This window comes from Lampetra planeri, chromosome 16 (genome assembly GCF_965212315.1).
Source record: "Lampetra planeri chromosome 16, kcLamPlan1.2.h2, whole genome shotgun sequence".
NCBI lineage: Eukaryota > Metazoa > Chordata > Hyperoartia > Petromyzontiformes > Petromyzontidae > Lampetra > Lampetra planeri.
The window spans coordinates 13861739-14000670 of NC_136122.1; the positions used below are offsets into that span (position 1 = coordinate 13861739).

Here is a 138932-nt window from a genome sequence, read left to right on the forward strand (position 1 = left end):
GTTTGGGAGTTGGACGACGCTTAATATCCCTTCTCGCCCTGATCCCCCTTCTCCCCCCATACTCCCCCCTGCTCCCCTCTGCTCCCCAGGCCCCTTGTGGACGAGGAGGAGCTGCAGGCCCTTGCCTCGCTCCCCACGTTCGCGCACCTCTACCCGCTCCAGATCAGCGCGCAAGACGCCCACGCGGTCATGGACGGCATCTGCAGCGGTGCGTGACCCCGACCCTGACCCCCACATTGACAACTGCTCCCACATCCCATCAGTCAGGTGGCCCCGCGTGCTTGCGATGATGATGACGCTGAGGGTCGTGTGCGTGCAGGCACGGGCGTGATGGGCAACTTCCTCTTGAGCCAGGAAACGAGTCAGACCATCTTCGACAACGCGGACAACGGCACAGGTGCGTGATGATGATGAGGACTTGCGATGATGACGATCCGCACCTCCGATTAGCACGGTTGGCTACATGCGGTGTGTAAGAAGTTCAATATACATAGGAGCTATGATGATGACTACGAGCGATGATGATGATGATGATGGTGACGAATACCAGCGATGCTGCTGCTGCTGATGCTGAATCTCGCGTGCAGAGAAGACCCAGACACCGGCGCCGCCGCCGCCCGTGCACCTTGACGGCACGTGCAGCGCGTGGGGCCTGGGCCACGTGCGCACCTTCGACGGCTTCGCGCTGCGCGCGGCGGGCGCGTGCCCCTACGTGGCGGCGCGCGAGTGCGGGGACGGCGCCTCCAGCTTCAGCGTGGAGGTGCGGCGCAGCGCGGGGCGGATCAGCTCCGTGAGCGCGCAGCTCGACGGCCTCGCGCTCTCCGTCTCCCGCGACGGGAACGTGACCGCGCGCGGGGAGAGGTACGCGGACGCCGCACCCGAGCACGCGTGCACACGCCTCGCCTGCACGCACCCGCGCCTCCATGCAGCGAGCCTAGCTGAGCGTACCCGGACCCGTGTGAGCGCACCTGAATGAACTTGAACTTCCCTGAACGCATCAAAGTGCTACCGAGCACGCTGTTTAAACACGCGTGAGACATGAGAACACACAAGAAGCACACGTGAGTGCAGCTGATCAATACCGGGGCGGACTTCAGCGCCCCTGCGCACCTGTTGGTGCACACGTGGCCTCCCCGCGTGGTACAGGATCTGTGCGCTGATGATGAGGCGCGCGACGCGACTGTGTTTGTCCGTGGGGTGCGCCTCCTCTGGCGTGGCCTCTTGTGTCGGAACGTTGAGTAGCACCGCGTTCATCGCGCTCCACGTGAACTCGTGCCGCCTCCTCCCTCCCGTGTGATCACGCGTGCCGCGTGCTGAGCTCTGTGTTAACCCGTGGGTGCTCTCTGCGTGCTGAGCTCAATGCTGCCCGCTCCCTCCCGTGTGGGTGAGCAGGGTCCGCCTGCCGTTCAGCGACACCGGCGTGCAGGTGACGCGCGTGGGCGCCTACACGACCGTGCGCATGCGCAACGTGATGGAGCTTCGTCTCAGCGTAGACCAGTCCCTCACGGTGCCTCCCAACGCCGCTCGGCCCGCTCAGCCCCCCCCGTCCACTCACGTGCACAGCACCCACGCAGCATTCACATCCATATCCACCACCACCACGCGCATAGTTCACGCATACTCAGCACACCGCTCCTGCTACTTTACCCGCCATAGCATGGCAGGCGCTGTCTCGGACCTCACTCCACGTGTTGCGCCCACAGATTTCCGTGGACAAGAGGTTCAAGGGGCGCATGTGTGGCCTGTGCGGGGACTACAACCAGGACCCCGTGAACTCCGAGTTCAAGGACGGTGAGCGCCGCGATCACTCAGCTACCACGAGGAAGTCTCTCATAACCACGGGCATGGCGGCCATGCGCGTGCCTGTCAATCCAGACTACTGGAGGCAAGGGTTGGTGGATCACGCAGATGCTTGTTTTGAAACTTCCAAACCCGTTGGGCTGTGAGGTGGTCAAGAGATGGCAGTGCCCACAAGCGGGTTCATGAACCCGGCCATGCGGACTGGGTGTTGTTGAGATGGGTTGTCTGCGGGTACTCCGGAATCTTCCCACTTACAAAGCGTCCACTAAAATTGGGCAAACATCCCAGTGTAGCAGCTCCCTGCTGGAGACGCAGCTTGACCATCCCGTGCCACTGGCGTCGTCCTTGCGCCCTGTGCCCCTCCCCCCCTCGTGCGGCAGGCGGCTCCACGGCAGAGCGAGAGGCTGGAAACCTGAATGTGTGGGAGTTCAACTCCTGGTTGGGCATTGACTCAGCCCATCATCCCTCCCTCTAAGCTTGATAAAATAGGAACCACTTTGTGGGGGGGAATTAACAGCGGTTGTTTCTACGGATAGACTTCGCCCCCTTTAATATGAATGTGGAATTATCACCGCTGGCTCGGTGGTGTAAGCACGGTCTGACTTGTTATAGATAGCGAAGTACCTTGGAGTACTCATTGGAAATCATTGGTAACAGCTTCTGTGTTTCTATTGGGCCGCAGCTGTTAACAGAGGCGATAAGAACCCAAATAACCCCCCCCCCACACCCCACGTCTCGTGGTGGCGATTCGCAGTCAATGGCTCCTGGCTCCACCACCGCAGCGTGGATCACGTGGTGTTGCTCTCCACAGCAGCGTGGATCACGTGGTGTTGCTCTCACAGCAGCGTGGATCACGTGGTGTTGCTCTCCACAGCAGCGTGGATCACGTGGTGTTGCTCTCACAGCAGCGTGGATCACGTGGTGTTGCTCTCACAGCAGCGTGGATCACGTGGTGTTGCTCTCACAGCAGCGTGGATCACGTGGTGTTGCTCTCACAGCAGCGTGGATCACGTGGTGTTGCTCTCACAGCAGCGACAGTCGTGCCAATGAAGAGTGCATCCGACATTCCCCTCGCCCCTCCACTCCTCCCCGTCCTTCGCCGAAAGCCCTTTCGTGATCCCTCAGTACCCTCGCTCATTTCTCAATCCGTGTAGCACGCCCCTGCCATCTAGATCGTTCCATTCTGTGTCACCGTGTTGTAAGCTGTGTGATGGAGCGCCGATGACTATAAATTCGATGGTTGGGGTCCATCCCGCTCATAAGCCACCCAAAGCTGTCTCCGGGGAGACGGGGATCCGCGTGCACTTTGTCGGTGATGGCTTTGCCTCCACCTCCCCCGTCACACCGCGGGGTGGCGACGCCTCTCGGCCAAGCCGGTCCCTTCGCCGTTCGCGTGGAGCGACGCACGTGGGAAGGAGTGGGCGGATTGTCTGCTTGTTTATTTTGTCGCGGACATCAATAACAATAATGTACATTTGTAAAGTGGCGAGTTTCATCCGTACATCGCAATGCGCCCCGTGTACGGAAATCAGGAATGAGACGGAACCTGCAGGGCACAGGGCCAGGACTAGAAGGTGAGAGGCCAGTTTAGAGCGGCGAGTCATCGAGACAGACTGAATCTATGTTAATGACTCTGATCGCCGTATTAGCCAAGGCGAAGCGTTGTTCCAAAGCTTGGAAGCTGCACTGGCAACAGCCCGGCCAGCCCAGGGGCAGAGCCTTGACCTCGGAGTCCTTAGAAGAAGGGGATGCGAAGGTGCATCGCCAGGACGCGAGCGATGACGTTGATTGGGTGGCGCAGTGCGCGATGAACCCGGCGACCCCAACTGAGGCCACAGTGATCGTCCATGGTGGTTGACATCGGGACCGGTCCTCCCGTGCCCCCTTGACACAAAAAAATCCCAATTACGTGACCGATATGAAGGTGTGTTGAGAGGCATTAAACCAGCAGTGGATTGAGAACTAGCTGAGATACATTGTACTGATTACATGTCGCCTGAACACAGCACCGCTCATATCTTTACGAGAACACAACTCTCATTCGGTGTGAACTTTGATAAACCCACCGCGTCCGTTCACGTCTTTGGCCACGCGGCACAGAAGCTCACTGCGACGCGGGGCAATGGCTCTGCACGACCGCGTGGAGTGCAGTTGCCGGCGCGCGCCACAAGATGCCGCGATTTAATCACGAACGGCGGCGTGGACAAGCGGGCCCCGAGTACCCCGTGGAGCGCCGGCGTTGAGCCCTGGCGGTTTGCGATTCGCTTACGAGGCTCAGATCATGCGCGAGTTTGCTTCGCTCTGTCGATAAACGCGACGCGACTCGGACAATGGGCGCAGCGTCGCGACTTTGGTCGCGACGATTGACGTGTGCCACTTATACCGTGTTCCATGTCCCATGTCCCATGTCCCGTGCACAATGTCCCATGTCCCGTGTCCCGTGCACAATGTCCCACGGTCGGTGTCTCGTGTCCCATGTCCCGTGCCCAATGCCTCGTGTCCCCCATTGTCACATCTTCTGTCCCCTGTCCCCTGCTCCCATCCAGTCCCCTGACTGACGCCTTCCCCTGCTCCCCGTGTCCCAGACATGCGCACGGTCGCCGACTTCGTGAAGGCGCAGAAGCTCGCGGACGGCAGTGCGGTTTGCACCGAGGAGACGGCGCCTCCGGGACCCCCCGCGCTCAACTGCTCCAGACACGTGAGGAGCCGCGCTCGGCTGGGGCACCTTGAGCACGTGACCTACGCACCCCCCCCCCCCCCGGAGCGGTGCCTCGACCCCCGTGCCCCCCTCTTATCCGCACCCCCCCCCCCCCCCCGTCCCTCTCTAGGTGGACACCTGCCGCGCGTTCACGCAGCTCCCCGCCTTCTCCGGGTGCGAGGACGTCGGGGTGGACGTGCACGCGCTCGTGGTCGCGTGCACGCGGGACGTGTGCGCGTGCGTGGAGACGTGGGGGCTGCCCCCCGCGGAGTGCGCCTGCGACTCCCTGGCGGAGCTCTCGCGGCAGTGCGCGCTCGCGGGGGGCCGCCCGGGGGCGTGGAGGAACTCCCAGCTGTGCCGTGAGTGCCGCTCACCCACCCACTCACCCACCCACTCACTTACTCACCCACTCACCCACCCACTCACTTACTCACTCACCCGGCCACTCACTCGGCCATCACTCATTCTGCAATTCTTTCAGTCATACATTCATTCACCACTCACTCATATATCACTCATCAATATCACTCATCCACCATTCACTCACCCACACATAATTCATTCAATCACTCATCGCTGATCTATCACTCACTCGCCTATCATTTACTCACTTGTGAATCACTCACTCATCGGGAAAGGGGTGATAAGGAAAGGGGTGGCGAGGGGGGGCTGTGAATGTCAGGAAATGAATGAAATTCGCACTCACTCATTGAGGGACGGGGTTGTAGAGATAGGGCAGTGGGGGTGCGGAGGGAGGGGGAAAGAAGGGGTGGACAAGGGGCTGAGGGGGACATCTCACAGGGAAGCATCGACTGAGATGATTCCCAACCTCACGGGACACGCAGCACATGCCCCGTGCGTGGTAAGGATGACTCGATGCGTATGCGTTGCGTAAAATTCCTTCACTGGGTCCCCGAATCCAGCCGCTGGAAACCAAAAAGTTTATTTTTTAAATCTAGCTTTCAGCGAATCGCGTCAATTCATACAAAGGACGGCTTGTGACACCGAGGCGCCAAGATGGTGTCCACTCCTCCCTCTCCTGGAGAGAGAGGGAGGAGGGCGACTCAGAGGCGCCAGGAGGAGGGGTCTCGGTCACGACAGGAGCAGCCACGCGATGAACCGGCGCCACATTACGCCCCCGCCACCCTCTGCGATCCTCTATATATGAAGGTGTAAACGGCCAAGCAATGAGTGTTCACCCGAAGAAAACCCATGTGTGCGAGGGGGCAACACTCGATATCATACAGATGGGACAGACGGAGTCCACACTTCGCTGTACCGTCTTCTCTTCGACGCCCGCGGGAAGGGGCTTTCACAGCACGTGTGCGAGACACCACGCCCTCGCTGCTGCCTCCGCAGCGCAGCGTAGCCACCACCGAATCACCGCATCGCCGGTTGAGGAGGGGGAGGGTGGTGGGTAGACGGCTGCGCTTGGAGTGAGTTCCGATGCTCGTTGGTGGCGTGTGCGCAGTGATTTTCGTTGCCCTCCGGCCCCGCGTGGAGCTGCGCGGACTTCAGCCCCGCAGCGCTTCACGCGATGCGCCAGCAGCACCCCGCCGCCTGCCACTGTTTGCTCGGAGTCTGACCCCCGGCGGTGGCGGCGGCGCAACTCTGTTTGGGTTTTGGTGTTGAACAGTCGCGTGGCTCATTGCGATTTAGACCCACGGGGTTGGACACTCGCACGGGGTCAGCGAGAGTTAGGACCATGGCTAGATACGTCTCATGGGTCTTTTAGGATTTAGAGGCAGCGTTATGTGCACACTTTGCGCGTGGTGTCAAACGACATCATAAACGTAGCTACCGGGGTCATTTTAATGGGCGCGTTTATGCAAACACAGCACAGCCATAAACCCCACAGAACACAGAGAACATTGCCGCTCGAACCCCCCCCGTCACCCTCCGTGCACTCTGTCCCCTTTGCCCGGAGACCTTGACGCTGACCTCGACCCTTGCCTCGACGTCAGCTCCGGCTCAACGTCGTAATGATCGCCGCTGGGGGTGGGGGGGGGGGCACGCTGGACAGCCCGCGTGCTTACGTGACCCCGTGACCTCCTCGTGCCGAGTGTCCTTGTGAGGAGTTGTCGTAGGCGGCCTTTGCACTTCACCCGACCTCCTCTCACTCACTTCGTTTCTTCACACACTCAAGTGAGTCAGAGCAGCCGACACGCCGCGACTGCGTAGACCATTGCAGCAATACAGGATAATAAACAACACACACACATATATATATAGGGGAAAGGTGGTAAGGGATGCAACACATTGCCAAAGGGCGAGAAAGGTAAAGGGGAGGGAGGGGGTCACAGAGTGCTGCTCTATACAAGCAAATGCAATCATCAATGGGTGTAGCCGTTATCAAGAAATGGAGATGAATAACAATCAAAATAAAGCATCATAACTATCAAGTGCTGGTCCCCTCGTAGAGAAGACGCCTTACGTGGTAATGCACGTGATGACGCTGCCGCGAGCGCGCGTGATAAGAAGTTCTTTGATTTGTTTTTGGAAGAGGGGAGGGGGTCAATGTGTGTAGAACGTGATGATGGTGAGATAAGATTCGGCCGAGGAGGGATGAGTCGGCGGCTCCGCAGGGCTCCTCACAGAGTGGCCGTGCTGCGGCGCAGAACTGACTCGCGCCGATCGCGCGCAGCTGCCTTGGTGAGTCGCCACCACCACCATCCTGGAGAGCCGCAGCTCTTCTTGGCGATAGCGGCTGAGGCGACAACAGCATACATGCAGCTTTGCGGCATTGCATGCGCTCGTAATATGCGTAAGGCATACAAAGTACGAGCACACGACGCAACTCTAGAGGCAATGTGGGAGGGGCATTGAAGAGTTACTGGTGATGACCACTCACAACATGTTCATCATCGCCTCTCGCTGGATGCATTGAAGGGGAGGTGGATCAGGGGTCGTGGTTGATGCTGCGGCTGCCGTGTCTACCCTTTGGCCTGAAGCTCAGTTCTGTGGACTTTCTTGATTGAGCGTGAGGTTATTACAGGTGGCCCGCTTATGCATGTGGTCGATCTCAAAAGTCTCAGTCGCAAACCTGGTGCAATACGAACGGTTATTGAGAAATGAGACTGTCCATTTAAAGATGAGAGTTTCCCAAGTAAACAAACGGACAGTGTCAAAGGCTTCGTTGAAGTCCACGAAGATGACAAGAACGTATTTGTTTGTGGTGAGCATGCCAGCAACGAGCTTTCTTTCATCTGCAAATATCGCTCTCAATAAAGTAGGCATCAGTGCACATTGCAAAGGATGGGGATGGTACAGGGGGCATAGAACAACAAGAATGAGAAAATCCCGCCACGACCTCGGCAGCGAACACCGATTGAACAAAAGAAATTGACAATGGCCATTTTCCGAGCTCTGAGCTCGGCATCACTCAGATGCTGAGGTTCCTAAACGGGTTTCACGCCCAGCGAGTTGACGGTCTCAGTGCGGTCCACACCCAGCGAGTCACGGAGCCAACCGATTAGCACGGTTGGCTAAGTGCGGTGCAAAAGAAGTTTAACATACATAGAGGAGATACAGAGATACGTGTCACGTCCCGAAACGATACGTGGCGCCGGCAGGATCTGGAGCTAACGACAGTGGAAGAGAAGAAAAACTCTCCACTCAAAAAACACTCCACACAAAAAACACTCTCCACTCAAAAAACACTCCACACAAGAAACACTCTCCACTCAAAAAACATTCCACACAAGAAACACTCTCCACTCAAAAAACATTCCACACAAGAAACACTCTCCACTCAAAAAACACTCCACACAAGAAACACTCTCCACTCAAAAAACACTCCACACAAGAAACACTCTCCACTCAAAAAAACACCACACACAAGAAACACTCTCCACGAGGCAATTATTTACAGGGGTCCATGGCCCGACTCTTGATGATGACCGTGTATCTCCCTGTCTCCCGTTGTGTCCCCAATGTGTCCCCCATCTCCCCGTGTTTCCGCATCTCCCCGCGTCGTGTCCCCACGTCGTGTCCCCACGACGTGTCCCCACGACGTGTCCCCACGACGTGTCCCCACGCAGCCGCCTCGTGTCCCGACGCGATGCAGCACTCGGAGTGCGGCACCAGCTGCCTGGACACGTGCTCCAACCCCACGGCCAGCGCCCTGTGCGAGGATGCCTGCCTCGACGGCTGCTTCTGCCCCCCTGGTACCCGAACTCACCTGCTCCACTCACCTACCACACTCACCTGCCCTACCCACCTGCCACACTCACCTGCCTCACCTACCTGTCCCACTTATCTGCCACACTCACTTGCCCGACCCACCTAAACACACAGATGCTCATTATCACTCAGCATCACACACTTCACACTCAACATCTCACACGCTCGACAAGACACTCCATCTTAATCATCATCGACATGCCAATTATTTATCCAGGAAACCCTGAGTATCAAGACATTTTCAGGAGGATCCTGCAGTGAGATGTTTGACCAATTTCACGTAAAGGGTAACACTGAGCCTAGCGTTCAAGCTATTTTTCGAACGATGCCTCCATCTCCAGGCCACCGCGTAGCCCTAGCCTATAACACCTCGTACTGCATTCCCAGTCTCTCAAAAGCCAAGCACCATCTTCTCAGGATTAATTGTTCATAGCCAATCTCCGATTGATAGAATCAGGTTTATTTCGGCACGATACACGTGAAACAGGAAGCACATCGCCCATTCTCCTGCCCCCCACCCACCTTGCACCGCCCCCCCCGTCTCGTCCCCCCCTCCCCCCCCAGGCACGGTGATGGATGACGTGGACGAGGCGCAGGGCGGGCGCTGCGTGCCGGTGGAGCAATGCTCCTGCGTGTTCGACGGCAGGCAGTACCCCCCCGGCGGGGTGCTGGGGACCCCCTGCAGTAAATGGTACGAGCCCCTTGCCCTTGTGGTAACCACCTTGCAGTCGGGATAGGACCCCCCCCCCCCTCCTCCATGCGCCTATCCCCTCTCTGCTGCGGGTTGGGGACCCGCGTGGGGCGGGCTCGGCCTGTGCCCTGGAGCACCGCGGAGCTCCGACTCCACCTCGCTTGGCCGCACCGCCTCCTCCCTGAGGCGTGGAGGGGGGGGGAGTCGGGTGGCCGGGGTAAGGAGCTACTCCGAGTGTACCGCTCTCACCGTGGGTGTGCTGCTCTAACCCGTGCCCCCCCCGTGTGACACAGCGAGTGCGTAGGGGGCCAGTGGAACTGCTCGAGTCTGCCGTGCCCGGGGATGTGCAAGCTGGAGGGCGGCTCCCACTTCACCACCTTCGACCACCGCACCTACACCTTCCACGGGAACTGCCTCTACACCCTCTCGCAGGTGAGCGCGCTGCCCAGGAGGCCAGCTGTGGGTGGTGACGAGGTGTAGGTGGTGACGAGGTGTAGGTGGTGACGAGGTGTGGGTGGAGACGAGGTGTGGGTGGTGACGAGGTGTGGGTGGTGACGAGGTGTGGGTGGTGACGAGGTGTGGGTGGTGACGAGGTGGGGGTGGTGACGAGGTGTGGGTGGTGACGAGGTGTGGGTGGTGACGAGGTGGGGGTGGTGACGAGGTGTGGGTGGTGACGAGGTGTGGGTGGTGACGAGGTGTGGGTGGTAACTCTGTGCCGGGTTCCACATCTCCGAGTCACATTCAAGCCTTTATTCGTTTGTGGAATCGCGTGCATTGCAGGTTAGATCTCTATGCAGATTGTCACGATCAATACCATGCATGATTCAGAATTAGTTTATTTTTGGTGAGATCATTGTGTAGGTAAGATGCAAACACTACGTATCCCAAATTTTGGTTGCTTTTTAACATTCCTCCTCTGGTTTGCCGATCAATAAATAAAGTTGGCACCGTCGCCCATAATAAAGGGTTTTGTTTGGGTTAGTTCTGGTAAATATAAAAAAATGTGTCGTTAACTCACCACCACCCGACACAGCCAATGAGTAAGGTTTGTCACGTAAACAAAAGTGCCAATTAATTACTACTTCAGCACACCGGTGTATTGGAGACATTTCTATTTCCGCGATCTAACCCAAGCAATACATGTAATATTAATTATATGGGTCGCGGCAGTCTACGTGTTAATCCGGCATTCTCCCATGACGCAACAACTTGATTTGATCACAATGATGGAGACGAAGGCGGCCGGGCGTGGTACTGGCCACCCACCCACCTCGTGTGCCGTGCCGGCGTTAATAGGTGCTCGCCAACAGTCTGTTGAAGGCCATACGGGGGATCTTTGTCTTTGCATCAGGACTGCACAGGACGTGTGTGTACCATGTGTGTACCATGTGTGTACCGTGTGTGTACTGTGTGTGTGCCGTGCTTGTGCATCAGGACTGCGCAGGACGCGAGTTCACGATCCTCGCCGAGCTGCGGCCGTGCTCCTCCACGAGCCGCGCCACGTGCCTCACCTCCGTGTCGCTGCTGCTGGCGCACGGCGGCGAGGTGAGCATCCTCACCACTCACCAACATCACCCACCACTCACCAACATCACCCACCACTCACCTCGCCCTGCTCACCAACATCACCCACCACTCACCTCGCCCTGCTCACCAACATCACCCACCACTCACCTCGCCCTACTCACCAACATCACCCACCACTCACCTCGCTCTGCTCACCAACATCACCCACCACTCACCTCGCCCTGCTCACCAACATCACCCACCACTCACCTCGCCCTACTCACCAACATCACCCACCACTCACCTCGCCCTGCTCACCAACATCACCCACCACTCACCTCGCCCTACTCACCAACATCACCCACCACTCACCTCGCCCTGCTCACCAACATCACCCACCACTCACCTTGCCCTACTCACCAACATCACCCACCACTCACCTCGCCCTGCTCACCAACATCACCCACCACTCACCTCGCCCTACTCACCAACATCACCCACCACTCACCTCGCCCTGCTCACCAACATCACCCACCACTCACCTCGCCCTACTCACCAACATCACCCACCACTCACCTCGCCCTACTCACCAACATCACCCACCACTCACTTCGCCCTACTCACCAACATCACCCACCACTCACCTCGCCCTGCTCACCAACATCACCCACCACTCACCTCACCCTACTCACCAACATCACCCACCACTCACCTCGCCCTACTCACCAACATCACCCACCACTCACCTCGCTCTGCTCACCAACATCACCCACCACTCACCTCGCCCTGCTCACCAACATCACCCACCACTCACCTCGCTCTGCTCACCAACATCACCCACCACTCACCTCGCCCTGCTCACCAACATCACCCACCACTCACCTCACCCTGCTCACCAACATCACCCACCACTCACCTCGCCCTGCTCACCAACATCACCCACCACTCACCTCGCTCTGCTCACCAACATCACCCACCACTCACCTCGCCCTACTCACCAACATCACCCACCACTCACCAACATCACCCACCACTCACCTCGCTCTGCTCACCAACATCACCCACCACTCACCTCGCCCTACTCACCAACATCACCCACCACTCACCAACATCACCCACCACTCACCTCGCTCTGCTCACCAACATCACCCACCACTCACCTCGCCCTACTCACCAACATCACCCACCACTCACCAACATCACTCACCACTCACCTCGCTCTGCTCACCAACATCACCCACCACTCACCTCGCCCTACTCACCAACATCACCCACCACTCACCAACATCACCCACCACTCACCTCGCTCTGCTCACCAACATCACCCACCACTCACCTCGCCCTACTCACCAACATCACCCACCACTCACCTCGCCCTGCTCACCAACATCACCCACCACTCACCTCGATCTACTCACCAACATCACCCACCACTCACCTCGCCCTGCTCACCAACATCACCCACCACTCACCTCGCCCTACTCACCAACATCACCCACCACTCACCAACATCACCCACCACTCACCTCGCTCTGCTCACCAACATCACCCACCACTCACCTCGCCCTACTCACCAACATCACCCACCACTCACCAACATCACCCACCACTCACCTCGCTCTGCTCACCAACATCACCCACCACTCACCTCGCCCTACTCACCAACATCACCCACCACTCACCTCGCCCTGCTCACCAACATCACCCACCACTCACCTCGATCTACTCACCAACATCACCCACCACTCACCTCGCCCTGCTCACCAACATCACCCACCACTCACCTCGCCCTACTCACCAACATCACCCACCACTCACCAACATCACCCACCACTCACCTCGCTCTGCTCACCAACATCACCCACCACTCACCTCCTCACCTCCGTGTCCCTGAAGCTGGCGCACGGCGGTGAGGTGAGCATCCTCACCACTCACCTCGCTCGTAGATGACCCGTTGCTATCTTCTCCTCGTCCGTGTTGATCTCCGTCTATGCTCGTGGCCGCAATCCGCGCTCGTGAAGTCGCGCGCGTTCAACTCGGCAGGCAGTGGGAGACGCGGAGCTGTCCCAGGTGCTGAAAATGTCCCCGCTCTGTCCATCGCGACCGAGCGGGAACGACAACGCGGCTCCTTTGAACTCAAACAACTTCCAGACGGCGCCGTTCTCGCGCTCGACTAAATCCGACTCTGCTCTGCTAGTTACGCGATAGTAACGCGATAGTTAACAGCGCTGCCGTGGCACGGGAGGAAGACTACAAAATTGCGTGTCGCGTTCCATCCAGGTCATCAAATTCGAGGCGGACGGACGCGTCATCATGAACGAGATGCTCGCCAAGCTGCCCTACAGCAACAGCGGTTCGGCCCGCAACCCGCACACACACCCCGTACAACACACACACACACCCCGTACAACACACACACACACACACCCCGCACAACACACACACACCCCGTACAACACACACACACACACCACAAACACACACACACACCCCGTACAACACACACACACACACCCCGCACAACACACACACACGCCCCGTACAACACACACACACCACAAACACACACACACCGCACAACACACACACACACCGCACACCACACACACACACACCACAAACACACACACACCCCGTACAACACACACAGACACACCACAAACACACACACACCACAAACACTCCGCACACCACACACACCCCGCACAACACACACACAAACACCACAAACACACACACACACACCCCGTACAACACACACACCCTGTACAACACACACACCCTGTACAACACACACACTCCCCGCACAACACACACACACCCCGCACAACACACACACACCACAAACACACACACACCACAAACACACACACACCCCACAAACACCCGACAGACCACACACACTCCGCACAACACACACACCCCGCACACCATACACACCCCATACAGCACACACACCCAGCACACCACACACCCCGTACAACACACACACCACAAACAACCCGCAGACCACACACACCCCGCACACCACACACACCCCGTACAACACACACACCCAGAACACCATACACCCCCCGTACAACACACACACCCAGCACACCATACACACCCCGTACAACATACACACCCATCACACCACACACCCCGTACAACACACACACCCCGTACAGCACACACACACCACAAACACCCCGCACACCACACACTCCGCACAACACACACACACCTCGCACACCATACACACCCCGTACAACATACACACCCAGCACACCACACACCCCGTACAACACACACACCCCGTACAGCACACACACACCACAAACACCCCGCACACCACACACTCCGCACAACACACACACACCTCGCACACCATACACACCCCGTACAACATACACACCCAGCACACCACACACCCCGTACAACACACACACCCCGTACAGCACACACACACCACAAACACCCCGCACACCACACACACTCCGCACAACACACACACACCCAGCACACCACACACCCCGAACAACACACACACCCCGCACATCACAAACACCCCGCACACCACACACACCCCACACATCACATGCTACATACCCCGATTTTCGTGAGAGTGCTGCTATTAACACCGCCACGCGAATAAAACACAGCCGCTGCGCGTCTGTAACGCCAATTTTTAACGCGCCCCCCCCCCCCCCCCCCACGTGCGCACAGCCGGCCTGCAGGTGTTCCGCCAGTCGTCCATGTTCGTGCAGGTGGCCACCCGCTCCGGCCTGCACCTCCAAGTGCAGCTGCAGCCCCAGATGCAGCTCTACGTGAGCGTGTCCGTCGCCTACAAGAACCGCACCTGTGGTGAGGGCCGCGGGGGTGGGTGCAGAGTGAGGGGGTAGGCTAACGAGGGATACAGGGTGGATGGAAGGAGTGGGATTGACTGGATGTGAAGGTGTGGCGCTTTGCAGGGTCCCAGGGCCTGGCGTACATTAAACTGGAGTTTGGGGTTCATGGCCAACCTACTGCAGCCCAGGGTTCCGGAGTTGTCAATGGTGTCGAGGGTCTGTGATCTGGGGTACAGAGTTCTAGGGTCTGGGATTTTGGGTAACTCGTGTATATAGGGTTTGAGGGTTTATCTGGGGTCCAGAATCCCAGTGTCCGGGATCTGGGATCGGGGCTCCTCGGGGGTGCCACGGTCTCTGCTCTGGGCTCGCGGTACCGTCGTGACGCGCTGCCGCCGCGTCCACTCCAGGACTCTGCGGGAACTACAACGACGTGCTGGCGGACGAGCTGAAGACGTCGTGCGGCCTCGTGGAGGCCACCTCCACCCCCTTCGCCAACTCGTGGAAGGCGCAGACGGGCTGCCCCGACACGGCCGAGGAGCTGCAGGACCCGTGCTCCATCAACGCGCACACCGGTGGGTCCCTCGCACCCCCCCCCCCCGCCCTCCAACGCCGAGTCGGCCATCGGGGTTGGTTGTGAGACCATACTGCGCTACCACGCCGGATAGTGGCGGGTCGCTACAGCGGGTGGCCCAGGACAAGGTTCAGCTGTCGCTCGCCACTAATCCGATAGCCGTGGCCGGGAATTGAACTCCGGTCATTAGGTTCAGAGCGCGCTAACCACTGCGCTACTCATTATATCCCAGAATGAGCAACGATGCGCGTGACGATGATATTCTCAGCATCTAAAAACAACGCTGTAGCCAGCAGTTGCGTGCCCAAGACATCACTGGGCTGTGCCTTTATTACGAATACAACCGCATCTCAAGGCGATATCGCACCGTGACATGCACTAAGGTAGGCGGTTCTATGTGTGCATGAATATAGCATATATATAGTGTGTGTATGCGCTTACACACAGTATATATAATAAAACATATTATAGAGAGGAGATGGACGTTGATGATGATATGCTACGTAAACATTATAGAGCACGTCGGCCTTCGCGACTAATATTATACATCATAATAAAGGTTTTTTGGACACCTTTTTTGGTTGTTTACGAGACAAACCTTACTAATCAGCCGTGTTGGGTGGTGGCGGGTTTGACGACATTATATGGGACACGAAATATCGATGTAAAGACCCAGAATGGAGGGGGGTAGGGAAAGAGACGAGGCAGGACAGCCATGGAGATCGTTCCGGTGAGGGGGGGGGGGTCCAGGCGAGATGTGTGTGTAGGGGGGGGGGGGTCCAGGCGGAATGTGTGTGTGTGGGGGGGGGGGTCCAGGCGGAATGTGTGTGTGGGGGGGGGGGGTCCAGGCGGAATGTGTGTGTGGGGGGGGTCCAGGCGGGATGTGTGTGTGGGGGGGGGGGGTGAGGAGACTCGTGGGTGAGGAGGACAAGGAGGGTGACGAGGCTCGGGACGGAAGAGGACCGCGAGCAAGAGAGGTGTCTGTGTTTTCGTTATGTTATTGATAAAAGTTAGTTGAGGTTGTTACAGGCGGCCGTGGCTGTCATTGAGTATTGAATTGAGTGAGAAGTTGGACGACCGTCTGTGATCGGTATAAATGTTCCCGCGATATTCCCGACGAGCAAGACGGCTGATTACAGCTTAAAGGTCGTGGGAATTAGACTCCCTCCATTTCAAGATTGTGACCCCGAGTCGGCGGAGTGACGCCCACAGCTTGTGGCACGCCCCTCGTGTGACGTCATCGGCGCTGGGCGTGGCCATGCGCTGCCACGCCCCGCGTGCGATGGGAGGGCGCGAGGCGACGCGGTATTTGGACTTCCATTGCGCTCGTGTCGTCTGCAGGTATATTGTGGAGTATGCTTATTTAGAAAACAATACTTACGAGTAATGTTAATTGCCTTTACATTTTAGGGATGGGATTTTGGTAATTTAGTAGAGTTATTAGCGATAGTCTGTCACGTTTGTAATAACATCTCTGCAGGTAAAGTCACGTAGGTATAAAATAAATAATAAATAACAGATCACGACGTTTAGATCGCAACACAAGCGGTCGTCCTCAGGCGGAGAAACTAACCCAGCAGTAGAACTGCTGAACCAGCAGGAATATTTTCATCACAGACATGACGGATTGCAAACGCTGTTTACTTCAAAGATTCGCATGTTAATTTGATGATTGGGTCGGTACGTTTACTTGGTTAAAAGTGCCGAAATTAACAGATACCAGCACAACTAGGAGTATTGTTAAATGATAAAAGGTTGTATATACTTGCGATACGTTCCTTTCATTGGCTACCATAGTCTGATGAGCTCCCCCCTCCCTCTCCCTCCCCCCTCAACTCGCTTTTAAGGGATTACATCTTGAATCATTGCCTCACTTGATACAGCTAATCTGGCTGTGACGGTCCCACCTGATGACGGAGAGTTGTGTTGCCTCCGAAACGTCGTGATTTTTGTTTTTATTTTATTTTACTTTCTACGTGACTTTACCGAAAAAAAACCTAAGAAGATGATTCCTTGCAGTCACGAAAGCTTCAAATCTAGAATACTTGCTTTGCAATTGATCCATAAGAGCTCAAATGTATGGTTTAAGCACATTAAGGTTATACTTTGTATGAATGAGTTCATCAATACCATAGTGATGGAAATGTTAATCTTGACTGAAAGCTTTTGTGACTGCAGGAATTCATATTCTAAGGTCTTTCGGTAAAGTCACTGAAAGGCCCAAGAATAGGATGGAAATGATTACACGTGACAAGTGCTTGTGTTACCTCAGGATATGAATAATTAATGGTAATTGAGAACCTACTGATGTAATCCATGTACAGTGCCGTAGTTACTCGCATTTCTGATTTTATTTGTTAACGAGTTCATAAAGCCTGTGTTCGCCAGGCAAACGTTTTCAATAAATATAATAATTAACCTGATATAATTTTTTACAATTTTTATCTCGATCAGACACTAACAACTACTCCAACCATTTGTATTTTTCCGCAAAAAAAATAGTTGACTTGATTCAACATCTTACGTTTAAAGACGTACCCATCGGAAATCATCGAATTTAAATATTCCGTTCTTTTTTATTAGAAAGAACAAAAAATAACGAACTTAATACTCTCAGAGGAAGTCTTTACCGTTTTCCAATTATTCAGATTTGAACATTAAGTGCGTAATTGTTGTCGTTCAACTGCTTGAATTCGAAATATCTCAAAAACAATTAAAGATATAACCAGTTTTTCACTTTAATTTTATTTTCTGTTGAACGCTCTCTCAAACGAAAAACAACGCAATCTTATATTTTGAACGGTTTCTGAATGACACCACGCACACACATGTTTATAGGGAATTTAAAATCGATATTTAGGGGCCTTAACATGGAAAATCTCGGATTACATGATGCTTCCTGTTGTTTGTGTCCAAAAAGCTACCAACATACCACATTTCAGCTTTCACCCTTGTCGGGAAGTACCCTAGAGGTTTTTGAGACGTACATACATACAGATTATATAAGGTCTTTATTTACATAGATTCGGTAAAGTCACGGTGACAATCATTATTAAATTGCAACTTCTAAATAATTGACCAGATTACGAATTTAAATACATATATTGTGCAAAATAAATTGATAATCCTGAGGTAAAGTTAAACTATATGTTGTTGTTGAGTTGATCGAGGTAATGTGCATTTCTGGCGAATATGGAGCGAAGTAAATGCATGTGTGAGAGTTGTGTTTGGAAATTCTGAGTTATTCAGTTAATCATAATAAAGGTTATTGGGTTAGATCGCGTAAGTATAAATGTGTCTAAACCCTCCACCACCCGACACAGCCAATCAGTAAGGAATGTGTAACGTAAACAAAGTGCCAAGTAGTTACTACTTCAGCCCACCGGTGTGTTGGAGAGTAAATCCACAACATTTACAATTTGAGTCCAACGTTTCGCTGGTAATTACATCCAGCATCATCGGGCGATTTGCCAGAAGAGTGAAGCAATCCACCTGCTTCCGGTCTTAACCGAAGTCATCACGGAACCAAATCGGGTGCAGAGATCAGACGCAGAGGAGGGGGGGGGGTATTGTAATTGTATATTAGATTAGTAATTAGTAATTTCAATGGATTCTCGAATTAGTCTTGGCCAGTAGTAATTCGTTTTACACAACACTTCAAAGTTCTAAATCAATTGAGTGTCCTTGTTGGCAAGCATGTTCTGCAACTACCGACAGTTGTGTTGGAAAGTGTTTAATATTTATTTGGTGTTCTTTTAATCTTACGCTAATGTTATGTCCCGTCTGTCCAATATAGCATCTGCCACATAAGTAATTAATCCGACACACACCTTCTGTTGATAACTTAGGCAATTCATCTTTAGTACAAAATACTAATTTTTTTATTGTGTGTACTGTGCCAAATCTTACTTTGATGTTTTTTTTGCGCAAAACTCGAGCTAACTTATCAGTTACTCCCGCGATATATGGTATTTTAATTGTTTTAATAATCTGATCGCTTTCAGCAGTATTGCTGTTCGATCTTTGTTTGGAACTCAATGCTCTGTTAATTTGAGCATTATTGTAGTCATTCAATGGTAGCGCTTCTTTAACATGTTTAATCTCTCTCCTCAGACTTTCACCATCTGACACTGTTTTAGCCCGATGTATGCGCGTCTTGATGAGACAGGATTTCTGTGCGGGGCGATGATGCGAATCTGCATTCAGATCGGCATCAGTGTGCGTTCCCTTTCGGTAAACGTTTGTTATTTTATCGTTTAGGCCGTGTCCGAGCATAATATCTCGGAAAGGGAGTGTTATTCACCTCCATTTCCATGGTGAACTGGATGGCTGGGTTTTGTGCATTGAGATGATTTAGAAATGCATTAAGTGTATCTTTACCATGTGGCCAGACAATAAAAGTGTCATCAACATATCTAAACCAAAAATATGGTTTAAATGTACTTGAAGCAAGTGCCCTTGCTTCAACGTTTTCCATGTACAGATTCGCAATAGCAGGAGATAAAGGAGAACCCATTGCTGTTCCTTCCTTTGTTTAAGGAAATCGCCTCTCCATAAGAAATACGTGTTATTTAGACAATGGTCAGCTATTTTTTGAAGATCTTTTAGTAAACCTGTATTCTTTACTAGTGTATCAAGTAATTTAAATGACTTTTTAATTGGAACCTTAGTGAATAGAGAAATTGCATCAAAACTCACCAGAATATCATGAGGGTTTAGTTTAATATATTTAATCACATTCACAAGATGTTTTGAATTTCTTATGAATGAAGATGTCCTACCGATATAAGGCTGTATTTGTTTAGTTACATATTTTGCTAATTTATATGTGGCAGAGCCAATTGTACTTACTAGGGGTCGTAATTGGCTGCAGTGTGCACGTGCTGTCTGCAGTGTGCACGTGCTGTATGCAGACAGCACGTGCAGACAGCACAGACAGCACGTGCAGACAGCACGTTCACACTGCAGTATGGACGTGCTGTCTGCAGGTCCCGAGGTGGAGTGCACGAATAAAGTTCTCTATCCTGTTGAAGTATTCACTGGTGAACGCAGTGCTTTCTGTATATCGTACAAAAGCACTGTATAGCTGTATCTCTCTATAATGACCTCAGACTGTAGGTATGTGTAGTGACGACTTAACACACTTCTCTTGAGATGGCACTTTAGTGAAGACACGTTCACTTGACACAGGCGGAGACCCCCACTGCAACAGCCCCGAGTCTCCCGCGCATCTGCCCCTTTTATACCGACCGAGGCCACGCCCCCCTTCTCGATCCTTCTCGCCGACTCTGGACGCTCGCTCCACCGGCAGTCTCCACCGTCCTCTTCCGTCACCTGACCACGTTCCCTTCTCGATCATTCCCGTAGCCACCAGTCCCTTCGCACTCGCAATTGAAACCCCTGTCATTACCTCCCGTGGCCACTAGTCCATTCGCACTGCAGGCTCACTCCCCTGTCATTACCTCCCGTGGCCACTAGTCCACTCACAGCGCATGTAGGCTCTACTGTCATTGCATATGTACGTCTCAAAAACCTCTCGGGCATTTCCTGACAAGGTAGAAAGATAACATTTGGTACATGGGTAGTTTTTAGGACACGAACTCACATAAAACATAATAAATGCAGAGATTTTTCATTACAAGGCCCCCAAATCTAAATTTTTAATGCCGTTCCAAATATTAGATTGCGTTCTTTTGTTTCATAGAGCATTAAACAGCAAATACAATTAAAGCGAGAATCAGTGTTTTATCTTTTATTGTTTTTGACATTTTCGTATTAAAGCAGTTTTGAACAAAAAAATACGCGTTTTATGATGTTCAGATCTGAATAATTCGAAAACGGTAAAATATTGGAGCTTTCCTCATAGACTATTAAGTTAATACATTTTTGTTCTTTATAATCCAAAAAAGGGAATCTTTACATTCAGCAGTTTCCGATGGGTACATCTTTAAATGTAAGAAGTCGAATCAAATCGTTAACAATTTTTTTTTCTTCAGAAATATACATGTTTTTGGAGTAGTTGTTAGTGTATGATCGTAGATAAAAATAGTAAAAATTATATCCGGTTAATTATTATATTTATTGAAAACTTTTGCCTCGCTTTATGAACCAGACTGGATCCTATCTCATTAATCTGGAAGTGCAACATATAAACGCTGTCGAGGTGTGCATGTTTACAGTGTCCAGATCTGCAATCACCACCTCCCCCCCGTGCCCCCCCCCCCCAACTCCCCCCCCCCCCCCCAGCCCAGTATGCCGAGGAGACCTGCTCCAAACTCATGGACCCCCAGGGCCCCTTTGCCAAGTGCCATGGGGTGGTCAACCCCAACCATTTCTACAAGGTGAGTACCCCCCATCACTCCCCATCACCCCTCCCATACCCCGTCCACGCGGGGCTAAAGGAACGCGGAGCGGTGACACGGCACCACTAACGCTCCGTGCATGTGTGCGTGTGTGCGTGTGTGCGTGTGTGCGTGTGTACGTGTGTGCGTGTGTGCGTGTATATGTGTGTGCATGTGTACGTGTGTGCGTGCATGTGTACGTGTGTGCGTGTGTACATGTGTGCGTGTGTACATGTGTGCATGTGTACATGTGTGCGTGTGTGTGTGCGTGCGTGTGTGCGTGTGTGCGTGCACGCGTGCGTGTGCCACCTCCCACAGACGTGCCGGCACGACACGTGCGAGTGCGAGAGCCCGGAGCGCTGCGTGTGCGCCGCGCTGGGCGCGTACGCACACGAGTGCGCGGCGCGCGGACACGTGCTCATCGGGTGGAGGGGGAAGGCGGGCGTGTGCAGTGAGTGTGCACCACGCTCACACCTGCACACACACGCACCGAGACAAAGATCCCCCGCATTGCCTTAACAGACTGCTGGGGCAACACCTGTTAGCGAGCAGCTACGTAGGCCGGCACGGCACACGACGAGGGGGGGGTGGCCGGCACCACGGCCGGGCCGCCTTCGTCTCCCCGGCACAGGCCTCCCCACCTCCGCCGTGCGTTCACACGCGCCCCCACGCCCCCCTCCGCCTCAGCCGAGGCGACGCAGCAGTGCGGCGAGGGAGAGGAGTTCCAGTACGGCGCCTACGCCTGCAACGGCACGTGCACGTCGCTGTCGCAGTTCGACGCCTCGTGCCTGGTGACGGACACGCCCGTGGAGGGTTGCGCGTGCGACGGCTACCGCACGCAGGAGGGCACCTGCGTGGACGGGCCCTCGCTCTGCCCCTGCTACATCAACGGCCAGGCCATCGCTCCGGGCATGACCATCACGCGCAACGGCGCGCAGTGGTGAGTGTGAGGGAGTGCGGCAATCTGAGTCGATGGGGGTTCGCCTCTGAGTGCTGGAAAAATCACCTCCCTCTGGCAAGGATGAGGCTATCCATATGATACATTAATGGACCCTGAAGGAATGATGGGCGACAATGTGATACTATTTTTATTGACCCCAAAACGATGATGGACTCGGTTAATCCCCAACAAGAATTAAGAATGGGTCGTCATGCGTTAAGGTGATGATGCTACAATATCTCGTACAATACGAGGTGCGCGTTGAAGTACACAAACCCACTTGTATTGCAATCTCCTCTTTGCGGGGCTAGTCCAGCAACGTCCCCTGGGTGGTGAGGGGCTGTTATTCCACACGCGCGTCCCGGCTCCACATTTCTGCTCACAACCTTCACAACATGGTCGGGACACCCCCCCCCCCCACCTCCGACATGCTGAGCCCCCACAGTGGACATCGCCGCGCGCCGAGTCGGCCCCCGTAAACACGTGCGTGTGTGCGCCCACAGCCTGTGTCGCCGTGGGGTCATCCAGTGCAAGGCCAACCTCGTGGCAGGTGGGTGAGGGACAGGCACGGGATGGTGGTGGTAATGGTGGTGGTCTTTGATGATGGTCATGATGATGATGATGGTGGTGGTGGTGTTCATGATCAATTCAATGTACGACTGCACAAGACTTTTACAGAGATAGGTTTCACATTTGTTCATATGGGTGTGTGTGTTCCTGTGAGTGTTTGCCTCTGTGTATATGTGCATGCTAGTGTAATGACAGGGTGACACCTGCCGGCCTGTAAGGGCAATTACGGTTATGGCTGCATTACATAATGCCTTATTATAAGGGGGGCGTATCTGGGGTAAAGGTGAAGGGCGGAGTCAGTCGAGAAGTTCCGGGATCCAGCCCGAAGGTTCTGGAAAGGGGGCGTGGCCAGAGGTGGAGCTTGGCCGCGCCGGGACAGATATAAGGGGGACCGAGCCAGAGGTTCGGGGCTGTTCTGCGGGTCCTGGGTCCTGGCTGCGTCGCTGCTCGCCGTCATCTCTTCGTCTTCGACCACGTGGCTGTTCTGCTGCGAGACCGTCGCCGCCGCTACGCGAGTCGAACAGCTCGCGTGGTGCACGACGGAGATGGGCTGCGTGTTAGGATCGCCCATGTGTAGCTGCGTTACGAAGTGGATCGCCCCGTGCGCTCTTAATAAATACGAAGCCTTTGACTCGACGTGTCTCGGAAGTCACTCGCTACACATGTTGTAGGGAGCGGTCGTGCAGCAGTTAGCGTGGTACGTTACGAACCCGGCGACCCGAGTTCGATTCCCGCTCACGGCCAACATTGGTGACGAGCATCTAAACTGGTCCTGGAACTCCCCTAGGTCGACTTGGCGTTAAATAATTACCTAGTGTGGTGTGCAAAAGATGTAAGCATTGGGCCGGGCGTAGTGCTGGCTACCCACCCCTTCGTGTGCCATGCTATCCTCAGTAGGTGCTTACTAACAGAACTTCTTTGTCTGTGTGTGTGCAGAGTGCCTCCCCCCGCGGGTGTTCGTCGACTGCCAGGCTGCCCTGCCTGGGGTGCAGGGGCTGGCGTGCGAGCGGACGTGCCAAAACCCCGACATGGAATGTGTGAGAGGAACACGGCCAGCCACTCACCATCCACACCACGACTACAATGTCACAACCACACTCTGGCAACAATAGCACAACCACAATATCGGCACCACGTCTTCTTGGCAGAGGTGTTGAAGCCATGGCTGTACGTGCATGTACACTTGTGTGTATGCGTGTATGTCTATGCACACACATACACGTGTGTGCGTGTTTGTGCAAGTGGGGAGGGATGCTCTAGTAGTTAGCACACTGCAACTCGAGTTAAATTCCCACTCAAGACCAATAACAATGGCGAATATTTGAACTGATCCTGGGCCTCACCTAGGCCAACTCAGCCTTAAATGAGCACCTGGTGGAGTGTATAAACAGCCAAGGTAGCCGGGCATAGTGCTGGCCAGACCACCCCGTTGTGGGCCATATGCCTTCGTAAATGATCGCTAACACCACTTACCCCAACGGTCTGTTAATGGAATCTTTGTGTTTGTGCGCAGTACACGCCCGGCTGCGTGTCGGGCTGCATGTGCCCCGAGGGCACTGTGCTGGACAGCGCCGATGGGTGCGTGCGCCCTGACCAGTGCCCGTGCCAGCACAACGGCCAGAGCTACAGCCCGGGCGACAGAGTGGCCGTCGACTGCAACACGTGGTGAGCGGCCGGTGTTGCGTGCTTACTCTGATCCCCCAACAACTAATCACTCCCACCCCCCGCCCCCCTGCCCCGAATCTCAATCCTTTCCTCCACACCATTGATATCCCAAGTTGAGGCTTCACCGAGGTCGATGCATGTAAAGCTACTACGGGTTAGCCGCTGCGCAGACCCTGAGCGGACGCGTCTGCGCATGCGCGTGCAGCACGTGCGAGGGCGCTCGCTGGAGCTGCACGGACAGCGACTGCATGGGGCTGTGCTCCTTCTACGGGGACGGACACTATACCACCTACGACGGGCGGCGCTTCCTGTTCGACGGGAAGTGCGAGTACATCCTCTCGCAGGTGAGGCCCCCCCTCCCCCTGCCCCTCCCCTCCCGCTGCCCCCCCCCCTCCCGCTGCCCCCCCCCTCCCCCTGCCCCCCCCTCCCCCTGGCCGCCCGCCCCCCTCTTGCTCTGTGCTCGTGACGCTGTGCGGCGAGCTACGCGCCACGGTGTCGTGCCGGTTTCTGCCTCCCGCAGGACTTCTGTCCGTCCAACCCTGCGGGCGGAAGCTTCCGCGTCATCACAGAGAACATGGCGTGCGGAACCTCGGGCGTCGCCTGCTCCAAGAGCATCAAACTCCTGCTCGGGGTGGAGCACCTCACCACCACCACTCACCACCACCACTCACCACCACCACTCACCACCACCACTCACCACCACCACTCACCACCACTACTCACCACCACCACTCACCACCACCACTCACCACCACCACTCACCACCACCACTCACCACCACCACTCACCACCACCACTCACCACCACCACCACTCACCACCACCACCACTCACCACCACCACTCACCACCACCACCACTCACCACCACTCACCACCACCACCACTCATCACCACCACTCACCACCACTCACCACCACCACCACTCACCACCACCACTCACCACCACTCACCACCACCACCACTCATCACCACCACTCCGCACCACCACTCACCACCACACACCACCACCACTCACCACCACCACTCACCACTCACCACCACCACTCACCACCACCACTCACCATCACCACTCACCACCACCATCACTCACCACCACCACCACTCACCACCACCACTCACCACCACTCACCACCACCACTCACCACCACCACTCGCCTGCGCCCACCACCACTCTCCACTACTCCTCTGTGCCCACCACCACTTAACACCACTCATTTGAGCTCCTATATTCATCTGCATTCACCTCACCTCGACTAGTCTCCTACACTCACCTCACCTCGCCTGAAATCATCTACAGCATTCACCTGCACTTTCCTTTGCTCACCTCAGAATCGGTATCTCGATTTATACTGCAGAAATCCGATGCGCCATAAAACTATTGTTCACAGATGTCCAGTAGGGAGAGGTCAAAACATGATAGTGTTGCAAAGTAAAGGAAAGCAAATCACAAAAAAAATTAGAAAAATAAAAACCATTTAATTTACCAGGTAGAGCCCACTCAGCTCATGGCTTCTTTTTTAGAAGTGACCTGGCCATAAATGATAGCTCAACGAAGTGGCTTAGGGGCCGTCCATAAATGACGTCACGCGATTTTGGACGATTTTTGACCCCCCCCCCCCCCTCGTCACACCACGTAACAAAAAGTAAGACCCCCCTCAAATATGACGTCACAAAGCTCTGCCCCCCCCCAAACCATATTTCCATTTTGAAAATAAAACATGCTTCAAATCGCTTTAAACTATTGTCATTGTAGTGCGTATTTAATGTGGCGCTGCACCCTGATGTTGTAGGAGAAAACACATATTAAAAAGGAGGCATTGGAAAGCTTACATTTAGCATAAAATTCACTTGAAAATATTCAACGTTTAACTAAAACTGCAGATGTTCAGAATATTATATTGAAATTCTCTTATAATTATCATATATTAAAAGTAATTATAACTATTTAAAAAATACTTGAAACTTTGTAGTAGAATGAAGCAAAATGGAGAGTACAATTATAACAATCATATATTCATTCCACAGAATGAAAAGCCTTGGTAGAATCATTAAAATCAAAATGTTTAATAACAATCATTAAAAAAATGTTCAAAATGTATGCTTCTCCATTCTCCCATGGAGAAGTAAAATGCTCCTTCATGGAATAAATAAATAATAATCAAATCGTTAATAATGAAAATTAATAAAAATTTATTTATTTAAAGTTGCGCATTTTGATGTGATGTCACATTTCTCAACCCCCCCCCTCCCCCCTCGTCACACATCGTCACAAATGTCTGACCCCCCCCTCCTCCCAAGTGCATGACGTCATTTATGGACGGCCCCTTATCATATGGAAATTTATAGCAGCAATTAATCTAATCACCACCACTCACCAATACTCCCCTGCACTCTCCTGCACTCGCCTGCACTCGCCTGCGTCGCAGCTGGGGTTTACGTGGTGGTGTTCGCTGTCGCGTGTCCCAGGACGTGGAGATCCGCTTTGCCGATGGCGATCACAGCATCAGCTCCGTGACGAGCGGGGCGGGCCCCCACATCCCGTACAGGATGCGGAAGCTGGGGGGCACCCACATCGTGGAGGCCGCCAACGGGCTGCTGCTGCAGTGGGACGGGGGCAACAGCGTGCGCCTCATGGTCTCCTCCGACAGCCGGGTACGACGTCGCCTCTCTCGCCCATATATTGGACCATGACGCCGGTGCACGACGGCCTGCTCTGCTACGATACGTCACGGGTCCAGTAGCATCCACGATGAAGCAGATGGTGCGTATTTTACGGGTATCCCCGCGGCGCTCGTACGAACTCCCGCTTCTCGGCGCAGGGCCGGCTGTGCGGGCTGTGCGGAGACATGGACGGAGACTCCCTCAACGACTTCACGGTGCGAGGCCAGGTGGTGGTGGCGAGCCCCGTGGAGTTCGGGAACTCCTGGCAGGTCTCGTCCCTCGCGTGCGCGAGCACCACCGCCAACGCTGACCCGTGCTACATGAACCCGTACCGCAAGGCGTGGGCCGAGCGGGAGTGTTCGCGCATCATGGGCGACACGTTCAAGGGCTGCCACGCCAAGGTGCGACGTCTCGCCGCGGTCGCGCCCCACGGACTCTCGTGGCACTGCCCTGAACCCCCTGTCCCCAACGCTGCGACGACACCACGAGGTTTACCGCCTTGAATAGGGTAGCGGCTCAGCGGTACCCAGTAAGCACGCAACGTCGGCCCAACGTTGGCATGTGATCGTAAACGTTGATATAATGTTGGCCCAACATTGTGTGTTTACTGGGTAGAGTGAGTGGCTCGAACTATAAGTTAAAATCCTGGTTGGGGGGTTGACCCTGCCCATCATCCCTTCAGAGTCGATAACATGAGTACCACTTTGTAGGGAAGTCAGCAGATGTTGCCGTATGGATAGACTCGCCTCTACCATCGGAATGAGCAATTTCCACCACTGGGAGATGAGCACCCTTGCCTCAATGCTCATTTGAGAAGGAAATCCCTTGTTTGTTTCTTTCACAATGGCTTTTCCAGAAGGATTCTTTATTTTATTGTGAGGAGTTTGTTTCATTGTTTTGTCCTGGTCACATCAACACATGGTAATGGAGCATGATAAATAAAACCATCACTAAGTTTGGTATTCGTGCCATTCTCATGGAGCAAGGCTTTCACCATGGTACAGCCTGCAGTAGCTTCACAGTAGTGGGCGGTGCTGCTGTGTGTTCTCCAAACTGAGTAATTTGCGGTGTCATGTTTTAATTTTTCAAAGTGACCAAAAATTTGGACCATGACGCTAGCACACAATAGCCTGTTTTTCAAATTACATTGCGGGATCTTTAACATTCACTGTGAAGCACAGAGCACAAACCACAAATATCTTCAACAAGTGACATGTGCTACCGCTTGCCCGTGTTGTTATCATCAATCCTGCTACGGCTAAACCTGCTGCAATCACAGGATATCAAGCTGTGAAAGATAGCAGATCACAAGAAGAGTTAAATGTCCCAAGAGCACCGAGCAGCAGACTGACGCGGGACTGTGTGCTGCAGGTCGACCCCCTGCCGTACTACGAGGCGTGCGTGCGTGACTCGTGCGGCTGCGACATGGGCGGCGACTGCGCCTGCTTCTGCACGGCCATGTCGGCCTACGCGCAGGCCTGCCGCGACGCCGGGGAGTGCATCGCCTGGAGGTCCCCGGTCATCTGCCGTGAGTCCCGCGAACCGCGGTCCCTGCACGACGAGCGAAGCGGGAGGATAGATCACTTGTGCTTAAATGGGACCGAAAGTAGGAGAAATAGCGTTCTGGTGGTTAGCACGTAGCTCCAGGAGCCTGACGGGCCAAGGTCGCTTCCTGACCATGGCTAAGGTTAGCAGTAAGTGAGAGCATGACCTAGTCCTGCCCACCTTCCCCCACCACACCAACCCGCAGTGACCAGTACCGTAAGTGTTGTCAAACGACCGCCATGATGAACATGGCGTGTGGAGGCCACTTATTTACGATTCCTGGTGGTTGCGCAGTCTGCTAGATGACATATGTGCATGTACACAAAGAATAAAATAAAAATGTAATCTAGTGAGACGTTACCTATATCCGCACAGCCAGCAGGAATCAAAACTGATAAAGAGCAAGATAGAGAGCTGGGTCTTGAGTCAATATTTAAAGCTCTCTACCTACAGACACACTCGCTTATCCCACTAGGTTGAGAGTTCCACAGGCTATGAACCACACTACAGGGCATTGAGACCGATATTGTGAATGGTGCATTACACAGTGGATGATGATGATGTGCTAGTAGCGAGCATGAACCCAGGTCCCCGTACGTATGCGTGTGTGACCGCGTGCGCGCTCCCCCACAGCGGCATTCTGCGACTACTACAACGAGCCGGGCCACGAGTGCGAGTGGCACTTCGAGCCGTGCAAGAAGCCGTGCATCCAGAGCTGCCGCTACCCAGAGCAGAACTGCTCCACCCACCTCCCCTCCATTGAGGGTAAGGGTTACACACGCTGGGGAGATCCAGGGCCCTGTGGCGGGGACGAGGAGGAGTTGTTTGCAGTCCCTCTCAAACAATGAGACGGAGTTTCTTCTCCACACGCCGTGGAAACCCCAGCATGCCGCACGGTGCTGACTTCTACCCCCTTTGCCTCCTGTGTCCCCCCCGCGCCCAGGCTGCTTTCCCACGTGCCCCCCTGAGTTCCCTTTCCTAGAGGAGAACAGCATGAAGTGCGTGGCGCTAGAATACTGCGGCTGCTATGACTCTGACGACCCGAGCATCCACTACAACACGAGCGAGACCGTGCCGTCGTCCAATCGCTGCGAACACTGGTGAGCACCGGCCCGATTCCCACACCACCAGTGCGTGACCCTCACCACTCACCCTCACCAGATGACAGTGCCCTCGCTAAACATTCGTTGAGCATCTCAGGCAGTGGCTGCCAATACATCAAGCGCTCTGATCTATTTTGGTGGTTCTCAATGGACGATGCACAAGAAAATATTACCAACAATAATCTGAATTTTGCCCTGTAGTGCCCAAGTATGTATTTTTAATGAGGGCAGCTGCTTTTATTATATAACTGTAGTGCTGAACTTTACGCAGACAACTTCTTCTTCTTCCGTCGTCACTTTATTTGACAAAACTCAGCACATTCCACAGCCAAGACTTCAGCGCGTTCTCTGCTCGCTCGCCACGCTCCGCTGGCCTCGCCCGCTCCGTTCCCTCCCTCTCTCTCTCCGTCTCTCTCTCCCCGACTCTCTTCTCTGCTTCGCCTGTCTCGGCTTCGACTGTCTCGATCTTTCTCGGCTTCTCCGTCTCACTCCAACTGTCTCTCTCTCGTCTCCGTCTCACTCCGACTGTCGCTCTCTCTCGGCTTCTCCGTCTCACTCCGACTGTCTCCCTCTCGTTTCCGTCTCACTCCGACTGTCTCTCTCTCGTCTCCCTCTCACTCCGACTGTCGCTCTCTCTCGGCTTCTCCGTCTCACTCCGACTGTCTCTCTCTCTCTCTCGTGTCTTCTCTGTTCCCGTTCCACTGCTAGCCTATCCTATCTCTCATCTCTTCTTCTTCTTCTCCTGCTCCACTGCTAACCTATTCTATCTCTTCTTCTGCTCCGACTCTCTCCGTCCAGCTCCCAGCACAACTCCCCGTCTCACTCTCACGCTCCCATATTTATCCCCGTCCTCATTAATTTCCAATTAATTAACCGGCGTCCCCACCGACGCCCCGCACCCGCGGCCCCCGCCGCCACCTGCTCCCATCCCCAGACTTGCTGGCGCCACCTTGTCCCTGACAACAACCGGCCAATCACTGCCCTGCATCCCATAATTACCTAACGAGCCGTCTCTCTCCAGCCGTTATTCCCCAGCAACACCTGCTTGTCCTGATGCGACCCCACTGTCCATAACCCGCACGTGTTTACAATTTCCCCCCTTGGCGCTCGTTAATCCACTACATAACTACTAATCACGGATTATTAGTATGCATTATAATGCTATATATTACTCATGCATGGCTATAATTAATTAACTGCTTCATTTGCGGGACACTTACATTAATCACGAACTTTCTGCAGCATTACCATCACTTATATTAACTTTGCATGATTGACTCCGATATTAACTAAGCATTAAAACAATATAATACTACTGTGCATCATTCAGCCCAATTCAGGCTGTGCTATGTTGCGCGGACAGCTAGGCCCAACTCAGGCTCATCCATGTGTGATTAATTAGGCCCAACTCAGGCTCGATCTTGTGTGTGATTAATTAGGCCCAACTCAGGCTCAATCTTGTGTGTGATTAATTAGGCCCAACTCAGGCTCCATCATGTGTGTGATTAATTAGGCCCAACTCAGGCTCCATCTTGTGTGTGATTAATTAGGCCCAACTCAGGCTCCATCATGTGTGTGATTAATTAGGCCCAACGCAGGCTCGATCATGTGTGTGATTAAATAGGCCCAACTCACGCTCCATCATGTGTGTGATTAATTAGGCCCAACTCAGGCTCCATCATGTGTGCAGCCAACTAGGCCCGATGTGAAGGCTCGACCTCACTTGTCACCAACACGGCCTAAAGTACCGCCGGGGGCCTAAAATACCGCCCATTTACCCCAAGCCAATTGTGATCTAGCGCTCTGCATGCCACTATTATATGCTCATGTTGCCGTTTGTTCGAATTTGTGCCGAGATTCACAAAAATTATCTTGTGATCCACGTATTGGCCACACTCACCAGCAGGTGAAAATACGGCAATACTGTGCGACAGAGAACCTTCGCAACACGTTTCTCTAGAGATTTACCGCAGTCCCTTCTCCTTGGAGGTGTTAATCGTGTTCCGTCGCATGCAGCCTGTGCACGGCGGAGTCGCGCATCGAGTGCACGCCCGTTCCGGAGTGCGCGTGCATTTGGAACGGGACCGAGTACCAGTATAACGAGACCATCTACGTGGTGGACGATGGCATGGGCGTGTGCTACAAGGCGTACTGCGGTGAAAATGGCAACGTCTTCTACCGCGTGGTGACACCGTGTGGCAGTGACATCATCCCCAATATCGGCACCACCGGCCCCACCGCCAGCACCACCAGCCCCACCGCAAGCACCGTATTCAGTGAGTGCATTTCTGCACCCGACACAGCTGTTTTTCCCTCACACTAACCCAAGTCCTGTGAAATGTTAATTAGTTTACAACTTTATATTTGATCTAGGGAAATGTTTTTTCTTTCAAAATATTTCTGATTTTTTTCTCCAATTTTTCTCTTTGCCACCAAAAACCACAGCCACGGTTGTGTCAGTGACAGCTGGTCAGATGTACACAACACCAACCAGCAGAACTACACCAACACCAACCATGCCGAACAGGGCTCCATCAACACCAGGCACTCAATCACCACCAGCCACCCCATTTCAAACACCAAACACACCATCAACAGCAAGCCCAAAAACAGCAGGCACAATTTCCACCACTCCCAGCTCCCCACCTTGCACGCCCCACTGCGAGTGGTCACGCTGGATCTCATCTGATTACCCCAGCTACGATGGGGTGGGAGACAATGAGACGTTTGCTCACATCCTGGAAGTAGAAGGGGAAGGCAGCATCTGCTTGGAGCCGAGTGACATCGAGTGTCGAATCTATGGCTCCTTGAATAACAAACTTCAGCCGGGAGTGACCTGTGACAAGGACGTAGGGCTGCTCTGTCGCAACAAAGACCCCCTCTTCTTCTGCGATGACTACGAGATCAAGGTCCTGTGCTGTTTGGGCTGTGAGTCGGGCGGCCCAACTACCACTTCAGGAACAACTCCATCAAGCACAGCACCACAAACAACCACAAGAATACCAGGCACACCATCAAGAGCAACCCCAATGATTTCAACCACTCCCAGCACCCCACCCTGCACGCCCCACTGCGAGTGGTCACGCTGGATCTCATCTGATTACCCCAGCTACGATGGGCTGGGCGACAATGAGACGTTTGCTCACATCCTGGAAGTAGAAGGAAAGGACAGCATCTGCTTGGAGCCGAGTGACATCGAGTGTCGAATCTATGGCACCACGACGAATGAGCTTCAGCCGGGAGTGACCTGTGACAAGGACGAAGGGCTGCTCTGTCGCAACGAAGACCCCTTCTTCTTCTGCGATGACTACGAGATCAAGGTCCTGTGCTGTTTGGCCTGTGAGTCGGGCGGCCCAACTACGACCCAAGAAACAACTACATCAAGCACACCACCACCAACAATCGCAAGCACAACAATACCAGGCACACCATCAACAGCAATCTCAACGATTTCCACCACTCCCAGCTCCCCACCCTGCACGCCCCACTGCGAGTGGTCACGCTGGATCTCATCTGATTACCCCAGCTATGGTGGGGTGGGAGACAATGAGACGTTTGCTCACATCCTGGAGGTAGAAGGAAAGGACAGCATCTGCTTGGAGCCGAGTGACATCGAGTGTCGAATATATGGCACCACAAATAACGAGCTTCAGCCGGGAGTGACCTGTGACAAGGACGTAGGGCTGCTCTGTCGCAACGAAGACCCCTTCTTCTTCTGCGATGACTACGAGATTAAGGTCCTGTGCTGTTTGGGCTGTGAGTCGGGCGGCCCAACTACCACTTCAGGAACAACTCCATCAAGCACAGCACCACAAACAACCACAAGAATACCAGGCACACCATCAAGAGCAACCCCAATGATTTCAACCACCTCCAGCACCCCACCCTGCACGCCCCACTGCGAGTGGTCACGCTGGATCTCATCTGATTACCCCAGCTACGATGGGGTGGGAGACAATGAGACGTTTGCTCACATCCTGGAGGTAGAAGGAAAGGACAGCATCTGCTTGGAGCCGAGTGACATCGAGTGTCGAGTCTATGGCACCACGACGAACGAGCTTCAGCCGGGAGTGACCTGTGACAAGGACGAAGGGCTGCTCTGTCGCAACGAAGACCCCTTCTTCTTCTGCGATGACTACGAGATCAAGGTCCTGTGCTGTTTGGGCTGTGAGTCGGGCGGCCCAACTACGACCCCAGGAACAACTCCATCAAGGACACTGTCACCAACAATCGCAAGCACAACAATACCAGGCACACCATCAACAGCAATCTCAACGATTTCCACCACTCCCAGCTCCCCACCCTGCACGCCCCACTGCGAGTGGTCACGCTGGATCTCATCTGATTACCCCAGCTATGGTGGGGTGGGAGACAATGAGACGTTTGCTCACATCCTGGAGGTAGAAGGAAAGGACAGCATCTGCTTGGAGCCGAGTGACATCGAGTGTCGAATATATGGCACCACAAATAACGAGCTTCAGCCGGGAGTGACCTGTGACAAGGACGTAGGGCTGCTCTGTCGCAACGAAGACCCCTTCTTCTTCTGCGATGACTACGAGATCAAGGTCCTGTGCTGTTTGGGCTGTGAGTCGGGCGGCCCAACTACCACTTCAGGAACAACTCCATCAAGCACAGCACCACAAACAACCACAAGAATACCAGGCACACCATCAAGAGCAACCCCAATGATTTCAACCACCTCCAGCACCCCACCCTGCACGCCCCACTGCGAGTGGTCACGCTGGATCTCATCTGATTACCCCAGCTACGATGGGGTGGGAGACAATGAGACGTTTGCTCACATCCTGGAGGTAGAAGGAAAGGACAGCATCTGCTTGGAGCCGAGTGACATCGAGTGTCGAGTCTATGGCACCACGACGAACGAGCTTCAGCCGGGAGTGACCTGTGACAAGGACGAAGGGCTGCTCTGTCGCAACGAAGACCCCTTCTTCTTCTGCGATGACTACGAGATCAAGGTCCTGTGCTGTTTGGGCTGTGAGTCGGGCGGCCCAACTACGACCCCAGGAACAACTCCATCAAGGACACCGTCACCAACAACTGCTGCTACCTCTCCACAAAGCCTATCAACAAACACAACACCAGGCACACCATCAACACTAAGCACAACAACACTTGGCACACCACCAACAGCAAGCACAACAACACTAGGCACAACAACAACAGCAAGCACAACAACAGGAAGCACAACAACACCAAGCATAACAACACCAAGCACACCATCAACACTAAGCACATCAACAGCAAGCGCAACAACTGCAAGCACAACAACATCAGGCACACCATCAACAGCAAGCACAACAACATCAGGCACACCATCAACAGGAAGCACAACAACACTCGTCACACCATCAGGAACGCCAGGCACACCACACTCAACCACCACAGTCCTGTCAACTACAGCTTCGCCCTCCTCCACCTTCTGCACGCCGTGGTGTGAGTGGACCGACTGGCTGGATTCGAGTTATCCTGACAAGGTTGGGAATGAAAACGAGACTTATGCCCACCTCAGAGCGAAGGGCGTAATATTCTGCATGGACCCGATCGATATTGAGTGTGAGGCAGTGGGATTTCCCGGATTGCCGCCCAACGAGATTAATGACAACGTCACCTGCGACGTGACCAGCGGCTTCCAGTGCTTCAACACGGATGGCTCATTTGAAGCCAGTTGCTTCAACTTCCGCATCAGAGTCCTGTGCTGCTACACCACATGCGAACAAGTCGATAACACATCAACAACAACACCAGGCACACCATCAACAGCAAGCACAACAACATCAACAACAACACCAGGCACACCATCAACAGCAAGCACAACAATACCAAGCACAACAACACCAGCAAGCACAGCAACACCAGCAACCACAACAACAGCAAGCACAACAACACCAGCAAGCACAACAACACCAGACACACCATCCACAGCAAGCACAACAACACCAAGCACAACAACACCAGCAAGCACAACAACACCAGCAAGCACAACAACAGCAAGCACAACAACACCAGCAAGCACAACAACACCAGACACACCATCGACAGCAAGCACAACAACACCAAGCACAACAACCCCAGCAAGCACAACAACACCAGCAAGCACAACAACAGCAAGCACAACAACACCAGCAAGCACAACAACACCAAGCACACCATCAACAGCAAGCACAACAACACCAAGCACAACAACCCCAGCAAGCACAACAACACCAGCAAGCACAACAACAGCAAGCACAACAACACCAGCAAGCACAACAACACCAAGCACACCATCAACAGCAAGCACAACAACACCAAGCACACCATCAACAGCAAGCACAACAACACCAGGCACACCATCAACAGCAAGCACAACAACACCAAGCACCCCATCAACAGCAAGCACAACAACACTAGGCACATCAACAGCAAGCACAACAACAGCAAGAACAACAACAGCAAGCACAACAACACCAAGCACACCAACAACAGCAAGCACAATAACACCAGGCACACCACCAACAGCAAGCACATCAACAGCAAGCACAACAACACCAAGCACAACAGCAAGCACAACAACAGCAAGCACAACAACACCAGGCACACCAACAACAGCAAGCACAACAACACCAGGCACACCAACAACAGCAAGCACACCATCAACAGCAAGCACAACAACAGCAAGCACAACAACACCAGGCACACCAACAACAGCAAGCACAACAACACCAAGCACAACAACAGCAAGCACAACAACAGCAAGCACAACAACAAGCACAACAACAAGCACAACAACACCAAGCACAACAACAGCAAGCACAACAACACCAGGCACACCACCAACACCAAGCACAACAACACCAAGCACAACAACACCAAGCACAACAACAGCAAGCACAACAACAACAGCAAGCACAACAACAGCAAGCATAACAACATCAAGCACAACAACACCAAGCACAACAACACCAAGCACAACAACAGCAAGCACAACAACAGCAAGCACAACAACACCAGGCACACCAACAACAGCAAGCACAACAACACCAGGCACAACAACAACAGCAAGCACAACAACACCAGGTACACCATCAACAGCAAGCACATCAACACTAGGAACACCATCAACAGCAAGCACATCAACAGCAAGCACAACAACACCAGGCACACCAACAACAGCAAGCACAACAACACTAGAAACACCATCAACAGCAAGCACAACAACAGCAAGCACAACAACAGCAAGCACAACAACACCAGACACACCAACAACAGCAAGAACAACAACACTAGGAACACTGTCAACAGCAAGCACAACAACAGCAAGCACAACAACAGCAAGCACAGCAACAGCAAGCACAACAACACCAGGTACACCATTAACAGCAAGCACAACAACACCAGGCACACCATCAACAACAAGCACAACAACACTAGGAACACCGTCAATAGCAAGCACAACAACAGCAAGCACACCAACAACAGAAAGCATAACAACAGCAAGCACAACAACAACACCAAGCACAACAACACCAGGCACAACAACACCAGGCACACCACCAACACCAAGCACAACAACAACAAGCACACCACCAACACCAAGCACAACAACAGCAAGCACAACAACACCAGGCACACCACCAACACCAAGCACAACAACAGCAAGCACAACAACAGCAAGCACAACAACACCAGGCACACCAACAACAGCAAGTACAACAACAGCAAGCACAACAACACCAAGCGCAACAACACCAAGCGCAACAACACCAAGCACAACAACACCAAGCACAACAACACCAAGCACAACAACAGCAAGCACAACAACACCAGGCACACCAACAACAGCAAGCACAACAACACCAAGCACAACAACAACAGCAAGCACAACAACACTAGGCACACCATCAACAGCAAGCACAACAACACCAGGCACACCATCAACAGCAAGCACAACAACACCAGGCACACCAACATCATCAAGCACAACAACACCAAGCACAACAACAACAAGCACAACAACACCAGGCACAACAACACCAGGCACACCACCAACAGCAAGCACAACAACAGCAAGCACAACAACACCAAGCACAACAACACCAGGCACACCACCAACAGCAAGCACGGCAACACCAGGCACACCATCAACAGCAAGCACAACAACAGCAAGCACAACAACAGCAAGCACAACACCAGCAAGCACAACAACACCAGGCACACCAACAATAGCAAGCACAACAACACCAAGCACAACAACACCAGGCACAACAACAACAGCAAGCACAACAACACCAGGCACACCACCAACAGCAAGCACAACAGCACCAGGCACACCATCAGCAGCAAGCACAACAGCACCAAGCACAACAACACCAGGCACAATAACACCAGGCACACCACCAACAGCAAGCACAACAATACCAGGCACACCATCAACAGCAAGGACAACAGCAATCACAATAACAACACCAGGCACACCATCAACAGCAAGCACAACAACACCAAGAACAAAACCAACAGCAAGCACAACAACACCAGGCACTTCCTCAACAGCAAGCACAACAACACCAGTCACACCATCAACAGCAAGCACATCAACAGCAAGCACAACAACACCAGGCACAACAACAACAAGCACGACGATTTCCACCACACCCTGCACCTGCACGCCCCACTGCGAGTGGTCACGCTGGATCTCATCTGATTACCCCAGCTACGATGGGGTGGGAGACAATGAGACGTTTGCTCACATCCTGGAGGTAGAAGGAAAGGACAGCATCTGCTTGGAGCCGAGTGACATCGAGTGTCGAATCTATGGCACCACGACGAACGAGCTTCAGCCGGGAGTGGCCTGTGACAAGGACGAAGGGCTGCTCTGTCGCAACGAAGCCCCCCTCTTCTTCTGCGATGACTACGAGATCAAGGTCCTGTGCTGTTCGGGCTGTGAGTTGGGCTGCTCAACCACCCCAGGAACAACTCCATCAAGCACACCACCAACAGCAAGCACAATAACAGCAGGCACAACAACACCAGGCACACCAACAACAGCAAGCACAACAAGACCAGGCACACCACCAACAGCAAGCACAACAACACTAGGAACACCATCAACAGCAAGCACAACAATAGCAAGCACAACAACAGAAAGCACAACAATACCAGGCACAACACCAGGCACACCATCAACAGCAAGCACAACAACACTAGGCACACCATCAACAGCAAGCACAACAACACTAGGAACACCATCAACAGCAAGCACAACAACAGCAAGCACAACAACACCAGGCACACCACCAACAGCAAGCACAACAACACCAGGCACACCATCAACAGCAAGCACAACAACACTAGGAACACCATCAACAGCAAGCACAACAACACTAGGAACACCATCAACAGCAAGCACAACAACACTAGGAACACCATCAACAGCAAGCACAACAACACTAGGAACACAATCAATAGCAAGCACAACAACAGCAAGCACAACAACACCAGGCACACGAACAACAGCAAGCACAACAACACCAGGCACACCACCAACAGCAAGCACAACAACACTAGGAACACCATCAACAGCAAGCACTACAACACTAGGAACACCATCAATAGCAAGCACAACAACAGCAAGCACAACAACACCAAGCACACCAACAACAGCAAGCACAACAACACTAGGAACACCACCAACAGCAAGCACAACAACACTAGGCACACCATCAACAGCAAGCACAACAACACTAGGAACACCATCAATATCAAGCACAACAACACCAGGCACACCATCAATAGCAAGCACAACAACACTAGGAACACCACCAACAGCAAGCACAACGACACTAGGAACACCATCAATAGCAAGCACAACAACACTAGGCACACCATCAACAGCAAGCACAACGACACTAGGAACACCATCAATATCAAGCACAACAACACCAGGCACACCATCAACAGCAAGCACTACAACGGTAAGCACAACAACACCAGGCACACCAACAACAACAAGCACATCAACACTAGGCACACCATCAACAGCAAGCACAACAACAGCAAGCACAACACCAAGCACACCAACAGCAAGCACAACAACACCAGGCACACCACCAACAGCAAGCACAACAACACTAGGAACACCATCAACAGCAAGCACAACAACAGCAAGCACAACAACACCAGGCACAACAACAACAGCAAGCACAACAACACCAGGCACACCTTCAACAGCAAGTACAACAACACCAGGCACACCAACAACAGCAAGCACAACAACACCAGGCACACCAACAACAGCAAGCACAACAACACCAGGCACACCAACAACAGCAAGCACAACAACACCAGGCACAACAACAACAGCAAGCACAACAACATCAAGCACAACAACAGCAAGCACAACAACACCAAGCACAACAACACCAAGCACACCAACAACAGCAAGCACAACAACACCAGCAAGCACAACAACAGCAAGCACAACAACACCAAGCACAACAACAACAGCAAGAACAACAACACCAAGCACAACAACACCAAGCACAACAACAACAGCAAGCACAATAACACCAAGCACACCACCAACAGCAAGCACAACAACAGCAAGCACAACAACAGCAAGCACAACAACAGCAAGCACAACAACACCAGGCACAACACCAACAGCAAGCACAACAACACCAAGCACAACAACAGCAAGCACAACAACACCAGGCACACCATCAACAGCAAGCACAACAACACCAGGCACAACACCAACAGCAAGCACAACAACACCAGGCACAACACCAACAGCAAGCACAACAACACCAGGCACAACAACACCAGGCACACCATCAACAACAAGCACAACAACAGCAAGCACAACAACAGCAAGCACAACAACACTAGGCACACCATCAACAACAAGCACAACAACAACAGCAAGCACAACAACACCAGGCACACCACCAACAGCAAGCACAACAACACCAGGCACACCAACAACAGCAAGCACAACAACACCAGGCACACCACCAACAGCAAGCACAACAACAGCAAGCACACCAACAACAGCAAGCACAACAACAACAGCAAGCACACCAACACCAGGCACAACAATACCAGGCACACCATCAACAGCAAGCACAACAACACCAGACACAACAAGACCAGGCACACCATCAACAGCAAGCACAACAACACCAGGCACAACAACACCAGGCACACCACCAACAGCAAGCACAACAACACCAGGCAAAACGACAACAGCAAGCACAACAACACAAAGCACAACAACACCAGGCACACCACCAACAGCAAGCACAACAACACCAGGCACACCAACAACAGCAAGCACATCAACAGCAAGCACAACAACACCAGGCACAACAACAACAGTAAGCACAACAACACCAGGCACAACAAAAACAGCAAGCACAACAACACCAAGCACACCACCAACAGCAAGCACAACAACAGCACGCACAACAACACCAGGCACACCACCAACAGCAAGCACAACAACACCAAGCACAATAACACCAGGCACACCATCAACAGCAAGCACAACAACACCAGTCACAACAACAACAACAAGCACAACAACACCAAGCACAACAACTCCAGGCACACCATCAACAGCAAGCACAACAACACCAGGCACAACAACAACAGCAAGCACAACAACACCAAGCACAACAACACCAAGCACACCACCAACAGCAAGCACAACAACAGCAAGCACAACAACACCAAGCACAACAACACCAGGCACAACAACAACAGCAAGCACAACAACACCAAGCACAACAACACCAGGCACACCATCAACAGCAAGCACAACAACACCAGGCACACCACCAACAGCAAGCACAACAACACCAAGCACAACAACAACAGCAAGCACAACAATACCAAGCACAACAACACCAGGCACAACAACAGCAAGCACAACAACACCAGGCACACCATCAACAGCAAGCACAACAACACCAGGCACACCATCAACAGCAAGCACAACAACACCAGGCACACCATCAACAGCAAGCACAACAACAGCAAGCACAACACCAAGCACACCAACAGCAAGCACAACAACACCAGGCACACCACCAACAGCAAGCACAACAACACTAGGAACACCATCAACAGCAAGCACAACAACAGCAAGCACAACAACACCAGGCACAACAACAACAGCAAGCACAACAACACCAGGCACACCTTCAACAGCAAGTACAACAACACCAGGCACACCAACAACAGCAAGCACAACAACACCAGGCACACCAACAACAGCAAGCACAACAACACCAGGCACACCAACAACAGCAAGCACAACAACACCAGGCACAACAACAACAGCAAGCACAACAACATCAAGCACAACAACAGCAAGCACAACAACACCAAGCACAACAACACCAAGCACACCAACAACAGCAAGCACAACAACACCAGCAAGCACAACAACAGCAAGCACAACAACACCAAGCACAACAACAACAGCAAGAACAACAACACCAAGCACAACAACACCAAGCACAACAACAACAGCAAGCACAATAACACCAAGCACACCACCAACAGCAAGCACAACAACAGCAAGCACAACAACAGCAAGCACAACAACAGCAAGCACAACAACACCAGGCACAACACCAACAGCAAGCACAACAACACCAAGCACAACAACAGCAAGCACAACAACACCAGGCACACCATCAACAGCAAGCACAACAACACCAGGCACAACACCAACAGCAAGCACAACAACACCAGGCACAACACCAACAGCAAGCACAACAACACCAGGCACAACAACACCAGGCACACCATCAACAACAAGCACAACAACAGCAAGCACAACAACAGCAAGCACAACAACACTAGGCACACCATCAACAACAAGCACAACAACAACAGCAAGCACAACAACACCAGGCACACCACCAACAGCAAGCACAACAACACCAGGCACACCAACAACAGCAAGCACAACAACACCAGGCACACCACCAACAGCAAGCACAACAACAGCAAGCACACCAACAACAGCAAGCACAACAACAACAGCAAGCACACCAACACCAGGCACAACAATACCAGGCACACCATCAACAGCAAGCACAACAACACCAGACACAACAAGACCAGGCACACCATCAACAGCAAGCACAACAACACCAGGCACAACAACACCAGGCACACCACCAACAGCAAGCACAACAACACCAGGCAAAACGACAACAGCAAGCACAACAACACAAAGCACAACAACACCAGGCACACCACCAACAGCAAGCACAACAACACCAGGCACACCAACAACAGCAAGCACATCAACAGCAAGCACAACAACACCAGGCACAACAACAACAGTAAGCACAACAACACCAGGCACAACAAAAACAGCAAGCACAACAACACCAAGCACACCACCAACAGCAAGCACAACAACAGCACGCACAACAACACCAGGCACACCACCAACAGCAAGCACAACAACACCAAGCACAATAACACCAGGCACACCATCAACAGCAAGCACAACAACACCAGTCACAACAACAACAACAAGCACAACAACACCAAGCACAACAACTCCAGGCACACCATCAACAGCAAGCACAACAACACCAGGCACAACAACAACAGCAAGCACAACAACACCAAGCACAACAACACCAAGCACACCACCAACAGCAAGCACAACAACAGCAAGCACAACAACACCAAGCACAACAACACCAGGCACAACAACAACAGCAAGCACAACAACACCAAGCACAACAACACCAGGCACACCATCAACAGCAAGCACAACAACACCAGGCACACCACCAACAGCAAGCACAACAACACCAAGCACAACAACAACAGCAAGCACAACAATACCAAGCACAACAACACCAGGCACAACAACAGCAAGCACAACAACACCAGGCACACCATCAACAGCAAGCACAACAACACCAGGCACACCATCAACAGCAAGCACAACAACACCAGGCACACCATCAACAGCAAGCACAACAACACTAGGCACAACAACAACAAGCACGACGATTTCCACCACACCCTGCACCTGCATGCCCCACTGCGAGTGGTCACGCTGGATCTCATCTGATTACCCCAGCTACGATGGGGTGGGAGACAATGAGACGTTTGCTCACATCCTGGAGGTAGAAGGAAAGGACAGCATCTGCTTGGAGCCGAGTGACATCGAGTGTCGAATCTATGGCACCACGACGAACGAGCTTCAGCCGGGAGTGGCCTGTGACAAGGACGAAGGGCTGCTCTGTCGCAACGAAGCCCCCCTCTTCTTCTGCGATGACTACGAGATCAAGGTCCTGTGCTGTTCGGGCTGTGAGTCGGGCTGCTCAACCACCCCAGGAACAACTCCATCAAGAACACCACCAACAGCAAGCACAATAACAGCAGGCACAACAACACCAGGCACACCAACAACAGCAAGCACAACAAGACCAGGCACACCACCAACAGCAAGCACAACAACACTAGGAACACCATCAACAGCAAGCACAACAATAGCAAGCACAACAACAGCAAGCACAACAACACCAGGCACACCATCAACAGCAAGCACAACAACACTAGGCACACCATCAACAGCAAGCACAACAACACTAGGAACACCATCAACAGCAAGCACAACAACACTAGGAACACAATCAATAGCAAGCACAACAACAGCAAGCACAACAACACCAGGCACACGAACAACAGCAAGCACAACAACACCAGGCACACCACCAACAGCAAGCACAACAACACTAGGAACACCATCAACAGCAAGCACTACAACACTAGGAACACCATCAATAGCAAGCACAACAACAGCAAGCACAACAACACCAAGCACACCAACAACAGCAAGCACAACAACACCAGGCACACCATCAACAGCAAGCACAACAACACTAGGAACACCACCAACAGCAAGCACAACAACACTAGGCACACCATCAACAGCAAGCACAACAACACTAGGAACACCATCAATATCAAGCACAACAACACCAGGCACACCATCAATAGCAAGCACAACAACACTAGGAACACCACCAACAGCAAGCACAACGACACTAGGAACACCATCAATAGCAAGCACAACAACACTAGGAACACCATCAACAGCAAGCACAACAACACTAGGCACAACAACAACAAGCACGACGATTTCCACCACACCCTGCACCTGCACGCCCCACTGCGAGTGGTCACGCTGGATCTCATCTGATTACCCCAGCTACGATGGGGTGGGAGACAATGAGACGTTTGCTCACATCCTGGAGGTAGAAGGAAAGGACAGCATCTGCTTGGAGCCGAGTGACATCGAGTGTCGAATCTATGGCACCACGACGAACGAGCTTCAGCCGGGAGTGGCCTGTGACAAGGACGAAGGGCTGCTCTGTCGCAACGAAGCCCCCCTCTTCTTCTGCGATGACTACGAGATCAAGGTCCTGTGCTGTTCGGGCTGTGAGTCGGGCTGCTCAACCACCCCAGGAACAACTCCATCAAGAACACCACCAACAGCAAGCACAATAACAGCAGGCACAACAACACCAGGCACACCAACAACAGCAAGCACAACAAGACCAGGCACACCACCAACAGCAAGCACAACAACACTAGGAACACCATCAACAGCAAGCACAACAATAGCAAGCACAACAACAGCAAGCACAACAACACCAGGCACACCATCAACAGCAAGCACAACAACACTAGGCACACCATCAACAGCAAGCACAACAACACTAGGAACACCATCAACAGCAAGCACAACAACACTAGGAACACAATCAATAGCAAGCACAACAACAGCAAGCACAACAACACCAGGCACACGAACAACAGCAAGCACAACAACACCAGGCACACCACCAACAGCAAGCACAACAACACTAGGAACACCATCAACAGCAAGCACTACAACACTAGGAACACCATCAATAGCAAGCACAACAACAGCAAGCACAACAACACCAAGCACACCAACAACAGCAAGCACAACAACACCAGGCACACCATCAACAGCAAGCACAACAACACTAGGAACACCACCAACAGCAAGCACAACAACACTAGGCACACCATCAACAGCAAGCACAACAACACTAGGAACACCATCAATATCAAGCACAACAACACCAGGCACACCATCAATAGCAAGCACAACAACACTAGGAACACCACCAACAGCAAGCACAACGACACTAGGAACACCATCAATAGCAAGCACAACAACACTAGGAACACCACCAACAGCAAGCACAACGACACTAGGAACACCATCAATATCAAGGACAACAACACTAGGAACACCATCAATATCAAGGACAACAACACCAGGCACACCATCAACAGCAAGCACAACAACATCAAGCACAACAACAGCAAGCACAACAACACCTAGCACAACAACACCAAGCACACCAACAACAGCAAGCACAACAACACCAGGCATACCACCAACAGCAAGCACAACAACACTAGGAACACCATCAACAGCAAGCACAACAACAGCAAGCACAACAACAGCAGGCACACCACCAACAGCAAGCACAACAACACCAGGCACACCACCAACAGCAAGCACAACAACACCAGGCACACCACCAACAGCAAGCACAACAACACCAGGCACACCATCAACAGCAAGCACAACAACACCAGACACACCATCCACAGCAAGCACAACAACACCAGGCACAACAACACCAGACACACCAACAACAGTAAGCACATCAACAGCAAGCACAACAACACCAGGCACACCAACAACAGTAAGCACATCAACAGCAAGCACAACAACACCAGGCACACCAACAACAGTAAGCACATCAACAGCAAGCACAACAACACCAGGCACACCAACAACAGCAAGCACAACAACACCAGGCACACCATCAACAGCAAGCACAACAACAGCAAGCACAACAACACCAAGCACACCATCAACAGCAAGCACAACAACACCAGGCACACCACCAACAGCAAGCACAACAACACTAGGAACACCATTAACAGCAAGCACAACAACACCAGGCACAACAACAACAGCAAGCACAACAACACCAGGCACACCTTCAACAGCAAGTAAAACAACACCAGGTACACCAACAACAGCAAGCACAACAACAGCAAGCACAACAACACCAGGCACAACAACAACAGCAAGCACAACAACATCAAGCACAACAACAGCAAGCACAACAACAGCAAGCACAACAACACCAAGCACACCAACAACAGCAAGCACAACACCAGGCACAACAACAACAGCAAGCACAACAACACCAGGCACACCTTCAACAGCAAGTAAAACAACACCAGGTACACCAACAACAGCAAGCACAACAACAGCAAGCACAACAACACCAGGCACAACAACAACAGCAAGCACAACAACATCAAGCACAACAACAGCAAGCACAACAACAGCAAGCACAACAACACCAAGCACACCAACAACAGCAAGCACAACAACACCAGGCACACCACCAACAGCAAGCACAACAACACTAGGAACACCATCAACAGCAAGCACAACAACACCAGGCACACCATCAACAGCAAGCACAACAACACCAGGCACACCATCAACAGCAAGCACAACAACACCAGGCACACCACCAACAGCAAGCACAACAACACCAGGCACACCATCAACAGCAAGCACAACAACACCAGGCACACCATCAACAGCAAGCACAACAACACCAGGCACACCACCAACAGCAAGCACAACAACACTAGGAACACCATCAACAGCAAGCACAACAACACCAGGCACAACAACAACAGCAAGCACAACAACACCAGGCACACCTTCAACAGCAAGTAAAACAACACCAGGTACACCAACAACAGCAAGCACAACAACAGCAAGCACAACAACACCAGGCACAACAACAACAGCAAGCACAACAACATCAAGCACAACAACAGCAAGCACAACAACAGCAAGCACAACAACACCAAGCACACCAACAACAGCAAGCACAACAACACCAGGCACAACAACAACAGCAAGCACAACAACACCAGGCACACCTTCAACAGCAAGTAAAACAACACCAGGTACACCAACAACAGCAAGCACAACAACAGCAAGCACAACAACACCAGGCACAACAACAACAGCAAGCACAACAACATCAAGCACAACAACAGCAAGCACAACAACAGCAAGCACAACAACACCAAGCACACCAACAACAGCAAGCACAACAACACCAGGCACACCATCAACAGCAAGCACAACAACACCAGGCACACCATCAACAGCAAGCACAACAACACTAGGCACAACAACAACAGTAAGCACAACAATACCAGGCACAACAACAACAGCAAGCACAACAACACCAAGCACACCACCAACAGCAAGCACAACAACAGCAAGCAAAACTACACCAGGCACATCACCAACAGCAAGCACAACAATAGCAAGCACAACAACACCAGGCACAACAACAACAGTAAGCACAACAATACCAGGCACAACAACAACAGCAAGCACAACAACACCAAGCACACCACCAACAGCAAGCACAACAACAGCAAGCAAAACTACACCAGGCACACCACCAACAGTAAGCACAACAACACCAGGCACAATAACAACAGCAAGCACAACAACACCAGGCACACCAACAACAGTAAGCACATCAACAGCAAGCACAACAACACCAAGCACAACAACACCAGGCACACCACCAACAGCAAGCACAACAACACCAGGCACACCAACAACAGTAAGCACATCAACAGCAAGCACAACAACACCAGGCACAACAACAACAGTAAGCACAACAACACCAGGCACAACAACAGCAAACACAACAACACCAGGCACAACAACAGCAAGCACAACAACACCAAGCACATCACCAACAGCAAGCACAACAACAGCAAGCACAACAACAACTGCAAGCACAACAACACCAGGCACACCATCAACAGCAAGCACAACAACACCAGGCACACCATCAACAGCAAGCACAACAACAGCAAGCACAACAACACCAGGCACAACAACAACAGCAAGCACAACAACACCAGGCACAACAACAACAACAGCAAGCACAACAACACCAAGCACAACAACAACAGCAAGCACAACAACACCAGGCACACCACCAATAGCAAGCACAACAACACCAGGCACAACAACACCAAGCACAACAACAACAGCAAGCACAACAACACCAGGCACACCACCAACAGCAAGCACAACAACACCAGGCACACCACCAATAGCAAGCACAACAACACCAGGCACAACAACACCAAGCACAACAACAACAGCAAGCACAACAACACCAGGCACACCACCAACAGCAAGCACAACAACACCAGGCACACCATCAACAGCAAGCACAACAACACCAGGCACACCATCAACAGCAAGCACAACAACACCAGGCACAACAACACCAGACACACCACCAACAGCAAGCACAGCAACACCAGGCACACCAACAACAGTAAGCACATCAACGGCAAGCACAACAACACCAGGCACAACAACAACAGTAAGCACAACAACACCAGGCACAACAACAACAGCAAGCACAACAACACCAGGCACACCACCAACAGCAAGCACAACAACAGCAAGCACAACAACACCAGGCACACCACCAACAGTAAGCACAACAACACCAGGCACAATAACAACAGCAAGCACAACACCAAGCACAACAACACCAGGAACAACAACAACAGCAAGCACAACAACACCAAGCACAACAACACCAGGCACACCACCAACAGCAAGCACAACAACGCCAGGCACACCAACAACAGTAAGCACATCAACAGCAAGCACAACAACACCAGGCACAACAACAACAGTAAGCACAACAACACCAGGCACAACAACAGCAAGCACAACAACACCAAGTACATCACCAACAGCAAGCACAACAACAGCAAGCACAACAACACCAGGCACACCATCAACAGCAAGCACAACAACAACTGCAAGCACAACAACACCAGGCACACCATCAACAGCAAGCACAACAACAGCAAGCACAACAACACCAGGCACAACAACAACTACAGCAAGCACAACAACACCAGGCACACCACCAACAGCAAGCACAACAACACCAGGCACACCACCAACAGCAAGCACAACAACACCAGGCACACCACCAACAGCAAGCACAACAACACCAGGCACAACAAAAACAGCAAGCACAACAACACCAAGCACAAAAACACCAGGCACACCACCAACAGCAAGCACAGCAACACCAAGCACAACAAAAACAGCAAGCACAACAACACCAAGCACAACAACACCAGGCACACCACCAACAGCAAGCACAACAACACGAGGCACAACTACACCAGGCACAACAACACCAAGCACAACAACATCAGGCACACCATCAACAGCAAGCACAACAACAGCAAGCACAACAACACGAGGCACACCACCAACAGCAAGCACAATAACACCAGGCACAACAACACCAGACACACCACCAACAGCAAGCACAACAACACCAAGCACACCACCAACAGCAAGCACAACAACAGCAAGCAAAACTACACCAGGCACATCACCAACAGCAAGCACAACAACAGCAAGCACAACAACACCAGGCACACCACCAACAGCAAGCACAACAACACCAAGCACAACAACAACAGCAAGCACAACAACACCAGGCACACCACCAATAGCAAGCACAACAACACCAGGCACAACAACACCAAGCACAACAACAACAGCAAGCACAACAACACCAGGCACACCACCAACAGCAAGCACAACAACACCAGGCACACCACCAACAGCAAGCACAACAACACCAGGCACACCACCAATAGCAAGCACAACAACACCAGGCACAACAACACCAAGCACAACAACAACAGCAAGCACAACAACACCAGGCACACCACCAACAGCAAGCACAACAACACCAGGCACACCACCAACAGCAAGCACAACAACACCAGGCACAACAACAACAGACACACCACCAACAGCAAGCACAGCAACACCAGGCACACCAACAACAGTAAGCACAACAACACCAGGCACACCACCAACAGTAAGCACATCAACGGCAAGCACAACAACACCAGGCACAACAACAACAGTAAGCACAACAACACCAGGCACAACAACAACAGGCACACCACCAACAGCAAGCACAACAACAGCAAGCACAACAACACCAGGCACACCACCAACAGTAAGCACAACAACACCAGGCACAATAACAACAGCAAGCACAACACCAAGCACAACAACACCAGGCACAACAACAACAGCAAGCACAACAACACCAAGCACAACAACACCAGGCACACCACCAACAGCAAGCACAACAACACCAGGCACACCAACAACAGCAAGCACATCAACACCAGGCACAATAACAACAGCAAGCACAACACCAAGCACAACAACACCAGGCACAACAACAACAGCAAGCACAACAACACCAAGCACAACAACACCAGGCACAACAACAACAGCAAGCACATCAACAGCAAGCACAACAACACCAGGCACAACAACAGCAAGCACAACAACACCAAGTACATCACCAACAGCAAGCACAACAACAGCAAGCACAACAACAGCAAGCAAAACTACACCAGGCACACCACCAACAGCAAGCACAACAACACCAGGCACACCATCAACAGCAAGCACAACAACAATACCAAGCACAACAACAACTGCAAGCACAACAACACCAGGCACACCATCAACAGCAAGCACAACAACACCAGGCACACCATCAACAGCAAGCACAACAACAGCAAGCACAACAACACCAGGCACAACAACAACAACAGCAAGCACAACAACACCAGGCACACCACCAACAGCAAGCACAACAACACCAGGCACACCACCAACAGCAAGCACAACAACACCAGGCACAACAACAACAGCAAGCACAGCAACACCAAGCACAACAAAAACAGCAAGCACAACAACACCAAGCACACCACCAATAGCAAGCACAACAACACTAGGCACAACAACAACAAGCACGACGATTTCCACCACACCCTGCACCTGCACGCCCCACTGCGAGTGGTCACGCTGGATCTCATCTGATTACCCCAGCTACGATGGGGTGGGAGACAATGAGACGTTTGCTCACATCCTGGAGGTAGAAGGAAAGGACAGCATCTGCTTGGAGCCGAGTGACATCGAGTGTCGAATCTATGGCACCACGACGAACGAGCTTCAGCCGGGAGTGGCCTGTGACAAGGACGAAGGGCTGCTCTGTCGCAACGAAGCCCCCCTCTTCTTCTGCGATGACTACGAGATCAAGGTCCTGTGCTGTTCGGGCTGTGAGTCGGGCTGCTCAACCACCCCAGGAACAACTCCATCAAGCACACCACCAACAGCAAGCACAACAACACTAGGAACACCACCAACAGCAAGTACAACAACAGCAGGCACAACAACACCAAGCACAACAACACCAAGCACAACAACAACAAGCACAAAAACACCAAGCACAACAAAACCAGGCACACCAACAACAGCAAGCACAACAACAACAGCAAGCACAACAACACCAAGCACAACAACACCAGGCACACCACCAACACCAAGCACAACAACACCAGGCACAACAACAACAGCAAGCACAGCAACACCAGGCACACCACCAACAGCAAGCACAACAACACCAGCAAGCACAACAACAGCAAGCACAACAACACTGGGCACACCAACAACACCAGGCACAACAACAACAGCAAGCACAACAACACCAGGCACACCACCAACAGCAAGCACAACAACACCAGGCACACCAACAACAGCAAGCACAACAACACCAGGCACACCATCAACAGCAAGCACAACAACACCAGGCACAACAACAACAGCAAGCACAACAACACCAGGCACAACAACACCAGGCACACCACCAACACCAAGCACAACAACAGCAAGCACAACAACAACAGCAAGCACAACAACACTGGGCACACCAACAACACCAGGCACAACAACAACAGAAAGCACAACAACACCAGGCACAACAACAACAGCAAGCACAACACCAGGCACACCATCAACAGCAAGCACAACAACACCAGGCACACCAACAACAGCAACCACAACAACACCAAGCACAACAACACCAAGCACAACAACACTAGGCCCAACAACAACAAGCACGACGATTTCCACCACACCCTGCACCTGCACGCCCCACTGCGAGTGGTCACGCTGGATCTCATCTGATTACCCCAGCTACGATGGGGTGGGAGACAATGAGACGTTTGCTCACATCCTGGAGGTAGAAGGAAAGGACAGCATCTGCTTGGAGCCGAGTGACATCGAGTGTCGAATCTATGGCACCACGACGAACGAGCTTCAGCCGGGAGTGGCCTGTGACAAGGACGAAGGGCTGCTCTGTCGCAACGAAGCCCCCCTCTTCTTCTGCGATGACTACGAGATCAAGGTCCTGTGCTGTTCGGGCTGTGAGTCGGGCTGCTCAACCACCCCAGGAACAACTCCATCAAGCACACCGCCACCAACAACTGCTGCTACCTCTCCACCAAGCCTATCAACAACACTAAGCACAACAACACCAGGCACACCATCAACAGCAGGCACAACAGCACCAGACACATCCCTACCGACTGCACCACCAACAACTATATCTCAATATTCACCGCATGTGGTCACCTCGTCTGGCACCGTCATCACCACGCCGATCAGCAGCAGCTCATCGGAGGCGACCATGGATTGCTTCTGCTCCACCCCGTATGGCACCGTCGCGAGACCAGGTGAGGCATGCCTTCCCCCACGTCACAGCGTTTCTTCAGCCTGTGGCAATGCCCATTGACTTGGGGCTTTTGCCAGGAGATTAACAAAAATGTACCTTCGGGCACTACCAGCAGGGTCACTCTTCACGTTATATTTTAGGAGATTTGTTTCTCCATGTTATGGAACCAAGTGTCCTTTTGGAACTCTTCCAGTGTCCTGAAGGAAATGTCTCGGATCTACAGTTCCCATCAAGTTAACTTATTGACTCTCAGGGCGTTGCATCGTCCTGCACCTGCTGTAGAGATGATTGCAGCATGCTAATATATTTAATTCTCACAGCTGGAATTCTGAAAAACGAAGTGAACAAAAAAGGTTGATTATGACTGGGTCGATCTTACCTCGTCTCTTATTAAGCTATTCTAATTCCTTCATACATTACATTTTTCATCAATGACTGTTTATATTGCTTGTAAATCACTGATATGTTCTAGTGTGAGGGGCGCTCCATCACAAATCATTATGAACTCACTGCACTTTAGAACCCAATTTAAATGTGTTGTGACTTTGAATCTGGGTTTCGTCTGCCTACAGGCAGCCTGTGAACAGCCGCAACCCAGATTCAAACTCAGCATCTTAGTGGTGCCCCTGACCTCTGAGACCCCCAGCCACCTTAGAAGACATCTTCCATCTCCTGCACCCCCTGGGTCGCGCTGACTCCGGTTGCCCCCTCGGGAGCCTGCCATGCACAGCATATCTCAGGGCCAACGAGTCTCCCTCTAAGTTGAAAGAGGGTGATGACTGGTTTTAGAGTAAATTTCACAGTGATGTGTGCATTGAAAGAAAGTTAGAATTTAGCAAAACCAAAATGGTTTTACATGAGGTCAGCAGATGACAATGGAGGCAGATGCCAAACATTTTGTAAACATTTTCAATTTGCTTCAGAGAGGAGTTATGGACAAAGTGCAATGGCTCATAGCTGAAGTATAGTAGAGTTAAGGCTCACAAAGGTAACATATCTAGTCTTGCTTTGCATTCAAGGGAAGTGAGGTCATCTTGTAATTTTATTCATAACTAGCAGGAAGTAGCCGGTGTTGCCCGGGTCTTAAAATAGTTTAAAACAACTTTTACAAATGTAACAGCAGTGCGTACTGACTGTTGTGGTACCTGCTATGATTACAGCAGTGCATACCGACTGTGGTGGTACCTGCTTTCACTGCAGCAGTGCATACTGTGGTGGTACCTGCTATGATTACAGCAGTGCATACTGACTGTGGTGGTACCTGCTATGATTACAGCAGTGCATACCGACTGTGGTGGTATCTGCTATCACTACAGTAGTAGATGCTGACTCTATAGCAGTATATATCGACTCTATAGCACAAAGTACTCACCTGACAGAGTGGCGTGGTGAGGCCTAGTCCCGTGCGGTGATACCTGCTATGATTACAGCAGTGCATACCGACTGTGGTGGTAGCTGCTACATCTAGCGACTGTATAGTAGCAATAACTGCACGCATCGGGGTGGGGGAGACATCACACAGTGAAGGTTTTAATAGCATTTTAACGCGAAAGAAAATGTCCCCCCACCAAAGGCGCGTGAGTTGGTATGGTCGTGTGCGCGTGATAAATAAATAAATAAACGGTCTGCTGCCTATAGTGCGAGCATCTAGCGACTGTATATATTAGTAACTGCACGTATCGGGGTGGGGGAGGGGGACATGACACAGTGAAGAATTAACGTCAGCGTTTAGTGTATTTTAAAGCATTTTTAACGCGAAATAAAATGTCCCCCTCACTCTCACCGAAGGCGTGCGACTTGGCATGGGCCGTTCCCCCCACCTAAAGGCGTGTGAGTTCGTATGGTCGTGCACGCGTCATAAATAAATAAATAATAGTGAAGTGCACAAAAATCTCACTTAATCGCTAATTAAGCTAATTTAAACTTGACGGATGTGAAAAAGGAATAGCGGTTGGTGACCGCGGGGTTTACGGCGTGGTAACTGGCTATTTTGTTTCACGTCAACCCCACCGTTGGAGAGCCAAGCGAGCGACCACACACAAACCCACAAACCCACGATTTTTGACTTTTATATATATAGAAGAGAAGAAGAAGAAGAAAGATATAGAAGAAGATAGATATATAGACGTTTCTGGGTGTAGATCGCGTTATTTATAAATGTGTCGCAACCCTCCACCACCCGACACGGCCAATCAGTAAAAAAGTGTCACGTTGACAAAAGACAAATAGTTCACTACTTTAGCCCACCGGTGTGTTAAAGAGTGAATCCACAACATTTCCAATTTTGTTTTTTTATTGTAGTTGTACATTTACTCTTGAAGTTCCTGGTGTATAGATAATCATGTTTTGTATGCACGAGGTAGAATTTTCGAATGAGATGGATTTGATGCTATATTGTTATGATCTATGATATTACTAAGAGGAAAGTGTGCAGAGCCGAAAGATGCAAACAATGAGTCCGAATCCAGTTGAACTGCCCTGTTGATTTAATGTAATAAAATCAGAGAATAAAGTACGTGCAACAAGCAGCAGCATAGATGTATTGCTGCAGATGCTCGTTTCTATATATTGATAGTAGAGTTGGACTGAGCACAGAACCCTGTGGAACACCTTTGCATAGTCGAGGGAAGTCAGAGGACAGATTGCCCAATGTTCTGCATTGTTTCATACCATATACATAATAGAATCATGGCAGGGCATGAGAGAGAGCCTCTACACCGCAAATGGAAATGTGGTCAGACCGAGGCGTCTTAATGTCCCCAGCGGTGTCAAAGCCTGGGGGAGACTCAAGAGGTCCACTCCTCGCAGATTCACTCTCCTCGCACCCCAAAGGGGGAGCAGCACACGTGATGAATGCGGCCTCCTGATTCGCGCTGTGTGGTGGGGACACCCATGCCACGTGCCGGGCGCCGCTCACTCTTGTGCGACGCGTGCTGCGTGTCTGCGTGCGTGCGCGATGCAGGTGAGGTCGTGTACAACGGCACCATGGACGGCAACATGTGCTTCATCGCCATCTGCTTGCCCAACTGCACCGTGCAGAACCTCTTTGTGCCGTGCACCACCACGACCACCATCCTCCCCCCCACCACGCCCATCACCACCACTCCCACCTTCACGAAACCGACCGCCGAGCCTTCATGTGTTGGCTGCCCGGCCCTGTACCCGCCCAAAGCAGTGAGTGACCCCTGCACAACACCCTCCCCCTGAGATGTTTGAGGTATTATTGATTTGCCTGCCAGACACCGTAATGCAGCAATAGTAATAATAATCATAATTTTTGTAGGTTTTTCACGGTTGTGCTGTATTTTCATGTCGTACTGTGTGTTGTTCGGCGCGATGTGCGACGTTTTGGTTCAACGTGCAGATTCTTTGAGCTAGAAAGTGAGCTGCAATTCAGTTCCTAGTGACTCCTTGCGATTAATTATTGATTCACTGGAGGGTGACGGGGGTGGTAACGGTTATGGCAATGGTGCACACTTGCAGGAGAACACCACGTGGATTGATAATTGCGTGCAGAAGATCTGCACGTCCTGCAACATCGTCAAGTCCGCCCCGCTGATATGCCCCCCCAACAAAGGCCCCATCAAGTGTCCCCACAACAAAGTCCCTCGTGTGGTGTACACACACAACGCCTGCTGCTTCCACACCGTATGCGACTGTGAGTACACGGGCCGGTACGCGAGCTGGTGGGTGAGGGTCAGGGCCATCCATAGGGGGGGGCGGGGTAAATCCACCGTGTGGGCCCCCCCAGACCTAAACCGGAAGTATTACATCTGGCACCATGATGTCGAAGCGTGAGGCCCCCTCAAAGCACAGGGTCTGGGACGTTTACACCCAATTCGCCGTGTGCTCTAGGGAGGGCTCGGGTGAGGGTGTGCGTAGAGGGTGTGATATGTGAGTGGCTGTTGGTTGTGGGGTGTGACTGAGTGTGTGTGTGTTCGTGTGTGCGCACGGTAGTGTGGGGAGAGTGGTGGCGCTCCAGTTTGTGTACAGCGCTACGAACCCGCTGACTGCTATCAGTGGAGAATATCTGAACCGGTCCTGGTTCTCTCCTCGTTTGACTCAGCCTCAAATGAGTACCTGTTGCAATCTGTAAACATCACCATTAAGGAGACAAAGGTGGCCAGGTATGGTGTTGGCCACCCACCCCCTCGTGTCCTGTGCCGGTCTTTATAAATGGTCGCTTAACAGCACTTGCCCCAACAATCTGTTAAAGGCTCCACGAGGAATCTTTGTCTTTGCACACGGTAGTGGTGTGTGTAAATGTGTGTCAGGTTGTGGTGCGTGAGTGGGTGTGCGTCTGTGTTGTGATGTGAAACTCCGAGTGTACACTGGAAGGGGGGAGGGGGCTTGATGTCCAAAGAAAACCTCCCACCGAGAAGCTCCACAGGCAGCAGAGGTCTCTGCTCAGGGCAGACTTCCTGTCGAGCGATGAGAGACGTGCGGCGTTGCATTTCTCTGCCTATTGTGCCGATAAGAAACATCCAGCAGCGTCGGCTGGGATGCCGTAGCTTCAACAGAAGTAAAGTTTGCCCTTGATTTGTTGGAGATGCGGAGTAAGTGACGTGTTGAACGACACGTGACTTCTGCAGGTGACTGCGGCGGCATGGGTGACCCCCACCTCATGACCTTCGACGAGGTCTTCTACAGCTTCATGGGCAACTGCACGTACGTCCTGGTGGAGGAGAAGTTCACGCGGCACGACTTCTCCGTGCACCTCACCAACTACGACTGCAACAACGCCGTGACGTGCACGCGCGCCATCATCGTGCGCTACAAGAGCGTGACCGTCAACATCACGGCGCCCGACGACGCCAACAGAGCCTTCAAAGTGGTACGTGGTGCACGCACACACATCTCATGCACGCACGTGCGCGTGTACGCTCATACAACAACAACTGTCACCGTTCGCCAGTTTGTGGTGGTGACGTCACCGATTAATTGTCGGCCGTGAGCGGGAATCGAACTCGGGTCACTGGGTTTGTAGCGCAGCACGCTAACGACTACACTACTGATCACGTGCACGCACACCCGCATACACACGTGTGGAATCAAACGCAGGATTTCGGCTGATCCCAGCTGTGCCGGCTCCGTGTCTTTGGCCCTTGAGCCAGTGGGAGGGATCCCTCCGAGTCTCACCGCCTCTGCTCGGTGCGCACAGGTGCAGGTGAACAGGCTCAAGGTGCGGCTGCCCTTCGTGCAGGGCGGCGTGCACGTGCAGATGCGCAAGATCTACGTGCAGGTGACGGTGCCCGAGATCGGGGCCACCGTGGAGTTCGGCGGAGACCGCTTCTCCATCCACCTGCAGCACGAGTTCTTCTACAACAACACGCAGGGCCAGTGCGGTGAGCCGCCTCCGCGCGCAGCTTCCGCTCGCCGCCCCCTTCCGCGAGGAAGGAGCGGCCACGGCGTTCGCGACGGCTTCTGCTTTGTGCGTGCGGCGGAGTTGACGGCGCTCGTGCCTCCCCCCGCTCCGCCCCCACCTCTACCCCCCGCTCCCAGGCACGTGCGACGGTGACGGTGCTAACGACTGCGTGCTGCGTAACGGCACCGTGCTGGCGCCCGACCGCTGCGTGGACAGCGGCTGGGACTGGGTCACCAACTCCACGCCGTGCCACCCGCACGACCACCCGCACGACCACGGACCGACTCCGACTGCAGGCCCATCCTGCCCACCCCCGGGCCGCCCCTGCGACCTGCTGATGCACCCGTACGTGAGGCGACGCACACTCGCACGCACTCGTGCAGAAGGGCGTGCGTGCACGTGTGTTTAGGTGCTCACTAACAGCACTTGCTCCAACTGCCTTTACAGGCTATACAGGGGATCTTTGTCTTCCTGAGTGGAAAACAGTGATAAGGTGGTTAGTCCATTGTGATATGAACACGGCGAACCTATGGAAAATATTTCTTCCCCCGTCACACCACATCCAGTATACCTCGTGGTATAGCTGTGCCTACGAGTCACAAGCCACCTACTCCAGTCTGAGCCAGATAACATTCAGTGAGAAGTTATGCCCTGCCCACAACCCCAAGTCGATCAGCAGATCACGTACGCTGGGGTCTTCTTGCGTGTTGATACGTCCACGTCAGCGTCGGTGGGTGAGGCCAGTGAATGGCTTCACGAGTGTCCCCGTGAACATCTGAAATGCTGATAGCGGATCATCGACGTGGGGAGCGGCATAACTGTATGGTCCCATCGTGGGGTAAAGTGTGAGTACTCACCCCTCTTCCAAGATGTCTATCCAGCGTGGAACAGTAGGCATCGTACCTTCACGCACCTGCGATTAGCATGGTTGGCTATGTACGGTGCGAAAGAAGTTCAACACATATACTCCAGAGGGGGCTCTCTAGTACCGTCTTGAGTGGAGGCTCGGGCAAGCAAGTGCAGGGCTGCAGCTTTATCACAAGCCATCCGTTTAATGCAACAATGCTCACATCGGCGTTGCTGCTGGCGCCGTGCAGGCTGTTTGAGGTGTGCAGGAGTCTGGTGAACGTGGACCCGTACCTGTACGCGTGCAACTACGACGCCTGCCACTCGCCCGGCTCCATGGCCTGCAGCTCCGTGGCGCTCTACGCCGAGCTGTGCGCCCAGCACGGCGTCTGCGTCGACTGGCGCCCACTCGCCGACGGCCTCTGTCGTGAGTCGAACAAATCGCCCTGGGACGTGTCGCATCTCGTCGGGTTTCGGAAGCTAAGCAGCCTCGAGCCTGGAAATGGCTTGGACGGTTGACCGTCTTTGCCAAGTGCTTGCCGGGTGTTGTAATCGTGGGGCCGTGAGGCGTGGCCGGGAGGTGGCAGCGCCGATCGTCGCGCCCCGTGCGTCTCCTCGCGTGTCCCCGCTCGTCCTGGCGTGACTCCAGGTGTCCGCGTGTCCCCGTGCGTGCGCAGCCTACGCGTGCGACGCCCCGCTGGAGTACCACGCGTGCAAGGAGGACACGTACTGCTTCCCGGACAGGTGCGTTCCACGGCCTCTTGCTAAGGGAGGCTTCCCACGAATCACCGCGGTCCATCGTGTCATCCTCAGCGTCGTCGGCAATGATCACTCCACGGCCGGCTGAAGGTTTCGCCAAAGTTGTCGTCATCTCTCACGATGCCGCGATGTGACAATCCACTCGATCCATTACGAGCAGATCTCATCTTTCCATCTCCACAGAGGATGTTGCCCTAAATGTTATTGTGTTGCGGAACCACTAACTACGACCCCGGACTGACTCCGTCCGATCTCTGCATCCTCAGCGTCGAGGACCCTCACGCCATCCCCACCCGGGTCGAGGGCTGCTTTTGCCCCACCGGGACGCAACAGCACAGCCCCAGTCATCCCGAGTGTCTCAAGAGCTGCTTGTGTGCGTACACACACGTACTCACACACTTACACACGCACACACGTACTCATACACTTACACACGCACACACGTACTCACGCATGCTGTCACTCACGTATGCACACACTCACGTATAAAAAAGACAAAGACAAAGATCCCCGTGTAGCCTGAACAGACTGTAGGGGCAAGTGCTGTTAGCAAGCACCTATAAAGGCGGCACTGCACACGAGGGGGTGGGTGGCCAGCACCACGCCCAGCCGCCTTTGTCTCCCCAGTGGTGATGTTTACACATCGCACCAGGTTCTCATTTGAGGCTGAGTCGACCTAGGGGAGGCCCAGGACCGGTTCAGGTAATCGTCACCGGTGTTGGCCATGAGCGGGAATCGAACTCAGGATGCCGGGTTCGTAGCGCAGCGCGCTTACCGCTACACTGCCGCTCCGCACTAATATCTCACGTATACACACACTTGCACATGCACGCACACAGTCACTCACGCACTCATGCCTACACGCACTCACTCACTCACGTACTCATGCGTGTGCACATACACTCACGCACTCACATGTGCAAGCACGCACACTGCGTACCCGAGATGCATGCGCACCATCGGCCCCACACGCCCAGCATCGTGCCTGCTGCACAAATTATTTATTATTCAGATTTACAACGAAGCAAACCGACAAAGAGAGACGCAGGATGTACAGGCATCCAGTGGATGTTTATGGGTCTGGAGCAGAGCCAAGTAGCAGGAAAGAGAAGCAGAGTAAATAGAAATAAGAGAGAATAAAAGGACAGAAGAGAGAGAGTTCGGGGGCGGCAAGTAGAGAGCAGGGAGTTGTGTGGTCAAACCAGCAGAGGTCGGCACCGAGGGAGCGTAGCTTCCGGTGAAGATCGGCGAACCCTGCGGGGGATGCGGAAGACGTCTGAGCGCCTGCTGCATTACATTCAGCCATCGTTCACACGAGGAGCGAACGTGATCCCTCCACTGTTCCACGTGGATTTTAACTGACCGTGTCTTTTTTCGTCGTGCGTGTGCGTGCGTGCGTGCATGTGCGTGTACCCACGTGCCTCCGTGTCCGTGGGCCGCAGTCTGCATGACGTTGAACGGGACCGTCGTGCCGGTGAGTGACGCCGCGGCTTCTTCCCATGCCGCCGTGGCCACACGGGCCGTGTCCGGTCGATGGTTCGCGACGGGCTCCGCGACCCTGCTCCGACGCACGAGAGCCGAGCTGCCAAGAGGCCCAGATGGTCCCCCTGGTTTCACCGAGGCTGTCCCGGTGTTTGTCAATCGATTCCACCTATCGTGGTGTTTCCTGGCAGTGACCTGAGCGCTGCCCGTTGCAATTGGACATTCGTCAATCGCTTACAGCTTAGCGGTTTTAGTCGCCGAGTTCATTTGTCGCAGCTTCTTGTCCATTCTTATAATTAAATAATAAACTTGCGACTATTTACGTCATTAATGAAAACTTACCGAAACAGGAAAATGCGCGCAGGCTGCACATGGGATAACCGCATCTTCCAACCGTTTGAGAGTTGGGGGCCACACATTGGTCCCTCAAGCTGGTGGGCCCAGGTAGGCTGGAGCAGGTGGCACGCGTCTCGTAGCTACAGCCCACGGTGAGAGGTATTCTGGATGTGGTGTGCCGGCTGCAATGAAGCCCTGCTTGTTGTGACTCCTGTGATGCCAGGCTGGCACCAAGTGGGAGGAGATGTGCACCAAGTTTGCATGTCTGGAGATTGGCGACCTCGTGATGCTGTCGGAGCAGAAGTGCATGTCCATCAACCGCAGCGAGTGCAGCAGCAAAGTCAGTGGGGGCCACGTGAACGCACGCACGCACACACGCAATCATACACGCACACACGCACGCACACACGCAATCATACACGCACACACGCACGCACACACGCAATAATACACGCACACACGCAATCATACACGTACACACGCAATCATACACGTACACACGCACGCACACACGCAATCATACACGTACACACGCAATCATACACGTACACACGCACGCACACACGCAATCATACACGTACACACGCACGCACACACGCAATCATGCACGTACACACGCAATCATACACGTACACACGCACGCACACACGCAATCATACACGTACACACGCACGCACACACGCAATCATACACGTACACACGCACGCACGCAATAATACACGCACACACGCAATCATACACGTACACATGCACGCACGCACGCACGCACACACGCAATCATACACGTACACACGCACGCACACACGCAATCATACACGTACACACGCAATCATACACGTACACACGCACGCACACACGCAATCATACACGTACACACGCAATCATACACGTACACACGCACGCACACACGCAATCATACACGTACACACGCGCTCCCAGACTTGCACAATTACAGTCGTACCCAACAGCAGACACACTTAGATGTGGACAAAGACAAGCCAGAGACACACGGACACGCACGCAGCTTGACGAGCTCTCTGTGTTTGTTTCGCTCCGGCAGGGTGGTGAGGTCGTGGTGAAGGACTGCTGTGAGATCTGTAAGTTCCTCATTCGCACAAGCATCACAGAAGGGTGGCGGAGGGCACATGGCACGGCGTGAAACGTGCAGGCACAAGCTCGCGCTCACTCTGCGTCTCTCCCCGGTCGCTCGCGTACAGGTGAACTGCCGGTTAACAGTGGGCACTGCCAAGTGTTTACCACGGAGGAGATCCTGATGGTGGAGGGGTGCGAGTCCGTCTACCCGGTGAACGTGACGTACTGCGAGGGATTGTGTTCATCGGGCAACTGGTAAGGGCCTGTCCCACGCGCTCCCTTCACACGCAGGCACGCCCATCGCACTCGCTCACAGAAGTGGCATAGCTACTGAGAGTGCAGAGGGGGGGACATTAGACAGTGTGGGAGAGAGAGAGGGGGGGGGCATGCCAAGCACGCTGTGCCACAGTCACCTAACCACAGAGGTGCGCCCAGGGGGTGCACAATGTAGGGTGACTATTGCGCTAATGTGTAAAGAGACTACGGTATACGAGGCAAATGCAGTTGCAAGTGAAGTTGCAACGAATCAACCGCTCGGCATCAAGTTGTGATGTGAATGGGAGATTCATAACGTCGAACGCGCACAGAGTTCGTTCACTCTCAGAGAGAGAGACCCATTTCTGAATGCGGGAAGGCAGCCCAAACTGGTGCCAACAATTGCCCAACCTCCGTGTCCCTATATTGGAACGTGTTTTTCCAACTCCAGAGTATCAGGAAAATAACCTACACGTGCACAGGGGTGGTAAACACTCAACATCTCCAACAATTGCCCAAGCTCTGCGGTCCTATATTGGGATGTTTGTCCAACTCTTCTATCGACTGTTTATTCGCTGCCTGCATATCACGTCGCGTTCCCTCCTCAACGCTCACACATCGCCTCTACACCCGCTGCCCTGCTTTCCGCACGCGCGCACGCACGCAGGTACACGTCCGAGGGCACGTCCAGCCAGAACTGCTCGTGCTGCCGCGAGGTTCGCTTCGAGAAGCAGGCGGTGTCCCTGCGCTGCGCCGACGGCTTCAAGGAGTACGACTACCACCGCGCCCTCGAGTGCCGCTGCGAGCCCAGCGCTTGCACGCCCGCGGCAAGCATGGCCGCGCTGGCGACGCACGCCCGCAGTGCCCGCCACTCGCCCGCCAGGGACCGCGGACGTCGCTAGCGCTCCCGACGACGACGACAAACAACGACGGCTGGCAACGCGGCCGCGGTCGGGAAGAACGCGTGTGAGTGAGTGTGAAAGCAAACGAGCGAGTGGAGGTAGCAGATGTGGGGCGGCCCTGTGCAGGGGGAGCTCGTGGCGGGTAGGAGCTCACAGTGAAGGGGTGGAGGGAGTCCGCTATTCGCGACACGGTGGATGATCAAGGCATGGAGGGTGGTGTGGCGTGTTCCACTGTTTCAGAGGGGTGCAATAGCGATTCGTCGATTCACATCGGTTTTGCTCGTCATGCACGTAGCGGAGTCGCCTTCGTGAGACACGCAGGTGTTAAACCCTCGTGTGCGTTGTGTCTAATTGGGTCACTCGACTCCCATGGCCTCCTCGAGTCTGCTACCGCTCATCGTGTTGGCCTCGCATCCAGATGCCAGAGCGGCTCCTGACCATCACAACTCAATTAGGCTTCCCCGAGTCAATAATTGGCTCATTATTATTCCCGCTTCTGCTACTTTGACCACAATGGAATCGTTGCTCTGGACCTCGGGGTTCTTGTTTGTAGAGTGGTGGCGATGTAGAGGCTCCTTCTGGGTTTAATAAATGATTCAACTGCAAGGTGAGCTTGCCGTCTGGTTGTTGTGTGTGTGTGTCTCGGCGAGTGTGGGGAGCACGGGCGTGGTGTTGCAACTGTGGTGCTTGGTCGAAAAAAGTACCTCGAATATTGGCAGAAGTCGCCACCCCTTGTGAGTGGTTGGCTGAGGTGCCATCTGTGGAGGAAGTGTTATGTATGTTGATGACCTGGTGATTGCTGCTCACTCAGAGGAGGAGTTGGAGGTGCTGCTGCTGAACCTGGAGAGTGCCAATAAGAGGTGGGGTCTTACCATCAGCCCCACCAAAACTAAGTACCTGCCTGGGAATTTGGTGCCACCAAACACTTCACCCCTTCAGCTCCCTATTGGTGATGGAACGGTTGTGGAGATAGTGGAGAGTTTCCCATACCTGGGCAGTGTGCTCATGACCAGCTCCGGTTTGACAGCAGAGGTCTCACTGAATCAGTCGAGCGGCATTATCATTTCATCGGCTGGGCAATGCTGTGTGGAAGCTACCTGGTATGTCTCTCCGCACGAAGCTTCGGGTCTTCTCGGCCACAGCCATGCCCTCCCTTTGTGCTTGTGAAACGTGGACCCCCCAAATGAAACACCTGCGCCAGTTAGAAACATTCAGGCTGTCCTGCCTACGATCCATCCTGGTTTAACCAGGTTGGATTGTGTGAGGAGCTGACAAATACTTGAAACATCTGGACATTCCTATCAGTGAGCTCCTCCGGCAGGCAAGGCTGCGTTGGCTGGGTCATGTAGCCCACATGCCCAGCCACTGCATGCCTAAACAACTTTGCTTTGGCCTGATAGAGGGGGCTAAACGGGCGCGGTATGGGGTTGAGAAGACACGGAGTGATGTTTCAGTTTTCATTTATTAAGTATAGTCCTGCTCTTGACTCGGGTGCAACCGCAACAAACAAACAACACGATCAAAGAACATCTTAAAGTGACGAAGCACAACAAAAATCCAGGAAAAAACAGCTAAATCTTCCAGAAAAAAACACCGAATATCAACTTGTGTGCAAAAATCCCAGTGGGATGCAAGTCAAACAATAACAACCATAAGACAATTTAGATGAAAGTTATCAGGCTAACTCTCTACTATAACAAACAAACATGGCTAAACCATACGTTTTCGAAATCACCAAAATAAAGCTATAAAAACAATGTAACAACAGTGATCAAGGAACTGCGATTCAAATGTAACAATAAACGATGTACAGGAAGACGTGGAGCTGAGTGGACCTGCCGATGACTGGTACCAGCAGTGTCAAGATCGGCCTCTTTGGAGGAGGTTCGTGAAGGACGCTACTGGGCAGTTGGAGGCAGTCGCCCTCCAGCAACAACAGAGGGCAGAGGAGCGACGCTCACAACGAGCGGAGCGCCGGGTGGCTAAAACACAGAAAGGTGGCACAGTTGGGGGCACAGGTGGTGCATCAGCCAGTCATCTCGGTCCTCTCAGTCAGTGGACCCATGGCATCTGAGTCTGTTCCGTGACCTCCTGCCAGCACGCATTCGACACTACACGTGGCCTGAACGTGCACATAGCCTGGCACAAGCGCCGTGGCAACGTCACCGCCACTTAGTGGCGAATGGCGGTTGTTGTTGTTGTTGTTTACACGAGAAGACGGTTGTGGGGAGTGGTCGTGGAGTGCATAGCGCGCTGTGCTCTGAACTGGCGACCCGAGTTCGATTTCCGCTAACGGCCAACACCTTGAATCGGTTCTGGGCCTCTCCTAGATCAATTCAGCCTCAAACGAGTACCTGGCGTGGTGTGTAAACATCGCCCACGAGGAAGACAAAGGCGGCAGGGCGTGGTGCCGGCCACCCACCCCCTCGTGTGCCGTTCCGGCCTTCATAGGTGCTCGCTAACAGCACTTGCCCCAATAGTCTGTTAAGGCTACACGGGGTCTTTGTATTTGTTGACACGAGGACACACCTAGGAACACGCGAACGTTCGCTTGCTCACAGATTACCCAAAGATAAGAAATGAACTCGCATCTCTTACCCAAGGGTCGCCACATCCAACACTGACTGGAACTGGGGTCGTAGCGAGGGTGGAAAAACCCCACCATGCACATGAGTGGGTAACACTTAAAGCTCCGCAAAGCTTGATTCAAGAATCCATTGCCGTACTGCCATCTGCACGGATATTACCTTTATTTAAACCCACGTGAGAGCTCAAGCTTTCTTGAGCCTAAACTGTCTGTTAGAATTTCTATTTAAAGCTTTCGTGACTGCAGGGATTCATCTTCTTGGTTCTTTCGGTAAAGTCACGTAGAAGGGAAGTAATAAAATAATAAAAATAAAACATAATAAAATAAAATAATTCTCACGACGTTTCGGCTACAACGCAAGCAGCCGTCTTCAGGTGTCTCATTCTTCAGGTGTCTCATTCTTCACCTGAAGACGGCTGCTTGCGTTGTAGCCGAAACGTCGTGAGAATTATTTTATTTTATTATGTTTTATTTTTATTATTTTATTACTTCCCTTCTACGTGACTTTACCGAAAGAACCAAGAAGATGTCTGTTAGAAGTCGCTGTGTCAAGGCCATCGCGATGCACGTCGCCTGTCAACCACGTTAAACCCTCGCGAGGCGCAGCTATGGTGATTTCCCCCCATATTTCAACTCCGCGACAGGGCCGCGTGCCTCGTACTCCACCTGTGCAACCTCTCGCGCTGCCTCCTCCCCCCACGCAGACACTGCCGAGACCCTCGTCACACATGCCTGCATCCCCCCCCCCAACTCGCTCCTCCCTTCCCTACAGCCGCCCCAAATCGCGGTGGTCGAAAATAATGCGACCAGACTTCTCATCAACACCCATGAACGTGACCACATCACGCAAACACTCCGACACTCTCCGCTGCCTCCCGCCCCTAGATCGCTCTTGCGGTCTTCCAGATCCTCCACAGATCTGCCCCTGCCTACCTCTCCTCCCATCTCACTCCACTCGGTCTCCTACCTCTCCCCTCCCATCTCACTCCACTCCCCTCCACTCGCTCTCCTACCACTTATCTCATCTCACTCCACTCCCCTCCACTCGCTCTCCTACTTCTACTCATCTCACTCCACTCCCCTCCACTCGCTCTCCTACCACTCATCTCATCTCACTCCACTCCCCTCCACTCGCTCTCCTACCACTCATCTCATCTCACTCCACTCCCCTCCACTCGGTTTCCTACCACTCATCTCATCTCACTCCACTCCCCTCCACTCGCTCTCCTACCACTCATCTCATCTCACTCCACTCCCCTCCACTCGCTCTCCTACTTCTACTCATCTCACTCCACTCCCCTCCACTCGCCCTCCTACCACTCTTCTCATCTCACTCCACTCCCCTCCCCTCGCTCTCCTACCACTCTTCTCATCTCACTCCACTCCCCTCCACTCGCTCTCCTACCACTCTTCTCATCTCACTCCACTCCTCTCCCCTCGCTCTCCTACTTCTCCTCATCTCACTCCACTCCCCTCCACTCGCTCTCCTACCACTCTTCTCATCTCACTCCACTCCCCTCCACTCGCTCTCCTACCACTCTTCTCATCTCACTCCACTCCCCTCCACTCGCTCTCCTACCACTCATCTCATCTCACTCCACTCCCCTCCACTCGCTCTCCTACCACTCTTCTCATCTCACTCCACTCCCCTCCACTCGCTCTCCTACCACTCATCTCATCTCACTCCACTCCCCTCCACTCGGTTTCCTACCACTCATCTCATCTCACTCCACTCCCCTCCACTCGCTCTCCTACCACTCATCTCATCTCACTCCACTCCCCTCCACTCGCTCTCCTACTTCTACTCATCTCACTCCACTCCCCTCCACTCGCCCTCCTACCACTCTTCTCATCTCACTCCACTCCCCTCCCCTCGCTCTCCTACCACTCTTCTCATCTCACTCCACTCCCCTCCACTCGCTCTCCTACCACTCTTCTCATCTCACTCCACTCCCCTCCCCTCGCTCTCCTACTTCTCCTCATCTCACTCCACTCCCCTCCACTCGCTCTCCTACCACTCTTCTCATCTCACTCCACTCCCCTCCACTCGCTCTCCTACCACTCTTCTCATCTCACTCCACTCCCCTCCACTCGCTCTCCTACCACTCATCTCATCTCACTCCACTCCCCTCCACTCGCTCTCCTACCACTCTTCTCATCTCACTCCACTCCCCTCCACTCGCTCTCCTACCACTCATCTCATCTCACTCCACTCCCCTCCACTCGCTCTCCTACCACTCTTCTCATCTCACTCCACTCCCCTCCACTCGCTCTCCTACCACTCTTCTCATCTCACTCCACTCCCCTCCACTCGCCCTCCTACCACTCATCTCATCTCACTCCACTCCCCTCCACTCGCTCTCCTACCACTCTTCTCATCTCACTCCACTCCCCTCCACTCGCTCTCCTACCACTCATCTCATCTCACTCCACTCCCCTCCACTCGCTCTCCTACCACTCTTCTCATCTCACTCCACTCCCCTCCACTCGCCCTCCTACCACTCATCTCATCTCACTCCACTCCCCTCCACTCGCTCTCCTACCACTCTTCTCATCTCACTCCACTCCCCTCCATTCGCTCTCCTACCACTCTTCTCATCCCACTCCACTCCCCTCCACTCGCCCTCCTACCACTCATCTCATCTCACTCCACTCCCCTCCACTCGCTCTCCTACCACTCTTCTCATCTCACTGCACTCCCCTCCATTCGCTCTCCTACCACTCTTCTCATCCCACTCCACTCCCCTCCACTCGCCCTCCTACCACTCTTCTCATCTCACTCCACTCCCCTCCCCTCGCTCTCCTACCACTCTTCTCATCTCACTCCACTCCCCTCCACTCGCTCTCCTACCACTCTTCTCATCTCACTCCACTCCCCTCCCCTCGCTCTCCTACTTCTCCTCATCTCACTCCACTCCCCTCCACTCGCTCTCCTACCACTCTTCTCATCTCACTCCACTCCCCTCCACTCGCTCTCCTACCACTCTTCTCATCTCACTCCACTCCCCTCCACTCGCTCTCCTACCACTCTTCTCATCTCACTCCACTCCCCTCCATTCGCTCTCCTACCACTCTTCTCATCCCACTCCACTCCCCTCCACTCGCCCTCCTACCACTCATCTCATCTCACTCCACTCCCCTCCACTCGCTCTCCTACCACTCTTCTCATCTCACTCCACTCCCCTCCACTCGCCCTCCTACCACTCATCTCATCTCACTCCACTCCCCTCCACTCGCTCTCCTACCACTCTTCTCATCTCACTCCACTCCCCTCCATTCGCTCTCCTACCACTCTTCTCATCCCACTCCACTCCCCTCCACTCGCCCTCCTACCACTCATCTCATCTCACTCCACTCCCCTCCACTCGCTCTCCTACCACTCTTCTCATCTCACTGCACTCCCCTCCATTCGCTCTCCTACCACTCTTCTCATCCCACTCCACTCCCCTCCACTCGCTCTCCTACTTCTACTCTCTCATCTCACTCCACTCCGTTCCACGCACTCTCCTCCTAATGACGGCCGCTCGTTAAAGACCCAGAGATTATAAACGAGCTGTTATCTCGATGCTGGCATGGCTGTTTGCCGGGGTATTTACAACACTGTGGTCGTAAAGACGGAGGGTGAGTTCAAGCCTAGTTTTTCAGAAGGGTTCTGTACTGTATTTTGGCTCGTTTATAAATAGGTGTTTCTCGAGTGAGCGAAATCCACAGCACCCAGAGACAGCTGGAGAGAGAACACCTTCACGACGGAAAGCCCCTGGCGACGCCATGCTGATAACGATGATGTTGCACTGAGGACTGGCGGCTACACTTGACCGTACGACCTTATTTTTCCGTTTGTTTAGCCGGGCAAGCCTCACCGAGTCAGTCCCGAGGCGCATCCTAAAGAGGGTCCTGCCAAACCTTTGCAGGTAGCGCGGCGATGTTCCAGGGTCTCATCCTAATTGAGTAATTTGCAAGACATCTTTTAGCATCGGGATGTTTGGTCAATACCGGTTGCACCGTATCGGGTGACATCCAGTCAAGAACTTGGGGAGATGCGGAGTGGAATTCAGATGTTTCCGGGGCAATGAGTATGCGTGTATGTTGAACTTCTTTCTCACCTTCTTGGTTCTTTCGGTAAAGTCACGTAGAAGGGAAGTAATAAAATAATAAAAATAAATCATAATAAAATAATTCTCACGACTTTTCGGCCACAACGCAAGCAGCCGTCCTCAGGTGGAGAACAGGTCCGTCAAGTAGACAGAGTCAGAGTGTGGCCGAAACGTCGTGAGAATTATTTTATTATGATTTATTTTTATTATTTTTTATTACTTCCCTTCTACGTGACTTTACCGAAAGAACCAAGAAGATGAATCCCTGCAGTCACGAAAGCTTTAAATCGAAATTCTTTCTCACCGTACAGAGCCAATCGTGCCAATGGGAGGTGCGGGTGATTGTGGTGGTGATGGTGGTCATGTTGATGATGGTGATGCCATCGTAAGAGTGAAGGACACGATTTGTTCACTCGATGGTCCATGCCTTGAAGTACTTACCGCTGCCGCAGCTGCTGCTGCTGCTGCGTCACTGATCTCGGTTGTGGCCGTCGAGCTCCCCGAGTGCGTGGGGGTTGTACCGCGCACGAGTCTCTCTTCACCTTCTCCTGAGATGTTCCCCCAGCACGTGGAGTACTACCTGGAAACGCGTCAGAGGGCTGTGTTCCATCGGAGGGCTCTTGAATCTCCATCGTGTTGTGCGTAAGCTGCGCGCAGTGCCCTGTGCGATGTTCCGACTGCCACGGGGGAGGGGGGGGGGTGCGAAGCCAGGAGGCGCAACCATCGGCTCAGCCGTGAGGCCCTTTAAGAGTTCGATGTCCTTAACAAAAATCGAGAGACCTGGCTCACAAAGCCTGTACAATGTACGCCGACCGAAAACAACAAACACCATCATTCGTTGTCGGGTTAACGTTCCCAGTCAACGATAATTACATGCAGCGCTCTGCACAGACGCATTCAACAATCCATGAGCAGTACCGTCGTCTGCTGGCAACCCGCGCTCGCGGCCCAGCGGGCTCCGCGCGCCGTGACGTCGCAGACGCGAGCAGCGCTCAGCGAGGGGTGCCGCTGGGTCCCGGTGCGTTCTTTACGCTCACGCAACGCGCGTGGAATCACACGTGGAAGAAGGCGCTGATTTGTGCTGTATTCGTACCCAGGTGCAATGGATTTGTGTGACCCCTGCCGCCACTAGAGGCCGCCACGTTTAGAGAGGAGGCAAACGGAACTTAAGACGCGACAAGGAACGGAAGGAATCGAGGTGTGACTACTCGATCTTTGATTTTTCACCTCTGCTCCACCTTTGACCGTGTGCGGTGCGAGAGATAGCGTAGCCGTAATGACTGTGGAATTGACGATTGCTGTAATGATGGCTTTTACGATGGCTGTAAACGCTGTAAATTCCCAGGGGCGGGCGTGGGAGAGATTGATTCACGTGGGGGAAGGGGAAGCGAGATGCGGTGATTGCGGGGGGGGGAGTAGAATGATACCCAGGTGCGTGTTTATGGTTGTTGAGTTGTTCCGTGCTGGTGTGGTTGACTGATTCACTCGCTCGACTGGAGGCCACCCCCAACTCTGTCCTCAACATCATAGCGGAGGAGTTCAGTGCTTCTGAAAGTGACGACTCAGTTCGAACCCGTGAACATCGGTTTAATGCAAGGGAGAGTAAACCGACTGTAACACTCTCCACTGTTAATGACGATACACTCTTCAAAGGAGAGCGCATGTTATGTGATCACCACATTGCACGTGCAATGCTCTTAGCCTTTCTAGACCACCTACTCAAAATTATTAAAAGTATCGCCTGTTTCATCGCTACCTGAATGGACGGACGGCCACACATACTTTCAGCTCTCTTCTGGGTTGGTGGTCTAGACAAGGCTGAGATCAATGTCCATGCAATGCATGCAAGGCATGCTGGGAGTTGTGCCCTGGTGCTGTCTGCGAGCAGCACCACGCTGTGCCCTGTTACATCTCATTGTGTCCGGGTCGCACACGTGTCCCTGTTGATGTTGTTGATGATGTTGTTGTTGATGATCGATGGCCTTCATCATCATTTACACAAAGTGATGGACTTGACGAGAGGTGAATGTAGACTGGAGAACCGATGCGAAGTTCAGTTTTTCCTTGTCATTTTAGTTTTGAATTTATTTATGTATTTGGTATAGCCCGGTGAGGCATTCGGCTCTTGAATCGGGTGCAACCGCAACAAACAAAAAACCAAAACATGACCAAGAAAACATCTTAAAGTGACTATGCGCAAACAGAAAAATCCAGGAAAAAACAGCTAAATATTACAGAAAAAGCACCGTACACCAACGCTGTGCAAAAATCATAGTGGGTTGCAAGTCAAACAACAACAACCACAAGACAACTTAGATTAAAGCCACAAGTCTAACTCCGTACTACAACAAACAAACATGGCCAAACCAAAAAAAACTTTTCGAAATTACCTAAATAAAGCCATAAAAGCAATGTAACAGCAATCATAGGAACTGTGACCGAAATTTCACAATAAACGACATAAACAACCACCAGACCCTGCAGCCATAGCTGGCTGCATGAGTCACTCCACAACAGCAGGAGCATCAGTAGGAGTATCAACATTTTTCAATGCACCTTTAAAGATCAGCACACTAAATCAAAACACAAGACAATACTTTGCACTGAATAGCAGTGGCTGCTAGGGGTGTACAACTCCTCTAGAGCAGTTTTGAGTGAAGATCTCACAGGTAGTGACTCAAATTGCAGTTTATTGGCAAGTCGCGATCCGAGACCAGGGATCGGCAACCTGCGGCTCGTCACGGACTGCTTCGTGACGTCATTTATCGAAGACCTGCTCGTATCCGCGGGCGCTGCGGCTCGTGGAACATGGAGGTGTTTTGTACCGAGTTCGAGAAAAAACTTCTTCTTGTTATGTTGCTTGCCGAGCCCTTGTCTCGAGCAGCGGCCCTCAACCTGCGTCTGCTTAGCCCTGTTCGTCCGCCAGGCTCCGCGGATAAATACAAATACAAGCATCCTCACCAATGAAATGTACAATCTCAAACAACTTGGCGCGTTTGGTGGTCCGCGAAACGTTTGGAGGTTGAAAAGGGATCTGCGCACTCGACAAGTTTGGGAACTGCTGTTCTAGACCATTGCTCAACAGGCGAGAAGGTAGCGACCCCCTCCCAATGCAAATGAGATCGACTGAGACTGGTTTCACAAACATGTGCTCACAGCACCAACGCCAGCCCACAAGTGCTCAGCTGCAGCGAACGCCTGTGGGCCAATGGGCTCCTGAGTGGCCATGCCCGTGGGGTTAAGGTTTGAGAAGCCATCCTGTCCCCCCCCTCTCTCGCGCCCTCCCCAGCGGACACATTCCCCGTGGTCGGGGCGGATCGGTTTATCGGTCAGGGAGTTTACATTCGCTAGTACAGCAGTCGTGTGTGTGTGTGCGCAGATTAGACGCGTATTTATTGAAACAAATGTTTAGTTTATAAAAACATTACGCACACACAAGAGATAAAGTTTCCTTATGCAGCCTTATAAGGGACCACCTCTCAAGGGGTCACGTGGCAAGCGACACATCCAGCCGCCTTTAGTACCAACATCAATACAACCATCATCGAGATCAAGACATGAATAATCAAGATGAAGACAATCATTAAGTTCAAGGCATTAATAATCAAGATCGAGACAATAATCATCAAGATCGAGACAATCATCAAGATCGAGACAATCGTTCGAGGCGTTCACTCCCCGCATCTCACTCCCAATGCCGCTGACTGCCCCGTGCTCGATCCCGTAGATGCTGCACAGGAGACCACGTGACCTCCACGAGCTGCCCTCACAGTCCCCCGCCATCAGGTCTTGGAACTTCCTCTTGGTCCCCACCCTGTGTGATGTCTCGCCTATTCAAGCATAGTCCCAACTTACTTTACCCATCGATACAACCCCTCCATGATCGAAATGCACATCGAGTTCCCGTACGTGTACTTTTATGATTCTTAGTTCTACTTGGCAAGATTCTGGCAAACGCCTCCCCTAGACTACTCACCAGAAGTATCCGCGTAGAGTCGCGAGACTCGTTTCGGTATCCCCTCCCTCGCCTGGCGGGACGATGAGTGTCTGCGATGCCCCCTCCTCCTGCATCTCGGCAGTCACACCGCGTGTGCCCCCCGCTGCCTTGTAACCGGATCCCATCGGCGTCGCTGATATCCCCCCCCCCCCCCGTCTGGGGTCACTTTGTTCTCCGTTTCTTTCGTCATCCCTTGATTCTGCTCGTTAACTTCCTTCTGCTGCCCGATGTTTCTTAACGATCATAGCGACTCAAAAGGCTCCTCGCTGTTCAATCCACGACTGTCATGTCTCTCGCACTTCCCCTTCTCAGAGTGCTCGATCCGCTGGCATTTACGACCGGTTATCGCCCTGCATTTGTTAGACATCTTATGACCACACACTCGACAACAACTAATTTACTCTCCCCATTATGGCCGTGCTCGTGGTCACGGCTCGGCTCTCGCTCGGCCTGTAACGCGGCTCGGCTCGCACTTGAGCCGCTCAGCTGCCTACAGAGATGCGGGAGCGAGCAGCTCAGCCATGGCTCGACTCAGGAGAGCCCCACTAATTCTCAAGAGAAATTTACAACAGGGCCCTGTTTTTGTATGTATGCTGAACTTCTTTCGCACCGTACATAACCGTCTGTGCTAATCGGGGGTGCTTCGTGGGTATGCTCTTGTCAATTCTCTTCATGAGCGGCTTTGTGTGGGAGGAAACCAGATACAGTAACCTGGAGAAATCCCAGGACGAATATCAGTGGGCAAACTTAAAGCTTTGCACAGATTGATGCAAAAAAATCCATTGCTGTGCTGCCATTTCTCAGCACGAGCCTACCACCTGGTATTCCCAAGACGTCTCCTATCCCAGCACCAATCAGGCTCAACGCTGATGGGATTCTTACATCTGACGAGAGATCAGGTGCATTGAGTGAGATTCGGTGTTTGCCCAAAATTCCGTCATTGACAGACGACGTATATTTGAACTGTAATCGGGGACATTACACAACTCGCAACACCCACCACAAACTCAACCCAACACCGCAACCACACCCCAATCACAACCTCGACACACCCATTACCAACCTGATAGCTCTATCATCATTCAGACACCTCCATCACCGCCCTGACACCTCCACCAAAGTCTAGCACAGGGGTCGGAAACCTGCGGCTCTTTAAGGACTTCTTAGTGACGTTATTCACATAAATTACGGCTCTTGAAATATTGAGGGGTTTTTTTACCGAATTCGAATAAAAAATGGTTATTCTTGTTATTTTGGTGGCTGACTTCTGGTCTAGCACCTCCATCACTACCCCAAATCACATCCTCGACACGCGTATCACCACTCTCAAAATCGAGACGTGATCGTGGCCAAAGGCGCTGATGCCGCCACATGGTGCCAACGCTCTGACCCCATGTCGCAGCTGTTGCATCGTAGGCACACGGCGACCTCCACGATCCCCGAGTCTCTGAAATCTCCAAAATTACCCCAACACCAGTACCAGCATCCCTATCAATCCCCAACCACCCCCATCACCACATGGACACCGCCATTATCACCTTGATACCTCCATCCATCATCACAAAGCCGACATCATCACCACCACGCACATCACCACCCCCATCACCACTCCGCACCCACACCTCCATCACCACGGCAACACCCACATCGCCACCCCCGCATCCTGCCCCGCACCCTGCCCCGCGCCGCTCCCACCTTTTAGGGCCTTTGCGAGAGGGGATTATAAACCGCGCTACCAAGGTCCCCTCCGACTAAATCTTGAGCAAGCGCTCATGGCGACCTGGAACCGCGGCCGCACGGGGTCTCGCCTCGTCCGGGCGATGTGGCTGCTGCTGCTGATGCTGCTGCTGCTGCTCCCGGCGGTGCGGGGCCTGGGGAATCCAGGTGAGGAGTCGAGCGAGGGTCCTCACGGGTCCCCAGTCGGCGAGGTCACATCGCCTCGAAGAGCCGCTCTCGCTACATACACACGCACAGCACTCGCGAGTGCGTGGGGCTGTTAAATTGGTGCACTGACGCGCACGTGCGCGCTCGTATACACGCATGGGCACGTGGGGCACGTGGGTACACACAGACCCCCCGTGTAGCTTCTGACAGACCGTTGGGGCAAGTCCTGTTCGCGAGCACCGATGAAGGCCGTCACGGCACGCGACAAGGGGGTGGGTGGCCAGCACCACGTCCGGCTGCCTTTGTCTCCCCAGTGGCGATGTTTACACACCGCACCATCTACTCATTGAAGGATGTGTCGACCCAGGGGAGGCCCGGGACCGGTTCAAATATTCGCCATTGTTATTGGTCGTGAGCGGTCATCGAACTCGGGTCACTAACCACTACACTACAGCTCCATACACACGCACACACAGCACAGACACAAACACAGCACAAACATACATCGGGTTATCAAACAATAACCATTTTTAAAATGTATTACCGATCCCGAAAATCACAAACCCGCAATCGTTTTTCGTGGAATTTCAGCCATGAATCCACCGATTGCCCTCGTTTCGCGGTAGCACGATTACATCTTGTTACAGAAATTCGCCGTTCGATTCCAGCGGCCGCCCTGATTAATACTAGGGGTGTATTAACCATGAAACCATTTCAAGATCCAGTGATGCAATTCGCAAAAGTAGGCCATTCGGTGCCGGCGTACTGGTCCAAAGTTGGCAAATTCGCCTTTTTGAAATATCTGCAAATTACGAAAATTGGTATCAACACAGCAATCATGAGACCCTCCTGAACAAGCGACTGAGTGAGGCTTCCCTGGGTACACACGCGAGATGCAACCTTGCACACAGACACACGGCGCACATACACACGCGAGATGCAACCCTGCACACAGACACATGGCGCACACACACACGCGAGATGCAACCCTGCACACTGACACATGGCGCACACACACACGTGACCACACGTGGACACGTGACCACACGTGGACACGCGAACACGTGAACACACACGTGGGCACACACAGATGCACGAACGTACACGTGGACACGAATGAATCGACACACTAAGCGCTATACTTTCTTTATTTTTTACCAAGTAAGGCCCACTGAGTTTTAAAGCTTGTTTTCAGAAGCGACCTGGCCACAAATGATAACTCAACGAAATGGCGTATCGTGTGTAAATGTATTGCAGCCAAATACTCTAAACTCGTGTTTCTAAATAGACAGGTGGTGGAGGCGCATACACAAGTACAGTTCATCAAGTGGAATCGTGAATCTGTCTCAAGTGCCGCCCCCTCGTATGCGCTGGGTGCGTTATCTCCGGGTACTCGAGTTTCCTGCAACACGAAGTCAAACAAAACAAAACACCTCCGAGTTTGAAAAGGAGCTGAGGTCAAAAACTCCCCACAACGCAACATCCTTCCAAGAAAGCAGTCTCTTGACGACACGCGGAGACTGTTGGGTAAACGGAGGGGCCGCGCGTGCGGAGCGCGGCGCTGAACGCCTCCCAGCGTGCCACGCGTCAGACGAGATTCAACATCACGGAGTTACTCATTTGGCGAACTATTTTACACGTGACTTACATACAGAGCACCATATGCGCAATGAAAAAGCAGATGTTTAATTAATGTAATATATGTCAATGTTTAATCGTCATAAATATATATGCCAATGTATAATCTCTATAAATATATACGTAACATCACAGAGGCAGTCACACCCAGAGGAGACATTGAGGTCTTGGAGCCTCCAGTCGAACAGAGCCAGAACGGGTGACCCGGGGGCACAGCAGCAGGATGAGAACGAGCGACCTCCTCTACTGAGTAAAGTGTAATGATTATAGAGGGGGGGGGGTCAGGTACGCGTGAACCATCTCACCCCCTCGCCCGCCCCCCCCCCCCCCCAGCGTGCACGCGCGCCGCTCTCGACTTGAACCTGGTGCTGGAGGCGAACCGCGAGACGGGCACCGTGACCCTGGAGGCCATGAAGACGTTCGCGGGAGCCGCGCTCGAGTCGCTCGCCCCCGCGGGGAACTCGTCCCGCGTGGGGCTGTGGCGCTTCGACCGCGACGCGCAGCCGCTGCTGCGCCTGGGAGACGCCGCCTCCGCCGCCAGCGCGGGCTACGTGCTGGGCCTGCTGGAGGTGGCGCGGGGCGGCCGCAACACGGGCGGCGCCCTCGACTTCATCCTGCACGCCGGGTTCCCTCCCGGGCCGGACGACGGGGTCCATCGCACCAAGGTGAGTGCGGGGAGCGCCGGGGAGGGAGGGAGGGGGACGATGCTGCCTCGTCGGAGCACCGAGCCGGCTCTCAGCCACCCGTGGCGACAGCGGGTTCCCAAGTGTAGCAACGAGATTGCAATCGCAGAGCGGTCACCGAATGCTGCTGAACGATGCGCGGTGTGCGGGGTGGAAAGCGACAGGTCGTGGTGTCTTTATGTATGTGTACGTGTATATACAAAGTGTGTAAAAGATGCCGACAGGCGAACCCGATGAAGTAAACACACACAGAGAGAGAGAGAATACTCACCGAGTCCAAAGACTTGTGACTCGGCGATCCCAAGTCGCAAGTGCCAGTAAAAAGTGTCGTTCACCCTCCTCCACCCGACACAGCCAATGAGCAAGTTGTCACGTGATTACCACAAGTGCCAATGTATCACCGCTTCAGCACTCCGCTGTGCTGGAGAGCGACCCACACACACGTCACAATGGGCACTACCGCTAGCGTCACCAGGCAGTTTCCAGATTGTGAGAGAATCCTCTGAAATTGAGATAAATAAAAATTATCTCAACACAGTTGACAGCTCCGGGCTGAGCGGGGCTTGTAAACGCATTCACATTAATATAAACTAACACAGCATTATAACATTACTACGAAGTTAGTGTTACTCATTAAATAACGGTTAATGTGAGGATTGCTAATCCCTCGCATTAACATAGCCACTTCCGTGCCCTCGTCGAGGAGGCCGCTCTCCTCCTATCTTACAGTCACATGCTCATTTCTCACATTAACATCACTAGCCTCGACCACTTCTTTATGACCCTTGGGCTACACCCATTTCTAACCTTTAAAACAGTCTGCCTGAGCAGCAGACCATGCTTTCCCACCTGCTGATGGACGCTTGTGTTGCGCCCGAAACGTCGTGATTTATTTTATTTTATACCTACGTGACTTTACCAAAGAGTAACATTGACTAATCTGTTTCATCACTAAATATATCTATACATTCCGTTATAAAAAGTATCTAACATAACTTATTATAATCTAACAGCATCATTTAAGGGAATACAGCATATTCAACTCTAGGAATTACTTCCTGGCACATTGGTGACATCACCCCCCGTGTTGAAGGCCCAAGACTGGAGGACGTGTTCGCCATTGTGTCAGTTTCTGATGGTGCTGCTTGTGTAGGTACCAGTTGTTTCAAGGTGGTGTGCGATTGCCCTCCAACACCGGCGTGCTGAAGTAGTGACACATTGCAACTTTTAATCACGTGACTACTTTACTCGTCGGCTGTGTCGGGTGGATGAGGGATTACAAGACACATTTTACTTACGCGATCTGACGCTTTATGAATCACGATTCCCCTCGTTTACCCAGGAAAGCCTCACTGAGACTCGTTTTCAGATGGGTCCCACCAGGTGTTCTCTTAATTTGCAGGTAATTTTCATATTGGGAAAGTTTGGACCATGACGCCAGGACACAATGACCTGCTCCTGCGAATGACATCATGGGATCTTTGAGGTCCACTTTACAGCAGACGGCGCGTTATGTCACGGTCCATACACTCACCGCAGTATTAATCAGGGCAGCCACTGAAATCGAACCGCGAACCTCTGCAACAACAAGCAGCGAATGCGCTACCGCCGGGCCGCGTGACCGCCCGCGTGTCTCCAGGTGCTGATGCTGATGACGACCGGACTCGCGGACGACAGCGTGAGAGGAATCTCCGAGCTGGCGAGCCAAGCCCAGGTGCTCATCGTCACCGTGGGCATCGGGTGAGCGGCCCTCTCCCCTCCCTACCCCTCGTCTATCTCCCTTGTCTCTTAATGTCTCTCTATACTCGCCTCCTGCGTTGCTCGTCTCCCCTATGCCCCCTGCTTTCTCCTTCTCATGTCCCTCTTACGTCTCTGCCACGTCTATCATAAGCATCTCGATAGTCCTCACCGATTGCGAGATGAATGATCGTGCTCCCCCCATACCCCCCCCTGCTCCCTCTTCTCGCCCTGACCCCCCTTCTCCCCATACTCCCCCCTGCTCCCCTCTGCTCCCCAGGCCCCTTGTGGACGAGGAGGAGCTGCAGGCCCTTGCCTCGCTCCCCACGTTCGCGCACCTCTACCCGCTCCAGATCAGCGCGCAAGACGCCCACGTGGTCATGGGCGACATCTGCAGCGGTGCGTGACCCCGACCCTGACCCCACATTGACAACTGCTCCCACATCCCATCACTCAGGTGGCCCCGCGTACTTGCGATGATGATGACGCTGAGGGTCGTGTGCGTGCAGGCACGGGCGTGATGGGCAACTTCCTCTTGAGCCACCAGACGAGCGACATCAACTTCGGTGGCGCAGACAACGGCACAGGTGGGGGCACTCGCTCGAGGATGTGACGGTGCTGATGGTGAGATGATGATGACTGCTACTAATGGTGGTGATGATGGTGGTGTTGGCTATGATTCTATCTTGTGTATGGATGGATAACCGGTCTATGTCTAGGTTAGTTAGCCAGGAAACTGCTTCATGTACCCCGTGGATTGCTTCAATGCATCCACCAATTTTGGAAGTTTTACAAGGGACTCATTGTTGTGTGGCCGATGGACCGGTTGTTGTTGTTGCTGGGATCGCATGCCGGATGCATTCTCATTTGTGAAGGCAGTGGGTGGGGGGATGCTGCCGCGAGGCATGCAGATCTCACTTGGCGTGGACCGGTGTGGTACCTTCGTGTGATTAGCAGTCAATGCGCTGGTTTGAAACGTGGGTTTTAGCCAAAGGGCTCTGGCTGCGCTCCAAAATGATTGGATTTCAGGTGGTGGATCTCAGGAGGAGGGACATTTGATAGCTCAGGTGGCCAGGGTGAAGCAGTTGGCTCTCCCTGTTGCGGTGTTTGAGATCGTGCCCAATTACTTGGAGTGGTAACTCCGAGTGGGGGTAGCAGTGCTGTGTGCACACGCGCCCGGTTCCCCAGCACCGACGTCGGTAGCCACGTCAGTCACCCCTGATGTGACGCCCTATGATACTGATGATGACGATGACACTGCTGCTGCTGATGCTGAATCTCGCGTGCAGAGAAGACCCAGACACCGGCGCCGCCGCCGCCCGTGCACCTTGACGGCACGTGCAGCGCGTGGGGCCTGGGCCACGTGCGCACCTTCGACGGCTTCGCGCTGCGCGCGGCGGGCGCGTGCCCCTACGTGGCGGCGCGCGAGTGCGGGGACGGCGCCTCCAGCTTCAGCGTGGAGGTGCGGCGCAGCGCGGGGCGGATCAGCTCCGTGAGCGCGCAGCTCGACGGCCTCGCGCTCTCCGTCTCCCGCGACGGGAACGTGACCGCGCGCGGGGAGAGGTACGCGGACGCCGCACCCGAGCACGCGTGCACACGCCTCGCCTGCACGCACCCGCGCCTCCATGCAGCGAGCCTAGCTGAGCGTACCCGGACCCGTGTGAGCGCACCTGAATGAACTTGAACTTCCCTGAACGCATCAAAGTGCTACCGAGCACGCTGTTTAAACACGCGTGAGACATGAGAACACACAAGAAGCACACGTGAGTGCAGCTGATCAATACCGGGGCGGACTTCAGCGCCCCTGCGCACCTGTTGGTGCACACGTGGCCTCCCCGCGTGGTACAGGATCTGTGCGCTGATGATGCGGCGCGCGACGCGACTGTGTTTGTCCGTGGGGTGCGCCTCCTCTGGCGTGGCCTCTTGTGTCGGAACGTTGAGTAGCACCGCGTTCATCGCGCTCCACGTGAACTCGTGCCGCCTCCTCCCTCCCGTGTGATCACGCGTGCCGCGTGCTGAGCTCTGTGTTAACCCGTGGGTGCTCTCTGCGTGCTGAGCTCAATGCTGCCCGCTCCCTCCCGTGTGGGTGAGCAGGGTCCGCCTGCCGTTCAGCGACACCGGCGTGCAGGTGACGCGCGTGGGCGCCTACACGACCGTGCGCATGCGCAACGTGATGGAGCTTCGTCTCAGCGTGGACCAGTCCCTCACGGTGCCTCCCAACGCCGCTCGGCCCGCTCAGCCCCCCCCCCCCCCGTCCACTCACGCGCACAGCACCCACGCAGCATTCACATCCATATCCACCACCACCACGCGCATAGTTCACGCATACTCAGCACACCGCTCCTGCTACTTTACCCGCCATAGCATGGCAGGCGCTGTCTCGGACCTCACTCCACGTGTTGCGCCCACAGATTTCCGTGGACAAGAGGTTCAAGGGGCGCATGTGTGGCCTGTGCGGGGACTACAACCAGGACCCCGTGAACTCCGAGTTCAAGGACGGTGAGCGCGCTCCTGCTGAACTCACGCCAGCCCAGCCACGCTCAGTGCTGCAAGACATGGATACGCATGGCGTCTAAATGCTGACCACATCTCACGATGTCGCAGAGAGTGAGATCCAGAGGGAAAGCAGATCTCGAGTCTGCGCCATGGTGTTGATGGCGGCCTGAAGGGAGTTACAGACAATGTGGGAAGCCGAGAATGAGCGCTTCCCCACGGTCCCCTGTCCCCTGCTCCCATCCAGTCCCCTGACTGACGCCTTCCCCTGCTCCCCGTGTCCCAGACATGCGCACGGTCGCCGACTTCGTGAAGGCGCAGAAGCTCGCGGACGGCAGTGCGGTTTGCACCGAGGAGACGGCGCCTCCGGGACCCCCCGCGCTCAACTGCTCCAGACACGTGAGGAGCCGCGCTCGGCTGGGGCACCTTGAGCACGTGACCTACGCACCCCCCCCCCCCCCCGGAGCGGTGCCTCGACCCCCGTGCCCCCCTCTTATCCGCACCCCCCCCCCGTCCCTCTCTAGGTGGACACCTGCCGCGCGTTCACGCAGCTCCCCGCCTTCTCCGGGTGCGAGGACGTCGGGGTGGACGTGCACGCGCTCGTGGTCGCGTGCACGCGGGACGTGTGCGCGTGCGTGGAGACGTGGGGGCTGCCCCCCGCGGAGTGCGCCTGCGACTCCCTGGCGGAGCTCTCGCGGCAGTGCGCGCTCGCGGGGGGCCGCCCGGGGGCGTGGAGGAACTCCCAGCTGTGCCGTGAGTGCCGCTCGCCCACTCACTCACCCACTCACCCACCCACCCACTCACTCACTCACCCACCCACTCACCCACTCACCCACCCACTCACCCACCCACTCACCAACTTACTCACCCACTCACTCAGACATCACTCACTCTAATTTGAAGTCTCGCAGCCCTATTTTGGGACGAGAGCGAGAATCTCAAAGTACCATTCAATCCTAGATTTGAAGTTTTTGTGACTGCAAATATCCATGCTCTTCGGTTCTTTCGGTAAAGTCACGTAGGTGTTGCGCCCGAAACGTCGTGATTTAATTATTATTCTTCTTGGTTCTTTCCCCCACGCAGCCGCCTTGTGTCCTGACGCGATGCAGCACTCGGAGTGCGGCACCAGCTGCCTGGACACGTGCTCCAACCCCACGGCCAGCGCCCTGTGCGAGGATGCCTGCCTCGACGGCTGCTTCTGCCCCCCTGGTACCCGCACTCATCTGCCCCGCTCACCTGCCCCACCCACCTGCCCCGCTCACCTGCCCCGCTCACCTGCCCCGCTCACCTGCCCCGCTCACCTGCCCCGCTCACCTGCCCCGCTCACCTGCCCCGCTCACCTGCCCCACTCACCTGCCCCGCCCACCTGCCCCGCTCACCCGCCCCGCTCACCTGCGTTACGGAGTGAGTGGTCTGGCCTCGTTCTCACACGTTCAGCGGTTTTGTTTTACACGAGAGATGAGACCGTTCGGCCGACACCTCCTGCCAACACGAGTGAGTTTCCCCTCTCACTGATCCGGCTCGCGCTCCGGGATTCCTGCCGGGATCGCATCTCGAGCACGGATGGGTGGCGGCCGGATCCCGCGGGGAGGAGACGAACGCAGAGCGAGCGCTCCCGCACGACGATCTCGCGTAGACCGACTCGAAAAACCCCGGACGCCCGTTTTCCCTCCCGCCACTTCTCCATTGGCCGATTCCTATCGAGAAGCTCTCTCACGGCCGCTTCTCGCTCCACGTGATCTCGCACATCGCCCGCCCTGCGCTCGCTCATCTCCTGCCGGCCTGGGTTTGAATGCCTCTGAACACGGTTCAGGACATCCCTGGCGTGAGATCGTCTCACGCCTCACTCCATACACCCCGCTGCTCACCGCATGCGTAGAATTGTGGAATCGGGGACTTTATTCTCCACCATCCACAGCCACTTACTGCCGACGCAGCGTGTCCCACGGTGCGCGGTGTGCGTCATCATCGTCCCAGTGACTGTCGTCCAGACACTCCTGGAGATGTCTCTCGTGAACTCGCTCACATCACATCACAGGGCCCGGGACTTTCAACTCGCATCGGACTTTGGCCAATTCTCCCCCCTCTCTGAAACGTTTGGAGACCACACGCGAGGCGGCCTGGCAAGGAAGCCGAGGGAGGTGAGGTGTTCTCGCGGGGGGGCAATCACGAGCGCCAGACGCAGCCGCGTGTGGCGTGTCTGCTGAGGGGCACCTCCCCTGGAGCGAGTCCCGTGGCCGTGGCATCACGCAACCACCTACACACACCCACACTCACCTACACACACCTACACACACCTACACACACCTACACTCACCTACACACACCTACACTCACCTACACACACCTACACACACCCACACTCACCTACACACACCTACACACACCTACACACACCTACACTCACCTACACACACCTACACACACCCACACTCACCTACACACACCTACACACACCTACACACACCTACAAGCGCCCTCTACTCATCTACACTCACCTACACACACCTACACACACCTACACTCAACTAACTATACAAAGACAAGTCTTAACAGACTGTTGGGGAAAGAGCTGTTAGCGAGCACCAATGAAGGCCGGCACGGCACACGAGGGAGTGGGTGGCCAGCACCACGCAAGGCCGACTTTGTCTCCCCAGTGGCGATGTTTACACATCGCACCAGGTACTCTTTTGAGGCTGAGTCGACCTTGAGGAGGCCCAGGACCGATTCAGATAATTGCGACTGGTGTGGGCCGTGAGTGAAAATCGAATTCGGGTTGCTGGTTTCGTAGCGCAGTGCGCTAGCCGTTGCACTCCCACTCCACATTAACGGTAATCACCTACACATACCTACACTCACCTACACACACCTACACACATCTACACACACCTACACACACCTACACACACCTACACTCACCTACACTTACCTACACACACCTACACACACCTACACACACCTACACACACCTACACACACCTACACACACCTACACTCACCTACACTCACCTACACACACCTACACACATCTACACACACCTACACACACCTACACACACCTACACTCACCTACACTCACCTACACACACCTACACACACCTACACACACCTACACTCACCTACACACACCTACCTGTACACACCTGCAATCACCGTGAACTAATTTGCATGGATTGCGTGCGAAATTTATATAGCTCACTCGGAGCCAATAGGGAGTTGGGGAAGTGCGGGGGGGGGGGGCGAGCCGTGGCGTTGTACCTTAGTTAACCTCACGACGTTTACGACAGCGAGGGGCAAAGGGGGGGCCACGTGGCGAGGCGGAGGATGATGGGGGGGGGGTTGCTCATGGGCCGTCGGTGCCATCGTCGGTGCCAGGACAAGTCCTCATCCCCTTCTGCAGCCACGGTGCCAACAGCTCTCGATTAATGCACCGGTTTATTGGGGCTCTTCAACTCAGAAATGCACGACCATCCCCGTGGCTGGGGATATGCGGGGGAGGCTGCAATGAAACAGATATATAGTGTGCTGCTTGCCAAACACAATAAACATCTGCACACACCTTTTGCACTACCAGCAATAACCGTACCCTCATGCAAGTACAAAGACAAAGATTCCCTTCATCGCCTTGTCGGGGCAAGTGTCGTTGTCGAGCAGCAACTTTTAAGGCCGGCATGGCACAAGGGCAGGCCAGCACCTCACCCGTCCGCCTTTGTCTCCCCAATCCCCATCCTCCTGTACCGTATCAGCCCACCTCTTCAAAACGCACGCACGCGGGTGCGGGTAGATACTTTCTGAGCTGCTGCGGTCGCCGATTCACCCTCTCAGTTAAATCTCCACGGCACGGCCGTCCTCGCGTTGGAAGTTGTTCCAACTGTGGGAGCGGAGGACGCAATGGTCCTCGTGGACTTTGCGATCCTCATGATGATGTACACATGTGTTGCGTCACTCAACACATGTACACGCACCTCCGATTAGCACGGTTGGCTGCGTACGGTGTGAAATAAGTTCAACATGCATACATATATATGTGCAGACGGCTAGCCGCTGCTACACTTGTCCCTTGGTTCCTTACGGAACATAGTCGGATTCAAATTTTCCCTCCCATCACCGCGGTGTTCCAGCTCATTCTGGCCCAGGTACAGCCCTGGGTGTAACAATCTAAGCAATATCCAGCCTCGTCTCCCTGCCTAGCTTCCATGATCCGCCAGGTAGCATCACGCAGGTTCCCATCTAGACACATTTCCCATTTCGTCCGATTTTTGGCAAAAAAGCACAGACGAGACCATCGCCGACAATGAGTGGTGGGGAAGGCGCGGTCAGGGTGGCAGCGGGGCCGGCGGTGGTGATGGATGAGGCAGGAATCGGGCCGTTGATTTCAAATCTCTGAATTAGGCTCTGATCTCTGCCCTTGTAGTCTCAAGCGGTTGATGGCAGCATAAATCGCATGGAGATTGGCAGCGTCGTCGCCTGACTCAGCCCGACCCTAAACCCCGAGGAGTCACCAGCGACCCCTCGGCTGGGGCAAGGGTCTCCCCAGCACCAGCGGTGTTGTTGTTTTCATTCATGTCTTTATTTATTTAATTTGGTAGCGTGCCCTTTAAACACGACCTCGACAGCTTCAGTCCAGTCCATCAGTGGAAATGAGCCAAATCATTCATTTACACCCCCCCCCCCCCCCCCCCAGGCACGGTGATGGATGACGTGGACGAGGCGCAGGGCGGGCGCTGCGTGCCGGTGGAGCAGTGCTCCTGCGTGTTCGACGGCAGGCAGTACCCCCCCGGCGGGGTGCTGAGGACCCCCTGCAGTAAATGGTACGAGCCCCTTATAGGCCCCCTCTGCCCCTTCATCACTTTGTAGTTGGTACGATCCGCGAGGCTGCAATAGGCCGGTAACAGACCACGAATTTCAAGTTCGACTTCGGCCAAATGCTGCACATGTTCACGCAACCAGAGCGGTGCCGACAACCGCATCCACAGTCACATCCACAGTCACATCCACAGTCACAGTCACATCCACAGTCACATCCACAGTCACATCCACATCCACAGTCACATCCACAGTCACATCCACAGTCACAGTCACATCCACAGTCACATCCACAGTCACATCCACAGTCACAGTCACATCCACAGTCACATCCACAGTCACATCCACAGTCACATCCACAGTCACATCCACAGTCACATCCACAGTCACATCCACAGTCACAGTCACATCCACAGTCACATCCACAGTCACATCCACAGTCACATCCACAGTCACATCCACAGTCACATCCACAGTCACATCCACATCCACAGTCACATCCACAGTCACATCCACAGTCACATCCACAGTCACAGTCACATCCACAGTCACATCCACAGTCACATCCACAGTCACATCCACAGTCACATCCACAGTCACATCCACAGTCACATCCACAGTCACATCCACAGTCACAGTCACATCCACAGTCACATCCACAGTCACATCCACAGTCACAGTCACATCCACAGTCACATCCACAGTCACATCCACAGTCACAGCCACAGTCACATCCACAGTCACATCCACAGTCACATTCACAGTCACATCCACAGTCACATTCACAGTCACATCCACAGTCACATCCACAGTCACAGTCACATCCACAGTCACATCCACAGTCACATTCACAGTCACATTCACAGTCACATTCACAGTCACATTCACAGTCACATTCACAGTCACATTCACAGTCACATTCACAGTCACATCCACAGTCACATCCACAGTCACATCCACAGTCACATTCACAGTCACATCCACAGTCACATCCACAGTCACATCCACAGTCACATTCACAGTCACATCCACAGTCACATCCACAGTCACATCCACAGTCACATTCACAGTCACATCCACAGTCACATCCACAGTCACAGTCACATCCACAGTCACATCCACAGTCACATCCACAGTCACATTCACAGTCACATCCACAGTCACATTCACAGTCACATCCACAGTCACATCCACAGTCACATTCACAGTCACATCCACAGTCACATTCACAGTCACATCCACAGTCACATCCACAGTCACATTCACAGTCACATTCACAGTCACATTCACAGTCACATTCACAGTCACATTCACAGTCACATTCACAGTCACATTCACAGTCACATCCACAGTCACATCCACAGTCACATCCACAGTCACATCCACAGTCACATCCACAGTCACATTCACAGTCACATCCACAGTCACATCCACAGTCACATCCACAGTCACATCCACAGTCACATCCACAGTCACATTCACAGTCACATCCACAGTCACATTCACAGTCACATCCACAGTCACATCCACAGTCACATCCACAGTCACATCCACATCCACAGTCACAGTCACATCAACAGTCACATCCAAAGTCACCGGTCAATTCGAAGATGCTCCGAGCAGCGACACCTCCTGCTCGCCAGGGCGGGAGCGAGCGAGCGTCGTGCAGGAATCATCCGGTACTCGCGTCGTGATCCAGCAGCAGTGGCAACGACCGAGTGGCCGAGTGGCACACGGGGGGGGGGGGGGGGTAGCCACGTCCCCGTGAGCGTGCCCCCCGCGCCAGTTGCGGCCTCTCCGACGCGAGTGCCAGCCACGTGCATCAATCAACGGACCACGAGAATTGAACCTCTGTGTTGATTTATAAAGGAGGTTTCACTCCAGCCACACACAACTGGCCATTGTAGAGCACACCAGACTGCCTTGCCCCGTGGGTGTGCTGCTCTAACCCGTGCCCCCCCCCCCCCCCCCGTGTGACACAGCGAGTGCGTAGGGGGCCAGTGGAACTGCTCGAGTCTGCCGTGCCCGGGGATGTGCAAGCTGGAGGGCGGCTCCCACTTCACCACCTTCGACCACCGCACCTACACCTTCCACGGGAACTGCCTCTACACCCTCTCGCAGGTGAGCGCGCTGCCCAGGAGGCCAGCTGTGGGTGGTGACGAGGTGTAGGTGGTGACGAGGTGTAGGTGGTGACGAGGTGTGGGTGGAGACGAGGTGTGGGTGGTGACGAGGTGTGGGTGGTGACGAGGTGGGGGTGGTGACGAGGTGGGGGTGGTGACGAGGTGTGGGTGGTGACGAGGTGTGGGTGGTGACGAGGTGTAGGTGGTGACGAGGTGTAGGTGGTGACGAGGTGTGGGTGGAGACGAGGTGTGGGTGGTGACGAGGTGTGGGTGGTGACGAGGTGTAGGTGGTGACGAGGTGTGGGTGGAGACGAGGTGTGGGTGGTGACGAGGTGTGGGTGGTGACGAGGTGTAGGTGGTGACGAGGTGTAGGTGGTGACGAGGTGTGGGTGGTGACGAGGTGTGGGTGGTAACGAGGTGTGGGTGGTGACGAGGTGGGGGTGGTGACGAGGTGTGGGTGGAGACGAGGTGTGGGTGGTAACGAGGTGTGGGTGGTGACGAGGTGGGGGTGGTGACGAGGTGTGGGTGGAGACGAGGTGTGGGTGGTAATCAGGTGTTGGTGGTAACCAGTTGTGATTTTGGCTCATCACTGGAGGTCTCGGTGCACGATTGTGCAAAACTACACTCACGGTCCCAGTCCCCCCACCGCACCACCCCCCCACCCCACCACCCCACCACATTTCGTGGCCCCAGCACACGGGCCCCCTGTGGCCCATGCGCCCCGGTGCAGTTGCAGGCATTGCCATGGACCAGGTATAATAAACACACCTGGACGAGTCGGAGAGAGAACAGCAATGCGGTGAAACCCAAGGACAGGTGGCGAGTGGCCCAGCGGCACCGCCCGCGCCCCGATAGCCGCCCCCCCTCTGGGCGGCGAGGGGCTGCGGCGCAGCGCTCGCGGATCTCCTCTCGTGCCGGGGTTTGCCGCGTGGCTGCCACCGTCGCGGCCTTCGTCAAGTTTCTCACGCTCGCGCCCCAATGCGGCCGCGTCCCCGACGTCTCGCGACAAAGTCCGCGAGTTACGACACCGATCGGATGGCTGGCGGCGTATCATCGCCGACTCTCGCAAACACACGCACGCCCATCGTAAAACGATGCTGCACAACGAGCGACTGCAATAAAGAACACGATCGGAGCTCGGCACCACGGGCAGGCGCGCGTGTGAGCGGGCACGACTCGCAGTGCAGGGGCCTCGCTGGTGCCCGCTCCGAGCCACGCGCGGCAGGGCCGGTGCCTCGAGCTCGCGTTGGCTTGAAGACAACATACGCGGCCATCACAGAATACACGTGTCCCTTCTGTGGGCTCCTTCTCCCTGGACATTCCCTAGAAATGGTTATCCGACAATCCTCATCCCTCCTCGACGAACCTCCGTGTCGTGGCGCAGTGGCTGGCGCGCGGAGCCACTGACCCGGCGGCCCAGGTTCTGTTCCCTGCCATGGCCAACGTCAGTTGCAATTATGCGAATCGGTTGTGGGCCTCTCCCAGGTCGGCTCAGCATTAAATGAGTACTCTGTGCGGTGCGTACACATCGGCTCGGGGGAGACGATGGCGGCCGGCCATGGTTCTGGCCACACTGGCCCCTCGTGCGCCGTTCCAGACTCCGCAGGTCGATTGGTCGACGTGAACTTTGTTACTCCGCCGTGAGTCGTCGAAGGCCGAAGGGGAAGCGCGGACGGCAGAGAGCGGGTCCTGATGGGCGCTGGCGAATGTGTTGCGCCTGCACTTGAACTCGCCGATCGTCGTGACCTCACCACCGGGGCTGCCCGTGAGACGCTCTGTTGGCTTCATGCACCGCGCGCACTCTCACAGGTGGCGGTGACTGTGCGTCTATGACATCGCTCAGGCTGGTGTAATGGTTCGCCCAGTTGCCTTGTATCGTGCATGTGTGTATCATGTGTGTGTGTGTGTCATGTATCGTGCATGTGTGTATCATGTATGTGTGTGTTTCATGTATCGTGCATGTGTGTATCATGTGTGCGTGTATCCTGCATGTGCGTGTACCGTGCTTGTGCATCAGGACTGCGCAGGACGCGAGTTCACGATCCTCGCCGAGCTGCGGCCGTGCTCCTCCACGAGCCGCGCCACGTGCCTCACCTCCGTGTCGCTGCTGCTGCTGGCGCACGGCGGCGAGGTGAGCATCCTCACCACTCACCAACATCACCCACCACTCACCAACATCACCCACCACTCACCAACATCACCCACCACTCACCTCCTCACCTCCGTGTCGCTGCTGCTGCTGGCGCACGGCGGCGAGGTGAGTTCACTTGCTACTCAATCAGTAACTCCGAGTTCATCTCTCACAGGGCTGTTGCACACCTTTACGTATTCAGTCGCGGCGGTTATTCTAAAGTGTGGCTTCATGAATTTTAGGATGAATCACGACTGACTGAACGTAAACATTTGCTCGCTGCGCCGCCTGCTTCCCGGGTGTCAATGCGTGGTGACCTCCTGGGCTCATCTCGGTGTCTGTGTCGCGCGTCTCAGGTCATGAAGTTTGAGTCGAATGGCCGTGTGTTCATGAACTCCATGATCCTCAACCTGCCCTTCAGCAACAATGGTGTGTGCAGCTCACAACACACACGTGACACACGCGTCATACCACACGTGACACACGCGCCACATGCCACACACCCTAACCATCATGGTAGAGTATGGTCAAATAACCCCCACAACCCCACACGGGATGGGAGGCCCTCATCCAGCAGTGGAGTAACTAACAGTGGCGTGACAAACACGGCTGTGTATGTCCGTGCACAAAAATTGGTGTCGTGCGTTATCACTTCTGCAGACATCGAGAGTTTGAACAAAGTCTCAAACGTAATCTTGGTGAAGGCCGTACAGACACGGTAATCTCATTGCGATCTGCTTCAACGCTTTCCATTCGTCACAGTGGAAACACAAATCGGTATTTCCCACCGGTGACCACCGCACCTTGTTCCAAGCCCTCACCACACCTCAGCTGTGAGTTTTATCTCAGCACGTCCGTGTGCCACCGCCGTGGTTATCGTCGCGACTCTACGATAACTGCGCGGAGGCACGCAGGGAACGACCTGAAGGCGCCCCCCCCCCCCCCCCGTGCGCACAGCCGGCCTGCAGGTGTTCCGCCAGTCGTCCATGTTCGTGCAGGTGGCCACCCGCTCCGGCCTGCACCTCCAAGTGCAGCTGCAGCCCCAGATGCAGCTCTACGTGAGCGTGTCCGTCGCCTACAAGAACCGCACCTGTGGTGAGGCCCTTGCACGGCGCGCACACCGTTTTGTCATCCCCACCGCGCTTTTGACGGTCGCGGCATGGAGATGAAGATTCAATTCGGAAATCTCCGAGTGGTGTAACCCTCTAAGTTGGAGAACAGCGAGTGAAAGGGAATATCGCAGAGCTAGCGCCGAGGTCCCAAGTGACCCCTGGTCCACACTGCAGGGGGCAGCGCTTTCCCATCCGTTCTGTCACCAAGAGAAATGTTCGTGGCATTTCAGCCAATCCGAGATTCTCAGGGACGAGGGTCCAGGGTCCATACGGGGTTCCTGAGTCTGAGATCCGAGGTCCTGGGATACAGGGTTCCGGGTTCTGGGATACAAGGGTCCCGGGGTACAGGGCTCCCAGCATCTGGGAATCAGGGGTCCTGGGGTACAGTGCTCCAGGGTCTGGGATCGGGGCTCCTGGGGGGTGCCACGGTCTCTGTGCTGGGCTCGCGGTACCGTCGTGACGCGCTGCCGCCGCGTCCGCGCCAGGACTCTGCGGGAACTACAACGACGTGCTGGCGGACGAGCTGAAGACGTCGTGCGGCCTCGTGGAGGCCACCTCCCCCCCCTTCGCCAACTCGTGGAAGGCGCAGACGGGCTGCCCCGACACGGCCGAGGAGCTGCAGGACCCGTGCTCCATCAACGCGCACACCGGTGGGTCCCGCGGGGCACGCTCACGCGGGGCTCGGGTGAGCCCCTGCACGCGGTCGCCTGAGGGGCGCGATGCTGACCGGCGCCAGATGAGCGTGACCCACGGTGGCGGCGCGAGATCGATGGATGCCGACTGTGCGGGGAGAGGGACTCGAGTTGCTATGCTCCCTGACTCTGCAACTCGATTCCAAGTCACAACAGCAATAGTGCAACAATCACATTTCTAGTTAGGTTGTCAAATGTAGTCTAGATCGTGCATTTGGAATGTCTTTGATGTGAGCCCAAGTCGTAGCAATGCTGTTCATGCGTCATGAGTGGGTTTACGTCGTGTCCTGGTTAAACAGAGCAGACCGAAATTTCCCGTCAAACGTATAAACATATTTGCTTGAATTGGCTTGTTTTCAAGCTCCATTGATTGAGCAATGTCTTTTTGAGTTTTGTTGTTATGATTAGTGTTGTAAAGCACCAAAGGATGCTTTGCATAAAGTGTGCATTGTAAATTGAACTTTCGCAATGCCACCTCCATCGTCTGTGAATGTGGACGCAACTTCCTGATGAACTTCACGCGTAAGAGGTGGCTGGTTTATTGATGCTCAAGGACAAACCGCCAGTGGTTGGTGGCCGGGGCGGACCGAGTGGAGGCGCCGGTCACAATTGTAACGCAAGATGATCATTAACAGCGTCGTTGCTGAGAATACAAACGTACCCATCTGGACGAATGCAATAATCTACCTCTTGGTCTCCCTGCTTACGCTCTCACTCCCCTCTAACAAATAAAAACTGCTTCTGCTCAGATTATTTTCAATCTCTCATTTAATTCTCACACTTTGCCTCTCCTCGATCAATTCCACTGGCATCCCGTTTACTACACCGCTGGCTTTTGAAATACCTCACGAGTCTTTAAATATCTCCATGGCCTTGCCCCACCTCATCTCGCCTCTCTCATCTCCTGCCACGTCCCCTCCTCTCATCCGCTTCATTCCCAATCTTTGCTCTGTCCATCCTTTTCACTGTGCCAAATCTCATGTTCGATCCTTCTCCCTCCTTGCACTCCTCCACTGGAATCGACTGCCCCTCCTTCCATTTCCCTCTCAAATCCTCACCTCATCTCCATTGCACATTCCCTTCCTCTTCCCTCGCCTCTCCACTCCACTCTCAGTCCCCTATAACCCTTCCGTGACTCCACGTGCCACTCATTCCTCGGCCCTTGCATGCCTCCTGCCATCTATAATCTCTCGTTTTTTGTTACTGATTTTTAAACTTTGAAAAGCACCATCAGCTAAGGCATTCTATACACATAAAATAAGAAGATAAGCAGACAACACATCACATTCATACATGTCTCTCCACATCACGAATTGGAATTCTAGGTCTGCAGGTCTGCGCTCAATCGCTCTTGCTCGCCATAGCTTGCGTTGGAATGCGCGTGGCATGGGGGGGGGGGGGTCACCGTGCAGCATTCTGTCACACAATCTTGTCTGCTCCGCGAGCTGCTCTCTCCTTTCACCCGGCGTTGCCACGAACGTTTGAACCCCCCCCCCCGCTCACGATGGCCGCCGCGCGTGTCGCTTCGTGCCAAGTTTCCGTACCTGCACGCTGGTATACCCGAAGACACGCAGCTCCAGTTAAACATTGGCTCGGCTGCCGTTCATATTGTTGGGTTAAGTAATTGGCATACAAACTTTAAACCACTGACTCGCCTCCACGCCCCCCCCCCAGCCCAGTACGCCGAGGAGACCTGCTCCAAGCTCTTGGACCCCCGGGGCCCCTTTGCCAAGTGCCACGGGGTGGTCAACCCCAACCATTTCTATAAGGTGGGTCGCCCTTCCATTCCAGCGAATGTGTTATTGACGCCGGACTTCGTGTGAATGGTCGCTCCAGCCCAGGAACCGTCGGCAAGGGGTGGCTTCCAGACGTCAAGGGGCACGATTGTGGCCGTGACCTCAGTCCTGCCATCGTGCCTTGCACGTTGCACGACATCTCCACGGTGGCACATGCCTGTAGCCAGCACTGTGGCGGCAGCAGTGAGGGTTGGTGGATCTTCGCACAAATATTGTGAACTCCATTCCCGTGGGCGTCGAGGAGGAAGGGGTGGTATGGCCAGTGGGAGAATCTGAATCGGTCCCTTCTGTCCGTATGGGATAGAGCGTTGGCCCCTCGCAAGCGCGGGTCTTCTCCGGGTACCCCGCCTTCCTCCCACACTGAAAGCGTCGACATTTACCGAGGATTCAAGAGTTTGGGTAATTTATGCCACCTGCTCGCCACATGGCTACTTTCCAGCTCGTCTGTGATTCCTCAGCAATTTTGGGATTTAATTGGCATGGACGATGACGGGAGATATAAACAAATCATTAAACCGCACTGCATTGCTTAAGACCATCGACTCAAAAGATTAAAATCCTGCGGCCGTATTAGTCTTTGGCATAAGGTGTTAGAATCGGTTTAGGAAAAGGTGGGTTTGACCCATGACCTCCTATCACGATGCCACCACTGCTCCTCGTCGACTCTGAGCCACCTGGCCTGGCTCAGCGCCATGCAGGCGTCACGACTGCACGAGCCAAGAGAAAGCGCGGTGACACGGCACTACTAATGCTGCGCACGTGTGTGTGTGTGCGTGTGCGTGCATGCGTGTGTGTATGCGTGTGTACATGTGTGCGTGTGCACATGTGTGCGTGTGTACATGTGTGCGTGTGTGTGTGCGTGTGTGTGTGCGTGTGTGTGTGCGTGTGTGTGTGCGTGTGTGCGTGCGTGTGCCACCTCCCACAGACATGCCGGCACGACACGTGCGAGTGCGAGAGCCCGGAGCGCTGCGTGTGCGCTGCGCTGGGCGCGTACGCACACGAATGCGCGGCGCGCGGACACGTGCTCATCGGGTGGAGGGGGAAGGCGGGCGTGTGCAGTGAGTGTGCACCACGCTCACACCTGCACACACACGCACCGAGACAAAGATCCCCCGCATTGCCTTAACAGACTGCTGGGGCAACACCTGTTAGCGAGCAGCTACGTAGGCCGGCACGGCACACGACGAGGGGGGGGTGGCCGGCACCACGGCCGGGCCGCCTTCGTCTCCCCGGCACAGGCCTCCCCACCTCCGCCGTGCGTTCACACGCGCCCCCACGCCCCCCTCCGCCTCAGCCGAGGCGACGCAGCAGTGCGGCGAGGGAGAGGAGTTCCAGTACGGCGCCTACGCCTGCAACGGCACGTGCACGTCGCTGTCGCAGTTCGACGCCTCGTGCCTGGTGACGGACACGCCCGTGGAGGGTTGCGCGTGCGACGGCTACCGCACGCAGGAGGGCACCTGCGTGGACGGGCCCTCGCTCTGCCCCTGCTACATCAACGGCCAGGCCATCGCTCCGGGCATGACCATCACGCGCAACGGCGCGCAGTGGTGAGTGTGAGGGAGTGCGGCAGGGCAAGGGCGCGGTGCAATCGCAAGACGCTGTAGTGAGACGGCTGGGCTATTTGTTTTACAGAGAGAGGCAGTCGGTCATGGGTGGAGGAAAGAGGAAGGGCTTGCTTCTGGACTTGAACCGGGGCAGGGAGTTGACAGTACGGGTGGCTGGGGGAAGAGGGCAAGAGAATGAGCAACCTCGCATTCACCGAATATTAACTGGAGGCTACCCTGGAAAGCCTTGGTTACTGGAGCCGAGAGTGCATCAAGGGGAGTAGTAGAGTGAGATGAGAGGGGCGAGGTAGGCAGGAGCGAGTCAATGCGGAATCTAGAAGACGCCGAGTGCGAGCTTGAAGTTGATCTGGGGCTGGGAGTCGGTGGAGAGATCGGAGCATCGGGGAGAGGCGGTCACATTCATGGGTGCCGGAGAGACGACGGCAACACCAGTTTGGAGCACCTGCAGTGTCGAGACGAGGGATGTGAGGAGGCTGTCAGGGAGAGGTGCAAGATTTGGGTCGGGATTTGACGAATCCATCGATGAGGGTCTCAGCAGTAGAGGCGCTACAGAAATGGTGGATGTCGTGCGAATGGACGTGCGCGCTCCAGCATAGTTGAGATGCCTGAGCGCTCGGGGGTTCACGGGACAGGGGCAGTGGCGCGGCCCAACGGTCGCCCGTTCACCGCTCTTTGCAGAGCTTCGCGGTTCGACTCCAGCGGCCACCCCGATTAATACTGCGCTGTATTAACCACAACATTACTCTGCTAAAGATCCCTTGATGTAATTCGCAAGAGAAGGCCACTGTGTGCCGGTGTCACGGTCCAAACTTGCCGCAATTTACTCCATTACACAATCGCCCCCTCCTGCAAATCCTTGGCTGGACGAAGCTGAAAGAGAGTGAAGAGACTCAATGAGGCTCTCCTGGGTAAACGCGTGTCATGACGGTGAAAGCAGGAGTCGCGGAGCAGGGCTTCCGCGTGGAGCTGCTTGCCGTTGCGTGCGTGCGCTTACCCAACTGTTGTGTGCGCGCTGTTCCTCTCCTCCCAGTGTGTGCAGACATGGCGTGATCCAGTGCAAGTCCGAGACAGTGGCTGGTAAACCTCAGGCACAGACGTGCACACACGGGCACATGCGTGCACACACGCGTGCACACACGCGGGCACACGTGCAGGCACACGCTTGCACACGCGTGCACACACGCGGGCACACGTGCAGGCACATGCGTGCTTACTTCTCAGATCGACTTCGACCCAAACAATGCACCTCCCCCTGGCTTTGACATCCCTCTTCAAAGACGCCGGAACAATCAGAGCATCATCAACAGGCCAATGCACACATCTCCTTCATGAATGGAAAATAAAAGACATAGCCACAATGGCCATGTAACGCACAGTGAACCCACTGTGGCGCTCCTTCAACGGAGAAGGAGGAATGGCAAAATGACACGAACTGTCTCTCTGCTGAAGCCCTCTCGTTATGGCAGCAGCAGCAGACTCCGACATTGGCATCGAGCTCCCGAACATCTTGCGATCAAACGCAAGAATAGCATAAGGCACATTTACACTTTACAATGTGTCCCTGTGCGAGTCCCTGTGTGTGTGTGTACATGTCTTTGTGTACACAGAGTGCCTCGCTCCACGGGTGTTCGTCAACTGCCAGACTGCTGGACTCGGGGTGCAGGGGCTGGCTTGCGAGCGGACGTGCCAAAACCCCCAGATGGAATGCGTGAGTGGCACACGCGCACACGCCCACCGACAACGCAGCCGCTGCACTGCCACCGAGGGGGGAGAGATTCCCGTGGCACGGTTACAGGCAGGGCTCCAGGCACGAGAGCAGCATTCGTCTCAATGGGTCCAAGTGGACGAGTGGCTCTGCCCCCCGGCTAACACAGCAAACGCTGTCGTGGACGTGTCGTGAACACGTGCGGGGAGCTGCAGTGGAGTGGTTGGCGCGCTTCGCTATGGACCAAGCAACCTGAATTCGATTCTCGCTCACGGCAGTGACGATTATCTGAACCGGTCCTGGGCCTCCTCTAGGTCGACCCAGCCTCAAAAATTAGTACCCGGTGCAGTGTGTAAACATCAGCAATGGCAGCCGGACGTGGTGCTGACCACGCCACCCCCTTGTGTATCATGCCGCCCTTCGTAGGTGCTCGCTAACACCACTTGCCCCAACGGTCTGTTAAAGGCTACACGGGGGATCTTTGTGTTTGTGTGCAGTACACGCCCGGCTGCGTGTCGGGCTGCATGTGCCCCGAGGGCACTGTGCTGGACAGCGCCGATGGGTGCGTGCGCCCTGACCAGTGCCCGTGCCAGCACAACGGCCAGAGCTACAGCCCGGGCGACAGAGTGGCCGTCGACTGCAACACGTGGTGAGCGGCCGGTGTTGCATGCTTACTCTGATCCCCCAACCCTAATCACTCCCACCCCCCGCCCCCCTGCCCCGAATCTCAATCCTTTCCTCCACACCATTGATATCCCAAGTTGAGGCTTCACCGAGCTACTACGGGTTAGCCGCTGCGCAGACCCTGAGCGGACGCGTCTGCGCATGCGCGTGCAGCACGTGCGAGGGCGCTCGCTGGAGCTGCACGGACAGCGACTGCATGGGGCTGTGCTCCTTCTACGGGGACGGACACTACACCACCTACGACGGGCGGCGCTTCCTGTTCGACGGGAAGTGCGAGTACATCCTCTCGCAGGTGAGGCCCCCCCTCCCCCTGGCCCCCTCCCTCCCCCTGGCTGCCCCCTCCCCCTGCCCCTCCCGCTGCCCCCCCCTCCCACTGCCCCCCCCCCTCCCCCTGGCCGCCCGCCCCCCTCTTGCTCTGTGCTCGTGACGCTGTGCGGCGAGCTACGCGCCACGGTGTCGTGCCGGTTTCTGCCTCCCGCAGGACTTCTGTCCGTCCAACCCTGCGGGCGGAAGCTTCCGCGTCATCACAGAGAACATGGCGTGCGGAACCTCGGGCGTCGCCTGCTCCAAGAGCATCAAACTCCTGCTCGGGGTGGAGCACCTCACCACCACCACTCACCACCACCACTCACCACCACCACTCACCACCACCACTCACCACCACCACTCACCACCACCACTCACCACTCACCACCACCACTCACCACCACCACTCACCACCACCACTCACCACCACCACTCACCACTCACCACCACCACTCACCACCACCACTCACCACCACCACTCACCACTCACCACCACCACTCACCATCACCACTCACCACCACCACTCACCACCACTCACCACCACCACTAACCACCACCACCACTCATCACCACCACTCACCACCACCACTCACCACCACCACTCACCACCACCACTCACCACCACCACTCACCACCACCACTCACCACCACTCACCACCACCACCACTCATCACCACCACTCACCACCACCACTCACCACCACCACTCACCACCACCACTCACCACCACCACCACCACTCACCACCACTCACCACCACCACCACTCATCACCACCACTCATCACCACCACCACTCACCACCACCACCACTCACCACTCACCACCACTCACCACCACCACCACTCACCACCACTCACCACCACCACCACTCACCACCACCACCACTCACCACCACCACTCACCACCAACACTCACCACCACCACTCACCACCACTCACCACCTCCACTCACCACCACCACTCACCACCTCCACTCACCACCACCACTCACCACCACCACTCACCACCACCACTCATCACCACTCATCACCACTCATCACCACCACCACCACTCACCACCACCACTAACCACCACCACCACCACTAACCACCACCACCACTCACCACCACTCACCACCACTCATCACCACTCATCACCACCACTCACCACCACCACTCACCACCACCACTCACCACCACTCACCACCACCACTCACCACCTCCACTCACCACCACCACTCATCACCAACACTCACCACCACCACTCACCACCACCACTCACCACCACTCACCACCACTCACCACCTCCACTCACCACCTCCACTCACCACCACCACTCACCACCACTCATCACCACTCACCACCACCACCACTCACCACCACCACTAACCACCACCACCACCACTAACCACCACTCACCACCACTCACCACCACTCATCACTACCACTCACCACCACCACTCACCACCACCACTAACCACCACCACCACTCACAACCACCACTCACCACCACCACTCACCACCACCACCACCACTCACCACCACCACTCACCACCACTCACCACCACCACCACTCATCACCACCACTCCGCACCACCACTCACCACCACACACCACCACCACTCACCACCACCACTCACCACTCACCCCCACCACTCACCACCACCACTCACCATCACCACTCACCACCACCATCACTCACCACCACCACTCACCAGCACTCACCACCACCACTCACCACCACCACTCACCACCACTCATCACCACCACTCATCACCACCACCACTCACCACCACTCACCACCACCACTCACCACCACCACCACTCACCACCACCACCACTCACCACTCACCACCACTCACCACCACTCACCACCACCACTCACCACCACCACCACTCACCACCACCACCACTCACCACCACCACTCACCACCACCACTCACCACCACTCACCACCTCCACTCACCACCACCACCACCACTCACCACCACCACTCACCACCACTCATCACCACTCATCACCACTCACCACCACCACTCACCACCACCACTAACCACCACCACCACCACTAACCACCACCACCACTCACCACCACTCACCACCACTCATCACCACCACTCACCACCACCACTCACCACCACTACTCACCACCACTCACCACCACCACTCACCACCTCCACTCACCACCACCACTCACCACCACCACTCATCACCAACACTCACCACCACCACTCACCACCACCACTCACCACCACTCACCACCACTCACCACCTCCACTCACCACCACCACTCACCACCACCACCACTCACCACCACTCATCACCACTCACCACCACCACTCACCACCACCACTAACCACCACCACCACTCACAACCACCACTCACCACCACCACTCACCACCACCACCACTCACCACCACCACTCACCACCACTCACCACCACCACCACTCATCACCACCACTCCGCACCACCACTCACCACCACACACCACCACCACTCACCACCACCACTCACCACTCACCCCCACCACTCACCACCACCACTCACCATCACCATCACTCACCACCACCACCACTCACCACCACCACTCACCAGCACTCACCAACACCACTCACCACCACCACTCGCCTGCGCCCACCACCACTCTCCACTACTCCTCTGTGCCCACCACCACTTAACACCACTCACTTGAGCTCCTATATTCATCTGCATTCACCTCACCTCGACTAGTCTCCTACACTCACCTCACCTCGCCTGAAATCATCTACAGCATTCACCTGCACTTTCCTTTGCTCACCTCAGAATCGGTATCTCGATTTATACTGCAGAAATCCGATGCGCCATAAAAGTATTGTTCACAGATGTCCAGTAGGGAGAAGTGAAAAGGTTACAACAAACAATGTAAAACATGATAGGAGTGCAAAGTATAGGAAAGGTTAGCAAATCAAAAAAAAATGTGAAATAAATGTTTTTAGAGAAATACACTCTTTTTTATTTTATCAGGTAAAGGTCACTCAGCTCATGGCTTATTTTTCAGAAGCGACCTGGCCATAAATGATAGCTCAACGAAGTGGCTTATCATGTAGAAATGTATAGCAGCCAATTAATCTAATCACCACCACTCACCACCAGTGGCGGCTCCTGCAAAATCTCTCAGGGGGGGCAAATGTCTGGATGATTTATAAGGATAAGGTCCACCCATGCAAAGGATAAATTAACAGCTTAAGCATGTAAAGGCAACTTCACTTCTTTAATATTAATGAAAAATAAAGTGACTCTTACAATACATCTTGTTTGTTTCTAAACTCACTATTAAAACAAACCACTCAAGTTTCTTTTATTAAAGATTCCACTAGGTGGCGACAAATTATATTGTTGGATGAAACGTGCTTACGTATGATGACGTAAGCACGTATGATGACGTAAGCACGTTAGTGCGAGCCCTCCCGGAAGCCATAGAGAATGCATTGCAGCGCCCCCCGTTCGAAAAAAAACATCTTTGAATGTAAGTCTATGGGACCACTCGGGGCGATTCTCAGCCGGAGTGAAATCGCCCAAAAAGAGGCGGTACTCCACAGAACGTGACATGACGCTGATTGGACTATATCCAGAGGCACAGTGACGGCTAGCGTGACTCTGTGGTTGAATGACATTGGTGGTGCGTCGCCCAATCGCCCTAATGAAGAACCCGCCCTTGCTCACCACCACTCCCCTGCACTCTCCTATATTCACCTGCACTCGCCTGCACTCGCCTGCGTCGCAGCTGGGGTTTACGTGGTGGTGTTCGCTGCCGCGTGTCCCAGGACGTGGAGATCCGCTTTGCCGATGGCGATCACAGCATCAGCTCCGTGACGAGCGGGGCGGGCCCCCACATCCCGTACAGGATGCGGAAGCTGGGGGGCACCCACATCGTGGAGGCCGCCAACGGGCTGCTGCTGCAGTGGGACGGGGGCAACAGCGTGCGCCTCATGGTCTCCTCCGACAGCCGGGTACGACGTCGCCTCTCTCGCCCACGCGGCGCAGGCACATAGGGGACGGAAGGCTCCCGCTTCTCCGGGGGGCAATCAGCATTGGTAATCGGCCTTAAAAGAGATTACCAACTCTTACGACCCTCGCTGCACTGATGACACAACCGTAAACCGGTGGCTGAGCATGACTGCCAGAACCTCGTTTGCTCGAAACCACTTGAGTCTATAGATTTCTCACTCATAGCATGTACCCCCTCTCCCCACACTCCTCCCTCTCTCTCCCACTGCCTTTCTACCTGCTCTCCATTACTCTCTCCCTTCTCTCTACATCTCTCCCCACTTGTTCGCCAATCTTTCCCTGCCTCTCCATTACTCTCTTTCCCTCGCTCCCTCTCCCTACCTTCACACCTCTACCCCCTCCCTGCCCGCTTCTCGGCGCAGGGCCGGCTGTGCGGGCTGTGCGGAGACATGGACGGAGACTCCGCCAACGACTTCACGGTGCGAGGCCAGGTGGTGGTGGCGAGCCCCGTGGAGTTCGGGAACTCCTGGCAGGTCTCGTCCCTCGCGTGTGCGAAGACCACCGCCAACGCCGACCCGTGCTACATGAACCCGTACCGCAAGGCGTGGGCCGAGCGGGAGTGTTCGCGCGTGAAGGGCGACGCGTTCAAGGGCTGCCACGTCAAGGTGCGACTTCTCGAGCGTTCGCCTCTCGGCGCCCTCTGCCTGCGGAATTCCAGCTTGCCTCCTTCAGCCTCTTGCAAGGCCTCCACCAGCAGTGCTCTGATCGCCGGCTGTGTCAGCTCGGAAGCCGGCAAGGACCCCTATGCGTGCCAAGGTGGCCCCCTAATGTCAACGGGCTTAAGCGAAGGCAACCATTCACCGTGAATCCGATGAGCACGGTTAGCTATGTACAGTGCCAAAGAAGTTCGACATTGACGAGTGCCAGCTGCTCATTGGCCTCATGGCTACGAGCGGAATTGTTATCCCAACTATTGCCGCTGCTTGGTGTAAGAGAACATGTATAATCGCTTCATGGCTACTCAGTGGTGGATGGAAGCCTGAAAGGTATACTAGAATGCCTTAGATCTCCACTACAAATAAGTTACGGTACACTTTTGTATATATACACTAGAAAAACCACAGCAAGTTAGATTGCCTTGGATAAGGCTGAATAGACCTATGTGTGGTTACAGTCAATTTGGCACGCTGATTTGGCAGTATTTTGGCATGCATGTTGTTGAAGGCTGCTCTTACCGTGGTGACTAGGAAAGTGGAATGAAGAGGTTGAGTGAAAATGTTGACTTCAATCAAGCAGTCGATTGCTCATCCAGAATATCAATCCATGATAGATCGCAGTAGGCGGTGTGACATTGAGCAGCAGTGCTCTCCCAACTGCACCGAGCAGCAGACCGACGCGGGACTGTGTGCTGCAGGTCGACCCCCTGCCGTACTACGAGGCGTGCGTGCGTGACTCGTGCGGCTGCGACATGGGCGGCGACTGCGCCTGCTTCTGCACGGCCATGTCGGCCTACGCGCAGGCCTGCCGCGACGCCGGGGAGTGCATCGCCTGGAGGTCCCCGGTCATCTGCCGTGAGTCCCGCGAACCGCGGTCCCTGCACGACGAGCGAAGCGGGAGGATGGATCGATGGTTGTTACTTGTTCTTAAACGGGACCGAAAGTGGGAGAAATAGCGGTGCGGCGGTTAGCACACAGCGCCACAAGCCTTACGAGCCGAGGTGAATTCCTAACCACGGCTAACGTTAGCGGTAAGTTATAACGTGACCTAGTCCTGCCCCCCTTCTCCCACCGCACCAACCCGCACTGGCCAGCACCGTAACCATGGTATGACATGTGGAGGTCACTTGTTTATGATTCAACTGTGAATGTGTTCCTGGTGATTGCGCATTCACTCGGTCAACCAACATTCGTGTTTAAAACAAGTCCGCTAGATGATGAATGTGCATGTACACAAAGAATAAAATGGAAATTTAATCGAGTGAGAAATCAACTATATCCGCACAGCCAGTAGGAATCAAAACTCATAAAGAGCAAGATAGAGAGCTGGGTCTTGAGTGAATATTTAAAGCTCTCTACCTACAGACACTCGCTTATCCCACTAGGTTGAGAGTTCCACAGGCTATGAACCACACTACAGGGCATTGAGACCGATATTGCGAATGGTGCATTACACAGTGGATGATGATGATGTGCTAGTAGCGAGTATGAACCCAGGTCCCCGTACGTATGCGTGTGTGACCGCGTGCGCGTTCCCCCACAGCGGCATTCTGCGACTACTACAACGAGCCGGGCCACGAGTGCGAGTGGCACTTCGAGCCGTGCAAGAAGCCGTGCATCCAGAGCTGCCGCTACCCAGAGCAGAACTGCTCCACCCACCTCCCCTCCATTGAGGGTAAGGGTTACACACGCTGGGGGGATCCAGGGCCCCGTGGCGGGGACGAGGAGGAGTTGTTTGCAGTCCCTCTCAAACAATGAGACGGAGTTTCTTCTCCACACACCGTGGCAACTCCAACACGCCGTCGTTAGCAAATCGACAGTGTGAAAGTGTCCGAGGCCGCACGGTGCTGACTTCTACCCCCTGTGCCTCCTGTGTCCCCCCCGCGCCCAGGCTGCTTTCCCACGTGCCCCCCTGAGTTCCCTTTCCTAGAGGAGAACAGCATGAAGTGCGTGGCGCTAGAAGACTGCGGCTGCTATGACTCTGACGACCCGAGCATCCACTACAACACGAGCGAGACCGTGCCGTCGTCCAATCGCTGCGAACACTGGTGAGCACCGGCCCGATTCCCACACCACCAGTGCGTGACCCTCACCACTCACCCTCACCAGATGACAGTGCCCTCGCTACACAAGCGTTCAGCATCTAAGGCAGTGGTGGCCAATACATCGCGCGCTCTCATCTATTTTGGTGGGTCTCAATGGACTCCACGATGCAAAAGAAAATATTACCCTGTAGTGCCCAAGTAACATATTTAATGAGGGCAGCTACTTTTTTATGTAAGTACTAATCACGGATTAATTATTAGTATGAATTATAACGCTGTACATTACACATGCGGGACACTAACATTAAACATTTAGCTTTATGCAGCATTACCATCACTTAGATTAGCTTTGCATGTGCGACTGCTATATTAACTAAGCATTCAAACATATCCAAAAATATAACACCACTACGCATCACTCGGTCCAACCCAGGCTGTGCGATGTTGCGCGAACAGCTAGGCCCAACTCAGGCTCCATCATGTGTGCAGCCAACTAGGCCCGATGTGAAGGCTCGACCTCACTTGTCACCAACACGGCCTAAAGTACCGCCGGGGGCCTAAAATACCGCCCATTTACCCCAAGCCAATTGTGATCTAGCGCTCTGCATGCCGCTATTATATGCTCATGTTGCCGTTTGTTCGAATTTGTGCCGAGATTCACAAAAATTATCTTGTGATCCACGTATTGGCCACACTCACCATCAGGTGAAAAGACGGCAATACTGTGTGACAGAGAACCTTCGCAACACGTTTCTCTAGAGGTTTACCGCAGTCCCTTCTCCTTGGAGGTGTTAATCGTGTTCCGTCGCATGCAGCCTGTGCACGGCGGAGTCGCGCATCGAGTGCACGCCCGTTCTGGAGTGCGCGTGCATTTGGAACGGGACTGAGCACCAGTACAACGAGACCATCTACGTGGTGGACGACGGCATGGGCGTGTGCTACGAGGCTTACTGCGGCGAAAATGGCAACGTCTCCTACCGCGTGGTGACACCGTGCGGCAGCACAACCACACCTACTGTTGGCAGCACCGCCAGCACCACCGGTCCCACTATCGTCACCATCAGCCAAACCACAACCACCATATTCAGTGAGTGTTCCTGCACCTGGCCCAATTGTCTTGCACAAGTCCTGTAATTCTCGATCTGTAGTTCTATCCTTGTAGCTCTGGACCTCGAGTTCGACCCCACCTTTACTTCTCTCACCCGAGCGCTCCAGCGACGGCTAACGTGACGATGGACCTGTGCCCTCACATCATTACATAACAGATGCTCATATGCAGTATCCAGGAGTCTCCTCTATTTAACTAAAATATACTTCAACCTGCTTGAGACGCATGTATCATCGCCTCTTTGGCAAGGGCGACCGGGAATTCAGAGTCAATTTACATTCACAGAATGTTTCAAAATATTTTATTGCTAATGAATCTAGCAGAAAAGTAAAAATAATATAATGTAAATACATTGATTAGGCTAAGTTACTAATGGCGGTTTGCTAATGAAAAAAGTACAAGGAGTATGAAATACTATCTGGAAGGAAATTAGGGCAAATATATAAAATTATACAATGTGATTAAATGTCAACAGATTGCCTTCAGGTGGCCACTTAGACAAATGTAGCCTTAGATGAGATCCCTTGCCTCTTGAGTTACTGATGCTTCCATTCGTTTGTGAGTTACGCCTAACACTGCGGTGGTCTCTGCTGTAACAGCAACCGTGGTTACAGTGACATCTGGACAAACTGGTCAAACCACCGCAACAACTACAGCCTCAGCGAGCCCCACCACAGCAACCTCAGCGAGCCCCACCACAGCAACCTCCGCAACAACAACCACAGCGACAGGCACTACAACCCCAACAGGATCGTCCCAGCTGTCCTCAACTCAGACTCCTGTAGCAACCACCAGCTCCGGCCCTGTGCCGGAATGTGAGTGGACAGATTGGATAAACACCGACTACCCAAAAAAAGATGGCGTTGGAGACAACGAGACATACGCTCATATCTCGGAAAAAATCAACTGGGTCTGCGATCACCCCATCAACATCATCTGTGAGGCAGTGAGTTTCCCGGGCGCGCCGATAACCGACCTGAACACCAACGTGATCTGCGACAAGGACCTGGGCTTCATCTGCCTCCATAAACATAGTGGAGGCATTGATGATATATGCTACGACTACCATATCAAAGTCCTGTGCTGTAACACAACAATAGGGACACCACCAACCACCATACCCAGCACAACTCCATCAAAAACTTACAGCACAACCCCATCAACCCATCCACCCTCAACCACTCCACCATCAACACCACCAACAACTTCAAGCACTTCATCAACGCCACCAACCACCACACCCAGCAAAACTCCACCGACTTCCAGCACAACCCTAACAACCCATCCACCCTCAACCACTCCTCCATCAACACCACCAACACCACCAACACCCTCAAGTACCCCACGAACAACCACTTCAACCACTCCCAGGACAACACCACCATTACCATCGTCAACGATCACTACAATCCCAACAGGATCGTCCCAGCTGTCCTCAACTCAGACTCCTGTAGCAACCACCAGCTCCGGCACTGTGTCGGAATGTGAGTGGACAGATTGGATAAACACCGACTACCCAAAAAAAGATGGCGTTGGAGACAACGAGACATACGCTCACATCTCGGAAAAAATCAACTGGGTCTGCAATCACCCCATCAACATCATCTGTGAGGCAGTGAGTTTCCCGGGCGCGCCGATAACCGACCTGAACACCAACGTGATCTGCGACAAGGACCTGGGCTTCATCTGCCTCCATAAACATAGTGGAGGCGTTGATGACATATGCTACGACTACCATATCAAAGTCCTGTGCTGTAACACAACAATAGGGACACCACCAACCACCATACCCAGCACAACTCCATCAACAACTTCCAGCACAACCCCATCAACCCATCCACCCTCAACCACTCCACCATCAACACCACCAACAACTTCAAGCACTTCATCAACACCACCAACCACCACACCAAGCAAAACTCCACCAACTTCCAGCACAACCCCATCAACCCATCCACCCTCAACCACTCCACCATCAACACCACCAACAACTTCAAGCACTTCATCAACACCACCAACCACCACACCAAGCAAAACTCCACCAACTTCCAGCACAACCCCATCAACCCATCCACCCTCAACCACTCCACCATCAACACCACCAACAACTTCAAGCACTTCATCAACACCACCAACCACCACACCAAGCAAAACTCCACCAACTTCCAGCACAACCCCATCAACCCATCCACCCTCAACCACTCCAACATCAACACCACCACAAACAACTTCAATCACTTCACGAACACCACCAACATCCCCAACCACCACAACTCCATCAACCACTTCCAGCACAACCCCATCAACCACTTCACCATCAACCACTCCACCATCAACACCACCAACAACTTCAAGCACTTCATCAACAACACCAACCACCACACCAAACAAAACTCCACCAACTTCAAGCACACCCCCATCAAACACTCCACCTTCAACACCACCAACCACCTTACCCAGCACAACTTCATCAACAACTTCCAGCACAACACCACCAACAACTTCAATCACTCCATCAACACCACCAACATCCCCAATCACCACACCCAGCAACACTCCATCAACAACTTTCAGCACAATGCCATCAACCATTCCAACGTCAACCACTCCACCATCAACACCTCCAGCAACTTCAATCACTCCACCATCAACCACTGCACCATCAACAACACTGGCAACTTCAAGCGCTTCATCAACACCACCGACCGCTCCACCATCAACACCTCCAACAACTTCAATCACTCCACCATCAACCACTCCACCTTCAACACCACCAACATCTTCAAGCACTTCATCAACACCACCAACCACCACACCCAGCAAAACTCCACCAACTTCAAGCACAACCCCATCAAACACTCCACCTTCAACACCACCAACAACCTCAATCACTCCACCAACATCCCCAACCACCACACCCAGCAAAACTCCATCAACAACTTTCAGCACAACGCCATCAACCATTCCACCACCAACCACTCCACCATCAACACCTCCAACAACTTCAAGCACTTCATCAACATCCCCAACCACCACACCCAGCAAAACTCCACCAACTTCAAGGACAACCCCATCAAACACTCCACTATCAACAACACCAACAACCTCAATCACTCCACAAACACCATCAACCACATCGATCACTCCATCAACAACTGCAACCACCACACCCAGCACAACTCCATCAACCACTTCCAGCACAACCCCATCAACCATTCCAACGTCAACCACTCCACCATCAACACCTCCAGCAACTTCAATCACTCCACCATCAACCACTGCACCATCAACACCACCAACAACTTCAAGCACTTCATCAACACCACCAACCACTTCACCAAGCAAAACTCCACCAACTTCCAGCACAACCCCATCAACCCATCCACCCTCAACCACTCCACCATCAACACCACCACAAACAACTTCAATCACTTCACCAACACCACCAACATCCCCAACCACCACAACTCCATCAACCACTTACAGCACAACCCCATCAACCACTTCACCATCAACCACTCCACCATTAACACCACCAACAACTTCAAGCACGGCACCAACACCACCAACCACCACACCCAACAAAACTCCACCAACTTCAAGGACAACCCCATCAAACACTCCACTATCAACAACACCAACAAGCTCAATCACTCCACAAACACCATCAACCACGTCGATCACTCCATCAACAACTACAACCACCACACCCAGCACAACTCCATCAACCACTTCCAGCACAGCCCCATCAACCACTTCACCATCAACCACTCCACCATCAACACCACCAACAACTTCAAGCACTTCATCAACAACACCAACCACCACACCAAACAAAACTCCACCAACTTCAAGCACACCCCCATCAAACACTCCACCTTCAACACCACCAACCACCTTACCCAGCACAACTTCATCAACAACTTCCAGCACAACACCACCAACAACTTCAATCACTCCATCAACACCACCAACATCCCCAATCACCACACCCAGCAACACTCCATCAACAACTTTCAGCACAACGCCATCAACCATTCTAACGTCAACCACTCCACCATCAACACCTCCAACAACTTCAAGCGCTTCATCAACACCACCAACCACCACACCCAGCAAAACTCCACCAACTTCAAGCACAACCCCATCAAACACGCCACTATCAACACCACCAACAACCTCACTCACTCCACATACACCATCAACCACGTCGATCACTCCATCAACAACTGCAACCACCACACCCAGCACAACCCCATCAAACACTCCACTATCAACAACACCAACAACCTCAATCACTCCACAAACACCATCAACAACTGCAACCACCACACCCAGCACAACTCCATCAACAACTTCCAGCACAACCCCATCAACCCATCCACCCTCAACCACTCCAACATCAACACCACCACAAACAACTTCAATCACTTCACCAACACCACCAACATCCCCAACCACCACAACTCCATCAACCACTTCCAGCACAACCCCATCAACCACTTCACCATCAACTACTCCACCATCAACACCACCAACCACCACACCCAGAAAAACTTCATCAACAACTTCCAGCACAACCCAATCAACCACTTCACCATCAACCACTCCACCATCAACACCACCAACAACTTCAAGCACGGTACCAACACCACCAACCACCACACCCAGCAAAACTCCATTAACAACTTTCAGCACAACGCCATCAACCATTTCAACGTCAACCACTCCACCATCAACACCTCCAACAACTTCAATCACTCCACCATCAAGCACTGCACCATCAACACCACCAACCACCACACTCAGCAAAACTCCACCATCTTCAAGCACAACCCCATCAAACACTCCACTATCAACACCACCGACAACCTCAATCACTTCACCAACATCACCAACCACCATACCCAGCACAACTTCATCAACAACTTCCAGCACTACCCCACCAACAACTTCAAGCACTCTACCACCAACCACTCCACCATCAACACCTCCAACAACTTCAAGCACTTCATCAACATCCCCAACCACCACACCCAGCAAAACTCCACCAACTTCAAGGACAACCCCATCAAACACTCCACTATCAACAACACCAACAACCTCAATCACTCCACAAACACCATCAACCACGTCGATCACTCCATCAACAACTGCAACCACCACACCCAGCACAACTCCATCAACAACTTCCAGCACAACCCCATCAACCACCTCACCATCTACCACTCCACCATCAACACCACCAACAACTTCAATCACTCCACCATCAACCACTCCACCAACAACACCACCAACAACTTCAAGCACTTCATCAACACCACCAAGCAAAACTCCACCAACTTCAAGCACAACCCCATCAAACACTCCAACTTCAACACCACCAACCACCATACCCAGCACAACTTCATCAACAACTTCCAGCACAACACCACCAACAACTTCAATCACGCCATCAACACCACCAACATCCCCAATCATCACACCCAGCAACACTCCATCAACAACTTTCAGCACAACGCCATCAACCATTCCAACGTCAACCACTCCACCATCAACACCTCCAGCAACTTCAATCACTCCACCATCAACCACTGCACCATCAACACCACCAACAACTTCAAGCGCTTCATCAACACCACCAACCACCACACCCAGCAAAACTCCACCAACTTCAAGCACAACCCCATCAAACACGCCACTATCAACACCACCAACAACCTCACTCACTCCACATACACCATCAACCACGTCGATCACTCCATCAACAACTGCAACCACCACACCCAGCACAACCCCATCAAACACTCCACTATCAACAACACCAACAACCTCAATCACTCCACAAACACCATCAACAACTGCAACCACCACACCCAGCACAACTCCATCAACAACTTCCAGCACAACCCCATTAACCCATCCACCCTCAACCACTCCAACATCAACACCACCACAAACAACTTCAATCACTTCACCAACACCACCAACATCCCCAACCACCACAACTCCATCAACCACTTCCAGCACAACCCCATCAACCACTTCACCATCAACCACTCCACCATCAACACCACCAACCACCACACCCAGCAAAACTTCATCAACAACTTCCAGCACAACCCAATCAACCACTTCACCATCAACCACTCCACCATCAAGACCACCAACAATTTCAAGCACTTCATCAACACCACCAACCACCACACTTAGCAAAACTCCACCAACTTCAAGCACAACCCCATCAAACACTCCACATTCAACACCACCAACAACCTCACTCACTCCACCAACACCACCAACCACCATACCCAGCACAACTTCATCAACAATTTCCAGCACTACCCCACCAACAACCTCAATCACTCCACCAACATCCCCAACCACCACACCCAGCAAAACTCCATCAACAACTTTCAGCACAACGCCATCAACCATTCCACCACCAACCACTCCACCATCAACACCTCCAACAACTTCAAGCACTTCATCAACATCCCCAACCACCACACCAAGCAAAACTCCACCAACTTCAAGCACAACCCCATCAAACACTCCAACTTCAACACCACCAACCACCATACCCAGCACAACTTCATCAACAATTTCCAGCACAACCCCACCAACAACTTCAAGCACTCCACCATCAACACCACCAATAACCTCAATCACTCCACCAACATCCCCAACCACCACACCCAGCAAAACTCCATCAACCACTTTCAGCACAACGCCATCAACCATTCCAACGTCAACCACTCCACCATCAACACCTCCAACAACTTCAATCACTCCACCATCAACCACTCCACCATCAACACCACCAACAACTTCAAGCACTTCATCAACACCACCAACCACCACACCCAGCAAAACTCCACCAACTTCAAGCACAACCCCATCAAACACTCCACCTTCAACACCACCAACAACCTCACTCACTCCACCAACACTACCAACCACCATACCCAGCACAACTTCATCAACAACTTCCAGCACAATTCCATCAACCACTCCAGTATCAACACCAGCGACAACAAATTCAGCTACAACAACCAAAATGATAGAGACACCAAATACAACACCATCTACCACACATAGCACGCCTCTATCTTCCACCTGCTCGCCCCATTGCGAGTGGTCAAGATGGATCTCATCTGATAACCCAAGGGTTGATGTTGTTGGAGACAATGAGACGTTTGCTCATATCCGGGAAGTAGAAGGAGAAAATATCATCTGCTTTGAGCCCAGTGACATCGAGTGCCGAATTATTGGTTCAGAGAACAGAGAGCTTCAGCCGGGCATTATCTGTGACAAGGATGAGGGCTTGCTTTGTCTCAACAATGACCTTCACTTATGTGAAGACTACGAGATCAAGGTTCTCTGCTGTGTGATTTGTGATCGACCTGAAACAACCACCCCATACATTTCAACACCAATGACTGCAGGTATAGGGATGCCCACAACCACCCCCAGCACAACCCCATCAACCAGTCCACCATCAACACCACCACCAACAGCTTCAAGCACTCCATCAATACCACCAACACCCTCGGCCACCACACCCAGCACAACTCCGTCAACTTCAATGATTCCACCATCAACCACTCCACCAACACCCGCAACTACCACATCCAGTACAACCCCATCAACCGCCCCACCATCAACACCATCTACAACTTCAAGCACTCCACCAACACCATCAACAACTTCAATAACTCCACCAACAATTTCAATCACTACACCAACACCACCAACCACCACACAGAGGACAACTCCACCAACCACTTCCAGCACAACCCCATCAACCACTTCACCATCAACCACTCCACCATTAACACTACCAACAACTTCGATCACTCCACAAACAACCTCGAGCACTCCATCAACACCATCGACAGTTTCAAGCACTCCACCATCAACACCCTCAACCACCACAACTCCATCAGTGACTTCGAGCACAACACTATCAACCACTCCACCATCAACAACGTCAATCACTCCACGAACAACCTCGAGCACTCCATCAACACCATCGACAGTTGCAAGCACTCCACCATCAACAACGTCAACCACCACACCCAGCACAACCCCATCAACCATTCCACCACCAACAACACCGACAACCTCAATCACTACACCAACAACCACTGCACCATCAACACCAACAACAATCTTAACCACTCCACCAACAACTTCAACACCTCCACCGTCAACGCCACCGAGAACGACTTCACCCCCCACCACCGCGTCGCCCACGTGGAGCTCGAGCCCTGGACCCACCACGCCGTGCGTCTGCCCCACTCCCTACGGCCACGCCGTTCTTCCAGGTGAGCGATCTGGCATTGCTCCACTCGTACCGTTCGAGCCTCCCCTATCGATTTCCCAACACGGCATTGAGAAAAAGAAGACATTTGCCTGTAAAACGACTGACTGTGTCTGAGCGTGCCAACCGCGAGGACACCGATAACCCCAACTTGCCCATATAGTTTCCTGCGAGTTAATTGAGCACGTGTTTCATATTAGGTCTGGGCATGCACACTCGGGAGTGTAATTTCACGATCAGAATGCTGTACACGCATCGAATGATGGTGCTCATAATTCTGTACAATTCATGCAAATACTCTGTATATATATCATTAATCCGTTGGCTGTGTGCCACTTTGAACAAACCTTATACGAATCCACATTGAAAGCTACATGTACAGATCTGGTATCGATCGAAAGCCCGCTGTCTGTAGGTGTGTAGTGAAAGTGCACGTCTTCCTCTACGACGTTCCCTTGCTGTTATGGATACAAAACAAACACAAATGTCCTTATTTGAACGACATTTCAAAACCCTGGAAGACTAACATGTTTATGTGCACTATACAATCAAATGTTTCCCTTCTGGCTGTGAGAACCATCAGCCTACCAACAGGCATCCCTCGCAACATCGGTGCCTGCGGGTAGCCAGGGGAGAGCTGGTACTCTTCATGACGTGTTCAGGTAGCCAGGGGAGAGCTGGTACTCTTCATGAAGTGTTCAGGTAGCCAGGGGAGAGCTGGTACTCTTCATGAAGTGTTCAGGTAGACAGGGGAGAGCTGGTACTCTTCATGAAGTGTTCAGGTAGACAGGGGAGAGCTGGTACTCTTCATGAAGTGTTCAGGTAGACAGGGGAGAGCTGGTACTCTTCATGAAGTGTTCAGGTAGACAGGGGAGAGCTGGTACTCTTCATGAAGTGTTCAGGTAGACAGGGGAGAGCTGGTACTCTTCATGAAGTGTTCAGGTAGCCAGGGGAGAGCTGGTACTCTTCATGAAGTGTTCAGGTAGACAGGGGAGAGCTGGTACTCTTCATGAAGTGTTCAGGTAGCCAGGGGAGAGCTGGTACTCTTCATGAAGTGTTCAGGTAGACAGGGGAGAGCTGGTACTCTTCATGAAGTGTTCAGGTAGCCAGGGGAGAGCTGGTACTCTTCATGAAGTGTTCAGGTAGCCAGGGGAGAGCGGGTACTCTTCATGAAGTGTTCAGGTAGCCAGGGGAGAGCTGGTACTCTTCATGAAGTGTTCAGGTAGACAGGGGAGAGCTGGTACTCTTCATGAAGTGTTCAGGTAGCCAGGGGAGAGCTGGTACTCTTCATGAAGTGTTCAGGTAGCCAGGGGAGAGCTGGTACTCTTCATGAAGTGTTCAGGTAGCCAGGGGAGAGCGGGTACTCTTCATGAAGTGTTCAGGTAGACAGGGGAGAGCTGGTACTCATCATGAAGTGTTCAGGTAGCCAGGGGAGAGCTGGTACTCATCATGAAGTGTTCAGGTAGCCAGGGGAGAGCGGGTACTCTTCATGAAGTGTTCAGGTAGCCAGGGGAGAGCTGGTACTCTTCATGAAGTGTTCAGGTAGACAGGGGAGAGCTGGTACTCTTCATGAAGTGTTCAGGTAGCCAGGGGAGAGCTGGTACTCTTCATGAAGTGTTCAGGTAGCCAGGGGAGAGCTGGTACTCTTCATGAAGTGTTCAGGTAGCCAGGGGAGAGCGGGTACTCTTCATGAAGTGTTCAGGTAGCCAGGGGAGAGCTGGTACTCTTCATGAAGTGTTCAGGTAGCCAGGGGAGAGCTGGTACTCTTCATGAAGTGTTCAGGTAGCCAGGGGAGAGCGGGTACTCTTCATGAAGTGTTCAGGTAGCCAGGGGAGAGCTGGTACTCTTCATGAAGTGTTCAGGTAGACAGGGGAGAGCTGGTACTCTTCATGAAGTGTTCAGGTAGCCAGGGGAGAGCTGGTACTCTTCATGAAGTGTTCAGGTAGCCAGGGGAGAGCTGGTACTCTTCATGAAGTGTTCAGGTAGCCAGGGGAGAGCGGGTACTCTTCATGAAGTGTTCAGGTAGACAGGGGAGAGCTGGTACTCATCATGAAGTGTTCAGGTAGCCAGGGGAGAGCTGGTACTCATCATGAAGTGTTCAGGTAGCCAGGGGAGAGCGGGTACTCTTCATGAAGTGTTCAGGTAGCCAGGGGAGAGCTGGTACTCTTCATGAAGTGTTCAGGTAGACAGGGGAGAGCTGGTACTCTTCATGAAGTGTTCAGGTAGCCAGGGGAGAGCTGGTACTCTTCATGAAGTGTTCAGGTAGCCAGGGGAGAGCTGGTACTCTTCATGAAGTGTTCAGGTAGCCAGGGGAGAGCTGGTACTCTTCATGAAGTGTTCAGGTAGCCAGGGGAGAGCTGGTACTCTTCGTGAAGTGTTCAGGTAGCCAGGGGAGAGCGGGTACTCTTCATGAAGTGTTCAGGTAGCCAGGGGAGAGCTGGTACTCATCATGAAGTGTTCAGGTAACCAGGGGAGAGCTGGTACTCTTCATGAAGTGTTCAGGTAGCCAGGGTAGAGCTGGTACTCTTCATGAAGTGTTCAGGTACACAGGGGAGTTGGTACTCTTCATGAAGTGTTCAGGTAGACAGGGGAGAGCTGGTACTCTTCATGAAGTGTTCAGGTAGACAGGGGAGTTGGTACTCTTCATGAAGTGTTCAGGTAGCCAGGGGAGAGCTGGTACTCATCATGAAGTGTTCAGGTAACCAGGGGAGAGCTGGTACTCTTCATGAAGTGTTCAGGTAGCCAGGGTAGAGCTGGTACTCTTCATGAAGTGTTCAGGTACACAGGGGAGTTGGTACTCTTCATGAAGTGTTCAGGTAGACAGGGGAGAGCTGGTACTCTTCATGAAGTGTTCAGGTAGACAGGGGAGTTGGTACTCTTCATGAAGTGTTCAGATAGACAGGGGAGAGCTGGTACTCTTCATGAAGTGTTCAGGTAGACAGGGGAGTTGGTACTCTTCATGAAGTGTTCAGGTAGACAGGGGAGAGCTGGTACTCTTCATGAAGTGTTCAGGTAACCAGGGGAGAGCTGGTACTCTTCATGAAGTCTTCAGGTAGACAGGGGAGAGTTGGTACTCATGAAGTGTTCAGGTAGACAGGGGAGAGCTGGTACTCTTCATGAAGTGTTCAGGTAGACAGGGGAGAGCTGGTACTCTTCATGAAGTGTTCAGGTAGACAGGGGAGAGTTGGTACTCATCATGAAGTGTTCAGGTAGGCAGGGGAGAGTTGGTACTCATCATGAAGTGTTCAGGTAGCCAGGGGAGAGCTGGTACTCTTCATGAAGTGTTCAGGTAGACAGGGGAGAGCTGGTACTCTTCATGAAGTGTTCAGGTAGCCAGGGTAGAGCTGGTACTCTTCATGAAGTGTTCAGGTAGACAGGGGAGAGCTGGTACTCTTCATGAAGTGTTCAGGTAGACAGGAGAGTTGGTACTCTTCATGAAGTGTTCAGGAAGAGGGGAGTTGGTACTCTTCATGAAGTGTTCAGGTAGACAGGGGAGATGGTACTCTTCATGAAGTGTTCAGGTAGACAGGGGAGTCGGTACTCTTCATGAAGTGTTCAGGTAGACAGGGGAGTTGGTACTCTTCATGAAGTGTTCAGGTAGACAGGGGAGTTGGTACTCTTCATGAAGTGTTCAGGTAGACAGGGGAGTCGGTACTCTTCATGAAGTGTTCAGGGAACCTGGTGGGAAATGCTGGACAGAATGAGAGATTTGAGGAATGAGAGCATTTTACTCAAAAACTTCACAAAATAATTTCACAATTCTGCTTGTGTCCTGTGAGAACACCTATTATCGAATGAAGTCATGTGCAAGGCGAAATGAAGCGCCACTGATGAAGGGCATGGTATGGTGGAGTGGAGTAGTTTATGGTAGTTCACAGGCACAATGTTAAGTGGCGTAGCAGTGTCGGGTACAGCAGTGGTGTTGTATGTGTAGGGGTGTTAGAGAGAGAGCCCGTTATGCATGGCAGCCTATGGTAAACAAACACAGTAGGCGGGGCTACATGTGTGCACGAGCAGGTGCCCTCTGCGACGTCCGCGCCAGACACCCTGGGGGGTCGATTCGGTCATTATGATCCCCCGGGGCCCCACCCCTCAGGGAGGGGTTGGGTATAAAAGGGGAATGTATCGAAGGGCTCGGGAGTGTGGTGTTAGCTAAGAAGAGAAGGCGGAAGACGTCCTAGATAGAGCCCTGGTCTCCCCCTGGCACGCCGTCCTTATCAGGACCGCGCAGGCTCGAGCCAGTGGCGTGGTACCAGAGCCAGAGCCAGTGCTGGTCTGGACTCTGGGTACCGGGCCCGACTGACCAGTGTCGGGCCAAGATAGCCTCCCCTAGCCCATTAGAGGAGGACTCAGAGGCAGGCTAGGGTTAGCCTAGAGGTGTGTCCTCAGATAGACGGGTGAGGGGGCCGATACCCCCTCAGTGTGTATGTCACAACGTGTGGTGTTAAATAAACAAGTGTGCCTCCAACTCCGGTGTGAACGAGTCATAAGCGTTACTACATCTGGCGTCAGAAGTGAAACAAAGTACGAACATGGATACACGCCGGACGACTCGAGTCGGGGTACCAGAGGCAGAAGACACCACTGCAGTCGGAGGGCCCGAGACGGCTGAAGATGCCATCGACCAGCCGGGGCTGGGCGCATCCACGCCACAGCAGCTGGAGGAAGGGGAGCCGTCGATGGAGGGGCTGAGGGAGGCGCACGCGAAGCTGACCGAGCTGCTGTACGCCGCAGCCGCCATGCTCGACACCATCACGCAGCTGGGGGCTGCGGGACCGCCACGGGGCAACGGCAGCCGACGATCACAGCGCCTTCCCGCCATTTCCACGGAGCAACATTTTGAAACTCCCGCCATCGCCGCAGCTGCTGTTGAGGGCGTGGCCGCTCTAAGCATCGCGTCCAACGGCGGGAGTACAGTACCTGCCGCGTCACCACCAACGGGCGGAACGTCACCACGGGTGCGACCGGCGATGCCATCGCTGGTTCGTGCCGACGCTGACTTGAGTGAGGCGGACGAGGGAGTGCGTTCTTCCTCTGCAGCCGCTGCCTTACATCAGCGGCTACCTCCACTCAAGGAATTTGTGGGCGAGGATGGCGACTGGGGCGGCTTCCAGCGGCGCTTCCTCGCTCACCAGGAGATGGCACAGTGGACAGACGCCGAGGCTCTCCGCGCGCTGCCAGCACTTCTCGACAGCGACGCCCTCGCCACTCTAACATCGGCTTCGAAGGAGAGGCGCTCCACGCTGCGGAAGGCGATGCAGGTGCTGTCGGCGGTATATGGTCCACCATCGGACTGTCGCCAACTCTTTTACGATCGCCAGCGGGGGACGAAGGAGTCGCCCCTGGCGTACCGCACAAGCCTCCTGGCACTGGCGAAGGAGGCCTTTCCACGAATGGATGACGAGGGTGTCGACGCCATGGTGACAGAGAAGATACTTTTGCTGGCGGACGACTTAGACATCGTCATTGTCGCACAGGACGATGCAGAGATGTGCTCCCTCCAAGCGGCCCGTCTTCTCCACGCAAACCTGTCCTCTCAACGACGGAAGGCCAGCAAGGCGGCGAGCGGGCGTGCCGTCGCTGCAGCCACCCTCCCGGCGGAAGAGGTTTGCGCCATCGACCATCAACGGCAGCATGGAGCGGGAGTACGGGAGGACCGGGCCGGTTCAAGCCGTCTACAACATCCATCGTCGTCACCAGCGCTTCCACGCTGTTACAACTGCGGCATCCGGGGCCACGTCGCCTCGGGGTGCCGCTCTCCTGGGCAGCGCAGGACGACACCTCAACGGGACGCCGGCCCTCGTCACAAGCTCCACCATCATAATCCGGCGAGTCGCGGCACCCCTCATGCTTGGCCCACGCACACGCCCGTCACACACTCAAACACCGCAGCGAAGGGGGGGCCAATATCGCGTACCATGGCACCAACACGCACCGCTCTGGGTACTCAGATTGAACCCAGCCAGTGGTCCGTGTTGGCCCATCGGGTTGTAGCCGCGTCGTCAGGGTCGTCGGCCGTTGTGGGCCACATCGATGGGGTCGAGGTGCGCATCCTGGTCGATACAGGAGCATCGGCGACCATTATTTCGGAGTTGATTTATAACATTCTCCCTGCCCAAAGCCGTCCTTTGATGCCTGTTAACGTGCCATTCTTTGCTGCTAACGGGGGTTCACTTGGCATCATCGGACAAATTCGTGCCCAAATTTGTGTCGGGGATATTAAATTGTCTGGGCCGATTTTTGTTTCCTCCTCGCTGGCGGTTCCGTGCCTGCTGGGGACGGACTTCCTGGCCAAAATGCCGATTAGGATATTAATCGACCAGGGATGCATTGAGCTCCCATCGGGCCGACGCATGGCGTTTCTGCCATCCCCCGCTACGAGCCGGACGGCGTTCGCGACGGTGCCGGCGTTCGTAGATAGAACGGTGCGCGTTCCTCCGGGGGCGCAAATGTTGATTCCTTTGAAACTTCGGCGGCCCTTCGCTAAGGGCATTGGGGCTCAAGGGGTTCTGTTGGGACCGTCTAGGGCCGGGGTCAGTGGACCTGATTTACTCCCGGCCCAGACCATAGTGAGAGGGGAAGGAGAACCCTTCATCGCGGTCCTCAATGTGGGCTCGCAGACGGTGGTGGTCCCACAGGGGACCGTGCTTGCTCACGCAACGCCGGTGCCCTGTGAGGAACCCGTCGCGAGTCATGTCGGCGCTGTCCCTGCACCGCGACCACATTCGGACAGCGATGAAGGGTGGCTCGAGGCGCTTTGTGCGGGATCGACGGACCTGTCAAATTTAGAGCGTCAACGTCTTAAGACACTACTAAGGGAATTTTCCGACGTTTTCAGTCGGGATAAATACGATTTGGGCTGCACTAATCTGCTGCGTCACCATATTGATACGGGTGACAGCGCGCCAATACGCCAGAATCCTTTTCGGTTGAGTCCCGCCGAAAAGGACCATGTCAAATCGGCTGTTGATGACATGCTAGCCGCCGACATCATTTCTCCCTCCAACAGCCCTTGGGGAGCGCCGATCGTCCTGGTTAAGAAGCAGGACGGTTCGTTGCGGTTTTGCGTTGACTTTCGGCGCCTTAACAAAATTACGGTTGCCGACGCATACCCGCTCCCACGGATGGACGAATCGCTTGACGCCTTGGCGGGAGCGCGATTCTTCTCCACATTGGACTTACTTTCGGGATTCTGGCAGCTTCCTCTGGACGATGATTCAAAGCCTAAAACTGCTTTCCGTACTCCGCACGGCCTGTTTCAATTCAACCGGTTGCCGATGGGCTTACACTCAGCGCCGGCAACTTTCCAGCGGTTGATGGAATTGGTTTTGGCTGGATTGCAATGGGAGTCGTGCCTGATTTATTTGGATGACGTTATTGTCTTTGGCAAAACTTTTGATGAACATCTCCAGAGGTTGCGGGCGGTTTTCCTAAAGATGCGGGCTGCTAATTTGAAATTTAAGCCCCAAAAATGCCATTTGTTACGCGAGTCGGTGCGTTATTTGGGGCACATCGTGGGACGCTCAGGTATTTCTACCGATCCCGCCAAAACGCAGTGTGTAAGCTCCTGGCCGACTCCCACCTCAGTGGGAGAGGTTAGGAGTTTTATTGGGTTTGCGTCGTATTATAGACGCTTCGTCGCTAATTTTGCGACTATAGCAAAACCCCTACACGCTTTAACATCAAAAGGGGTTCGGTTCTGCTGGGGTCAGGAGGAGGAAGCTGCTTTTTGCTCCCTTCGGGACGCTTTGGTAAACGCTCCTCCCCTGATTTACCCTGATTTTTCAAAACCATTCTTGCTCGACACCGATGCGAGCAACACGGGTATTGGGGGCGTGCTCTCCCAGGTGGTTGACGGCGTGGAACGTGTGGTTGCGTACGGCAGTCGGGTGTTGTCTCCAGCGGAGCAACGATATTGTGTCACCCGTAGGGAACTGTTGGCAATTGTCCATTTCATCCAACAGTATCGCCCATATCTGTACGGTCGGCATTTCACCGTCCGCACAGATCATGCGGCACTGCAGTACGCCCTGAGGGTTCAACAGCCATCGGGACAATTGTCCCGATGGTTGGAGGTCCTCCAGGATTACGATTTCCAAACCACATACCGTAAGGGTGTTCGCCACACCAACGCGGACGCTCTGTCGCGCTTGCCAACCACCTCCGAGTGTGCATGCCTCCTGGGGTCTGGACGTTGCAGACCTCCAGGGGACACATCGGTTCCTGTCTTGGCGGCCGCCAACGACGACGATACAGTAGTTACTAATTCGATCGAACAACAGGGCAAAGATTCCCTGTTGGGGTTGCCCGTCATTGACTGGGGGCGCCTCCAGATGGAGGATGTGTCCCTCCTCGGGTGGCGACGTCGCGTTGGCGGTGCGGCGGGGGGAAAAAGAGGTGGTTCCGACGCATGGGAAATGTGCCAAGGCCTGCTGATGCATTGGGACGGGAAGTCGCGTCGACATCGGCTGGTGGTCCCTACTGGGTTGCGGGGCAGGGTGGTATGGGCCGCTCATGAGCGCCTCCTACACCTGGGGACCCAAAAGACTCTCGCCTTGCTGCAACTTGATTTTTATTGGCCTGGCATGACGAGGGATGTTGGGGATTTGTTGGGATCATGCCCTCGATGTGCACAACGCAAACCGCCGGCACGGGAGTCTAACCCGCCCTTGCAATCGATCAAAGTGTCCAGGATAAACGAGCTGGTCGCTCTGGACATTTTGGGACCATTCCCCGCCACCCCCAGGGGGAATAGATATTTGTTGACTGGTGTCGAGTATTTTACACGCTGGCCTATGGCCTGGCCTCTGGCCAACCAGTCGGCAGCAGCCATCGTGGAGGCCTTTGTTCAGGGTTATGTCCTGGACAAAGGTGCTCCGGAGAGGCTGCTGACCGACCAGGGCAGAAATTTTTCCGGTAAACTACTCAGACAAGTCTGTGATCTCCTGGGCACAAAGAAAATTCGGACCTCCCCATATCACCCACAAACTGACGGGATGGTCGAACGGTTGCATCGCACCATCACGTCCATGTTATCACAACAAGTTTCGGACTCGCAAACGGATTGGGACCTACAAATTCAGGGGGTCTTGGCGGCGTACCGGATGGCACCCCATGCAGCTACGGGGTTTTCTCCCTTTTACCTCATGTACGGCCGAGAACCAGACCCGCCTGTTCGTGCCCAGTTGCAGATCCCCGTGCCGCAGGGAAAAACTAATCTGGCTGACCACGTTAAATTTAATCTGGACAAATTGACAGAGGCACGGGATGCTGCAATGCAAAACTCTGACCTCCGTCAGAAGGCGAATGAGCGCCTCAGATTGAGTCGAGCGCACATGCTGCAGTGGAAGCCGGGGGACAAGGCATGGCTGCACTGCCCCCAGGTGCCACTGGCAACCTCCTCTAAACTGGTGCGGCCGTGGCGGGGCCCTGTGGAAGTGGTGGAGGTGTTACGACCGCAGTGCGTGCGCATCAAGTGGGGGAAGCGGCGATGGTTCGTGCACCCCTCTAGGTTAAAACCCTTCTCTGCGGTACACAATCACACTTCACACGCGCGTGGCCAAGCATGTGGGGGGTCGGCCGACTCGCTGGGTCCGTCTCCGTCGCTCTCACCTAATGCCTTGCCGGCTGTGCCACCTTCAGGTGCATCAGGAGTGACGGGCTCACGCCCAATCACCCCTCCTGCGGATACCGAGGGTCACGCGGAGTCGGATGAATGCTCACCCCAAGACGGACAATTGCCACCTGATGGTCCGCCACACGCGGTTACCCCGTGTGAGGGGCCCGCTGCAAGGACGCGCGCTAAAATGCGCAAACTGTTGTGAGGCCGGAAAATGTGTACATAGCTGTTGTGTTCATTGGATGTTGTGTGGGTGGTGTGTTCCCCACTCCTCGGATGTACATATGTTGGCTTCACCGTGTGTTGTGTGTGCGTGGTGGGTTCCCTGCTGATTGTATATAGGCTGTTTTTTTTACGGAATTCGTATTTATTCGGGGGGGGTGCGACGGGTTGTTTTCTCATCTTGCTGTTGCGTTCTTGTTCTGGTTCCTGTTATTGTTCAAAAATAGTGAGGCACACGCGCGGTCAGGGGGTGAAGGCACCTTTATTGTCAAATTTTTGTATGTTGGCAGCCGGGACGGCTGCATGCTATGCGGGGGGGGGTGATGTAGGGGTGTTAGAGAGAGAGCCCGTTATGCATGGCAGCCTATGGTAAACAAACACAGTAGGCGGGGCTACATGTGTGCACGAGCAGGTGCCCTCTGCGACGTCCGCGCCAGACACCCTGGGGGGTCGATTCGGTCATTATGATCCCCCGGGGCCCCACCCCTCAGGGAGGGGTTGGGTATAAAAGGGGAATGTATCGAAGGGCTCGGGAGTGTGGTGTTAGCTAAGAAGAGAAGGCGGAAGACGTCCTAGATAGAGCCCTGGTCTCCCCCTGGCACGCCGTCCTTATCAGGACCGCGCAGGCTCGAGCCAGTGGCGTGGTACCAGAGCCAGAGCCAGTGCTGGTCTGGACTCTGGGTACCGGGCCCGACTGACCAGTGTCGGGCCAAGATAGCCTCCCCTAGCCCATTAGAGGAGGACTCAGAGGCAGGCTAGGGTTAGCCTAGAGGTGTGTCCTCAGATAGACGGGTGAGGGGGCCGATACCCCCTCAGTGTGTATGTCACAACGTGTGGTGTTAAATAAACAAGTGTGCCTCCAACTCCGGTGTGAACGAGTCATAAGCGTTACTACATATGTACGATCGTTATGTTGCGTGCACATGCAGCTGCGTGCTGTAGGCGTGTGGGCGTGTCGTAGTGTCGTGTACTTGTGTGTGTGGACGATGTGGCTGGTGACTGTCCAGCAAGTGAGGAGGTGTCAGGCGAAGGTCGCGCCAGATGAGCAGTGCAGGCCCCCGTGCTCAATCAAAGCCGTGGATGAGGGGCGGTGTGAGTGTATCTGTGTGTGCTGTGTGTGTGTGAGTGATGTGTGTGTGTGAGTGCTGTGTGTGTGTGAGTGCTGTGTGTGTGCTGTGTGTGTGTGAGTGCTGTGTGTGTGTGAGTGCTGTGTGTGTGTGCTGTGTGTGTGTGAGTGCTGTGTGAGTGCTGTGTGTGTGTGAGTGCTGTGTGTGTGTCCTGTGTGTGAGTGCTGTGTGTGTGTGAGTTCTGTGTGTGTGTGAGTGCTATGTGTGTGTCCTGTGTGTGAGTGATGTGTGTGAGTGCTGTGTGTGTGTGAGTGCTGTGTGTGTGTGCTGTGTGTGTGTGAGTGATGTGTGTGTGTGAGTGCTGTGTGTGTGTGAGTGCTGTGTGTGTGTCCTGTGTGAGTGATGTGTGTGTGTGAGTGATGTGTGTGTGTGAGTGCTGTGTGTGTGTGAGTGCTGTGTGTGTGTGCTGTGTGTGTGTGCTGTGTGTGGGGGTGCTGTGTGTGTGGTGTGTGTGCTGTGTGTGTGCTGTGTGTGGGGGTGCTGTGTGTGTGGTGTGTGTCCTGTGTGTGTGTGCTGTGTGTGTGGTGTGTGTCCTGTGTGTGTGTGCTGTGTGTGGGGGTGCTGTGTGTGTGGTGTGTGTCCTGTGTGTGAGTGCTGTGTGTGTGTGCTGTGTGTGTGTCCTGTGTGTGTGTGCTGTGTGTGGGGGTGCTGTGTGTGTGGGTGAGTTGGTGTACAACAGCACCACGGTGGTGTAGCGGTTAGCGCGCTACGCTACGAACCTGGCGACCCGAGTTCGATTCCCACTCTCGGCCAACATCAGTGACGTTTATCTGAACCGGTCCTGGGCCTCCCCTAGGTCGACTCGGCCTCAAATGAGTAACCGGTGCGGTGTAAACATCGCCACTAGAGAGACAATGCCTGTCAGGCGTGGTGCTGGCCACCCACCCCTTTGTGTAACATTCCGGCCTTCATAGGTGCTCGCTAACAGCACTTACCCCAACAGTCTGTCAAGGTTATACGGGGGATCTTTGTCTTTGCTGCGCGATGCAGGTGAGGTCATGTACAACGGCACCATGGACGGCAACATGTGCTTCATCGCCATCTGCTTGCCCAACTGCACCGTGCAGAACCTCTTTGTGCCGTGCACCACCACGACCACCATCCTCCCCCCCACCACGCCCATCACCATCGGTGAAACAACAGCAACCAGCCCCATCACCACCAGAACATCAACAACGAGCCCCACCACCAGCAGCAGCGGATCAACAACCAGCCCCCCCACCACCAGCAGCGGATCAACAACCAGCCCCACCACCAGCAGCGGATCAACAACCAGCCCCCCCACCACCAGCAGCGGATCAACAACCAGCCCCACGACCACCACCACCAGCGAATCAACAACCAGCCCCACCACCACCAGCAGCGGATCAACAACCAGCCCCACGACCACCACCAGCGAATCAACAACCAGCCCCACGATCACCAGCAGCGGATCAACAACCAGCCCCCCCACCACCAGCAGCGGATCAACAACCAGCCCCACGACCACCAGCAGCCCCACATTCATCCCCACCACCACTATGATCCCAACGACCACCCACCGGATGGGCTGCCCTGACGTGGTCCCTCCGAGGGAGGTAATCCGCGTGGCATTCACAGTTCTGATTCAACTCGCTGCATTCCTTATTCACTTGGCGTCAGAATGTCGCTGCGCTCGTGGCCTGTGTGGCCGTGGGGGTTGAACGCCCAACCCGGCGCTCGGCAACGCCGGCTTCTAACGCTCGCGCCGTGCCCCCCCCCCCCCCCCCCCAGGACAACGAGACGTGGACGGAGGGCTGCGTGGTGAAGATGTGCGTGGGCTACAACACCGTCTACATGCGCCCCGTAGTGTGCCCACCCAACACGGGCCCCGCCTCGTGCCCCCACAACAAGCAACCCCGCAACGTCTCCACTCACGACGGATGCTGCCATCACACCGTGTGCGACTGTAAGTGTGTGCATCCTGGGTTTCTCCTTGTTTGATTGTGTGAGGAGCTCACAGAGGCCCATCCGTGAGCTCCTACAGCAAGCGAGGACACATTGGCTTGGCCACAGAACCCACATGGCCCAAGCAGCAGTGAGCTAGAGAAGAAATGGGGTGGATGCGGCACAGAAGATCCAGGAGCTGAATGGACATGCCGATGACTAGTATTAGTGGTGTTAAAATCATCCTCTGGGGAAGAGGCTCATGAAATTTAATTCTTAACTGAGCAGCTGCCAACAGCTGCCCTTCAGCAATAGCAGAAAGCAGAGGAAAGATGCAACAACTGAGTGCAGAGCAGCTAAAGCTGGCACCGCGATTAAGGAGATTGCTGCTCGTGCCAGTGGGACAGGGCATTGAACACCAAGCCTGCGTCTATCCTACAACCTTCTGCCGGTGAGCCATTGCCGCATAATATGGCCTGACATTCGACCTGGCGTGGCACAAGGACTATGGTGGTGATGTCGATGCCACTTTGTGGTGAATATCAACCATTGGTGTTGGGGGCTGGGAGCGAGTGCTTACGCGGGGGAGCTGCTTGCTTTCACACGTTGCTTGTGTCTCGAAGGGTGAGGGTGGGCGAGTTCGGGTGGTCGAGTTCGGGTGGGCGAGTTCGGGTGGGCGAGTTCGGGTGGGCGAGTTCGGGTGGGCGAGTTCGGGTGGGCGAGTTCGGGTGGGCGAGTTCGGGTGGGCGAGTTCGGGTGGGCGAGTTCGGGTGGGCGAGTTCGGGTGGGCGAGTTCGGGTGGGCGAGTTCGGGTGGGCGAGTTCGGGTGGGCGAGTTCGGGTGGGCGAGTTCGGGTGGGCGAGTTCGGGTGGGCGAGTTCGGGTGGGCGAGTTCGGGTGGGCGAGTTCGGGTGGGCGAGTTCGGGTGGGCGAGTTCGGGTGGGCGAGTTCGGGTGGGCGAGTTCGGGTGGGCGAGTTCGGGTGGGCGAGTTCGGGTGGGCGAGTTCGGGTGGGCGAGTTCGGGTGGGCGAGTTCGGGTGGGCGAGTTCGGGTGGGCGAGTTCGGGTGGGCGAGTTCGGGTGGGCGAGTTCGGGTGGGCGAGTTCGGGTGGGCGAGTTCGGGTGGGCGAGTTCGGGTGGGCGAGTTCGGGTGGGCGAGTTCGGGTGGGCGAGTTCGGGTGGGCGAGTTCGGGTGGGCGAGTTCGGGTGGGCGAGTTCGGGTGGGCGAGTTCGGGTGGGTGGTTGGATAACACGGAGGTGGACTCTTGAGTAATTATACGACACGTGACTTCTGCAGGTGACTGCAGCGGCATGGGTGACCCCCACCTCATGACCTTCGACGAGGTCTTCTACAGCTTCATGGGCAACTGCACGTACGTCCTGGTGGAGGAGAAGTTCACGCGGCACGACTTCTCCGTGCACCTCACCAACTACGACTGCAACGACGCCGTGACGTGCACGCGCGCCATCATCGTGCGCTACAAGAGCGTGACCGTCAACGTCACGGCGCCCGACGATGCCAACAGAGCCTTCAAAGTGGTACGTGGTGCACGCACACACATCTCATGCACGCACAGACAGAGCTGCGAATGGCGCAAGTATGAATGCATGATCTATAATACAGGTTTCTTGGGTTCGATCGCATAAATATAAACGTGTCGCTAAACCCGCCACAACCCGGCAGAGCCAATTAGTAAGGTTTGTCACGTAAACAGAAGGTGCCAATTCGTTAGTCGTATAGTGTTCTTCACGGAGGCACACACTTGAACTTGGAGGTAACACGTTAACTGGACCCTAACGGGGTAACTACATCAACGTACACAACTGGTTAACTACATCCTAACGGGGTAACTACATAAACGTACACAACTGGTTAACTACACCCTAACGGGGTAACTACATAACCGGGACCGTTAGTAACACTCTGACTGACCCACGGTGCGGAGCGAAGACCGAAGATCGAGGAGGCGTAGCACGCCGAGAGGCGTGGCCTCGCTCCGCCTTGGGCCACGCCCCCTTCTGGATCTCACCAGAAGGTTCTCGACCGGACATCACGTGCCCCTCAAGCCACCCCTTGGGCCCTCCCGCTACCCTGTCCTGGTCTCGTGCCCTCTCGGGTTCACCCAGACTGTCACGTCCTCACCTTGACCATCGCCAGAACTATGCCCCCGAGGACCCGCTTCCATGGCAAACCCACTCCGGTGCTAAACGCCACAGTGACTCCATTTACGTCACTACACTAGTACAGCGCTCTTCTCGTGTGTGGGCTGAGAGTTGCCATGCCAAACATCGGGACAACAACTTCAACTTGAACACCGTCGTGGGGATTGTTAGCAGCACACTTGTGCGGCAGGGTGGCGGTGCAGCGGTGAAACTCGTACCCCAGATTAAGAAGGACCTGGGTTCGATTCCTGACTCGGTCGCCTTTCTGTGTGGCGTGTGTACGTTTGCTCGCTGCTCTGCATGGGCTTCCTCTGGGATCTCTGGTCTCCTCCCATAGCTAAAAGGTTGTTGGAGGCCTGGCGCTAATGTCCCGGTTAAGCAGGGACGGTGCCGATCCCTGTGGCAGACAATCATGGAGTGTTTGTGCTCTACAAGCGTCACAGCAATAATAATAGAACTCAAGTAAACTCCTTCACCCTGGCCATCTATGTTATCAAACATCCCACAGCCACATCCCAGCCGATCCGTCCACGAAGTTTTACCAAATCGACTGAACCGCCACCTGAAATCCTGCAAGTCATTCGAGGACACGGCCAGAGCCTCTCTCCGATTGCAGTTCCTCTTCTCCTAAGCAAAATAGAAACTTTCTCTCTCGTCAGTCCAATCATGCATGCGCCATCGACTCGCTCTCTGGCGCAGGTTCTGGTGAACGATGTGAGGGTGGAGCTGCCTCACTCGGAGCAGGGGGTGGACGTGCGGCGCAAAAACTCCATCTACGTGCAGATCATGGTGCCCGAGATCGGGGCGCACGTGGAGTTCAGCGGAGACCGCTTCTCCATCCACCTGCAGCACGAGTTCTTCTACAACAACACGCAGGGCCAGTGCGGTGAGCCGCCTCCGCGCGCAGCTTCCGCTCGCCACCCCCTTCCGCGAGGAAGGAGCGGCCACGGCGTTCGCGACGGCTTCTGCTTTGTGCGTGCGGCGGAGTTGACGGCGCTCGTGCCTCCCCTCGCTCCGCCCCCACCTCTACCCCCCGCTCCCAGGCACGTGCGACGGTGACGGTGCTAACGACTGCGTGCTGCGTAACGGCACCGTGCTGGCGCCCGACCGCTGCGTGGACAGCGGCTGGGACTGGGTCACCAACTCCACGCCGTGCCACCCGCACGACCACCCGCCCGACCACGGACCGACTCCGACTCCGGGCCCACCCTGCCCACCCCCGGGCCGCCCCTGCAACCTCCTCCTAGACCCGTACGTCCGAGACTCTATCCGCACGCATTCACGCGCACGTGCATGCACGCTGCAGTGATTACGGACATCGCGCACACACTCGTGTTTGTGCGCACTCCAAACCCGGTGACCTTAATTTGATTCCCGGCCACAGCTATATATGTATGTGTGTTGAACTTCTTCTTGCGCACCATAAGTAGCCAACCGTGCTAATTGGAGGTGCAGAGGAAGGACAACAAACTTAACACAAAAAGCAGTTCTAACTAAATGAGTTTTCAATCGAGATTTAAAAGTGCATAGCTCCAGTGGATTCCTCATATCGGAAGGAAGAGCATTCCAGGTGGCCGCAGAAGCACTTCAGAAAGCGCGCGATGAAGTGAACACCGTCTTTGTTCGATAGCTAGTTCGCCAAAAGCCACTGCGAGGATGACCGGAGTTTGCGTGATAGTTTATGCTTGTTAACGAACAGCAGTGGCGAATATCTGAACCGACTCTCCCTGAAATGAGCACCTGGTGCGATGTGTAAAACATCGGCACTTGGGTGATAAAGGCAGCCAATATTGGATGAACTGGTCATGGGGAGAGAACGCGCACGCACACCTTCATTACCACGAGGCTCACGTTGCTGCCGTTGCTGCTGCTGCCGCTGGCGCCATGCAGGCTGTTTAAGGAATGCTGGCCACTGGTGAACGTGGACCCGTACCTGTACGCGTGCAACTACGACGCCTGCCACTCGTCGGGCTCCATGGCCTGCAGCTCCGTGGCGTTCTACGCCGAGCTGTGCGCCCAGCACGGCGTCTGCGTCGACTGGCGCCCGCTCGCCGACGGCCTGTGCAGTGAGTCCTGGCCGATCGGCACAACTGCTGCACCGGCGAGGAGCAGTAGCGTAGTGGTTAGCACGCCGCGTTACAAACCTCGTGACCCGAGTTCCATTCCCGCTCACGACCAACATCGGTGCGAATGAGCTGGCACAAGCGTGATGGCAATGTCACGGGCACCTCGAAGTATGTGTGATTGTGAGTGTATTTATGTATGTGTGATTGTGAGTGTATTTATGTACATGTGCTTGTGAGTGTATTTATGTATGTGTGATTGTGAGTGTATTTATGTATGTGTGATTGTGAGTGTATTTATGTATGTGTGATTGTGAGTGTATTTATGTATGTGTGATTGTGAGTGTATTTATGTATGTGTGATTGTGAGTTCAGAGGTGTACACGTCTATCTGTAACCACACGGGCAGTATATGTTTGAATATCTGTGTACATTCATAGATACGTGTATGTCTTTCTCTGCGTGTCCTGTGTATCTGCAAAATATCAGATTCAATTAAAGCAGCAGCAGACTTGTTTAATGCTGCTTAGAGAAAAGGAAGGTGGTGCAAATTGGCCAAATGGCCATAATTGATATCTAAAACGAGAGGTTCCGATTGATGTCCAGGTGGATGATGGCGACGTGTGTGTGTGTGTGTCCGTGTGTACAGACTACACGTGCGAGCCTCCGCTCGAGTACCACGCGTGCAGCAACCAAACCTACTGCTTCCCGTCCAGGTGAGCGGCACCTCGCGGGCACCTCGCGGCACCTCGCGGGCACGCCCGGCTGCTCGCTCACCCCTTCAGAGAGCTCCCAGTGACTTGCTGCTGCTCGAGTGAGCATCGAGGCATCGGTGCTCACCTTTTGTTTACAGCCCTGCAGAGCCAGTGGTGGAAATTCTGCATTCGTATGGTGGGGACGAGTCTATCCATACCGTAACCGATGTTGACCTCCCACAAAGTGGTGCTATTTTATCGACCCCAGAGGAATGATGGGCCAGGTCAACCCCCAACTGGGATGTGAACTGTTGACCTTCCGATTGTGAGCCGCTCGCTCTGCCGCTGAGTCACGGGGCCGGTGAAGAAATGGCCTCGCGGCAGCGGTAGTCGCGTGACGCACTCGTCACTGCTGCCGCGGTTTAACGGGCGAGAGCTGCACATACAGAACTTGCGGCCACGACTGCCACGTTGCTGTGGGGTCCACCTCCCAGGTCGACCTCCTCCCTGTCTCTCCTTCCACTGCTGTCTCTGGACGGCACCCCCCCTGTCACTTCAGCCCCATCATCGCTCTCACTCTCCTATTCCTGTATGTTGTATGTTGAACCTCTTTCGCACCGTACGTAGCCAACTGTGCTTATCGGAGATGCTGATGACATTCCCCTCCTCACTGCACACCACATGGTCGCCCCACCTCCGTCTCGTTTCACTTTTATTTTGGTGATCGTTCTTTGATTACCGTGATTGTTATTTGAATATGGTGATTGTTATTTCATGCATATTTTGTCGCCAGCAAGCAATACATTTATACTAGATAGGAAGATATCTGGACCTAACATTGCACGACACATTGTAGCCAATGCTATTTGTGACTCCCGTGTTGACGTTTCCGCAGAATCGACAAACTTGATGCGCCGTACCTCACTCCCCATGGCGCTGAGGGCTGCTACTGCCCCCAGGGCACCCATCAGCAGAGCCCCGTCACTGTCAAGTGCATCAAGGACTGCCTGTGTACGTGAGCACACGCGCCGTGCTGCCCAACGCTGCACAGCTCTGATAGAGAAACACCTCTGGGTTTGGTCTGTGGGAAAGTGGCACCCCGCGTCTCTGAGCGGTATTGCAGCTCTGTTCTGTATTTGTGTGTCCCATGTCAACTTTGCGTGTTCCTGTTGCTTGACGCTCGCGCCCTTCGTGTGCCATGCAGTCTGCAAGACCTGGAACGGCACGTTGATTCCGGTGAGACTTGATGAGGGCTCCTCAACGCACCGACGTACATGATGTGATGCCCGTTGATGATGACAACAATTTTCTCGTCACCTTGGCTGTATAAATACACAGCACTACTAAAGTATTGCTACCTTAGGTGGTACCGACTTGTGCTCTCTCGTGCAATGCCTCTGCTCCAGACGGGCACGTCGTGGAAAGAAAACTGCACGTCGTACAGCTGTGAGGAGTTCAATGGGGATGCCCTGCTGGTGGTGACCAAAGTGTTTTGTCCAGAATTCAGTAAGGAAGACTGTGCACTGGAGGTAAGTGTGTGCACCCTTTCAAATGCGTTGACGCACGCAGACTGCCAAACACGCGCACACACGCGCACACACACGCCCTGACGCGGGGGTGACTAACCGCACCCGCGGACTAATGTGTAGTAAGACCGACGGTGTGCTGTGAACAACTGCGACGGCCTCTGTGGGCCACTTCCCATCGCCTTGTGGACCACAGGTTGGGAACCGCCGCCGCCGCGGTGGTAATGCATGCACACCGACATCTCGCTTCGGTAACCCCCCGTGCCTAATTCTCTTTCCTGGCCAGTGGCGTAGCTACCGAGTAGTGTGCAGGCGGTGCCACTACACTGGGCCCCACGGCCCAGAGGGGCCCAGGCACTGGGCAACGAAGAGGGGTGAGGGAAATTGGAGGGGAAGGCCCCATTTCATCCCTAGTGCCAGGGCCCCGTGCCAACCACGATACGCCACTGGTCTGGACACCAGCGCCGAGCACTGCCAACTCCCGCTTGAGAAGGCGAGCGTTTCATGGCTTCTCTTTGTTCTGCCCCAAACAGAATGGCACCGTCGTGGTGAAAGATTGCTGCGAACAATGTGAGTTTTGGGCATCAGCACGCGCCGGCTCTGTGACCCACGTGCTCGCAGAGCACACCGAGCACACTTTACACACGAACGAACATTCACCCGCGAACATTCACCCATGCTTCGTGGGACATCATAAAACTCAAAGCACCCGTGAGCTGTGGCTGCACTTCCCAAAGCACCGCCAGCCCGTGTTGACGCGCGCCAAGCCGCGTGTCAACTACCGTGTCTGAATTCTCTGTGTGCGTGGGTTCCACACATCACCCACACAGGTAAACTGCCAGGAGATCCAGTCCCGGAACGCTGCAAGATGTTTTCCGAAGAGCAGACCCTGATGGTGGATGGGTGCCAGTCAATCTACCCAGTGAACGTGACGCACTGTGAAGGATTGTGTCCATCGCTCAGCTGGTAAGGGCCTGCTCCCCACGCTTCCTTACCTGCCTCTTACTGGCCAACACAACAGCACCCTGGGTGCGGCTATACCTGCCTGTCACTGCAGTAATTCAATAACTTTCCCCATCTGCTGCTATCCTTCCCCAACTTGAATAACGGAATTGTTGGATAGCGAGCCCTTCCCAGCCGTGTCCATTCATGCCAAGACCAGATCACCTTTGCGCTCGGCCTCAAAGCTTCTCATTGGACACCGGCAGCCTCCATCGGGCTCAAGACTCGCTAATTTGTACCACCACACGCGCACGCAGGTACACGTCCGAGGGCATCTCCAGCCACAACTGCTCGTGCTGCCGCGAGGTTCACTTCGAGAAGCAGGCGGTGTCCCTGCGCTGCGCCGACGGCTTCAAGGAGTACGACTACCACCGCGCCCTCGAGTGCCACTGCGAGCCCAGCGCCTGCACGCCCGCGGCAAGCATGGCCGCGCTGGCGACGCACGGCCGCAGCGCCCGCCACTCGCCCGCCAGGGACCGCGGACGTCGCTAGCGCTCCCTACGCCGACGACAACAAACGACGACGGCTGGGAAGCACGCGCACGTGTGCGTGCTCATATGTGTGTAAAGTGCGGCGGGTGTTGCGAGTGGTTTTGTGCGTGTGTGTGTGTCAGTGTCATTGTACAGCGTTGCCAGCTGCACTGCCTTCACGTCGAGCCACTGTGGGCAAGGCTGCCACAGTCGATCAAATTTCTCTGGCTACGTCCCGTTGTTTGCCTTCCCCACCCTGGGAAAGCGGCGGGCTGCTGTGACGACACCAGGGCAGGCCGTGCACCCTGCAAGGCGACGAGTCCGGCCGCAAGGCCTCGGCACAAAGCAAACGTCACAGAGCATTGGAAGGGCACCGAGGCCGTGCCTTCACCACGTGGCACCTCTTCTCATTGGAGACATGGGAAAAAAGTTTTAAAAAATTTTAAGTTTGGAAACAAGAAAATGAGAACTGTTCGTGTGACAGTCGAGGTGTTCATTCAATTGAGATGTAGTGGCTGGGCGGCTGTGTCGCTCGTGAGCGATTGTGCCAAGTGTGAGACGACAGCAGAGTAGGTTCGAGTTGTTGATTCTGCTACTTTGCTTTGCATGGATTATGTTCCTGCTGTTGCTTGTGATTTCGGGAACCCCAAGTCACGTCACTTCATATATGACTTCGCGTGCTCCGTGTTTACCATTCGCACCTCCAACATGTACCTCGGAAGATTTCGGATTGAAATAGCACTCTCGGGTCATTGTACATCATGCCGTCAAAGCAGGATTCTTTAAGTTTTAATAAAATTTGTATTGCATTTGACATTGTTGTCTGGCTGTTATCATTGTGTGCCATTTAGAGGGGGATGAATGGGCATGGCATGGGTTAGAGAAGATCAGACTTTTCGGGAGATAGTCCCAACAGTATCAAGATTGACCTACGTGGAGGAGGCTCATCACGGATGTTATTGGGCAGTGACAGGCTAGGTGCACTTTGAGGCTCCAGGGTGGTTGAAGG

The 138932-nt window shown here is 54.0% G+C and overlaps 3 protein-coding genes across 3 annotated transcripts; all 3 read left to right on the plus strand.

Annotated features, from left to right (window-relative positions):
- Window positions 1-1632: 1632 nt before the first annotated feature.
- Window positions 1633-63155, plus strand: LOC144722982 (uncharacterized). The gene is made up of 42 exons (XM_078601453.1): window positions 1633-1791; window positions 4386-4498; window positions 4629-4857; window positions 8539-8664; window positions 9245-9371; window positions 9665-9803; window positions 10806-10916; window positions 13158-13230; window positions 14586-14723; window positions 15115-15279; window positions 21525-21619; window positions 21938-22070; window positions 22307-22559; window positions 23063-23109; window positions 24066-24166; window positions 24643-24794; window positions 25000-25138; window positions 25315-25425; window positions 27261-27446; window positions 27614-27856; window positions 28827-28983; window positions 29634-29765; window positions 29944-30100; window positions 32120-32379; window positions 32549-37039; window positions 38864-39029; window positions 44220-44435; window positions 45354-45583; window positions 48921-49207; window positions 49985-50079; window positions 52221-52450; window positions 52931-53905; window positions 56867-57078; window positions 57388-57562; window positions 58497-58738; window positions 59066-59249; window positions 59407-59614; window positions 60367-60542; window positions 60793-60859; window positions 61141-61247; window positions 62317-62348; window positions 62916-63155. The coding sequence occupies exons 1-42, from the start codon at window positions 1734-1736 to the stop codon at window positions 63138-63140; spliced, it is 11763 nt and encodes a 3920-aa protein (XP_078457579.1). The 5' UTR covers window positions 1633-1733; the 3' UTR covers window positions 63141-63155.
- A 518-nt stretch (window positions 63156-63673) lies between these two features.
- Window positions 63674-65547, plus strand: LOC144723095 (von Willebrand factor-like). Its single transcript, XM_078601685.1, has 3 exons — window positions 63674-63789; window positions 63910-64039; window positions 64707-65547. The coding sequence occupies exons 2-3, from the start codon at window positions 63966-63968 to the stop codon at window positions 64939-64941; spliced, it is 309 nt and encodes a 102-aa protein (XP_078457811.1). The 5' UTR covers window positions 63674-63789; window positions 63910-63965; the 3' UTR covers window positions 64942-65547.
- Window positions 65548-72529: 6982 nt separating this feature from the next.
- On the plus strand, window positions 72530-115106 carry LOC144722990 (uncharacterized). Its single transcript, XM_078601475.1, has 39 exons — window positions 72530-72640; window positions 75350-75408; window positions 77322-77503; window positions 79475-79806; window positions 81464-81564; window positions 81842-81960; window positions 82071-82148; window positions 82851-83124; window positions 83656-83770; window positions 83973-84060; window positions 84341-84453; window positions 84579-84807; window positions 85138-85263; window positions 88739-88865; window positions 90843-90981; window positions 91711-91977; window positions 92365-92424; window positions 92998-93111; window positions 93468-93540; window positions 94069-94206; window positions 94709-95005; window positions 96590-96684; window positions 97637-97769; window positions 98006-98258; window positions 99307-99353; window positions 99884-99984; window positions 100479-100630; window positions 100819-100957; window positions 101147-101257; window positions 104755-104940; window positions 105361-105746; window positions 106325-106509; window positions 107198-107329; window positions 107546-107702; window positions 108515-108691; window positions 109407-109622; window positions 109908-110291; window positions 110577-112211; window positions 112245-115106. The coding sequence occupies exons 1-39, from the start codon at window positions 72530-72532 to the stop codon at window positions 115018-115020; spliced, it is 10407 nt and encodes a 3468-aa protein (XP_078457601.1). The 3' UTR covers window positions 115021-115106.
- Window positions 115107-138932: the final 23826 nt, after the last annotated feature.

What these genes read in the sequence shown, in the direction of transcription:
- LOC144722982 (XM_078601453.1), top strand. Translation starts at nt 1,734, where the DNA reads ATGTGTGGCCTGTGCGGGGACTACAACCAGGACCCCGTGAACTCCGAG. An exon ending in CGGCTGCTTCTGCCCCCCTG is followed by an intron (nt 8,665 to 9,244) that starts GTACCCGAACTC and finishes CTCCCCCCCCAG; the next exon opens with GCACGGTGATGGATGACGTG. An exon ending in TCAAGGGCTGCCACGCCAAG is followed by an intron (nt 27,857 to 28,826) that starts GTGCGACGTCTC and finishes TGTGTGCTGCAG; the next exon opens with GTCGACCCCCTGCCGTACTA.
- LOC144723095 (XM_078601685.1), top strand. Translation starts at nt 63,966, where the DNA reads ATGGTGGAGGGGTGCGAGTCCGTCTACCCGGTGAACGTGACGTACTGC. An exon ending in TTGTGTTCATCGGGCAACTG is followed by an intron (nt 64,040 to 64,706) that starts GTAAGGGCCTGT and finishes GCACGCACGCAG; the next exon opens with GTACACGTCCGAGGGCACGT.
- LOC144722990 (XM_078601475.1), top strand. Translation starts at nt 72,530, where the DNA reads ATGAGCAGTACCGTCGTCTGCTGGCAACCCGCGCTCGCGGCCCAGCGG. An exon ending in ATCGTCACCGTGGGCATCGG is followed by an intron (nt 81,565 to 81,841) that starts GTGAGCGGCCCT and finishes TCTGCTCCCCAG; the next exon opens with GCCCCTTGTGGACGAGGAGG. An exon ending in ACCCTCAACCACTCCACCAT is followed by an intron (nt 112,212 to 112,244) that starts CAACACCACCAC and finishes CAATCACTTCAC; the next exon opens with CAACACCACCAACATCCCCA.